This window comes from Myotis nattereri, assembly GCF_964212035.1.
Source record: "Myotis nattereri genome assembly, chromosome: 6".
Lineage (NCBI taxonomy): Eukaryota > Metazoa > Chordata > Mammalia > Chiroptera > Vespertilionidae > Myotis > Myotis nattereri.
Window position 1 is genome coordinate 85543016 of NC_138081.1, and position 112471 is coordinate 85655486.

At 39.7% G+C, this 112471-nt stretch overlaps 1 protein-coding gene across 2 annotated transcripts; it reads right to left on the reverse strand.

Annotated features, from left to right (window-relative positions):
* Positions 1–2688: 2688 nt before the first annotated feature.
* On the reverse strand, positions 2689–80157 carry PKIB (cAMP-dependent protein kinase inhibitor beta). Of its 2 annotated transcripts, none has more exons than XM_081094925.1 (3): positions 79728–80157; positions 7358–7534; positions 2689–3909 (listed from the first exon to the last, which is right to left on the reverse strand). In XM_081094925.1, exons 1-3 carry the CDS (start codon positions 80074–80076, stop codon positions 3842–3844), a joined length of 594 nt encoding a protein of 197 aa, XP_080951051.1. In that variant the 5' UTR covers positions 80077–80157; the 3' UTR covers positions 2689–3841. The 2 variants fall into 2 exon arrangements, with proteins under 2 accessions (XP_080951051.1, XP_080951052.1); XM_081094926.1 differs by lacking the exon at positions 79728–80157 and adding an exon at positions 20708–20797.
* Positions 80158–112471: the final 32314 nt, after the last annotated feature.

The window sequence follows — 112471 nt, forward strand, 5'->3', positions numbered from 1 at the left end:
CAGATGGCTAGCTTGCAAGGCCAGACAGCAAAGTTTTTATCTTTTTCTATTATTCAAACTAAAAGTTATTTTATAGAATAAGAGACTGTCTAAAAATGACAGAGTTTACAGAACAAGGGACTATCTAACAATAGCAGAGAATTTCAAACAGCAGTTTTTATACAAGATGGAGGTTACTATGCTTCAGTACAAAACCAGCAACCGTTGACGAGGTGAGAGTGCACAAATGCCAAAAGAAATGATTCTTGATGTTTGTGATTCCACTGTCCAGTTATCCACAGTGCCTGGACCAGAATGGTCATCAGTTTGAAAACAGGCATTGACAAAAAAGTTTATTCACTTCTGTAGTTTCTTTTAAATTTTGAAAATGAACTGTATCTTAATACACTGACTTTATAATCATTTAAAATGTGTATACATTGTTTGGGACACCCTATATAATATTGTGTTATTAAACAACTCAGAAATATCATTTTAATGGCTAAAATATATTTTATTGAATATTAAATAAGTGCTTCACCTAAAATAGTACTTTTGATTAATTTATAAAGAAAAATTTGTATTTGAGAATTTAAAACAATCAGGTTCTTTGAAATCTACCCTTTTGTGTACATTAGATATAAATATAAACTTTATAAATAATAATCAGGAGGTGTTTTATATCACACAGATTATTAATTTCCTCTTTTAAAATACATTGTCAAAAATTTTTTAGGAGGAGAAACCAAGATGGCAGCATAGGTTAACGCCGGAGATTGCTGCCTCGAACAACCACTTCAAAAAACAACTAAAAGACAGAACGGACATCATCCAGAACCACAGGAAGGCTGGCTGAGTGGAAATTCTACAACTAGGAGGAAAGAGAATATCATACCCAGACTCAGAGGAGGCACAGTGCTGAAGTGAAATACTAAGGTGTGGAGTGCACGCGGAGCAGGCTGGCGGCGGAGGGCGCAGTTCTTGTTTTCAATCGGGAGGGAGTTTCAGACTCTGAGCTCCAGATCCGGGCGAGTTTCTAGGGACCCAGACTCAAACAGGAGAAGCGGGACTGTCTGGCTTCGGTCTGAACTCGAAGGCAGCTATCTCTCCAAGGTTTGCAGCCGTTGCTGGGACTCTGTGAGGCAGAGCCCCTAGGGATGGAACTGAGAGCAGCCATAACTGCTCACTCCGGCCCGCCCTGTAGATCCCCGGGGACCCGCCCCGCCCAAGCCCTGCACAGAGCCATTTGCCGGATAGCCTCAGGCAAGCGCTAGATTAGCACCGCCCTAGAGATCCAGCACAGAAGCTCTCCCACTGCAGACACAGCTGACTCTCATAGCCAGTTAGCCTGGAGGTCAAATCACCCCCGGTATTGCCGACAACAATCAAGGCTTAACTACAACAAGACTGCGCACAAAGACCACTAGGGGGTGCACCAAGAAAGCATAAAAAATGCGGAGACAAAGAAACAGGACAAAACTGTCAATGGAGGATATTGAGTTCAGAACCACACTTTTAAGGTCTCTTAAGAACTGTCTAGAAGCCGTCGATAAATGTAGTGAGATCCTCAAGAAATCTAATGAGACCCTCGATGTTATGATAAAGAACCAACTAGAAATTAAGCATACACGGACTGAAATAACGAATACTATACAGACTCCCGACAGCAGACCAGAGGAGCGCAAGAATCAAGGCAAAGATTTGAAATACGAAGAAGCAAAAAACACCCAACCAGAAAAGCAAAATGAAAAAAGAATCCGAAAATACGAAGATAGTGTAAGGAGCCTCTGGGACAGCTTCAAGCGTACCAACATCAGAATTATAGGGGTACCAGAAGAAGAGAGAGAGCAAGATATTGAAAACCTATTTGAAGAAATAATGACAGAAAACTTCCCCCACCTGGTGAAAGAAATAGACTTACAGGTCCAAGAAGCGCAGAGAACCCCAAACAAAAGGAATCCAAAGAGGACCACACCAAGACACATCATAATTAAAATGCCAAGAGCAAAAGACAAAGAGAGAATCTTAAAAGCAGCAAGAGAAACAAACTCAGTTACCTACAAGGGAATACCCATACGACTGTCAGCTGATTTCTCAACAGAAACTTTGCAGGCCAGAAGGGAATGGCAAGAAATATTCAAAGTGATGAATACCAAGAACCTACAACCAAGATTACTTTATCCAGCAAAGCTATCATTCAGAACTGAAGGTCAGATAAAGAGCTTCACAGATAAGGAAAAGCTAAAGGAGTTCATCACCACCAAACCAGTATTATATGAAATGCTGAAAGGTATTCTTTAAGAAGAGGAAGAAGAAGAAAAAGGTAAAGATAAAAATTTTGAACAACAAACATGCATCTATCAACAAGTGAATCTAAGAATCAAGTGAACAAATAATCTGGTGATCATAATAGAATCAGGGACATAGAAAGGGAATGGACTGACTATTCTTGGGGGGGAAAGGGGTGTGGGAGATGCGGGAAGAGACTGGACAAAAATCGTGCACCTATGGATGAGGACAGTGGGTGGGGAGTGAGGGCGGAGGGTGGGGCGGGAACTGGGAGGAGGGGAGTTATGGGGGGAAAAAAGAGGAACAAATGTAATAATCTGAACAATAATAATTTAATTAAAGAAAAAAAAATTTTTTAAAAATGTGTTGTCATTTTTCACCTGGTATACTTTAGGAGATAAAAATGAAGGAGACTTGTGTGGGTAACAGATTTAACAGTGAAAGAGTTTATTTGATTACTGTATACAGACATGGCCTAAGTTACAATCAAATAAGGTAAAACTGCATGCATATATATCTGAAAATAAAAATAATTTATTGGTAATTTTTTTAAAAATTCAGAATTCTATCCTTTTCCTAAAATGTCTAATAAATCAACATTTACTAAGGCTTTGGTTTTGTTTATTTTAAAACATACTTAAATATATATTAAAAGCAAGTATTTTGCTATTTATACCCACCTCATTCTTCAAATATTTAAGTGCCTACTCTGATGTTACCTACTTTAGGAAAGATATAAAAATTAAAGTCTGAGGAAATTACTTTAGAAACAAGTCATATATACACAAAAGCCCTAAGAATAAGAAAAGACTATAAAGCAAGTAATAAAGTGTGTTTGCATAATTCACATTGAATAAAAACATACACATACACACACCAAGTTAAGGAAGATAATAAAATTCATTTAATAGGCATATTACATATAAACAATTGATCACAAATTTTGCATCTTAAGAGTCCACATGAAAAATCACAGTATGCATAGACTAGAAGCAATGTATATCAGACAAAAACATCCTGGAAATGTTTAGATTGTCAAGGTTTTACATTTTTCCTCTAAATATTTTTTAGGGTTTGGGACCAAAAAAAATATAGTTAAAAGCATTCTATCCTTGTGGTTTGACCTATTATTCCTTCTTACCAAAACAAACCACCAACCAAACAAAAAAAGCCCACCATAAATTCCTCCAAATTCCATACATTAGTGGTGTTTGGTTTAAATGTTTTATCTACTACCATAAAAACAGAATTAAAACCACATCTGGCTAAATAAATCTAAGAGAACAGTGGATTTTGTTGGATTAATAGACAATGATATGTATTTAAATGACCATACATTCTTAATCTTTTCCTTGGGTGCAATTTGGATGTAATCTGCCTTTTAATAACCTATAGTGGACATCATGGTTGCAATCCAAGTGAGTAGCATCACAACAAAATTATCTAGTACACACATGTTGCTTAGGGCTGCAATGTTACCATGGTTACTACCAGACCAAACATCTCAGGAAAGCAGAACCACTGAAGTCTTTCACCTTGCAGAAATTCAGCACTCTTGATAGGTTATAAGCCTTCATTTTCCTTCATTTGGGGGCTTTTCCGATTGGTCTTGTGTTTTTCCTTCATCTTTCTTTTTTACATCTAAAAAATAAATAAAAAAATTTTCATTCATATATGTAATATGTTAAGATTTTCCTTTATGCACCCTAGTCATTTTCTACTTGATTAAGACATACTTTGCCATCAGTCCAGACATGAAAACTACACAAAGAAAAGTCAGACCCCAACTTTTTTCTTTGATTAGCAACTGGAAACTATTAATTTTTAAACACTTAATAATATCTGTACTTAGCTAACTAAAAAGAAAATAGGCCTTAAATCCAGTTACTTATAGCTCTGTTAATAAAACATTGCCTATGCCATCTACCTCTGTAGATGTGTTTCCTTTTGTGTATTCTTTAACATCTAGTGACTGTATTTTTAGTACTTTACATTTCTTAGTTGATGCCCTTGACTTTATTTCAAAATGATTTAACTAATCATATAAAAATAGTAGCAATATTTTTTCAGATAATAGTTTCTCTAGTGACCAGAATATAAAACGATGAAGACTACTAACTCTCTTCCAGTATATTAGCTTTCTTTACCTTAACTGAGTAATGTCAACATGTATTTTGGTGTGTTTGTGTTTATAAACTTTAATTAGACCTTTTATATTAACAAGTAACTTCTCTACCTCATTAGCTGGGGATGCCCAGTCAACAGCTACATCATGTTCTGATAATCATACAGTTGTCCCCCCCTTATCCACGGTTTTGCTTTCTGCGGTTTTAGTTACCATGGCCCAAAAATATTAAATGGAAAATTCCAGATATAAACATTCACAAGTTTTAAATTGCACACTGTTCTGAGTAGTTGTGAGGAAATCTCCTGTCATCCTGCTCCGGTCCACCTGGGACATGATTCATCCCTTTGTCCAGTGTCTCCAGGCTAAACATACATGCTTCCCACCCACTGGTTATGTGGTAGCTGTCTTGGTTATCAGCTGGACTGTTGCAATTTTGCAGTGTTTGTGTTTAAGTGACACTTATTTTAGTTAAAATGGCCCCGAAGCCATTCCCATAATTCTATTCCAGTATATTGTTGTAATTGTTTTATTTTATTACAGTCATTGTTGTTATTGTTACTGTGCCTCATTTATAATTTAAACTTTACCATAGGTATGAATATTTAGGAGAAAACATAGTATATGCAGGGTTTGGTAATATCTGTGGCTTCAGGCATCTACTGGGAGTCTGAGAAGATATCCCCTGTGGATAAGGGAGGTCTATTGTATATGGCATTTTCAAACTTAAAAAGCCAAAAAAACATATTTACTTTATTTCTTCCATCTTTTTTTTCATCTTATGTGTATACTTTTTAAACAAAGATTTTTTTTTTTTTATTTAGAGGTGAGAGAGGAAGGAAGAGGGAGAGAGAGAAACATCCATCTAGGAGGGAAACATCAATCGGCTGCCTCCTGATTGAGCCAGAAACCAGGGAATGTGCAACCAGCAACCTTTCCATGCACAGAAGGACACCCAACCAGCTGAGCCACACTGGCCAGGGCTTATGTGTATACTTCGTAGCTTTTACTTGTAGTGTCCCATATGAGAAATGCAATGACCTTTGGAAAAAGGTGAGGTAACCATGGGACTCCAGGATCTGTCCACAGCACCTGGCCTAACAATGGCATGTTTATTTCATGGGGATCAAACCAGAAACATTTGTAAGTTTACCAGGTAGTAAATAACCTCCTGAGGCAAAGAACTCAGAGCCTTCTCTGGGGCTCCCATCAATGGGGTAGATGTGAAGAAGCTTCCAGCTCTCTCATTCTTCACTGTCACCAGGAATACATTTCTACACACACACACACACACACACACACACACACACACACACACACGTCTACCGTGACATCTAAAATGGGATGACCCACCAATTCCACTTCTGGAAATATATCCGAAGAAACCTGAAACACCTATTTGAAAGAATATATGCACACTTATGTTCACTGCAGTGCTATTAACAATAGTGAGGATTTGGAAGCAGACTAAGTGCCCATCAGTAGGTGATTGGGTAAAAAAGCTGTGGCACATTTCCACAATGGAATATGACATGGCTGTGAAAAGAAAGAAATCTTACCTTTTGTGATAGCATAGATGGGCCTGGAGGGCATTATACTAAGTGAAATAAGCCAGTCAGAGAAAGACAAGTACCATATGATTTCATTTCATATGTGGAATCTAATGAACAAAATTAAACTAACCAAGAAAATGAAAATACAAGCATAGATCCAGAGAACATACTGACAGCTGTCAGAGGGTGGTAGGGGAGCTGGGTAAAAAAGGTGAAGAGATTAAAAAGAAGAAAAAAAACACACATAGACACAGACCACAGTGTGGTGACAGCAAAAGAGGGTATAGGGGGGAACAAATGGTGGCAGAAAGAGATTTTGATTTGATTAGTGAGCACCAATTCTGTATGCAGATGATGTCCTATTGAATTGTACACTTGAAACCTGCATGGTTTTTATTAACCAATGTCACCCCAATAAATTCAATTTAAAAAAGAAATAAAAAAAATGGGGCACATGACACAGGCATTTTGGTAATGACTTGGAACTGAAATTATCTTTAACTTCTTTGAATGTTTTCAAATGAAGGGACTTTTAAAGACCTTTATTGATATTATTATTATATTTAGTCTCAGAAAAATGAACTCTGCAAAAGCTAGATGGGCTGTATGTAAGCCATGGGGAGAAAGACTCAAGATTTTCCTTCATTTGCTTGACAGCTCTTTTTTTTTTTTTCTTAATTCAACTACTGGTTGAAGTCTAATCACCTTTTATACAAATGCCTTAAAGATCTCATCTCTAGTTGATAATAAACATCCTCTAAGAGAAATAGCTAAGCTTATGGAATACTGCAGTGAGCCTGGCCGGGGTGACTTAGTCAGTGGTTGAGTGTTGACCTATGAGCCAGGAGGTCAAGGTTCTATTCCCGGTCGGGCACATGCCCTGGTTGCGGGCTGGATCCCCAGTGTGGGGTGTTCAGGAAGCAGCCAATCAATGATTCTCTGTCATTATCGATGTTTCCATCTCTCTCTCCCTCTCCCTTTCTCTCTGAAATCAATAAACATATATTTTAAAAAAATTAGTGCAGTGTAGCAGAGGCTACTAAAGTGATTTGTCAGTGGGTGGCAGAAGAGAAATTATGTTCTTTCTGAGAACTTCTCAATCAATTTTGTAATCTCCTTGAGGGAAAGGATAATATGTGCTGTCCTTTTACTCCCAATCACCAGCTCTGTGTATGACAATACACACCCAATGAATACATAAATGCTCAGTTTCCACATACAAAACACCAGGAGACAAAAAGATGAAACTGTCCACTTTCGGAAAGCCTGAAAAATCTACTTAACCATAAACACAAAAGATGAAAGGTTTTAGTAAACAGTAGGAGAAACCAGTACTTAACAGGGAGACTTGCAGAGGAAAGAATTGCTTCAGAGAGAAGTGCTGCTGAATTTAAGAGAAATTTACTGTTACCTTCCTTTATGGAGAGGGTCTCCAGTTTGACGGGTAACTCGGAAGTCCCACCTGTCCCTTCTGAACCTTGGATGTCTGGGACGGCATTCCGGCGGCCTGCCCTTGCTGAAGATGCAAAATTGTCGACCCCAAGCTCCAAATCAGTCATTTCCGGCGAATCTGTCCTCATAGCAACATCTACAAATAGAATGTGCACGTGAAGAGGATGTGCCTATTCCAAGGTAAACACTCACAATGGTGGCTGGAAGGCATGGCTTGCTGAAAAACACAAGCTTGGGAATCTCATGGTTGCTCACACCCTGCATCTATGTCTACTGTTCTGGTCCCAGAGTTTCCATCTGCACAGAGTAGAGCAGGAAGTTCTCAGTGTGAGCCAGATTGCTAAAAATAACCCCCAAGCCAAAAGAGCCACTTGCATGTTTTAGGGTGCAGCAATCTCTTGCCTTTTGTTCTGCTTTTCTATGGCAGGATCAGCCAAAGGGGGCTGGGAAGGAAATGAACACTGACTTGTTTGGCCACTCCCAAACAGACTCTGCCTGCCAGGATCTGCTTTGAGTGTTTGTTCAGCCTAAAACCAAATCACTATAATCTGTGAGGAGCAAACAAAATACACGCTGTTCCTACTCTTTAGAAATAAGAAATTCAACTTTATCTCAAAGGCTCCCTCTCCACCCCCCCAGGGACAGCTGTGTATTTCTCTCTGTGCTCTTCTCAGACCTAATTTTCAATGTCGCATGTTCTGTTGGGGAGGGTAGGACTCGTTTGATCTTTTCTTGCCTTCAAATGGACACGATAATTCCCAGCGCTTTCCTAAAGCATCCTTCACCTTGCCAGCAATTGTCGGTCTCTACGAAAAGGATCTCAAGAGATCACTCACTATACAGAGAGAGAGGTAGCCGATACCTCTTATTCTAAAACTATTTCATATAATGTTTTCTTTTTTCACCTTTAAAAAATGTTTAATTACAGTTGACATACAATAATATATTAGTTCATGGTGTACAACCACATGATTATCTATTTATATAAGTTATGAAGTGATCCCCAATAAGTCTAGTATTCATCTGACACCATATATAGTTATTACAATATTGACTATATTTCCTATGCTGTACTTTACATCCCCGTGACTATTCTGTAACCTCAATTTGTACTTCTTAATCCCTTCTCCTTTTTCACCCATCCCCCTGCCCCCAACTCTCCTCCCCTCTGGCAACCATTAAAATGTTCTCTGTATCGTATGATGCTTCCTAATGAATCTATCCTAAGAAGTCAACACCGAACAGTAATGCAAATACAGCAGGAGCAGGAACAAGCATTTACTGAGAAGCTATTAAATGTTAGGCCCTCAGCTAGGCATTGAGAGTACAGAGGAATGACACCTTCTCTGTTTTTAGGGGACTTGTACTCTCAAAGGGAAGAAAGAAGGTAACCATGCAAGCACATAACAACACAGAATGTGCAGAGTATCAACCAAAGGATGGAGATAATCATCACTTGTGGCTCTTGAGGGTAGAAATTTGTGAACATTGGCCTATATACACAAAGCAAATTAAACTTTTCATGAAGAGAGCCCTTTCCAATCAGTGAGCGTCAGTTCAGGAAATGCTAAAAATGAAGGGAAACAGTCACACAATATGTGCATTTGATATTAAAAACACAACTCTTTGGGGCCCATAGCATGCACATTGAGTTTAGTGTTGGCCTGGGGAATCCAGGATTAACTAGGCTACTTCTCCAGACAGTTTCATTTTTCTAGGAATTAGGGAAAATTTGAGAACAATGCTAGAATTTAAGACACAATTTTGAGCTCAATTAGACTTCTAATTGTTTAATATTTGCCAACTGTCTGGCATTGAAAGACAGTACAGGTTAATGTAAAGAGCACTGGACTATTATTCAAAAAAAACATTCCTGGCTTACAAAGTTATATTGGTTAATCCATTTAATTTCTCTGAGTCACTATAAAAAAAAAAATGGCCTGGCTCATTCAGAGAATTCTTGCAGAAAAACTAACGAGATAAAGGGCATAGAAACTCTTTGCAACTACAAAACCATCTGGTTGATTACTGGCATCATTGCTCATGTCTCACTAAGTTTTATTTACGATACCAATCTCCTGTGTGCCCACTTTAATGCTAACAAGAAATATCTTCTGCCTGGAAAACCTCCTAAGTTTTCTAAGAGGGAAACCAGCATTTATTCAACACTGCATGAACATTTTCATGTCTATTATTCTCACTTAAACCTCCCACTAACCCTACGAGGTAGTGAGGAATCACCCTCACTATGGGGATGTGGAAACTGGAGCACAGGGAGGTTAAGTGACTTATTTAGAGTTGCACAGATGCTAATCTAGCATCTAGTTTCAGCTTACACTGAAAGAGGACGATGTGGGTTACCACAAAATTAGCTTTCCAAGTCTCTGAGATATGTATAAACAGCTCTCACCACTGATGTTTCTCTCTCTCCCTCTCCCTTCCTCTCTGAAATCAAGAAAATTATATATTACAAAATTAAAGATAATGACAAATATAAAAAATTAAGATGAATAATTATATACTATATAATTTATGTTAAATAAAAATGGGTAGACTCTTTTCAGCAAAAGGGGATATGTTAAAGGAATCCTGAGTTAGCATTTGTGCATTGAAAGAAAACTTCCTAAAGGTGGCTGGGAATAGGTCATCCACACGGAAGAAGGGATGCTGGCCTCCAAGTTGATGTCAAGGTTTCGTTGCTGCTGGCTGCTATTTTGGAAGTTTTTGCTTTTGCCTTTATTATTTTTCTAAATTAGTCCTTTTTTTTATAAATTGATGCTAGAAAACAAGCTCATCACAAAACCAAATGTTTGTCAACGTTAACTCACTAACTACCCTTTTTAGATAAAAAACAGAACTGGACGTGCAGGGAGGCCAAGCCACAGGCCCATTTCTCTGGAGCTTGCCTGGGTCATCTCCCAACTCCCACTTGGCACCGTCTTCCTCTGAGAGCCACACGGACAGAGTGGCCAGGATGCCATGCTCCACCACGAGACGAGCACTTCTGCCAGCCCAGTCCCACGGGGCTGTGGGGAGGAAGCCCCTACAGTGACAGGCACTTGACCTTCCTGACAGAAGGTGTCTGTGATTTAGAGGTCACTGACCCGGCATTGGAACCCACAGGGTGATTCTAAACTGAGCTCTTTTCATGACAAGGAGGCTTATCACAGCATCAAAAATAATCTGAAAGCCCATGAAGGAAAAATGAGTCTGAAAAAGCTGTATGGATTCTATTACCTGCTGTTGTAAGGAATGTAGTAAATCCAATTAGATCTATCACAGAGATGTGTCTTTGACACCTTGTAAAACAAAGCAAATTTTAAAAAAAGTAATATTTACAGTGTGTGTGGGGGGGTCATGAATATAATGTAATTTCAACTTTGTAAAAAGAATAAAAATCCTAGTTGGGAATGTGAGAACAAGGAGAATATTAACAATTTTTCAGTACCTCTTTATATATTTTAGCTTGTAATAATGAGCATATGTTACTTTTTTGTGATTTCAAAGAATTAAAACATTTACCTGGCAAAATTATGGAAACACAGATATTCTAGCACAGAAAGGTTCTATAAATAACATTTTGGCAATTTAACAAAAAATAGCGTATCTCTAAAAGCTTCTCTGTCCTCCAAATACTCATCTTGTCTGTTATTATCCTATGCAGCCGTAATTGCCTATGCTTGACTTTTTTTAAAGGGATGATATATATGTAAATGAGACTTGCTCTCTTCAAATGCTTTGTGACATTGAAAAAGTATATAGCATATAGAAAGATGAGGAAACACTGATAAGAAAAACAAAATAGAGATAACTTGCAGGTTCTTGTAATTTTCCTGGCTTAAAAAGCTATGTTTGTTTGCTAACCAAGGCAGCTGACTCACTGACAACTCTTCCCTTTTCTTCTACAGAATTAGCAGAGAAATTTGGATGAGTTCTGCTTTGTCAACTGCGGCTGATTACAGGAGCTGAAACCACTTGGACATTTGGAGATTTTGCAGAAGACCTTGGATGCCCACAGCAAGGTAATGTGATTTACATCACCTGGGACAAACTTCCACCTCTATTGAAATACACAAATTTTAGAATGGCTTAACAAAACACCACTACACAGGCATGTTTACACACACATTCCAGCATCTTCTCAGTGTCTGAAAAAATGAAAATGCTATGGCTGCACCACTGAAGAAGACAAAGATGGTTAAGCTAAATGGAGCACTGGAGGAATATATATATATATATACTAGAGGCCGAGTGCACGAAATTCATGCACTGGGAGGGTCCCTCGCGGCTGCCAGCTGCTGGCTGGGTACTCCCTCCCTTCCCTGGCCACCTGCCGCAGTCGCTGGCCAGGGCCTCACACCCTTCCCCTGGCCATCCCACCCCCTGGTAGAACCCTGGAAGAACTCCAGTAGAGGGGACAATTTGCATACTACGCTTTTATTACATAGGATTTTAAAATCACTAGTCAGCTCTCAGTGGGCTCAAAAGAGCCTGCTAAGAAAAGTGTGTTATTAAGTGATAAGCATACTTATAAACAAACAGAAGGGATTGCAAGCTCTTTCCTTCCCAACAGAGACAGCCAATCCTTTGGGCTCACACCCATTCTTTTCTGAAGCTTTCTTACTTGAAGCGACGACTGTGAGGAAGTGGATACCGCTTTTCTTACTCTGGATCCATATCACGTATCTCATCTCCCACAATGAAATCATTACTTATTCTGCATGTAGAACTGGAAATAAACTTCTGACCCGCTAAATTCTCTGGGGGTTTGAGTCAGGCTATCTGAAAAAACACTAAAGTAACAGATAAAGAAGGAAGAACATGCATCTTGGAAAGTCAGTGTTCCTCGTGGCCAAAAGATAGAGAAAGAGCCGAAACCGGTTTGGCTCAGTGGATAGAGCATTGGCCTGCAGACTGAAAGGTCCTGGGTTCGATTCCGGTCAAGGGCATGTGCCTGGGTTGCGGGCATATCCCCGGTGGGAGATGTGCAGGAGGCGGCTGATGATGTTTCTCCCTCATCGATGTTTCTAACTCTCTATCTCTATCCCTTCCTCTCTGTAAAAAATCAATAAAAATATATATATATATATATATATATATATATATATATATATATATATATATATAAAGATAGAGAAAGAATAGAGACATACATGGGTCTAGGCTGATAACTGCTTCTCCCGCTTTTAATATCTTAACACTGTATGCTATGTTTTTTTTAGTTCTCTGCCTACAGATCATTCTTCTGAATGATCTTCTCTTTAGAACATACAAACCTCTTCCAAACAAACAAACAAAAAAACTATAAAAATTGCCTCTTAATATGGACGGACAGAAGCAGATAATTACTTACTTATTCAGTCACCATGTATCGAGCTCCTATGAAATTAAGTGCCAGGCCTGTGCTAGGCTCACAAGCTGCAAAGAGGAACGCACAGTGTGGTGAGATCAAACACACTGTGATCTTTTCAATGACCTTTTTTGAACTCAAAACCTATTCTTTGCAAATCAAGTAAAAGTATTCACTCTAAAATGTGAGTCCTTTAACACAACTCTTATTCACTTAAGTAGCGAGGCCATTTTAGGCTAAATAGAGCTTACATAGAATGTGTGTACACCTATAGAAATTAGTTTTTTAATATGGATACCTTCCTCTTTTTAAAAATCCCTTCATATATGGCATTGCTGTGCTTCAAGCATAAGCCAAAGGAAATCCTACCTTTTTTCTGTTGGTTGACCCACCTATTTTTTTTCAAGCTTAGGTTCTTGCTTGGTAATTTAAACAGACCCTTCAATATATAATTGGTAGATACAAGGAGGTGATTTTTACCACAGAAAGTTTTTGACAGCTTAGACTTATAAAATTCAAAATGCAAAGCCAATTGATTTTCCCATAATCTTCCAGGTAAAGTAATGAACAAATCTGAATATCTTCCCAGCACAATGACACTTGTTATACTAAGATAAGGCACTCAGAATAACAATATGGATAAAGATGAGAAAAAGATTAACTGCATTATGCTATGCAACCCCCTTGAGTATGAGGGTCACACTTAACTGGTCATCCTGCTAGAAAAACTTCTTTAATCCACACCCTCCATAAAGAATTGCTGGCAGATAGGCTGTCACAGGGCTTCCTTGACCTCTTGCAACTCCCCTAAAGGACCACAAAACTTTCCCCATTATTGCAGGATTTTTAATTTGAAAGGACCCTATAGTGCAACCGTCCAGACCCTAATACTTAAGGGATACATTAATGTAGCACAGCCAGTTTGTGTTAAAGTTTTTCCCAAGTTCCCACAGCACTCTTTCCACCATGAGCATGACTCACCCTGCTCAATCTCCAAATTTATTAGTACATTATCTTGGTGTGTGTGTGTGTGTGTGTGTGTGCATGTGTGTGTCTGTGTGTGTATGCACGCAGTGGGTGGTCTCCAGAATACAGAGTAATATTTTCAATTTTCCTTTAAATGAACATAATTCTAAATGGCTAAAAGCCATAGAAAGCATCCTTCCTACTTACATCTTACATAGTTTTGCCCTTTTACCCTCCACCTTTTCATTTCTATCTTTCTGAGCATCAGAATTGAGAGGAGTTGGCATGGATTAGAAGGAGCCATTCTCACCCCGCCCCCCTCACCTACCTGAAGCCCTTCCTGTTTGAGAACGTTCCTCCAGTCTCATTTATTCCTCACGTTATCCTTTCCCATCATTGACTCCATTACCCTGTGTTCTTATTTTATTAAGCTCCTGGAGCTTAAGTAAGGAAGTATTTGGATTTAACTCAAAAAGTACTCAACACTAACTCTGCAGAACACGGTGCTAGTTACTATGGAATTAGCCACAATAAGAAAGAACCTCCCTGCCTCAACTGCACAACTGGGAAGGCTGTGTGCCAGGCAGCTCCTCACAGCACAGAGGAGGGAGTGGTTAAGTCCGCGGGGAAATGGGGCAGGGCTGCCCGGGGAACATGGCATTAGAGTGGGTCCCAGAGAAGGAGTAAGCAAATTCCAGGGAGAACTGCCCTCAATCCATCCATTTCTCTCATCTCTGCCCTTTTCCAACTGTTTAGGACACAGTGCTCCTAAAGTTCAAAGAAACTCAAATATTCTCCAAGCTCACAAAAGCCCAAGAACTGAGTTTGCACTAGCAAGAAAAAGCTACAATTTTGAGGCTCATGTGGTTTGCTTACACCCTTCCCATCTCACAATGAACACAGCCTGTCTATGCAGGGGGATTTAAACACAAGACCTGAGAGGTTGGTTCCTTTTTTATGAGACGGTGGTTTTAAAATGACATCAGTAGGAAGGAGAGAAGGGGAAGTTAACTCTGACCAACATGGTCACGCTAGAAATGTCTCTGTCTGGTACATGGACTTTATATTCATAGATAACATAATGGTAGAATAACACCATATTTAAAATACAACATTATATTTTACAGTGAACTGTTTTTAATTAAAAACTGTATGTCCCACACCATACATCGTTATCACCGTGGATGGTGTCATGCATGGTGTCAGGTGGGTACTAGACTTATTGGGGTGACCACTTTGAGTTATATAAATGTCTAATCACTGTTTTACACCTGAAAGTAATAAATACTGTATTTTATTGTCAATTGTACTGGAAAAATAATAATTTAAAAAAAAACTGTATGTTTCATTTGACCACCATCTCCTTGAGCTAAGTATAACTACAGGTTCTTTTCAAAGCCTCTAGACTTGTGTATATTCAGAAGAAAAGTTTTCAAGTGAAGAGGTCAAAGCAGAGAGTTGAGCAGTGAGATTACTGAACTACAGCAACACAGCTTTAGATGACAGCCTTTAATTAGTCCTCATGTGTGTTCAACAGTCTACATGGATGGAGCAACAGGTAGTCAGGTTGACTGAAAGTGAACGTTCCTGAAGTTGGACCCTGCATTGCCTTCTAACAGACTTGTGATCTTTCTGTTCCAATGCGATCTCTCTGTTAATTAAGTTCCACATTTATTTGCTATCACTTCATTAGATCTTCAAAATGCAATCTTTTCCAGACCAAGGCAATTCTAAATTTTAAATGAAAGCTTTGAAAAAAAAGTTTTCTGAAAAACTAATATTTCAGGGTAACATGCTATGTAAAATATACACAACCATAGGCCAAATGCAATGACAAAAGTACGGGACATGGCTGAGAACTGAAATCATTCACAAACATTTCCTTAGTTAAATTGGATAAAGTTAATGTACAGGTAAGATGCAGTAGGAACACAAAAGACTGTGTACCCCTTAAAAGGTTCCAGTATGTCTTTTTTCCTTATATTTCATTAATTTAAAGAAAAATTCTTTGGGATATCCCTTAGTCCCTCTTTTGAATGGATTTAATTTTCATCATTTTTTTCCTTTCAGCTGAGAAAAGGGGGGAAATGATTGAGCCTTTCTAGCTCTGATTTGTTTTCTAAGTTCTCTTCAGTACTTTCTTTTCCTTTGAAGAAAAGAAATCATTTTAGTGTTTCGTCAAGCACAAAATTCATTTAAAATTACAGTAGCAAATATTTTAAGGTTGTTTTGAGGTTCTTCTGGGTCATATAGGTAAAAATACTCCCAACCAAACAAAAAATAAGGTCAGAGAGAAAAGACATTGAAATATTTTTGTTCAGCAGATGATATATATTGGTATTAACCTATAATTAAGTTAATCAAAGTGAAATTATTGATATGAATGCATTTACTTTGTACAAATTCCTTTTGTAAAAATAAGAAATTCTGTTACTGTATTAATAGTACATCTATTACATAAATTGAATAGAAAAAAGAGACACAATAAAAATGATATATAAAATATATTCAACAGACATAACATAAAAAAGTTCAAAATAAGAGTATACATATATTAATTTTAAAAATATATGAACAGAAAAACATGGTAAGGGGAATATACCAAAATTTTAACAGTAGTTATTTCTTGGTAGTGTTATTATAGATTATTTATATTTTCTTCTCTGACCTTTATTGTGTCTTTCAAATTCCTATAATAAAGACTTTTACATATAAAAACAGCATAAACATGTGTTGAGTACATACTGTCTAAAGCACTTTAACGAGAATTAGCTCATGTGATTCTCTACCTTGGGGAAGTCATTACTATCTTCATTTTAAACGTGAGGACACTGAGGGTGATAAATATGAAATGGTTTGGCTAAAGCAACCCAGTTAGTAAGTGACAGAGACATGACCAGAACCCATTTCATCTGATCTCATTGATTGCTCTTTCTGGCATACCTCACCAAATATCTGTTGAAAAAAGACTCAGTCTTGATTCAACTAATTTTTAGTAGCTCTACTACATCCTTCACTCTGCCAGATAGTAGAGAAATAGTGCCAAATAAGACTAAACATATGATGGACATAGTAGGGAAACACAAAATTGTGTGACCTAATGGTACAAATGAAATACATGCATATTAAAGGAAGTCTAAAAATAGGAGTCAACATATGATATATTCAAATAAGTATTATAAATAAAAATGCTATAAAATGTAGAAGGAGTTACTGAATTTGGGAGCAATTAAGAGAGACTTCATAGAAGCTGTAGAACACATATTGGGCCTTAATATTTGGAAGGGAGTTATACAAGTAAGAAAGATTTATACATCCAAATGTGGATGAGCATCATCCAATCCACTAAAGGCCTGAATAGAAGAAAAAAAAAGGTTGAATTTGCTCTCTCTGCCTGTCTAAGAACTAGAGCATTGGTCTTCTGGTGCCTTTGGACTCAAAACAATATCACCAGATCTGTTTCTCAGGCCTTTAGATTTGGAAGAGAATTATACTATTGGCTCTCCTGGGTCTCCAGCTTGCTGACTGCAGATCTTGGGACTTCTTAGTCTCCACCATAGCTTGAGCTAATTCCTTATAGTAGATAAATATATATCCTATTGGTTCTGTTTCTCTGGAGCACCCTAATACACTGAGATATAATTGTCATTTTTAATGCTTTATAGAGGGTGTTTTTTTTTTCTGGTATATTTTGAGGATTTAATATCTTTGGTGTTTCTGAATGTCATTACAAGGTACCTGGATACCTGTATTTTTCTTCTTCTTAGTATTTGTTAGGATTCCTAAATTTGAGATTTTAATCAATTCTGGAAAATTCTCAGGTATTATTTCTTTGAATATTACTTTCTATCCTTTCCACTATTACTTCATTAGAAATTCCAATTAGACATATGAGATAAATACTCTCATTCTATTGACCATGTCTCTCAACCTTTCTTTCATATTTCCCATCTCTTTGTCTCTCTGTAATGCATTGTGTATAATGTCTTCAGATCTATCTCCCTATTCACTAGTTCTCTCTTCATCTGTGTCTAATCTGCTCCATATGGTATACATCAACTTTATATTTCTAATTATGTTTTTCATTTCTAGACAATTTGGCTCTTTTTCAAGTCTACCTCATTGTATATAGTATCTAATTCTTTAGTCATACATAATTAAAATACCCTCACTCATTCTTTCCAAATATATTAAGCCTATGTGTTTAAATTTCATATAATTCCAACATGTGAATTCTTTATAGTCTGATTCTCTTGTTTATTGTTTCTGTAAAATATCTCTCATGGTAGCTTATTTCCTTGAATTTTTAAATAAATATATTTTGAGTTGTGAGCTTATGTTTTTTTAAACTTCCTTGAAGTTACTTGAGATCTGAGATAAAGTGTTCTCCTCTACACGAGCTCTGAATTTGCCTCTACTGGGTGTCTGGGACCACTACCAAATTGATTAGCTTTAAATTCTTAACATGAAATTATTCAGACTACACAGACTGTAGTTTCAAACATTTGAGGTTCTACTTCTGGTAATAAATGATGAGTAGAGCCTTTTTCCCCCCTTTCTACCCAAGGCCAGGCCAAAATAGCAAAAAAACAAACAAAAACAAAATCCTTGCTGTTTTTCTTTGAAGGTTAGGGTTTTGCCATAATATCCTTTGGCTGAATATGTCACTCTTCAGCATTCTATGTCTTATGCTGACTCCCTATCTTGAGTGGGTCCTAACTTTCTTCCTTGTCCCAAGAATATGACTCTTTAAGACAGTGGTTCTGAGACATTAGGGAACTCAGGGAAGCCTCTGAGTGCAGCACTCACCTGCCTCTAGATTTTGGATTTCTTGTTTTCCTGGGCTTATGCAGTATTCTCTTAGTTATTTGCCAATACAGACATTCATTTTAAAAGAGTTTTGAAAATACGTTATCCTACATTTTAGTGTGTTGTGCACTAGAGCTTTTTAAAGGACAATACATTTTCATTTTCCATAGTGCCAGAAAAGGAAGTTCTAGCTAAGGTTCAATACTGTTGTATCTGAGACTCAAGCTATCCGTTTCCTTGAGTCACAGAAAACAATGTGCAGTAATGTAACTGCATTATTCTTTAACAGAACTTATTTCAACTCACAGAGCCCCATTTTTCCTTCATAGAAAAAACCAGTCTTGTGATTCAAAGCAAAATCATTCACTTCCACTTTAATCCACAAGAGTCATTCCTCCCTGTAGAGAAAAGCCTACAATTAGGGTGCAATATTACATGCTGCCCTGACATCGAGTAAAATTGGGAGTGCTTCAAACGTTCTCTCTCCAGCCCGGCCGGTGTGGCTCAGAGGTTGAGTGTCGACCTGTAAACCAGAATGTCAAGATTCAATTTCCGGTTAGGACACATGCCACGGTTGTGGGCTTCAACCCCAGTAGGTGTGCAGGAGGCAGCCGATCAATGATTCTCTCTCATCATTGATGTTTCTATCTATCTCTCCCTCTCCCTTCCTCTCTGAAAACAATCAAAATACATTTTAAAAAGTATATATCCTATATGATAAAAGCCTAATATGCTAAGTGTCTGGTCTTCTGGTCAACCAATCAAAGCATAATATGCTAATAATATGCTAAGGCTGCTCAACAGCTTGCTATGACATGCACTGACCACTGGGGGCAGATGTTCTGACTGGTAGGTTAGCTTGCTGCTGGGGTCCAGCTGATCCGGACTGAGCGAGATGGGCTGGACATGCCCTGGAGCCCTCCTACGGTCCCTCCCCGCTGGCCAACCTCCTGTTTCCCTCCCCGGCCCCAATCATGCACCGGTGGGGTCCATCAGCTTGGCCTGCATTCTTTTGCAATCCAGGTCCCCTCGGGGGATGTTGGAGAGCCAGCTTCGGCCCAATCCCGCAGGCCAGGCCGAGGGACCCCACTGGTGCATGAATTCGTGCACTGGGACTCTAGTCTTAATAATAATAAAAAAAAGTTCCCTTTTCACTTTGCTCCCATGAGTAAGTTACCCTAGCCAAACAACCCCTTTTGTATCCAAGGGATCAGGCACAGTCCCTGCTTATTTCTGAGCAGTGGTTTTCAGTTCCATGCCAGCCTGTGGGATTATTCAAATGAGCCAATCACATCCTCTTGTGGAAACCAGGAGGCACCACACCCACTTGTTACTATGAAGTTTGCCTTCCACAGCCCTTGGTTATTTACTCTGTTCCTGAGTACAATTCCCATGTGGCCGTGCATGATCGATATTGTCTTTCCTGGGCTGTGAATATTTGTGGCTAATAAACTGCTGTCGATCTCATCTGTCCACTGTCAAGTGTTGTGTGTTTAGCCAACTCCATATCCCCAGGGCAGGAATCTGTCCCTCACCAACAGGGTGAATAGGGGCCAATAAAAATCACTGGTGTCACAAACCACATGACACGCCCAGCCATGAACAAGGACACCTGGTCAGCTTTAATTAACAGCTCTTGGCTAACTTAACAGGTTTTGTGCTATGATGAAGGCTGCCTGAGATGGAACCACTAATTGCTGCACAGGCTTGAGCTATGTCCTGTATGGTATTCTGTTGTCCTTGTTAGCCATTGCTATCTCCTTCCACCCTAAAATCCTCATGTCCCCAAGACAAGAATGGTTGTTATTTGATATTCCCTGGCCTAACCTGGTGCTGTCATGTTTAGCCTGTGTTTGGCAGGTGGTCTCTGAGGCTCACACATGTAAAGGCAGTGAAAACATAGTGACTTAACCAGTCAGAGCTTCAGTCCTGCTTACGGAGGGTTAGGTTAGGTGACTGCATCTAGCCTGGTGACCATCACTGGCTGCCTGGGGACGCTGTACAGACATTGTTTGTAACTGTGCCCTTTTGGAACAGGCCCAGAGACAGTTCCTTGTGAGTCAAATGCCGGGGGGTGGGGGGGTAGGGGGTTGGGGGGGTAGGGGGGTGGGGGGGAGGAGACCGCCATCCCATCGAGAATTAAGCATACATCCCAGTTGTTGCTTTTCATGCAAGGGTAGTGACCTTGCTGATCTCCTGTGCTGACGCTTCCCTTGCTGCTCTTGCTTGCGCTCTCCTGACCCCCGAGGTGCACATCCATGGTGGCCTGTGGCCCAGGGGCTGATGAAAACAAAAAGGGTAGGGGAAGGAAGGAGCATTTGGTACTCAACTGCTCTCCTAAGGCAAAGTCCATAGCCAATGCACCTAACCCTTGCTCAATACTGCTGCTTACCTGCACACTAACGTGCTAACCTTGCCATCATTCGTCTACGGCCTCCATCCAAGCCATAGACAAATGAGTTCCTGGATGTGGACCTGACCCAGAAGACTGGTGTTCCCTAGGAAGAGGCTGCCACCTACAAGAGGGGCTACCAAGTTCCAGAACCCTTCCCATAAACACAATCACAGGTGACTGTGCAGAGGAGACTGAAAGCTGCCACTCTGGCTAGAAGCCCTACACACTCACAGGGATTTGTCCAGAGAGGGGGAATGAAAGGAAGACTGCATGACAGAAAAGGTGGGTCCGTAGCGGAGGATGGTTTTGATCCGTCAAGGCTGGTGGTAGCCCCATCCTCTTCCCTTGCACCACTGCTATCTGCGCCTCTGTTGCAACAAAGATCCTGATCTTCAGGATTATGGAGGAATGCCCATGGCACCTGGTGGCACCAGGAAGAGGTTAATTAAAACATGACTTAGGCTTAGGGTCTTTAAACCTTATAAATCAACCATTGGTAAGGGAGAGACCCCTAACTCTGATAATATTGATCTGAGGTTCTCTGAGGAAGAAACTTATAAATATGATAGCAGTAGAAAGACACCCGCCCCCCCCCCCCCCCAAGTATATCTAGTGACCAAAAACAATAGTAAGATAAAACAAGAAAAGAAATGAAAAGAAAGAAGGCTGGGTATAACGAGAGAAAACCAACAAATAACACCTTAAACAAATGCTCATAATTTGACCTAATTGGAAATCTAAAATTTACTAAAATAATTTATACAGCAAAGAAAGAATACTGATTGGCTCTTGTGCATCTACAACATAGGCTCTGAATTAACTTTAATATCTGCTAAAATCCACCAACTGTCAAACCGTCATGGCCTTCACCAATACTAGGGCTAAAATTACAGTTATATCAGGGATCCTACCATATTTAAATGTGGCATTCTCCACAATGGGGGATTTACTTAAGGAAACTACTGAATAGAGGACAAATTACCCATGGTTGTAGCACTCATTGCTCTAAAATAGCCTATAGTGGGCATGAACGCTCTGACCCAATAAAAAATAAATAAAAATTAAATTAAGTCTTTGACACATTTTTGGCTTGACAAAATGATATGACACTCCCCCTTCTCTCATTAAAATAGGTTAAACTAGTAACATGACTCAGTGTAATTTAAAACAGGTTCTTCAAGGATTAAAAAGTGTTATATAACACGCCATGTGTGAAGGGTAATTAACCCTACTGTTTCTTCATTTTGCAGCCCAATTGGGCCTGTTCTTAAACAAATCAGTGGTGCCCCATAGTGGACTGCTGCAACCTAACACCATCGTCCTATCCCATTAAGGGCTTTACACCCAACAACTTAATTACTGAAATTGCTGATTCCATCCAATGAACAACAGGTCAATATTTTGCTACTACAAATTTGGCTAATATGTTCTGTTCAATGCCTATTTTCAATCGCCTCTCAAGCAGTTTGCCTTTATTACTCAAGGTGCACACACAAGGCGATCCCTGGAATTCGAGGGTCAGCACAATGGGCGAACTTCAATCAACAACTGGCCTCATCTGTATATTATTACAAACTCTTAGGCCATTACTAAGAGTTGCCCCCTTTAGGGTAAAGAACTCTGGGAATCTCTTGCTTTACAGATACCCAAAATATAAATCAAGGGAACGGATTTCTATATTAAGGTAAGGCCACAATACTTGGCCTCTCTAGGATGCCCTGTATCCCTTTTGGAGTTCTAGACACTACTAATAGTGACCAATGTGCTCATTTACTTCTCAGAATGTGTGGTGCTGGGCTCTTGAAGAAGGCATTCAATCAAACTTCTATCTCCCCTGGAGGCCCCAGGCAGCCAGTACCAAGAAGTGCCCACCTCCTGGGGATACCCACTTCCTACACCAATGTCACACAGTTCTCTCAATTGCCTTTCTTGGTTGTAAATTGGGACACTTCTAAAGTGTATATATATATATGTATATATATATATATATATATTTTAAATATATTTTTATTGATTGAGAGGTAGAAACATCGATGAGGAAAAAAATCATTGATCGGTCGCCTCCTGCACGCCCCCTACTGGGGATCAAGCCCGCAACCCAGGCATGTGCTCTTGACTGGACTTGAACCCAGGACCCTTCAGTCCGCATTCTGATGCTTTATCCACTGAGCCAAATCAGCTAGGGCTAAAGTTCGTATTTTTGACAACCACCTCTCCCTGTAGCCCTCTCCCTCCTGGTCAAGTGCCTACTTCGCTCCCTAAAAGTCTCAGTCATCTCAGTTTAAACTGATGTTTCAAGGGGTCAACTATGGCAGAAGGCCACAAATTAAGAATTATGTGGTACCCTGACATTTGATAAAATAAGCCTTGAATGGCATACCCCAACTTTTCCCCTCTTGGATAAGGTTCCTTAGCAAACAACCCTCCTCACCAAAGTCACTGGGCCGAGTTCCTGCTCATCCCTGAGTAGCAGGGTTCAGTTCCCTGCCTGCATGCAGAGTTATTTAAACAAGCCAATCATATTCTCCCACAGGAACCAAGACATGCCCCACCCTCTTAATACTGAAGTCTGTTTCCCATAGCCCTGGTTGTTCCCAACTGCAGCCCTTGCTTGGCCCTGCATGGGGTCCCCCTCCCCAAGGCTGTGAGTATACATGACTAATAAATTGCTGTCAATCTCATCTAATCTCACCTATCCATTGTCAGGTGTCGTGTCTCCTCATAACCCCAGGCTGCAAATCCCTCCTTCGTCAATGAGGCAAATAGGAGACAATTAAAACATCCTACTACCAATACTCCTTACCTTTCTCTCCTGAAAGGGAGCGTACATATAGAGAGGACAAGCATTAGGTTTACATATGTCCTGTGTCCAGTGAGATGCAGTGAGGGTTGTTCTGTTTCACCTTCGTGCACTGGGATTCACTGCTATTGTTTCAGGCATAATCTCAGGTATGCGCATCTGCATCTTATTTGTTACAACCCTAGAATACTTAGGGTCCATGGTCTATTTAAACCACTCTTTGCCCTTCTTGGGGTCATTTCAGTCACCTGCCTGCACTCCTTTGAGGGCCTGGGAGCCCCTGAGGCATCCATCTCTCAGGCCCATCTGCCAAGGACTACCCCTCACCATTGCTTCTCTGTCTTCCTAAGGTTGTATCAGACATGAAGCTTCTTTAAGATGCTGATTTTCCTGGGAATTAAGGCATAGACCTCTCTACACTTGACTTTCCTAATCCCATTCAAATTTCTATTATTTAATCTCCCTCTGGCTCAATCCAATGAACCTGGGTCCTGGGCACCTTCCCAGAGACTCAAACAAAGGTTGGGCCTCATCACAGGTTGAATTCTACTCCCACCAGCTAGTCAATGACTCAGTTGCTTCCCAGAAACATAAAACTAACTCTTAGTTGTTAGATGATGAAAATATTCATCATCTATACACATTTTAAAAGCTACTTTTAATTGAGCCCTTATTTAGCTAAGTAGTACACTTGTTTTTGATACATTATTTTTTTAAAATTTAATCCTTACCACAAATGTCAGAGACACAAGGTAGGGGGGATTTTCTCCAAAATTCAAGTGAGATGAGAAATTAAGTCTTCCAGGTATTAGGAACATGCCCTTAATTAGAATTTAAGACCTGTGACATGTAATTTCAAGACATGGGATTTTAATCATTTCATTACATCACCTCTCTTCTAGAGTCACAGACACTTATAAATTTAGAAGAGATTACAATAGCATAAAAATACCTATGTGTAAACTTTGGGACCAGAAGCCACCTAAAACTTACTTACTATGCCATCTACCATATGCATAGATCACTTCAGCAAGAGTATTTTCTTTCATTGAACCACATATTCACCATAGTGCTGAATCAACTCAAAACATTCAATTTTGAATCTTAAAAATGAAGAGCATATGAATAAAATAATAAGCATAATTTTGAATACAAATTATTTTGTTTTCTTTACAATTCTCATTAACTATTATATAATATACATAGACAGTATAACTATATAATCTGTGAAAACATACATTAACATGCCTTAAAATTCTTTCACAGAATAACATGGAAGCAAAGTCCTATTGCTGGTGGTATAATTTGATGTATAATTTAATTATGGATATTTTCAGGTATGATAGTTTTAACTTCTAACTTATCTGCAATGACACAGAAGTTAGCATTGAAAACATTTAAGGTGTCAATATGAACTATTGTTTAAATAAAGATTTTAAGATTTTTTGGTTTAATTTTAGACTTTATTTATTGCTAAATTTTATCTTTGGAGTTTTTTGTTAAATATGAAAATACTAGTAGCCCAGTGCATGAAATTCATGCACGGGTAGCGTCCCTAGTGGCTGCCGACTGCTGGCCGGGGCCTCTCTTCCCCGGCTGCCAGCTGCTGGCTGGGGCCTTCCTTCATTCTGCACAGCCCCCTGGTGGTCAGCGCACATCATAGTGAGCGATCGAACTCCCAGTCGGTTGAACTCCCAAGGGGACACTTTGCACATTAGGCTTTTATATAGAGAGAAGTTTGCATTTGATGGAAAGACATATTCTAATAACCAAGGAGAAAAGACCCCAAAGAATGCAGCAAAGGAAACCCACTCACTATTAGACTCCCTGGAGGTAACTGACAGTTGCATTGTATTTGCCATACCATTTAGTTATTTTTATAGAGTAAGACAAATTCGCATTTTACTATAAAATTTTGAACCTTCCCTTTGAAAGCTATTACACATTGGTGACCTTCTCCAAGCTGCCCTAGCTATGCACACCTTGGCCCGAATATCCTTTTAGCTCAGTAGCTGCTACATGATCAGGCACTCAGCTTCATCCATCTGCTCTAACGGTGACCTCCTTCGAATTTTTTATGAGCTTTGGATGTTTTCTTTTTATAGCTTTGCCAACATAATCATATTACATCCTGACACCAAGCAGTGTAAATTAATTCCTCTTCTGTCTTATGAGCCATGCTACCGAGAAAAACTAGATTTTTCACCTTAACACTTGATTAAAATGTGGAAAGCACAAGATAAAAAAGTGAGGTCTCTGGAAAAAGTTCTCACCTTTCTCCACCTGCAGACTAACAGAGTGAATTTAAAGCAAATTAGTTCTCCCAAAGATTTTTTAAAAATCTTAGTGGAGGAGAGAAACAGAAAAAGTGAGCAGGGTGGATAAAAAGCCTATAATCTTACTGCAGGTGAACTAGAGCAGTGTTTCCCAAACTTGCCTGCTCAGAGGCTCACCCAGGACATCGGTTAACAATACAGACTCCTAGAGCCTTCAGTTCAGTGTGTTTGCACCGTATGTATTGCAAGTACCCTAGGAAGCTACACAAGTTTGACAACTGAATTAGAGTAGAAGTTGGGTCAGGTTCTCCCCCATCCATCTTTCTCTAATATACTTTAAAAAACATAAAACCATAAATTATGTTGCTTCATGGTCTAACAGCATGTATCACCTACTGTTAGAATAAACTATAAACTGGTCGTTTTAGCAAAGCATATCAATGCAGCCCTGGAGATCTACTCATCTAATTTCAGACCTTATTAAAAAAATTCCTTGTAGCAGATTAAAAATTAAATGAATTACAAACTAATTCTGTCCAGACCTGTTCTAGCAGGACATATACCTGATGGCCTTGGCTACATCACTCATCCGTGGGTTCTTTCTCCTCTCACTCTGATAACCAACCCTGAAGTTCACCACTAACAGAGTTTAATATGTTGTTCACAAAACATTCTATGTAGGCGACTTGTTTTAGACACCTCCCCCTCCCCGAAGGCCATATCTCCTGGGAGGCAAGAGCTAATAGGTTCTAGGTGTGGACAGTGGGCAGCAGGTGTTCAATGAGTGCTTTCTGAATAAACTTCATATGGAACTGAGCGTGCAGTCCACATCATTTGCAGATCCTGTCTGTGTGGATAGGAAGCTTATGTTATCAAACTGGATAAAAGAGCTCTGTTGTTTTAAGCAAATACCCTAAGCTGGCAGTATGCCTGAATGAGGAGAGACCTTACAAGTCATCCTGCCACTCTTATTCATGTCACATCAAATTTCTCATTGTTATTCTTTGACATTTGATTAAGGATGCTGAAGAACGTTAGTTGGAAAAATTCCCCCATATCCATCATAATTAAAGTAACTGAAGAAAATACTAACACACTGATTCAGTTTGTAATAGTAAAAAATTAATATAATTGTAGACATTCTCAGAGGTCCTCACTAGCAGGGTAGGTGAGGAGAAAAGTCAGCATGGACACATTGAACAAAGCAGAAAGGATTGCTCACCAAGGCTTTTATTTTTTACCAAGAAAGTGGGCCTGAGAGGCCAGAGTAGCCTGGGAGATAACTAAGACCTCTCTGGGTATTTCAGAGATTGTAAAAAAATGAACTAAGAAAAAGGCAGGATTGAAAATCTCATTTAATTCAACTAATATTTGGGGGCATCAATGATAGACGTTCATTTTCTGAATAAAAAATCAGAAGCAATTTTTTGAAATGCGATCAATGTACAACAGCTATTGGTAATAGGACAAATACTGAGAGTGAGTATAACAAAGGCGTTGAAATAAGGGAGGCAACACTGCGTGATCACTTTAGAACACATTTCAGAGCACAATTTCCTTACAGCAATAGGCTCAGCCTCTGGTCAAGGGCAGATTCCCAGACTAACAGCTTCGCACCTCTTTTACTCCTCTTACCGTACACACCAATCTGCTTAAACCAACCCCATCTAACTGTCCCAATCATTCCTCAAAAATAGCCAGAAACCAAGGAGGAAAGTAGTAAATCCAAGCATATTCTAATTCATCTGTAAGTATTAAAAAGCCTACTGGATCCACAATTTTAAGACTTATGGACTGTGTGTATTCATTACAATAACCTCAAAGTTTGAATTTCCTCAGCTAGACGAGTAAAAATTACTAAAAAAAAAGGATGCTTTACTTGCATTAAAAACTGTGAGCTTAAAGAAAAATTGATCAGTATGTATATGATAGCTCTTGCTGCACTTAAATGAGGAGTGCTTGGCTTCAAGTTACTCTTGTGTCACCAGGCAGCTGTCCTTGGGTCCTTCAGCCTCAAGGGAGTCGGCTTTCAAATTCCACTCTACACACTCCACTTCAGAGTACCAGCATTTGGCATCGGCAGGGTAGTGACATCATCATACATCACAGCGCCCAGAGAGGGGAGCATTTTGGCACTTTCAGAAACCTCTATTATGGGTGTGGAAATAATTTAAAAATGATGTTCATAGGTTTTGTTTTTACCTATTTGTGTTGACTTACTCAGGAAATCTCAGTGGAGCATGGAGAGAGCAAAGATGCCTATCTTCTGTTAACCTGAATAGCCTCTATATTTTAAAGTATTATTAATTGCCAAGATGAAAATTCAAACCCAGCTTTCCAGTAAATTGTAAATCAGAAGGCTTTCTGTAGTCTAAAACACCATGTTCCCTTGATGCACTCTTAATTTAATATGAGCTTAGCAGAATGTTTTCACTGAGTATTTTTTTGGTCAACATTTGTTCTACTGAGGCCATAAAGATTGGCCATTTTGCTGCGGTGTTTACACACGAGGTAAACTTTTTGAACCTGAGAATCTTCTTTCTTTTAGTCCTATCTATACCTTGCCTCCAGATTTATCTGGGAAACATATGTCTGGGAAACATATGTTGAATCATTCTCATCTCTATTTCTCATTACATAGTAGTAACTATAACTACAAATAGAATTTTTTAGTCTTTTTAAAACTGCAGTTTTAAATTATTATCTGCACTCTGGCACCATCTCTTCCTCTAATTTATTTTAGCGGTGACTTCCATTTTTTAAATTAAGGATAGTGACAGAAATATATGATTCAGCTCCTAACACCATCTACAACTGGGGGCAAGTCCCTAGCTGTTCATAACACATTTTTAATGGCCTGTGAAGTTCAGTAGCTGGGTGAAGATTAACCAATGTGTTTTCTGAATTTAAAAATATATAGAAATAGTTGTATTTATTTGTTATTTTATTTTTAAAATTGAATTTATTGGGGTGACATTGGTTAATAAAAATTATATAGGTTTCAGGTGTACAGTTCTATAATACATAATCTGTATATTGTATTGTGTGTTCATCACCCCAAGACAAGTCTTCTTCCATCACCATTTATCCGCCCCGTACTACCCTTTGTGACAGCATGGATGGACCTGGAGAGTATTGTGCTAAGTGAAATAAGCCAGTCAGAGAAAGACAAGTACTATATGATTTTACTTATATGTGGAATCAGATGAACAAAATAAACTAACGAACAAAATAGAAACAGGCTCATAGATATAGAGAACAGACTGATAGCTGTCAGAGGGAGGGGGTTGGGGGGCTGGGTAGAAAAGGTGAATGGATTAAGAAAAAAATGCATAGAAATAGACTAATTTTTAAGATTGAGATGTAATGTTTTGCACAACTCAAATGTCCATTTGACCTTGACCAAGGCATGCCTAATCCAGTTTCTTTTTCCTATTTTACAACTTAATGGAATTAATGTAAAGTCAAAATAATCAATGCCATTAAAAACAGTCAAGAGAAACACAAAACAATTGACAATCCATAAGTAACTTGGAGATATCTGAGAATTTTGGAGCTAGAAAAATTTACTCGTCAATATTTTAATAAACAAACAAACAAAGCAACACTGATTTTAAAGATAAGGAAAAGAAGACCAGGCTGCTGCTTCAATAGAGATCTGCTTAACTTCTGAATCAAGTTTAAACATCATGTCACTGGATATTTGGGTCAGGACTTTTCCCACAATAATGGTTATAATTTTTTAAGGCTAAAAATCACTTTTTAATAGCAGATCACTTGTGTGGATATGGTGGATATAATTTGTAAAGGGAAAAGGCCCAGTCAATGATGGTGGAGGGGGAAGGGTAATCCTTCTGCCAGGCCTTCATGTGCTTAGGGGAAGGTTTCTGATTGTGAGGTCTACTAGGGAAAGATATGTCCATATCTTGACCTTGAGCCTTGCTGAGAAGTCAACCAGTGTTCTAAAGTTTTATGAAAAAAAATCACTCACCCCTTTGAATGGCAAAGCTCTTTTATTTAGGAGTAGATTGTTGAGGTGTAGGAGTCTTGGTGAAATGAGAATCCCACTTTGTAATAATGCAACTCAGACAAAAAGAGTTACTGTTGTGATTTAAAAGTTGTGCTCATTGGAATCTGAATTGCATAACTGTCAGAATATAATAGCAACAGATACTGATTTATTTATGTGCAAGGAGAGGAATTTTAGCCTAGATTCCAGGGAGACATGACCAGATTGAAACCACCCTGCCTGTGGCAGGTGGGAAGATACATGAAACAAGGTGATAGGCTGGATGCTAAAGAGAGATTCAACCAGTAGGGGATCCCTGTGCACAGGCACAATTAACAGACACTAGTAGTAATGATGTTGAATATCCAATTCCAGGCTTCTCATTTCTGCATTATAATCTGGGGATTCTCAGAAATACTAGGTGTGGAGAAGATAAAAAAATATGTACATTCTGATATGGGAGCCATAACTATGTTTATTAAGATTTAATCGCAAGATGACCCCTCAAGTTTGAAGAACCTATTTTTTTTTATATATCTGTTGATTGAGAATATATATAACAAGTGAAAAGTTACTATGAAGTAAATATTTTTAAAAAACTAGTTATTATTTTATAGTAATAATCTGTATCTTAAAATGCTAGTATATATGGTATGTGACCATATTTATTTAGACAGATACATGGCTTTGTGGACCCCTCTAATAGCTGTACAAAATCCTAGGAGACCAGGATCCCCATGTTGGCAAACACTGGACTAAATCATAAAGCATGGTCCTAGTGGCCAGCATTCTGTCCCCTGCAACAACCATCACTTTAACCTCTAATATGTAAGCCTTCTTCCACCTACATTTAATTCACCCCTTTATCCATTTAGAATTAGAATTATTCAAGCTAAAAAAAAAAATTGCTTAATTCCCTCTGTTGGCTCTTAGAGATTGGAAGACTAGATAATTTTATGATGGTCAATGTTCATAGGCAGTTCCAAGGGGGTGTTCGTAATATTACTTGAAGAATAGAACACAAAAATCTGTCACACTGAATCCCATCCCACAGTCCAATGGTTTATTCAGTCCACAGTCCTAGGAGCCAATTTTATGCACTGACAGCCCACCTCCGCTTAGGGGTGGGCTGGCACATTAGTGGCATCCTTCCCTAGGCCTTACCCAAGCCTCATTTGTTAGACTCTGATAATCACATGACAGAGAATCATTCTTGAAAAAGAAAACACAAAATATCACTCCTGATTTAATTATAAATTATTTTCAGTAAGGCTAGGAAAGTGTCATTTAATTAGCAAGTGCAATAAAGATGTGACATTTAAAAACAAATTAGAACACATTTCTATCCTTCATTGGTACACTAAATGATGACATATTGTTCTTTTATAGTTGCCATTTCCAAGTTTTAATTGCTTTGGTTTAATTCAAAAAATGTCAATTCGGTAATTACCCTTATGGTGTTGGAATTAGCTTCATTTATCGAGCAAAATAAAATTGACTTCAGAAAGGGAAAACAATTACAACATAATACCAGGGGAAATACTATATCATTGAAGTATTAAAAAATAATATTGTGTACTACTGAAAGTCAGTTTATTTTACAGGAATAAAAGAAAATATTCTGTTTTCAATTCTAAACAGGAATTTACCAAATAAGCAGTCAGTTATAAATTAGTAAATCTGAAATCACCTCCATTCATTTATAAATGTATTAATTTACTTGGGATATATCTACTGAGTACCAATTATGTGCCTGGCACAAACGCACATATAAATACAAAATGTGGTAAGTCTTAGATGAGAAATTACAAAGTGTTGTGTGAGTATATCAGAACCTGACTCACTGACAACAGGAACTGAGATAGAAAGCAAGAAAAGACATTAGCGAGTATAGAGACAGAAACAGAGCACAGGACACACCAGAAACTGAAGGAAGACCAATGTGTCATGAGCACAGAGAAGGTAGAACATGGCACAAGATGCGGCAGATCAGTTAGCAGGGGCCACATCACTGAGGTGTGCTAAGGAGTTGGTCTACATTGAAGGTTTTTAAGCTACGGCGTGACAATCAAAATTGAATTTTAAAAAGATCACTTTGGCCAAAACCGGTTTGGCTCAGTGGATAGAGCGTCGGCCTGTGGACTGAAGGGTCCCGGGTTCGATTCCGGTCAAGGGCCTGTACCTGGGTTGCGGGCACATCCCCAGTGGGAGATGTGCAGGAGGCAGCTGATCGATGTTTCTCTCTCATCGATGTTTCTGGCTCTCTACCTCTCTCCCTTCCTCTCTGTAAAAAATCAGTAAAATATATTAAAAAAAAAAAAAGATCACTTTGGCTGCAACAAATGGAATAGCTTTGGAAAATAAGAAGAGAGGATTCAAAGGATGAGTTTGGAGGCAACTGCAGTATTCCAAGTGAGAGAGAATGAAACATTAGAAATTAGAGTTTATGCCCTCATTTTAACACTCCAGAAAGTCTAAAGTTATTTGTGTTCTACACATGACCTATTTTCACAGACTTGTACGTGCCAGGGCTCCACGGAAGGCCAAGTGGTATAATAAAGGTATAGGTGCAGTAGAAGGAAATACACCTGGCTCACCACACTGGTCTGAAATTTTGGCTCCACTACTTATTGGCTAAGGACCTTAGGCAAGGCATTAAGCTCTCTGAGGCTCAGCTTCCACATCTTTTGAGACCACATAATAATACCTTCCACAGTTGAGAAGATTAAGTATGACAGCATGTGATATTCTCAGCATGTGGAAGGCGGGTTAATAACGAAAAACCCCAGGAGAGATCAGCTGGTCTCATCCACTCATGTTAGAGATCTTCATCTTCCTTTGGAAACCTGGTCCTCCTCCTGGTGCTCTTTCTCAGTGGACAGCACTCTAATCCCCCCGATGCACAAATCAGAAGCCCGGGAGGCATCCTTGTCCCTCACCTCTTATAGTTACCAAGTCACACAAACTTGATTCTCTAAGCAGCTCTTTAGCGACAGACCAACTGCTCCACTCACCCTCTTTCACTGTCCTAGTTAAAGTCACCAGCCTCTGCATCAGATTATCCTCTTCACTGCTTACCCTGCCTCAGTCTTGTTGCCCTCCAGGACACTCTTCACACAGCCGAGCAATTTCACTATTTGGTTTCTCGTTCACTCCCCATATGCCAGAAAAGAGTCACCCAGTTCCTTAGCCTAACAACCCCTACATGATCTACACTCTGCTTGCTCCCCAGGCTTGCCTTCTTCACTCCCCCCTGATGCAGTAGTTGAAAGAAACTGCTACCCGTTCACCTCCAGGTTCAGGCCAATGGGTGGCTGCAGCTCCTCCCGGCTGGAGCGCTCTCCTTCCGAAGCTTCTCTTCCCCAGGTCAAGTTCTCAAAACCTAGGCCTCCATCCAGACAGCACTTTGTCTTGGAGGCACTTTTCCTCCACCTGACTCTGCCCATAGGACAGCCTGTAACATGAATTCCACTATTTGAATACATTGAACGAATAGCCGAATGAGGCCCGGAGAGTCGGATCGGATTGCCGACAGACACCTAGCTTGGAGGTGCTAGCATGAGAAGACCCCAGTCCCCTGACACACATTGCAGTGTCTCCATCAGGGTGACACCTGCCTTACAGATCTCAGTTGCACCAGCTGCCTTCATCAAGCCTTAGAAACATGTTCTGCTTGTGGTTTCAACATGTTACACATTTACCAGGTATACTGTGGGTTTTGACTTAGGAACCCAAAACAGACCACTTGTCGCCTTCTCACCAAAGCCTTCTTTGACTCCTCTAATAAGTGGCTCAAGGCTCCTGGGGGACCAAGTGCTCCTGCAGCATTTTCCATACCAGTCTCCCTCCCCATGATCCTGTGAACTCTTCGGAAACTAGGACCATGCTGAATTCATTTGACATCTCTGGTACCCAAGACCATTGTTGGGATGAAATAGTACTTAATATTTGTTGAACTCAGTGGCACTCAGAGATGAATACTGTCTAAATAAGGGCAAGCCCTAGCTGGTTTGGCTCAGTGGATAAAGCATCGGCCTGCGGACTGAAGGTCCTGGGTTCAATTCCTGGTCAGGGCAATGTCTGGGTTGTGGGCTCGATCCACAGTGAGGGGCCTGCAGAAGGCAGCCAACCAATGATTCTCTCTCATCATTGATGTTTCTATCTCTCGCTCCCTCTCCCTTCCTCTCTGAAATCCATACAAATATAAAATAAACAAAATAAAATAAGGGCAAGTAAAGTGATATAAGGAACACCATGAAAAAAAATGATGCAAGAATAAGAAGACAGATAAAATGATGATGGTGTTGTCATTGAGACATGGAATTTGAGAAAAGGCATGGACAGATCTGGCTAAGAAAAAGCATCAAGAAGATGAGGAAGAAGATGGTGCCACTGCTGGAACAGGCCTCCTCTCCTGGTGATACCTTCGGCCCCTTAGAGGCCTGCCTGCCGCTTTTCCTTTGTGGCTGAGAACTGGAGTTGGAAAGGAAAAAGCTCTCACCGCCAGACAGCCAGACAATAAGTAGGGAGGCTCTACGCCTGCCTTAAAGATAAAGCCAGCACTGGAAAAGCTGGTTTCACAGGTGCTGCAGGTGTTGAAATGTCAGAATTAAAGCCAAACAATGGTAATAAAATGGAACTGAGCTAGAGACAGAAATCCAAGTATAATTCCAGGTTTTGTCCTGTGGTCTTGGGCAAATCTGTGAGCCACTCTTTCCTCCTCTGTGAAGGAAGAGGTTTCAAAGAGATGGTCTCTCAGAGCCCTTTCTTATTCAAGAATTCCTCATTTTATGGGCTTGGCCTTGTATTTCCTTAAAGCTGTGACACAACCAAGGGGCGAGAAGACTGTCAGTCTGCAGATATCCAAACTCATCCTTTCGACTCCTGTAAACTTCACCTGGACTAGCTAAAACACATACCCATAATGATTTCCCCTCATCCACATACAGTAAGTATAGTCAAAAGCTTTATCAATAGAATGTTAGAGGTACAGTGAGGCTGCAAAGCAGTGGTTTGCAAATATCAAAATCAGCCTGGTAACTTTTTGAAAACACAAGTTCCAAAGCTTACCAAATCAGAATCTCGAAGGAGAAGCCCTAGGGGTGTGTGTATGATTTTGATAATCAACTACTGCAATTGGGGGATCATTTTTTTTAAAGCCTTGGAATTTCTTCTTTTTAAATATATTTTTATTGATTTCAGAGAGGAATGGAGAGAGAGAGATAGAAACATCAATGATGAGAGAGATCACTGACTGGCTGCCTCCTGCACACCCCCACTGGGGATTGAGCCCACAACCCAGGCATGTGCCCTTGACCGGAATCAAACCTGGGACCCTTCAGTCCACAGGCCAACACTCTATACACTGAGCCAAACCAGCTAGGGCGGGGGATCATTTTTAAAGAAAAATGAGTGTCTCTCAATGGGTAACCTGTAGATCACTTTCATGTGAATTATCTAAGATGTTTGTTAAAAAGATCTGTGAATATGTCCAAGAAACTGACTTTAATAAACATCAATTTCACTCATAAAATAGCTTATGTATGCTGACAAGTGAGATCATCATGTGGACAAAACTTTAAATCTATGAAACAATATAGTAAAGAGAAAAAATTATATGATTGTAGCATAGGTTTATTTATTATTACATCATATTGTTTCATCATTTTATTTAATCCCCATAACAAACCTGTTAACACAGTAACAAAAATGCCTGATAACATAGGTACTTTTACCTTCATTTTGCAACAAACTGAAGCATTAGAGAATTTGGGTAACTTGCCCAAAACCACAAGATTCACAAGCAAATGCATTGGAACACAAAACTAAGGCCACATAGCTAAGAAACAGCCTACTAGCATATTGATAGAATGTGTACTTAAGAGTTCAGTACACCTTCCAAATAAACAATTTTCTGAGATCTTATCTGATGAAGCATGTTAGAACCCTGCCTGAGTTCCTGTTGGTTGGTTTTATTAGCTACTACACAAATATTAATATCATTATAATAATCCCATATTAAACAAGATAAAGTAACTATTAACCACTAAGCAACCATGTTTCAGGGACTTCCTGGAATCATAAAATCATCTAAGGGAGTCTTCATTTCTAGTCAACAACTTCCAAACACAAATATTAATTATAGTTGAGAAGCCCAGACTGTCTAAGTTCTTACTCACCTAGTGAGGAATTTTCCAACTCCAGACGTTAGTTACTTAACTCTGCTTCCCTAATCTGTCTTTACATCATGGGCCCTAGACTCCATGCTCTTCAACTCAATGTACTGACTCTGCTTAGTGCTAGAAGAGGACTACATTCTACCTGAAATGTGTTTCAAGGAATAAAATATAAAAATGCGATTATTACAGATATATTTTTATTTATTTATTTATTTATTTAGTTAGTTAGTTAGTTGCAATTCTTGTGTCAATTTTAATGATAAAAGGGCACAAGAGTAAAAACTTGATAGTTCACTGACACTGAGTGGCCAGATTATTATGACCACCTGACGTTTGTAGGCAAATTAGCCGTACACTGCATAGTATGGGATATGGAAGCCGAAGGCCTGTTTGAACACCTTTGCTGTCTGCAGTTACCAAGATAAAAACATCTCCAATTCGCACAGGAACACAAGGATTGGACAATCAAGCATTGGAAAAAAGTCATGTGGTCCGATGAATTACGTTTCCAGTTGCATCATGCAGGTGGCAGAGTGAGAATTTGGCGGAAATAGCATGAAAGTATGCACCCCACATGCATGAGTACAACCCTTCAAGCTGGTAGGGGCAGTGTTATGGTTTGGGGCATGTTTTCCTGGCATGATTTGGGCCCTTTAATTCGTGTGGAACAACGTCTGAATAGCACAACATACCTAAGTATCGTTGCTGATGAAGTTCATCCTATCATGTTGATGGCATATCCCAATGGAGATGGCTTCTTCCAACAAGACAATATGCCATGCCACGGTGCTCGTATTGTGCAGGAGTGGTTTCAAGAACATGAGGGAGACTTTACCTTGCTTAGGTGGCCCCCACCATCACCAGATCTCAATCCAATGGAGCATTTGTGGGACAAAGTTAAAAGAGCCATTAGGCAGCTGGTTCCACAACCATCACATCTCACAGAACTGGACAGTGCTATTCATTAGGCATGGTGTCAGATTCCTCGCATCACCTTTCAACATCCCGTGGAGAGTCGGTGCCAAGAAGAATCGCCGCAGTATTGAAGGCAAAAGGTGGCCCAACAAAATACTGATGGGGTGGTCATAATCTGGCCACTCAGTGTATACTGCATAACAAGCTAACCAAACTGGACATGGAGGATAAATCATAAAACAAATCATTTTACCAGATATACTTTTAGAACAGACCTTTCTTTTTCCCCTCATTGGTTCTTCGCAACTCATCTAATAAAATGCCTGTTTGTGGAAAGATCCTTGCCTTGATCTCTTGCTAAGTTGAAATAGAAAGGGTCTCCCAGATTCCCCATTACTGAGTTGATCATTTTGGGGTTTAGCATAGTAATGGGTATTTCACAAATATGATGAAACTGAATGGACCTTAGTTATGAGACCAAGCATTAATTTTTAAAAAAAAATTCACTGAAAGTGTTAATGGAAAATACAAAGCTGCCCAAGGCCATATAACTTTTAGCAGAATACAAATGTTTTCCTTTCCTGTGTTCACACCCTGCCCTTTTCCTCTTTCTCCCCATTGATGATACAGGCTTTCTGAAATATGTGGACACAAAGGTATTTTCACAAAAAGAAAGAAGTAATGAAAATGACATCAAGAAGAGAATATGCCAAAAAATAAGTCAATCCGTCACTAGCTGAAGAGAGATATGGGAAGGTTTTCTGATTCAGCTTTGATTTCTTTGTTTTGCTTTTGAAGGATTTATTTTTGTATGTTTTATCCTCAAGAAAAAAATTTGCACGTCAACTCAGGATTGTATAGTTATATCCTGTCAAGTGTTTTACAAAGGAGCTATTTCTTCCACAAAAATCAGTATTTAATTTCCCAATAAAGAAGAAAAAGATACTTACAGCCCTAACCTGCTTGGCTCAGCAGATAGAGCGTCGGCCTGCGGACTCAAGGGTCCCCGGTTCGATTCCGGTCAAGGGCATGTACCTTGGTTGCGGGCACATCCCCAGTGAGGAGTGTGCAGGAGGCAGTTGATCGGTGTTTCTCTCTCATCGATGTTTCTAGCTCTCTATCCCTCTCCCTTCCTCTCTGTAAAAAAATCAATAAAATATATTTTTTTAAAAAGATACTTACAAATCATTGATTAAAATATGTTATTTATAAGATAGTTTAGGAAGAAATCCTGATAAACTTTTTTTCTTGCAAATAAAAATATATATTTATGAAGAATCAGAAAAGGTAAAAATCGAATTAGATTATCAAATTTGTCTGTTTGTTGTTGTTGTTGTTATTGCTGTCTTTATTGAGTTGTAACAGGTAAAAACCATGACTTGCCTGACTTTCTTAGGACAAGCAGAATCCCAGATTCTACACTAAAATCTATAATAATAAAAGCGTAATATGCTAATTAGACTGGACAGACAAACAACCTTCTGGAGGACATCCTTCTGGAAGACATCCTTCATCCTTCCGGACAAAGCCATGGTGGCGGGGGCCGAGGCAGAGGTGGTTAGGGACAATCAGGCAGGCAGGCGAGCGGTTAGGGGCAATCAGGCAGGCAGGCGAGTGGTTAGGGCTGATGAGGCAGGCAGGCAGAGTGGTTAGGAGCCAGCAATCCCAAATTGTGAAAGGGTGCAGGCTGGGCTGAGAGACACTCCCTCCTGCCCTGTGCACGAATTTTGTGCACTGGGCCTCTAGTTTTCTAATAAAAGTCAAAAGGGCTTCATTTCAAGCAACAGGTGTTAGTACCTAGAAGTACCAACTACAAAATGCAGTGGATAATTACTTCAACAATCCTTTTAGGGATTAATGGTAAGTTGAGAAAGTCATTCCCTAAAAATGACTGACCATTACAGCAAACATTTGTAGGCATAGAAAAATGACTCTAAGAAAATACTGGGCTCAATAGATATTTTGTTTATTGAAAATAAAATTTTGTAATTCTGTACTATATAAAAAAAGAAAATACTTGACATGATTACACATTCGGGAGGTTGTAGAAACACATCCCACTTTTGGAATTCAACTATAGAAAATTTCTGCATTTGTTGCATCTTCCTGCAATGCCCTGAGGCATTGTGCCAATATTCCCAGCACCCACACCCATCATGTGGAAAAAAATCCTATCATCTTGCTCCTAGAAACCAAGATAAACTGAACAGATATAATTCTTGTTCACAGAGTGAACCCTGTGTCTCAGGGCTTAGCACTTGACACAAGAAGGATGAAAAATACTAGGAGTATGAACCACCAGTATTCCCATTAGCCACTCAGGGAAATAGGGCATTTCCTCCCAAATTCCCTCCCCCACACTCCCACTGACCTAGTTCAGCCTGCCATTTATTCTTCCTGGACTAATGAACAACATCCTAAAATGATTTTCTTGTGCTCATTCTCACTTCCTATAAATCCTTCTTTACACAAATCACAGGTGGAATTACTGCAAAGTAAATTTACTCGTGATCATCCTATGATCAATCCTTCACAGAATCCCTATCACCTATAGAATCAATTCCAAACTCCTTCACAGGGTGCATGGTGCCAGGAGTTGCCCCCACCCCCATCTACCTCTCTTCATCTTCACCTCTGCCTGACCTGCACTGATCCTAGAGCTCTGCAGACACAGGCAGTCAATGGCACCCGTGTGCCCTGTTTATATTGGCTCTGTGGCTGAGGTTCTTCACCCCCACCCCACTTCTTATCCCCTGGCTAGCATCTATTCATCCACTCAGGGTTAACTTGGGCATCCCTTTCCCAGAAGCCTTCTCTGCCCCCACGGGCTAGGTAGGTGCCCTCCTCTGGGTTCTAAAATACTCTGATATATCTCTGTTGTTGAAGTTATCACATATAAGTTTCTGAGTATTGCCTGCACCTTCTGGCCCCACCTCACATAAGTTTTTGTTAAGCCTTTTGAGGTCATGGACTATGACTCATTCGTCTTGCACAGTATTTTGCACATGGTGGGAGGAATGCAATAAATATCTGTTTGAGTTTCAAGGTGCTTTTCAGACTCAGAGCTGCCTGAATGCACACTCTATCATGTTGGGAGAATTTAAAATCAAAAGCAGATATTTTTTAACCTCATTCCTACCCAGTTTCCCATATGGTTTTCGCTGTTCCTCTCACTCTGTATCCAGGACTGTTTCCCTTCAATTTAGTTCTATTTGTTCAGGCCGAATATAAGGAACTGAAAAGAGGAAGAGAAAAATAAATGGGAAAAAAATCACATGGGAAATAGTAAAAATAAAAATTTATAAACTTCAGAGTTTATGTGATATAATGCAAATATGCACCCTTAAGAAACAAGATTAAGAAAACATATTTTATAGTCCTAATATAAAATTGGATACACTTGCAAGAATTGTATGCAATTCTTGTCAAAGCTCTAGTAGAGACAACCAAGAGGAATCTAGTTTAAAGTTAGTTAGATAAAACTAAGCATTGCTATTTGTGCTTTTAAAATGTGTATTTAAAAAATCCCTACAATTGTGGTACCTAGTCTACGATTACATTCATTTCGCTTTTATAAATTTCCACTTAACTCTGCTCATAGAAATAGAACCAAAAAACAAAAAATAGAAGAATAGCATATTGTCCCCCTCCACTTCTTTGTACTTATATTATACCCAAATATACTTATGCAATGGACTTTGAAAATAATATTCCATACATAATTTTGATTACTCACATACATTAAAATTTAGATTTAGATATGCTAAACCCAAATATGCTAAAGATCTACTCAGCTTTTAAATTATCAGTTACCAAACATTTTACTGACAAAAAAGTAATTTCTGAAAAAGTTCTTCAACAGTGGCATGCCCCTAACAACAACAAAAAAAATGATATTTGGGGCACACATCTCCTATATATGAATATTTATTTTTATATAAGTATTACTATACTAATAGACTAATATAATTTATGTTACATTATAATTGTCATATATGTTAAATACATTAACAGAAACTTAAAATGCAATGCTCTAATATGTTCTTTCTGAACTTTAATACAGAATGAATTTGCAAGATGTTGCTATTTCACTAGGTCTAATTCTCTCTCCATCTTGGAACTACAATTAAATCTAGAGAAAACCTGGTTTCTCTATATGACAGCTACAAGACAGCAAGGTAAAAAAGCCAATGGTCTCACCAGAGGATGGTGCGTGCCTTACAAGGTGTGGGTGGATCAGTAGAAATCCATCGTATCAGAAACACATGCACACTAGGAGTTGTGAATTAACAGAGATCTTGAAAATCAACTAGTCCAGTGATTTTCATAATATATATATATATATATATATATATATATATATATATACTAGTATATACTAAAGGCCCAATGCACGAAATTTGTGCAAGGGGCTTGGCCCCCCGCCACTGTGGTGGCCACCTCTGCCTCAGCCCTCGCAGACCTGGCTTCTTCCGGAAGGTCGACCGGAAGGACATCCTGTCTAATTAGCTTATTACGCTTTTATTATTATAGATATTATTATAGATATTTTAGCTGAGGAATTTTTTTAAAATGACTCTTTAGCAGATGGCCAGTATCCAAGTGAACTAATAATATAACAGCACTTTTATTTTAGCTACAAATTCTCCCTTTCCAACATAGGAAATCTGACCTGGTTTGTACTTCTGATTCAGAGAAAGATGGCCATCTCCAACAGAGAAAGCAGTAATAGCTCTTCTTCCCATTTTCTTGTCGTAAAAATAAAATGTATTCTGTATATAATTTACAGATAAACATTTTATTTTAATTGTACTTATTATTTAGACATTTTCTTAACACTCACATTTGTACAATTAAGACCATTTAAGGTATGGTTTCAGAGAAATGGAAATTTCAATAATCCACAGAACATCTGTAATCTTTCTATAGCAGCTTCAATTTGGTGCCAACATTTCATGTATTTGAATGAGTTAATACAAACCATTATTAAATAAGAGACTTTAAAAAGCAGCAGCAGCAAGAGTTTGGAAATCTGTAGCACTTGCCAGATGCATTCACCTGTATCACTAGTACTGGAAGGTCTCCAGCATCTTCGAATACTCAGGTACCATTGCTGTACCATGCCCTCCAACAGTCCTTGTTCCCCCTGGCCTCACCCACCCAACCAGGAGGGCATCTTTTAGGACAAAGGCAGACTAAAGATTCCTGTTTTTCATCCTGCTGTCCACTACAGACGGATGAAGCCTACCATATTCGCTTTTTCTTAAGATTCTTTTCTCTCTAGCTTTAGCCTGCAGAATGTACATGAGAGCCATCCTAGGGACATCAGGGGAAATTCTAGGATTCTTTACCATTACATGCTCATGGAAACCAATCACAGTAATTCACTTTGCATGAGAAATTGATATTCCCCTCCTTTCCTTTGAAGAAAAGTCTGTTAGTAATCGCCTTTTCCTCTTCACAGAGTGATTGCATTACCCATGGCCTTTAAGCTGCTCTGGAGATAATTTTTGTCCTTGTTTTTGAGTGTTATACTTGAGTTTCATAATCCCTCCTTTTTTAAGTTATTAATACTGACTTGAATTTTAGAATTCCACACCCCCTCTTTATTTTTTTCTAACACAATAACCAGACATCACTATCCACTCCTCCAAGTAAATCAGGGTGGGAAGTTCTGCTCTAAAATGACCTCCCCTTTATGTTTGTAAAATGCCTTAACAGAGGAGACAGTACACCACCAAACTAGCTTGAGAAAGAAAAAATAAAAAGCATTTTTTTAAGTTAGTATAAGGGAAGAGTGTCTGTGTGTCAGGGGTGGAAAAAGGAGTTGTATTTCTTGGTACTTAGTATTCAATATGCAAAATTGTCATGCTTCACCCATCTGTCCTGTCCATCTTCTTGGGTGGCTTGTGTGGTTCTAAAATTTCTGGCATTTAACATATAATTTGAAAGGCATGCTCATCATTCAGGAAAGCCCCTTTCTCTACCCTCTTACTATGTTTCATATGAAAACCATAGCACCAAGCACCAAATGAACATTTATTATAAACTACTCATTGCTTCTTAATGTTTGTTTGCAAAGTGTCAATAAAGGAAGTAACTTTAAGTTTTTTCTAGCACTATTAAACTTCTTAGCCTATATTCCTTTCTTATATCATAATCCTCAAACACCAGGAAATCAGCTCACATGCCTCAGATATATGACTCACAACAGTTTAATAGGAATATCTGGGGCTAAAGAGAAAACTGTTAGGCATCACAGTTAATAAAAGAATCTTTATGTTAATTATAAAATAGAGTTAGGTTTTAAGTACTAACCCTCATGCTGGTATATTCTTACTAGCAGATTTAGATCTGGTGTTCAAACATTTATGCTCACAAAAGCCAATGAAAACTGCTATACAATAAAGTGACTATACCAACATGTGTGTGTGGTGGGCAGGGGTGGGAGCAGGGACAGGGTCGGGGGGGAGCGAACAATTTGCTGGGTGCTCCTGACCTTCCAGATGTCTTAAATACTCTCTCACTGGCCCTGACCGGTTTGGCTCAGTGGATAGAACGTCAGCCTGTGGACTCAAGGGTCCCAGGTTCGATTCCTATCAAGGGCATGTACCTTGGTTGCGGGCACATCCCCAGTGGGGAGTGTGCAGGAGGCAGCTGATGGATATTTCTCTCTCATCGATGTTTCTAACTCTCTATCCCTCTCCCTTCCACTCTGTAAAAAATCAATAAAATATATTTTTTTAAAAATTCTCTCACTGAATCCTTACAAAAGCCCTAAGAAGTGAACAGTGATGCCATACCATGGGATGCCTGAGGTTTTCATAGAGCCAGTGCCCGGGAGTGTCAAGACTGGAACCCAGGTCTGCCTGACCCAAAGGCATACTGACTCAGTAATGGTAGTGGTGCTCCATAAGTCAACCCATAAGAGCAGCAAAGGGCAAACACGAGGGAAAGGAGAGCTGATGCCTCTACTTTAGAGGTCACCTTGGACATGCCACACTTTTTTCTATGTGGTTTTTGACAAGACTTCCTATTAGCATTACAGTGGGGCCTTGACTTATGAGTTTAATTCGTTCCGTGACGGAGCTCGTGACTCAAATTACTCATATGTCAAATCATAAAGTGAACGAGTGAGACACGTGATGCTGGGCTGATGTTGCGGTGTTCACTGTGACGTTCGCTGCGCCAACTAGTGGTGGGGGTATCTGAAGCTGGCTCGTAACCTGAATTTTAGTTCACAACTCAAAGCAACAATCAGCCGAGAGACGGCTCATATCTCAAAAAACTCGTTAGTTGGGACACTCGTAAGTCAAGGCCCGACTGTATATTTTAACACCAGATGTTCCTTCCCCACCCACCCGATAAGACAAGAAACCTGTTCAATTGCAGGATTGCTTAAAAAGTACAGGCATGTCCTTGCAGGCTGGCAGTTCAGGACTAGCATTAAATGTGTTGTCATCTTGCATATTTTCCAGAAAGTTGTCTGACATACTCCTAGAGGAACAGAGGTGGCAGCTGGGGAGGAGTACAAAAATAACTTAGATCCCCAATTTTTAAAATTGTTTTCAAAATAAAGATTATTACAGTGTGGTGCCCTTTCGAATAGGGTAAGATGCTCTTAGAAAATGACCTTTTCACAAAACATTAAACTCTTGGGACTTTAATTTCTGTACCTTCACAGATGGCCTGTAGGAGCTTTAAGGGCTTTTGCAAGGTTAACTTTCTTGAGACTGGCTGAGAGGCAGTGTCAATGGTGACAACACGGGGTAAAGGAAGTCAGACAGTCCTTAGGGCAGCAGTTCTCAACCTGTGGGTCGCGACCCCTTTGGAGGTCGAACGACCCTTTCACGGGGGTTGCCTAAGACCATCGCAAAGCACATATACAATTACATATTGTTTTTGTGATTAATCACTATGCTTTAATTATGTTCAATTTGTAACAATGAAATTGGGGGTCACCACAACATGAGGAACTGTATTAAAGGGTCTCGGCATTAGGAAGGTTGAGAACCACTGCCTTAGGGTCTTGTCAGAGAAGGCTAAAGCTGGGAGAGATTCTAACACTAACGATCATTTAATGCTGTACACATGAGGCCCAGAAATCAGGATTTTAAAAAGATTCCCAGGTGATTCTAACGTGCAGCCAAGGTTGAGAACCACTGCTCTAGAGCGTAACAGCTATAACTTGGGCAATTTCAGCCCAACTTCCCTTATTTATAATGTGGAAATAAAACTTCAGCTTTACATTGTTATAAAGATTAAATGAGACAATGCCTGAAAAGTACTTAGTATAATGTCTAACGTGCTTAAAAAACAAGAGTCATTATTAGGATGTTCTTTGTACTAAAGGAGAAACTGCACGTTAGGAGATTAAATGTCTAGCACGGGATCACAGGCCATTTCTCTATTGGGGAATAAGGAGTCTCAACTCAGCTCCATCTAAAACCAGATTGCCTCTAAATAATGTTACCAACACAGGACCAGAAAAGGTCGGTGAAATTTTCAAATGCTCTGTAATTTTTTTTTTTTTTTTGCATTAATAGAACTGACTTTATAGCCAACTTTTTTCACTTTTCCTGACCTCCACTTCCTTTCGAAACTAACTGAATTCCTGTGTGTTTTGTCCCTGCTATTTCTTGGACTGCAAGCTCTTGAATTTTCTTTGCCCTGACATTCTGTCACTGCTATTTCTTTCTCCTGTAGTCTAAAGAAAGCAGACATAAGAGAGAAAGGTATTGGAGGAATCTCATTTAGGGGAATATTTCCTTGCTAACTATTTAACGCGCTGTGTACTAGTATATAGATGTGTCTCTGTAAATAAGATACAGACTGTTGATTTCAGATTTTGAATCACATAAAGAAAAAAAATCTGAAGTAGCATTTAGAGATCAATTCATTTTAAAGGGCCTAGTGAAGAGTGAGTCTCGGGCACTGTCTGTAAGCACACCCTCTGAGAAGCAAACTGAGTTAAGATTTCATACTTAGTTCATCAACAAAGAGGCTCAGGCAGAAATGCTCATTCCTGGTTTTCCTGTTTGTCTTCATTAGTGATGCAGCTCAGCCTTGCTTCTTTCTGTCGTCGTCATTGTTGCCATCGTAGTCATTTTGAGGATTTTTAAAAAATCCAGGTAAACGGGTCAACTTAAAAAAGGGGGGAGGGTTCGCTTTTCTAATCCATGTCCATTTAGAGCCGAAGAGGCCATTATAGCCGGCCACTGCTTTAGGCCCTACAGACCGCGCACTTCACAACTGCCATCCACACTGCCGGCCAAGGGACACTCACTCATAGCTGAACTTAAAAACTACTCACGTCATTAAAGTCTAAATTTAGAACGAAAGGAAGTCTTAACATACTTTTTCCAAGGACGTATTTTTCCCTAGAGTGTTGTTGATGAGGCACGCTAAGTTCTTTACACTAAATATATTTGCTTTTTAGAGATGATTTAGTTTATTTAGATGTGCTTTACGTCAAGACAGAAAGATGATGAACAGGACAAAAACTCAACAAAAATAGATTGAGTGCCAAAATGATCTTCTTTGAATTTGAGAATGGCTACTTGTCTCATACGCCAGTGACTTTCAATTACTAGTTGAATTTACACCTCCTAGAACAGCACTTTGTTCGTGTCAGGATTTATCTGGCTCCGAGAGAAATGGCAGCTGCAGGGGTGAATCATGGAAACCAGCTCTCAGCGAAGCAGCTGCGGCTGAAGCTCTGCTCCACACATCAATCACTTGCTGACTGTTGCAGCTAGTTCAGTCACATCATCTGCCTGGGTGGGCTGATTTTGTGGTTGCCGATATTCGGATGGCAGGATTACTGCTGTCAGAGCAGACTGCGCTAGTTGAAATAACATCATCTTGTGGACCTTCACATATGAGGAAATCCACGCAATCATGACAATACAACCATTGGTGAAAGAAGTGATGAAAGGAGCATTCATGCTTAATGCAAAGAGCCTGATTTCCAGCAGAATGATTCCACTCACCTTCACGCTTCTCAAACTGAAATAAATATCGACTGTCCATAATTTGGTATTTTCAAAACCTTTTCCAATCTGTTGTTAAGCAGTTAAAATATTGAACCTAAATATCGTTATTTACTTTTAAGGCTGACAAATTTCATATTGTTGATCTCAGTTCATCAATCTGGGCTAAGTATCAATTCTACAAATGCCGTCCCTTCCAGGCTTATGTCATTAACAAAGTTGGAAAAGAATGCCTTCTGATACTTAACAAAGCTCTGCCAAGAACAGTGCTATGGAGAATGTCACTAGAGATTTTCCTCTACCTCAAAATTGGCCCATGAAAGAAAGGAAGGTAGATTTTTATAGATAGACTAGAGGCCTGGTGCATGAAATTGGTGCACTGGGGGGGGGGGGTTGTCCCTCAGGCCAGCCTGCACCCTCTCCAATCTGGGACCCCTCGGGGGATGTCCGACTGCCGGTTTGGGATCGGGCCTAAACTGGCAGTCGGACATCCCTCTCACAATCCGGGACTGCTGACTCCCAACCACTCACCTGCCTGATTGCCCCTAACTGCTTCTGCCTGCCAGCCTGATCACCCCCTAACCACTTCCCTGCCGCCTGATCGACGCCTAACTGCTCCCTTGCAGGCCCAATGACCCCAACTGCCCTCCCCTGCCAGCCCAGTTGCCCCTAACTACCCTCCCGTGCCAGCCTGGTCACCCATAACTGCCCTCCCCTGTAGGCCTGGTCACTCCCAACTGCCTTCCCCTGCCGGCCTAGTCGCCCACAACTGCCCTCTTCTGCTGGCCTGGTCAGCCACAACTGCCCACCCCTGCCAGCCATCTTGTGGCTGTGGGCGCTGCTATCTTTGAGGGAATGGTAGTCAATTAGCATATTCCCTCCTTATTGGCTGTGGGCGCCACCATCTTTGTGATGGCGTGAGGGTCAATTAGCATATTCCCTCTTTATTAGCTAAGATTTTGGATCTGAAGATTGAATATGGTTAAGATGGCAATACTCCCCAAACTGATATACAAATTCAAGCACAAGCCTCATCAAAATTCTCGACTGCTTTTCTGCAGAAATTGACAAGCTGATTCTAAAATTTAACTGGAATGCACGGAACATAAAGTAACCAAAGCAATCTTAAATAATAACAAAGCTGGAGGACTCATATGTTTTCGGAACACAGCAGAACCTAGTGGATTCCGACATGCATAAGGAAAGCCCCAGGAAACATGGTGGGTGTATCACGCTTGTATGCACATTCATTGATGTTGAGAACGTGGGCAAGAGCAGAGAAGCCCATGTTGCCTTATGCACTGAAAAGACAATATGATGTAGTGAGAAGAATACTGGGGAGGCTCTCAGAAGACCTGGGCTCTAATTCTGCCTCTGCTCTTCATTGGCAGCTCATTCAGACGATGGCATATAGGACCTCAGAAATTAGAGGACTGAGATTAAAGAGTTAAATGTATTCTTCTCCAAGGCCCCATCCAACTCTAGCATTCTATAGCTCTTTTATAGATCAGCTCTCTTATAAACTAAACCATAGACACAGTCATGTCCTCTTTGCTTAGAATTCATGGCCAAGGGAGTTTACTATATGTTTAGAATGGTAATCACTGGAACGCCTAAAAGGCATGAATATTTTGGAATTAAATAAGCATAAGACTAAGTGCTTAGTCTTCTCACTCATCCAGAAATTTGTTTGGCATTCCCAACTCATTTGTCAAGGCAAATTAAAGTAGATGATTAATTTTCATGTTCTTCAGAATATTTTAATATCATGCTGCACAGGATAAATGTTTTTCACTTTTTCTTGTTTGTGCAGCTCTTTCTATTGCTGACTGTCATTCTCTGTGTCTTTCTATGTAAAAGGTCCTTGGTTTTTACTTTTTTCTTTATTTGTGTCTTCTCAAGATAGCAGAAGCAGAAATATCTCAGCTAATACATTTGCCAATTACTTTACTTTTGCATTAACAATTTCCCCTCTTGCTACTTCATTAAATCAATATTAGTCACATACATAGACAACTTTACGGCTAAAAGGTTTGAGGCTTGAGTTTACTAAATTAGAAATTCAAATGCTAATTAAGAATGTCTGGCCGAAACCGGTTTGGCTCAGTGGATAGAGCGTCGGCCTGTGGACTGAAGGGTCCCAGGTTCAATTCCGGTCAAGGGCATGTGCCTGGGTTGCGGGCACATCCCCAGTGGGAGATGTGCAGGAGGCGGCTGATCGATGTTTCTCTCTCATCGATGTTTCTAACTCTCTCTGTCTCTCTCCCTTCCTCTCTGTAAAAAATCAATAAAATATATTTAAAAAAAAAAAAAGAATGTCTGCCTTCAAAATGTGAAATCCTTGCCATGAGCCTTAGTGATGGGAGAATGATATTCTCCTTCACTAAGTTAAAGCTTATCCCGTATTTGTGTGAGGAAATAAATCAAGTACCTATAGATAAATCATGTAATATCCAAATTGCCTTGCAGGATGATTTTGTACTTAGTTTGATTTATCAATAGATTCATCATTCCCAATGTTTCCCTGAGGGAAACAGCATGATAAGGGCTCAATATTCCAATGCCAACGATTTTGAAACTATGTACTAACTCTCTGGCTAGAAATTTAAAAATATTCAGATGTGTTTTATGTGTGTATATAAAGCTTCAATAATTTTGTTATTTAAATTAATAGAGTAAATAAAATTCTGAGAGGCAGAGATCTTCAAACATCAAGAAAAAATTATTTTAAAGTATTTAGAAGCGCATCCATTTTCACGTAAATAATATGCAAATAAAACATCTTTATTCATTTGAAAAGTCCATCTGGCTTCCATTTGGTAAAGTCTAGCTTTTGTTCTTCATAAAAAAATAGTTTTGATTAAAAAATTCAAGCCTATTGTTTAATATTTTTATAAAATGTTAGTTCCATTAGGCCATGATTCTGTTGTACTTAATACTATGTCTCCAGTTTCTAGAAGAGTGCCAAGCAGATGGTAAGTAGGTGCTTAATGAAACTTCATTGAATGAATATTAAATAAATTAATAACTGCCATTGTTAATATAAATATCTAGCATTATCAAGTGACTCAAATGAGCCAGGAACTCTCTATTTTGTTGTCTTTTATCCTCAAACAGCTCTATTGGGGAGGAACCAATGTCATCTCCATTTTAAGGATGAAACTAAATTCATAGAGGCTAGGTAAATACCCAAGGTTGCCCATTTAGAAAGTTTGGGGATTTAATCCCAGTTCTCCCTGACTATAGAGCCTGAGCTTAATCCCTGTTTTACAGGAACAATAGTAGTATTATTAGTACTAGCAACAATATAGTAATAATAATAACATTCTCAAGATATATATGATTATCCTCAATTCATTGATGAGAAACTGAAGCTGGGAGAGTTGCCAAGCCAGCCTCTGGTTAGTGCTAGGATCAAGATTCAAACTCAGGTGTTGAGTCCAGTTCAAACACACTAACCAATTATTACTGCTACTTCTTATTTTCTGGAGAGAAGGATTTTCCTAGAGCTTTGGCAAACTAGAATTGATGCTTTCCTGAAACTGCTCCCCAAAGCAGCCTTTTCTCTCTGAGCCTTGCGACTGTAATTTCAGTAGCACATCAAAGCAACAAAGACAGAAGGGGCACATATCACCGGGACTGTTTCAATAACGGTTCCTGGATAAGAAATCCATGAATGGTTATCTGATTTATTTTCACTCCATCTCCTCATAGAATATAAACCCTCCCATTTGCCTTTAGTAATGTTTGTGCCTTATGGTTCTGATACTGCACTGTTCATGTTTAGTCACATCCAGAGTTAACCAAATCCATTCATGGGAATATCTCCTTAATTCCCACAACTTCTCTGAGATTACAACATAGCCTTGCTTTATTTTGTGATGAACTGTGAAGAGGCAAAGGCACAATTAGAATGAATGCTGAAGCTTCCCTATTGAAGAGACACCTGTTCCTCCAGATACCTTGTCGTCAGTGGCCCCCTGGTTCAGATTAAAGGTAAGAAGATGTAGCAGCCAGCCATGGCCCTGAGTCAGGTCTGCTCTTGCCAAGAACATGAGACCCTCCCCTGGCACTAATTAATAAAAAGTGCTTAGGGCCCCTAGCACTAAGGAACTCAACCTCATTAAACTTCCATAGTGATGTGCGCATTACATCATGAGAACAATAACTGTAAGCTGGATGAAAAGGTGAAATGAGTGTACAAATGAATGAAGGCAATTAGTGAAACATAAAAAGTTGGGTGATTGGATTTATTGCACCTCGAGGGATAATATTTAAGTCATAATCTTAAAGCACTCAGCCAAGGCAATATATTTCCTACTCCATTTTAGAGTAATAGGTAGCCAAAAGTTATAAATATCATACATACCATTACTTTTCTGAATTTGTAAATTGAATTTGACTCATCATTTAGTAAGGATCATTCAATTACCATAATTATATAGTAACTAATCCAACTCCCATATGTGCAGATGTTGTCAAGGCATGATAATAAATGACATCACCCAAAACACTTTTGCACATATAATATCTAATATTATGTCTAATATCCTACTAAGTACTCCAGCATAGCACAAAACCAACGTATTCCAAAAACATTTTAGAGACCTTTAGAAGATAAAAAGTACATAATATTTCTAATTATTCCCAATTAGTAAACTAAGGGTCCTGGCAGGTTTTTCTTTAAAATTTGTCCGAAATATTAGTAAATTTAATTTTAATGCATGTCCTAATTAACATTACGTAAAGAGCTTAATCTAGAGATTTGGGACAATAGCAGAGAACTAAATCTATGAGTGTGTTTTTTTAAGGTTAACATGTACACCAGCACATATTGGATATTTGACAAAGCCCTTATCTTTAGTTATGTCCTTTAATTGCTCTAGCAAGAGCTGCATGGTTTCTGCATCTGTGAACCTGTAGTGAGAGGACTTTTATTGGTAGCATAAATACTTTTAGATGTGGGCGAGAGCCAATGTTTAAATTTAATTACTCCTTCATCTTTCAACGCTTAGAAACACAAAGCTGAAAAGAGCTCAATAAATATCAATACAGTTTGTAAGAAAGATCCCACACAGCCCTTGCTTAACTATGATGGAAAAGGAAGCAGCCTGCAGATATCCCCAAAGCAAGAGACAATCCAAATACTTTCTGTAATCATTCTCTCATAAATTCCCCTCACTATTCATTCTACACATTACCCTGAAAACTAAAGCTAAATTAGCTCTAAAATATCATCTTAACATCCATCATTGGTATCAATAAAAAGTAACTATTGACATGAACATAAATCACGATACTAAATTATGAAGAACAGGTTCACTTTGGGTGTAAACAATCACCAACACCTATTGCAAGTCAACTGAATAACCACTCCAGGAAGCTAAACAAAACAAACATAAGCATTTCTGAACATTTGGGTGACCTTTATGAGAGCTTCAAAGAAACAAGTAGCCAAGAGCAACCAATTGAAAGCTTTCATTGTCATTTATTTATTTAACAACCAGTACTGAACAACTAGAAGCTAGTGTGGGGGTAGGTAATGTGGTAAACAAAAAAGACAAGAACCTAAAGCAGCGGTTCTCAACCTGTGGGCCGCGACCCCTTTGGCGGTCGAACAACCCTTTCACAGGGGTCGCCTAAGACCATCCTGCATATCAGATATTTACATTACGATTCATAACAGTAGCAACATTACAGTTATGAAGTAGCAACGAAAATAATTTTATGGTTGGGTCACAACATGAGGAACTGTATTTAAAGGGCCAGAAGGTTGAGAACCACTGACCTAAAGACTAAGGGAGATAATAGAACATATATAAGTGATCAAAACATATTTTGCAGTTTTCATGAAGGCTATAAAGGGGGTAAGTTGGTTATTAGAGAATAATGAGAACTCAAGAACAATCTAAATTAGGGGAAGAGTTCAGAAACAGGTGAACCCAGTGAAGCTATACATGGCAAATACATTGTGTGCCTTGGAGCAAACATATGGATCACCGGTGACCTTGTCTTCATTGACAAATGGTTCATTTTTACCCACATGCCATTTCTACCTCTACATTCTCAATATCACATCTTAGAATGTTGGGATGCTCTTGTTTCCCTTCTCTTCCACCAGCAAGAGTCCCAACTTCTCCATCAACCTCCTTGCTCCCTCGTTCCTCCCAGCTGGGCTTCTGGTTGGCGGGCTGCATGTCTAAAGCTGTAACTCGGTGGTCCTGCTACATCGTGTGGCCAGGGTCAGAGCAGTGAGACCAGCCAGCTGACACGCTGATCTCAGCACTGATAAATCAGTTTGTCTAAGAAGCTTTTCGTGATGTTATAGGAACAATTTCTTGCCACAATAGCTAGGCAAATTAATTTTTCTCAAATTCAAGTACTATATTTAAAATCTATTTAAGTAAACACATTTCATTCAATTCCCTATGAACTGATACTTGCCAATTATTCAAAAATATGCTTAAACCAAATGACTTGAATGCATGCTTATTAGCATAACCAATGGACACAGACACTGGGGCCTTGGTGGCTTGCCTGGGGTGGGAATGGCTAGGAGGGGAGGGTCAATTGGGGGGGAAAAAAGACATATGTAAAGCTTTAGACAATAAAAATAAATAAATAAATAAAAAGGCAAAAGAAAAGGTCGTAGTGCTTGGTTTACCAAAAACAAAAATGAGATTCATGCTATTGTTGCTATTTTTTAAAAGATCATTTAAGGTTTGATGATATGATTTCTATAACACAATATTCTTTTATGCAACAGACTTACTGGATCTGTTATTTAATGGCAATAGGCCTTACACTGGTCATATTCTGCTGGCACAGACAATAGCTCAATAAACAATTGTTTTTAGGTATAAAATTTGCAGGTGCTAAACCTGAAATTCCTAGTTCAAAAGAAAGAAAAAAAAACAATTCCTAAGAATATTACAAACCCAGGCAAACAAAAAACTCATAATGCCATATAAGATAAATTACTATCAAGGGAAGAAAAAAATATATAATACTATTGTCATTGAGCTCTTTTGCAATTTCAAGCACCTTCTTTAGTTTCTAAGTTTCAAAGCCTTATACCTGGACAGAACATAAATGTTTCTCAGTGTTTTATAAAAAGAAGAGTAAAACCTAAAATGACTATTTTCCTATGAATTTTCTTATATCAGCTATCCAATTTTTTAAAAAATTAAGTGACTTTTGTTAGCACTATAAGTAGTAAGTTTATGCTTTCAAACAATCCACATTAACCGCTCCCCCCCCCCCCCCCAACACTGACAATTAGCAGCTATTTCTGTTTAGTATATCTGTCTTCCCTATTAGACTATTACCAGTAACCCTCATGACAGCAAGTACCATGTCCATTTTTGTTCCATATCCTCAGATCTTCAGGATTAGAGCTTGGGAAAGCCTGAGAGAAGCAACAGAAGGAATTTGGCCTCAGGCACCAAGATTATTTGGTCTAAAATAAGACAGAGGTGATCACAAATGGAAGCTGGGAAAGGCAACTAATGGAAGAGGGAGGTGCTGATTGTCACAAGATTAACTATTGGATTGGTCAGTTTAATGTGTCAGCTCAGCTAGGCTCTAGTCCCCAGTTATTCAAACAGTAATCTAGATGATGCTGTAAAAAAATTTTACAGATGTGATGAACATCTATAATTAATTGGTTTAAATAGGGGAGATTATCCTCAATAATCTGGGTGGGCCTAACCCAATCAGTTGAAAGAATAGAGCAGTGGTTTCCCTGAGGGAAAAGAAATTCCACCTATCAACTGTGGCTTCAGTTCCTGCCAGAATTTTTCCATCCTGCCAACCTGTTTTATGGATTTTGAACTTGCCTAACCAGCCTCCATAATCCCATAAACCATCATCATATCATCTCTTCCTTGGCCTGTTCCTCCTAACCATGCTATAGAAAAAGGGAACTAAAACAGTGAGCTCAGGGCTTGAAATTCTCAGTTCAAGCTCTACATACATGGCTGAAAGCTTCTATGTCCAACGAGAAAGAAACCTGTATTTCCTGTAGCTGCAGGATTGAGATTTCAAACGCCAAAACGTATCCTCTAAATTGTTGAATTACAACACAAACTGAATTCCCAATCTTGCAGAACAGCTTCTGTTAAAGTGAGGGCATTGCGTGGGAAAGAATTGGATCCGAAAATTGGAATAGAGACGTCTGAAAAATCCCAAAGAAGCTGAAGATATCAAACCCCTAAATTCTTCTTAGTCATCTTAGCCAGTAAAAGGCACCTTTTCACTTCTGTCTGAGGAGGTTAATTCCTGCTTTGCCTGAAGAACCTGCACGAGCCTCTCCCTACCTTGAAAGACAATGCTGAGTCTCCTTGGGAGAGAAGAGGGCCACCTCTCTTTGCTTTTAGAATTACAGCTGGACTCTGTCTAGTAGACCCCAAAGGGTGAGGTACATAGTCCATGAGGAAGTGTACTAAATGTCAGAAGACCTGCATAGTTTTTCCAATTTATACAGACAGAAACCTATCTGGGGAATCAGTGTGTACATGGATAGTAAGGGTGTTGGATCATTGTGGAAGTCAAAATGCCAAAACTGAGCACCTTGGTATACTGTAAAATAGATGCTAATGTGGCTTTATCATGTTAAACCTGTTCACCTACCTCTAGAGTAGCTACCCTGAAAGAAATGAATTTGTGAAGAGAGCCCCAGCATCCTTGAGGAACTCTGTGGTCACACTTCTCTACAGATCAGAAATTGCCGTAAAAATTGCTGCCATTGAACTTGGATTTCTGAATGCAATGGGGATTATTGGATGCCAGGGTGGCAGGGGCAAGTTGCAGCCCTTATTCACCAAAGACAAGGTAGACGTGGTTACTATAATGGACAGCCGAGTCAAAGCAATAATCAGAATAGTCTGACTTGCAAAGAGAGACCAAGGGTATGGCTAGTTGATTATGGTGTCCCTAGAAAATAAATAGATGGGCAATTTAAAAAATTCTTACTTGATCTGTATAAGCATATGAGTTCTGGGACAACTGAACAGATGCCTATTTTGAATGATCAAAACAGAGTCACAACCTCTCAGTCAATTCATAGTCCTGACCTACTTTATAGACCGAGAGCCCCTTAAATGAAGGGAAAGCTGGCTCCTTTGAAAACCTGCTATACTGTCAAAAATTCACATTGTTGACCTTTCTCCTAGCCTTCTCCAAAAGAGCCTATAACAACTATTTTTAAGGTAACTATGCATTGGGGAAAGGAAAATTATCAAAGTGGCCCAAATGCCCATGGCCCCTTCTCCTACTATATTGCCTCCTATCAGCCCATACCTATTGCCTCATGGGGAGTTCCCTAAAACTAGTTGACGGAGGAAGAGAAAACGAGCCTGGTTCTGTACAATGTGTGGGCGTCCCCTGAAAGTGGACAGCTGTTGCATTCCAGCCCCTTTGCCATACATCCTGAAGGACAATGGTGAAGGGAAACCCTCCCAGGGAGCAGAACTTTGAACAGTGATTCTAGGTATTCATTTGGTTGGGGAGAGAAATGGCCAGGGGTACAAAACTGTACTAACTAACAGGCTGTGGCTAATGACATGACTGGATAGTAATTTGGAAAGAAAATAACTGGAAAATTGGTGAAAAGAAAATTTGGGGACCAGGTATATGAATAGACCACTCTTTTTTTTATTATTGTCTAAAGTTTTACGTATGTTTCCTTTTTCCCCAATTGACCCTCCCCCACCCTACCCCCCCCCCAGCCATTCCCACCCTGGGCAAGCCCCCACCGCCCCAGTGTCTGTGTCCATTGGTTATGCTAATATGCATGCATACAAGTCCTTTGGTTGCTCTCTAACCCGCCACCTCCCTACCATTTGTCTCTGGATCTATTCTTGTTCATCAGTTTATGTTGATCATTATATCCCACATATGAGTGAGATCATGTGATATTTATCTTTCTCCGACTGGCTTATTTCGCTTAGCATAATGCTCTCCAGTTCCATCCATGCTGTTGCAAATGGTAAAAGTCCCTTCTTCTTTATAGCGGCGTAGTATTCCATTGTGTAGATGTGACCAGACCACTCTTAATGGGCAAAGAACATAAACATATATGTGTCCTATGTGGATGCTCACCAAACGGTCACCTCAGCACAGGAGGATTTTAATAATGAAATGGATAGGACGACCTATTTTGTGCAAACTGTGCCTTTTCCCCAGACACTGCTGTCGCTGCTCAATGGGCATATGAATAATAGTCATCAAGGCTGAGGTAAAGATCATACGTGGGCTCAATAACACTGAATTCCTCTCATCAAGGTGGACCTGGCCACAGCCACCGCTGAGCGCACAATCTGCTAGCAGCAGATACAACACTGAGTTCCCAATATGGCACAAGGCTGATCAGCCAGCTATCTGGTGGCAGATTGATTATACTGGACTGCTTCCATCATGGAAAGGGAGAAGTTTTATTCGTATTGCAACAGACACTCTGGATATCAATTTTCTTTACTGCAGCCAAAACTACTATCCATACCTTTACAGAATGCCTTATTCATCATCATGGTATTCCACACAGCATTGCCTCTGATCAAAGGGCTCACTTCGCACCAAATTAAGTCAATGCTCATTCCCTGGGATTACCATGTTCTCCAACTCCCTCCAAAATGGGCCTCTGAATATCAGACCCCAGCCCCAACCCTGGACTCCCACTATCTGTGATCAGACTCTCTGTTTATCTGCCTGGATATCTAGTGCCTGCTTCCAGACTCTGTGTCACCAGGGCCTCCCACAAGCTGGGACACCATCTGTTATACCTTGCTGGCTTTCCTGGATTCCTACCCCCTGCCTGTCAGGACTGCCTCCTCCTGTTGCCGTCATCATTCTCTCTAAATAATAAGCCCACTATCTTGGCTGGACTTTCTCCCATCAGCGGAAATGAGTTCCAGTTTCAATGGTCTCTTTCACGCTGGTGGGCATGTCCTGTCTTTGACGAACAAACGAATCCATCCACCTACCACCAATCTCTTATTCTGAAGTAAGACTGCTATATGGCCTACAAAATATTTCAACTTAACAGGTATCAAGCTCGATTAAAAGAGACTGTGGATTGTTTCACAAAGAGTTATGGGTGTGTGACAAGACAAAAAGATAGAGGGCATGTACCAACCTGTACTAAAGAAAACTGATATAAACAGTGAAATATTTTCACCGACACTGCAGAGGTGAAAAGCAATCATCACATTGTTTTCCAAATAGACTGCCATCCAATAGAATATTTATAAAGACAGAAACTGAAAAATGAAATAAGTGACATTAACCGTTTAGAAGGTAAAGAAAATGTCCACACAATGTGAAAACAAGTTCCAAGCCCAGTTACAGGCTCTCCCATCTACACAACTATGAGATACTGTATCTAGATTTTTGCCTAGATTTCAAAGCAATTTTTTAGTTACACATGGGCCTTAAGTTAAAACAAATGACAAAAAATTATCGATGGTTAACCACATAGCCACTACCACTCTACACAGAAACAATGTCCTCACCGGCATGTTTAGTAAGTTAAAGGTGTGTTCAAAACAAAGGCAAGAAACAGGAACTTAAAAGAATGGAATCTTCAAACTGGACTCTTAGAGACATCAAATCCAATGCAATGCAATTACGTTAAAGTTTTATTAAATAGTCATATAGGCACTATGCTAAGTACTTCACAAATAGAGAGTGATGTAATCTTCTTAATAACTTTATAAGATAGGTACTATTGTCAGTTCTATTTTACAGATGGGAACCTGGAGACAGAGAGGTGAGGTAATTTGCCTAAGGACCAACAGCTAATAAATGGCCCGTATTAAACAGCTAGTAAGTGGGACTCAAATTTGGCAATCAGTGATTCGATCCAGTGCATCGTTCTGTACCTCTGATGACTTTAAGACTCATGTAGCTAGATGGTAGCGAAGCAAGGTATAGAACAGAGATTAAACTTACATCATTCAGTGCTCTTTCAACAAAATCTTTTGTGTCATTTAAACATTCACCTCGTGTCAGAAAGACTACAAACACCCATATAATGGGCTAGTAAACTACCATAAGAGAAACAGTCAAAGAACTAGTACGGTGTACTTGTTGAAATTACAAAGTGATGTGATGTGATTAAGCTATGCTATGCATTTAAATACTCAAACACCACAAACTAACATAAAGGATCATTTTAAGTGAAGTGGCTCATTTTCAGTGACCCCCTAGCAGTCAGCTCACAAAGTGACGCCATGTTGCACATGACACACAAATAACACAACCACGAACTAAACTAAACCAAAGAGGAGCCTTCACAGACGGACAATGTTTATATGGCTTTGAGGGACATCGTCCTTTCAGCCACCCTGCAGCAGTCGGGCCTCCGCATATGGAATTGTTATACACGGATGGCTTTAATAATAATCAGCGGCTAAAGTTTTCATGATGTCTTTCAGAAATTTAAAGATGCATCATCACAGACAAATAACAAAAATCAGCTCATGTGCAGCTTTTGGACAATGGTTTTATCTTTTCAAATGTTATATTCTTGACTTTTAGGGTTGTGTTTAAAATAACCACAAGCACTTATACTCCCCCACCAATGGATTTTTATTTTTTATGACTATAGTTACAATTTCTATGCTATGTACAATGTAGAATAAAAGGTTGACATCAATCAAAAATAGCATGTGTTCTCAACCCTCTGTACATTAGGATTTTACAGGCTGAATTTGAAAATTAATAAAATTACCCCAATTTTATAAGTACATTATTAGGTACTTGATGCTTAACACATGTTAAATCTTTACTTACAATGTATTATTTATCTTACATAGAGTACTTTAGCAATTATATATTTCCAGCAGGTAGTCAAGTATACTGGTTTCGTTTATCTTATAAATGTATAAAACAACTTTAAAAAATAATAGCAAATTTGAAATTAATGAAATTTAAAAATTATTTGCAAGACTTTTGATCCTAGGAGTTATATTAGAAATTTAAAATAAAAATGAGAGAAACCAAGATGGCGGCATAGGTTAACGCCGGAGATTGCTGCCTCGAACAAGCACTTCAAAAAACAACTAAAAGACGGAACGGACATCATCCAGAACCACAGGAAGGCTGGCTGAGTGGAAATTCTACAACTAGGAGGAAAGAGAATATCATACCCAGACTCAGAGGAGGCGCAGTGCTGAAGTGAAATACTAAGGTGCGGAGTGCAGGCGAAGCCGGCTGGAGGTGGAGGGCGTGGTTGTTGTTTTCAATCGGGAGGGAGTTTCAGACTCTGAGCTCCAGATCTGGGTGAGTCTCTAGGGACCCAGACTCAAACGGGAGAAGCGGGACTGTCTGGCTTCGGTCGGAACTCGAAGGCAGCTTTCTCTCCGAGGTTTGCAGCAGTTGCTGGGACTCTGTGAGGCAGAGCCCCTAGGGATGGAACTGAGAGCAGCCATAACTGCTCACTCCGGCCCGCCCTGTAGATCCCCGGGGACCCGCCCCGCCCAAGCCCTGCACAGAGCCATTTGCCAGATAGCCTCAGGCAAACGCTAGATTAGCACCGCCCTAGAGATCCAGCACAGAAGCTCTCCCACTGCAGACACAGCTGACTCTCATAGCCAGTTAGCCTGGAGGTCAAATCACCCCCGGTATTGCCGACAACAATCAAGGCTTAACTACAACAAGACTGCGCACAAAGACCACTAGGGGGTGCACCAAGAAAGCATAAAAAATGCGGAGACAAAGAAACAGGACAAAACTGTCAATGGAGGATATTGAGTTCAGAACCACACTTTTAAGGTCTCTTAAGAACTGTCTAGAAGCCGCCGATAAATGTAGTGAGATCCTCAAGAAATCTAATGAGACCCTCGATGTTATGATAAAGAACCAACTAGAAATTAAGCATACACGGACTGAAATAACGAATACTATACAGACTCCCAACAGCAGACCAGAGGAGCGCAAGAATCAAGGCAAAGATTTGAAATGCGAAGAAGCAAAAAACACCCAACCAGAAAAGCAAAATGAAAAAAGAATCCGAAAATACGAAGGTAGTGTAAGGAGCCTCTGGGACAGCTTCAAGCGTATCAACATCAGAATTATAGGGGTGCCAGAAGATGAGAGAGAACAAGATGTTGAAAACCTATTTGAAGAAATACTGACAGAAAACTTCCCCCACCTGGTGAAAGAAATAGACTTACAGGTCCAGGAAGCGCAGAGAACCCCAAAAAAAAGGAACCCAAAGAGGACCACACCAAGACACATCATAATTAAAATGCCAAGAGCAAAAGACAAAGAGAGAATCTTAAAAGCAGCAAGAGAAAGAAACTCAGTTACCTACAAGGGAATACCCATACGACTGTCAGCTGATTTCTCAACAGAAACTTTGCAGGCCAGAAGGGAGTGGCAAGAAATATTCAAAGTGATGAATACCAAGAACCTACAACCAAGATTACTTTATCCAGCAAAGCTATCATTCAGAACTGAAGGCCAGATAAAGAGCTTCACAGATAAGGAAAAGCTAAAGGAGTTCATCACCACCAAACCAGGATTATATGAAATGCTGAAAGGTATCCTGTAAGAAGAGGAAGAAGAAGAAAAAGGTAAAGATACAAATTATGAACAACAAACATGCATCTATCAACAAGTGAATCTAAGAATCAAGGGAATAAGTAATCTGGTGATCATAATAGAATCAGGGACATAGAAAGGGAATGGACTGACTATTCTTGGGGGGTAAGGGGTGTGGGAGATGCGGGAAGAGACTGGACAAAAATTGTGCACCTATGGACAGTGGGTGGGGAGTGAGGGCGGAGGGTGGGGCGGGAACTGGGAGGAGGGGAGTTATGGGGGGAAAAAAGAGGAACAAATGTAATAATCTGAATAAAGATTTAATAAAAAACAAACAAACAAAAAATAATAATAAAAAAATAAAATAAAAATGAAATGACTGATTTGTCCTAACTCCATGTACTATAAATGACATAATTACAGTATCACCCTACTATGAAAAACACCTCAGACTGGGCCTGGTACAGGAAACTGCAGACCTGAGTTGGAACCAAAACCCCTGGTTAATTAATGAGTCAGTTCTCTGTCTCCCATACAACCTTGGCATACCCAAACCTTGCAGAAACAGATATGCCACATTCATTAGCTAGCCAGCTGTTATCAAGACAACTAGGGCAAAGCTAAGCTGACAAATAAGTGGAAAAAAGATGACTTCTGATCACCAAGGAAACCTGACTTACCTGGCCACACTTTGCTACCTATTGCAACAAATGGGACTTTATCCAGTGGAAAGAGGCAGTAATTAGATTTTTCTGGGCAGGGAGAAAGCAAGCATAAGGAAAAAAATGGATTAAAACCATACTGTAACTAGCCATTCTAAAGGCAGGATATTAGGCATTTCCTTGATGAGGTAGCCTTAAGAATCCATTATCTTCTCTCTTTCTCTCTCTCTCTCTCTCTCTCTCTCTCTCTCTCTCTATATATATATATATATATATATATGTATATGTATATATATATATATATGTATATATATATTAGTATTTTATTTGTCAGGGGGGCATTTAGATATTTTATTTAATTGTTGACAGTATTACAGATATCTCCCATTTTTCCCCCTTTATTCCCTCCTCCTAGCTACTACCCCCTCCCCCCACCCCAACCAAACCAGGTTTTCACTGCCCTACTGCTCATGTCCATGGGCTATGCATATTCTGCATCGTTTTTAAACATAAGAAACAGCATGATGAAAAGAACAATGGGCTGGAAAGGTATATATCTTCTGGATGTTACCCCAAGCAATTGTTTGCTTTGGAGACTTGGGCTGAGTATTTCAAGGACTGCATTAAACCAACTGTGCTACTCAGAACGTCATTTCCCTCCCACAACCCTGTTTTTTTCCGATGCAGGCTAATCCTCCACTGTGACCTGCCTGGGAGAGTCCTAGTTTACTTACATTTTCCCAACTTCCCATTTGGCTTAGTTTTTGTCATTTTCAAAAGTTCTCAGTGTTGACAATACATAAAGACATAAATTAGAAGGATGTTTTCTCCTAACTCTTCCAGCAATAACATCCTGTCATCCATGATCACCAGATGTGAATAGCAAATGTCTTATCAAGGAAAACAGACATTTCACCAGGGAGAACAGAGCTGGAACTATATATAACTACGCAGATCTCAAAAACATCGTGTTGTTAAAAAGCAATGTGGTATTATTTTTGTAAAATTTAAAAGCACAACCAGGACTAAATATTCAAATGATTGCGTAAATACATAGGCAAAGGTATAAAATGGATTGGAACAATATACACTAATTTATAGGTGCTTCTGGAAGGAGACTTAACTAATTGTAGGATTTTGTTACTTTAAACGTATTTTAAGTCAATTCTGAGAGGTGGGAGTTGATTTTATTCGTTGTTCTTCTGTCTTGTTTAAATGTCTAAAGAATAAACACAATAATATAAAACAGAACATGGACTAGTGAATCAAAGAGAAGGTGGAGCTAATCAAGAAAGACCTGGGAAAGTGAGCAGAGTATTGAAATGGCTCATTTATTGCAGCTGGTAAACACAACGTGCAGTCGACCAGTCTTTTGAGTCGATGTTACAGGCAATCCCAAATTGTTTCATTGGCTCGTGTGGGCATAACCAGGCTATAGCACAACCACCTTTTGGCTTTCTTAATGGCTAATTCAAACTCTTCAATGGTCAATACCAACAACATGACTAAAACACAGAAACTGATTGCAACACAGATACTTAGTTACAGCCAAAGCCCCAGCAACTCAAATTCATCCAAGTGCATGAGCAGGCTTTCTTTGAACAGGCCATTGCACACTGTCCCATATCCTTTCTGATACAACAAATGGAGGGTGACAGTATAGGTCCCTTAGCATAATTCAAAGAGTTACAGACTGAGCTGGAAAGGGAATCTTTCCAACAACAGAACAAATAAGCAAATGCTAACAAAATGCAACAATTGGCCCAAATTGTTTTGGGGTTTTTAAATATATTTTTATTGATTTCAGAAATGAAGGGAAAGAGAGATAGAAACATCAATGATGAGAATCATTGATTGGATGCCTCCTGCACCCCTGCAACACTCCATTGGGGATCCAGCCCACAATCTGTGCACATGCCCTGACCGGGAATTGAACCGTGACCTTCTGGTTCATAGGTTGACCCTCAACCACTGAGCCACGCTGGCCTGAGGGCCCAATTTGTTTTTTAATGTCATGCGCTTACTATCTCTCACTGCACATTTTAGAAAGATTTTGTTTTTACAAACCCCAGGACAGGGAGAGAGGGACTTACTACATTAATGGGTATCATTTTAACTTTCTGGATTGTTTGAGGCAATCTAAGTGTTTCCCAAGATGAGACTCCAAGTCCCCATAACAGTCCCATTTATTGCATGCCTATTATAGGCTAAACATTTTAAATTAGCTCATTTACACTCATTATTTTATTCAGTTCTCACTGCAGTCCTGTGAGACATATACTATTACTATCCCCATTTCTCTGATGTAGGGACTAAGACACAGAGATGAGAAAGTTGGCCAAGGTCCAGGAGTGAAGGACAAAACTGGTCGGCTTGACTCCATAGCAGCCTGAGAGTCCTTCAATATATTGTCATCAGGGGAGTCCTTCCCATTAATGAGCTCAATAACATTCCTTGCAACCTTTGTCCTCAGGGATGAGTTCATTACCAACCTTCCATCCTCAACCTGTCACCACCCCATAGGCAAATCCCCTGTGCCACACTCCTTCCTAGTGGGACCAACCTTCTGCAACCATCTCTGTTACCAGGGGTAGCTTCTTATAATTACAGGCAGCCATTTCTTTGATTAAGTAAAAATGTGTCTTCCTCTCATTCCCATCCACTCAACCAAGCTTTGCCTTCTCAATCACACAGAACAGATGATAGTCCTCATATAATTGAACAAAGATAGCATGTCATCCCTAAGATTTCCCCAAGTACTAACCATCAGTCAGTCATTCCTGACATGATGCTCTTAGTCCCTCACAGACCTGTAGTTAGTTTTTTTTCTTGGTCAGCATCTCCAGTTCATAAACCCTGGGTTAGAGCAAAGCATCTACGCTCCGTATCCTCAGTGCACCAAAAGGTGCCGGCACAGGGTAAACGGGGTAAGGGCTCAATAAATACTTACTGAATAAAGGAATGAGAGTTTGCAGACACTGTGAACATTAAATGGCGATTATATTGTGACCACTACCAATTAGTGCTAAACTGTCATTGACCACCTCCATTCTTTGTATATATTTTTTCCTCTCCTTTGCAAGGGTTGTCGTTCTGCTCTTTTGTTTGTTGGTTGTTTTCTTTGTTTTGTCACCCATTTTACCCTCCAGAACTCACCACTTTCAAATAGTTCTTTGACAGTCTTCAAAAAGTGACAGCCAGGCTAGCATGAAAATTAACAAGATTTATTTCTTGATCTCTAGGTTTGTGCTTGTTTGATTTTGTTATTCTTATTTAACACAAAATGTCTAAGCCTCTCTTTTGCTTTTATTACTCATGAGAAGAAAACATCTCATGCATTTCTTTTGGCTACATCTAGGCCTTTTTTCTGAGGATGGTCAATAATATATAAACTAAATATATATCTATGCACAAAGAGTCATGCTTAAACCAGTATTTGTTTGGGAGGGGCATGAGGGTTGAAGCTAGGATCTAAACTTTATAATAATATTTATTATTATTTAGATTCAGGCATTTTCAGACATGTCTCATGGGCCAGCAGGATAGATCTGCCGAGGATATCACTTCATGAATTCTTATAAAAAGAGCATTGATGATGGCTGTTAGTCAACACCCAGGACCAAGACCTCTAAGTTTCCTGATAAAATGCCACCTAAATTATTAACAGTCCTAGTCCTTGTGTCAGAGAGGGAAGAACCTCTTTAGAGTTGATGGGTAAAGAGAGTGGAAGAAACAAACCTGATCCAAGGACAATGGTCAGGTTAGAAAGGAGGGGAAAGGTGGCTGAATGCAGAACATTGGGCAATTTGATTGTGGAAACTAAAGGGCACCACAGCTGAGACAGAGGCAGGGGTGGGGATGGTCCATGTCAGCCGAGGGACCACTAGCAGAAAGACCTGGAGCAGCGTGAGGGGCCTCAGGAGGAACAGCAGTGGCCACCAATCAAGCCATTGCCAATGGACACAGAGACAGAATGGATATAAACCAGAAGACGGGGAAGTTCATGGGCCTGCTGGTCACTCTTTTCATGAGCTATTTTGGGACTTGGAGTCTAGTAATTTTCCTACTAGAACCCAAGAGAAAAAAAAAAAATCACTGTTTTGTTAGCATTCATGTGAATTGATTGTCAAAGTCCAGGCTGATATCACACACACACACACACACACACACACACACACACACACAAAAACCACCTTTTCCTCTTCATTTCATTGTTCATTGATCATAATACATTTTCCTGCCTCACTTGTTCTGGGGTCCCAGCATTAAAAAAGCAGAGCTACGCTGGAGGGAGATTAAGAAAACAATCTTTCCTGCACCATACTCTACCTTAGAACGGGAAATACTTCTCTCCAAATGTTATCATTGTGGCACTCCTCTCCAAGTATCCACTGCATAATTGAAGACAGAAAACTGGAATTATTTCACTGTTATTAGTGATAACATGTTTTAAGACTTTATAAAAATTCAGGAATTACTCAATGACGTTGTGAATAACTTCTACTGAAACGAGATGCTCTGGCACGTGCAAGAAGTATAAAACTCTCTAGTTGCAATCCCTTACTCTCTTGGATGCTATAACTCAAATTTAGTTGACCTTTTTAGGTGAAACAATCCTAATTTCTAAGATATTGTCTTCTCTCGAATTCCACCTTTATTTTTAACAAGGACATACTACATATTCACCCTACAAACATTTCTGCGAATGTCTGTGCCTGCAGCAGGTACAATACCACATGAGTACTAGCCCAGGAAGGGCTCTGCTTCAGGAAGCCTTCAAAATGTAGTGCATTTGGAATATTAGTCAGAAATTTCTGATTTATTAATTCTATCCCCCCCAAATACCAAGGAAAGGACTTTCAAACACATTTTAGGCATGCAACCTGGGTATCCTTTCTGTTTATATGTACAGAAGTTCTAATATGCCCATAGTCTTCACCTATGGTTTCTGCCTTTAATGTCATATTAGACACAATTATAAAATTAGTCACCAATATATTTTCCTTCAGTTGTTTCCTTATGTTTTCTTTCTTAATTAATCTGATATTTATTTTATATCATATGAATAACACAAATATATAGATAATGTAAAATAAAATGCTATCTTTATTTTGCTTAAATCGGTTTTGGGATGTTCAAGCTGATTTACCTCCTCTAAGTTTCTATTTTAGTAAAAAGTACCGTATTGTCTTAGTGATTGTAACTTTATAATTTTTTTTAATACTTAGAATTAAAGGTTCCTTCTTCATTAATCTTTATTTTCTGTTTGTTTATTTATTTTTGTTAATCCTCACCCGAGGATATTTTTCACTGATTTTTAGGGAGAGTGGTAGAGAGAGGGGAAGACAGAGAAATATTGATGTGGGAGAAATACATCGATTGGTTGCCTCCTGCATGAGCCCTGACCAGAGTCCGGGCTGGGGAGGAGCCTGCAACCAAGGTGCTTGTCCTTGACCAGAATGGAACCCGGGACCCTTTGGTTGGCAGGCCGACACTTTATCCACTGAGCCAAACTGGCTAGGGCCATTAATCTTTATTTTCAAAATTTTATTTTTCCCAGGATGTCCATTATTCCTGATGAATTTTAATAGCTATTTTGCCAGCCTCTCCATGAAAATCTCTTTTGGTTTTAAATTGACTTTCATTAACTTTATAATTAATTTGGGGACGCTACATTTTTCCGATATTTATTATTCTCATCCAGGAATACAACACAAATCTCCATGACAGCTAACATTTTGTGTTTCTCAATAAAATGTTTTATTTTAATTATTCTTGTACATTTCTTACATATTTTATTCATACATATGTGATATTTCATTGCTATGATAAATGGGATTTCTTCATCATTTTCAATTTGTAGCTGTAATAGGAAAGTCAATTGGTTTAAACACATTTATTTTTTGTATGGCTACTTAAGTCTCTTATTCTAATAATTCTTTAGTTGATTTTTCTTGGAATTTTTTAGTAAAAAATACATTTTTTAAGAAAAAAAGATGCCACCTCTTTTCAAATAATTATAACTTTTGAGAGACAGCACACCGAGTATTATACTATTAAAGATTAAAGACACAAGTTAAAACACTTGAGTTTTAATTAAGCCCTACCACTTATTAGCCTTCTCTGGGACTCAGCTTTCTAATTTGTAAAATGAGAATGACAGTCCATATTCCAGGATTGTTGTGAAGATTAAGTGAGTTAATATTTGTCAAGTATTTAGAACAGTTTCTAGCATATACAATAAAGAATTTCAAAAAATGTTAGTCTTTTTAAAAATGTACAGCATTGGCTGGAATTTATAGAATGATGTTAACTATAAGGGATGGAGTTGGGCATATAGTAAGCCTCTAACATTTTTCTATTTTCTTGAATTGATTTTTCACAATGTCATAACATTTCCTCTATTCCTAAATTACTATGTTGTGTGTGTATTTTCTGAAAAGAAATACTATTGCACCCTAGCCAGTTTGGCTCAATGGATAGAGCATTGGCCTGCGGACTGAAGGGTCCCGGGTTCGATTCTGGTTTGCAGGCTTGATCCCCAGTGGAGGGCGTGCAGGAGGCAGATCAGTGATTCTCTCTCTCATTGTTGATGTTTCTATCTCTCTTTCCTCTCTGAAATCAATAAAATATATTTTTAAAACAGAAAGAAATACAATTGCATTTTATTAAATATTATTTGGAATCTATTAGGAAGTAAAAAAAATAGGGGTTTTATTTTTTCGTCTTGACTATACAACTATTTTAATAAATTTCCCAATATTGAACCATTTTTACAATCCTAGAATACACATCATTTTTTGTATTATTCTATTTTGTTCGTTTCTATATTCCTGTATTTAGTATTTCAATGAATTTTTGTGATTTTCTTTCTTGTGCTCCTTTTATTAGTTTTTTTTCTTGTTTTCTAGTATGCTTTTCATTAAAGAAATCATAAAAATATTCCATCTCTTTGTAGAGTTTATAGAGTGTGGAATAACATGTTCCTTAAAGACGTATTTTTTTCAATCGCTAATTATAAATTCCTGATGAAAACAGGATAGTTTGCTCACCTAAACAGAGTATCTCGGCTTCTGCCAAGTCTTCCTGTCCAAACTGATCAAAAATGGACAAAATTAGGCTCAAATCCTAACTTCACACCCACCAGGTAAATGTGTGCACTTGGCAAGGTGCATTTTTATCACAGGGACTCACCACACCTTCCTTACATTCCTCACAAAGTTATTATGAGGATGACATGAGATTATGTTTATAAGTTACTATACACTCCAGCTATCGATTCAATAAATTGTTTTACAGCTTCGTTCTTATTTTCCGTAAATACAAAATTAATGTTTACCATTTATTTGCTATTTTTTCCTTAGTATGGATAGTTTAGTTATGTAGAAATATAAATGTTGCTGATAAAATTATTTGTGTGAAATTGCTTCATTTTTATCATAGATTTCAATTAGGACATTCTCTAGTGACATAAATGTAACAGCTGACATGACAGTGAAAATGCTCTGATAACACATGAAAATGAACCCACTGTCACTGTCTGAATGAAATCACAGTGGGTTCATGGGAAGGCTGCACTGTTTTGAGAAAACCAGGCAATGAGTCTAAACCAAATGTAATGTCTTCCACTCTTTCCTGTTCCCTTGGAGCTTTGTTCTCATGGAAATCCGAGAGTGGGAGGAGGAGGTTAGTGCCTTTACCCAGGCTGAGGCCTATCCTCGCTCCCTGACCTCATGTACACTGCACAGGGGAGCAAGGCTTTCACGCCAGGCGGGAGAACGCAGCACTGAGGGGTTGAGTGGCCTCACATACAAATCCTACCGACACAATACAATTTTTGTGAATTATTAAGACTGCAACACGAATATAGCCTCAGTTTTAAAGGGCACACAATTTGTATAGGTGAATATAAATATATATATATATATATATATATATATATACACACAGATATATACTGTATGTACAGTATGAAGTGTATATACAGGGTGGGGAAAAAAGTAGGGTTACAGTTGTACTGCAAAACACAGAGCTTATTCTTGTATCATTTTATTATTTTCCATATAAATAACTGCAAACCTACATTAGCCCCACCCTGTATATATGCTACATATAGTCTATATAGTATATACACATGTAAGTATAAACAGAAATCTATATATATATTCATATTCACCTCCACAATGGATGTCATTTATTATATATCAATGTCACATAGATGCCATTTTTATACAGGGGTGGGCAAAAATAGGTTAATAATAATAAATAATATAATAATTTATAAATAAATAATACAAGAATAAACTGCTTTGTGTATTCACAACTGTAAACCTACTTTTGCCTACCCTGTATATAAAATATATATGATATATAGAAGGATATATAGATATATATGTCATTAGCATATAGAAACCTGTTTCTCAAAAAAGTGAGATTTATGTCCACTTTCTGATTATAAATCTTTTACTGTGTAGTTACTGAACTTTTCTCGGCAGGACTAAACTTCCCCATATGTAAAATAATAGTACCTATTACATAGAGTTGTTGGGAGACTTAAATGACATACTTTGTCATACAGAACAATGTCTGACACATACTGTACTTAATATGTTTTAGATTTATTAATACTCTTAAATAACAACAGTAAATAGGATGCTCCTGCCAATGATATATACATATGTGTGTGTGTGTATATATGTGTATATATGTATCTATGACACAATTAGTAAAGAAATCACTTTTAAACATTAAGTAGCTTTGAATAAGGCATCTTAGAAAAACATTTAAATGTTCCATTACTATTAGATTTCTCAGGAGTACTCTAATTGAATGTTTTAGGCACATGAGTGGGTATGCACGTATACGTGTGTGAAACAAAAACCTGTATGTACTTCTTCAGAAGAATTTTAATTTTTCTTTTTTAAAGAATATAGGTCCTTATACAAGAGTATAGTGCCAACAAAGAAGCTTCCCCTTTGTACCCTCGCAAAGTCACGGCTCCCAAACCCTTTGGATCAGCAGGCAGTCACCGCGCAGGGCCGGAAGTACTGGCTGAAAAGGTAGTGGGAAGGAAGGAGATAAGAAAGGTTTATACCGCTTCCCTCTAGCTGGCCAATGTTAACTGTTCCTCAAATCTAACCGCTGCAGGCTTCTCTGCTTTACAATTTAGCCTCAGATGCCCTGTGTGCTGTTCCCGAGACGCGGAAAGAGCTCAATGTTGGCTGTTCAAATATGTGCCTAGACCTTCAGGAGAAGCCATTGCTCAACACCGGCAGCTCGGAGTCCTTGAAGCAGAGCTCAAGCCCCTTTCAAGAGCTGGTTAGTTTCGGCATGTTATCAACTCTCCCGGAGAGTCATTTACGGACTGGGTTAAATATTAAAAACAAAATAAGATGTGGTCCTGGTGCGTTGTCTTTTGACTTTTCTATACAGGAAAAAAAAAAAAAAATCAAAGCAGTATCTCAAATATTAGCAGCAAGTGCTTGCATTGATATTGAGTCAAATAATTTGCCATTGTAGGTCCACTTGACAAGGCCAGAGTTAGCTTGCTGGCTTTTCTCAAATGTAAATATTTGCTTTGGCTAAACAATGCTAATAGGAAAAGTCACATATTTAATGTGGCATAAAGAAACAGTACTTTCCATTGACCTGGAAAATTTCCCTTGCAACTCAGCCTGGAGGAGAAAGAAACTGGAAGGAAAGAACCTGAAATGGGAACTCCAGCTGCCACAACTACCTCCCTTGCACCAAGTCCATGGTTAACTGAATTTCCATCAATAATTCCATACATTGCTTGCAGGTTCATAGAGCACAAGTTACTGACTTGGATTCTGAGGTCAAATACTTACTGCTAGCAACCCTTGTGCCTCTGAGGGAGGCTTGGCCCCCTGCCAGCTTGCACTGCTTCTCCCATGGGGGCTGCTCCCTGAAGCTGCTGTAAAGCTGCAGGGGGGATGATGTGCCACCATGAGCCCCTGGTTGCTCAGCAGCAACCCTTATGACTGGTCCTCGGGGACTGCTAGGCAACAACACTGAGTCTGACCCAGCTCTCCCAGAGCACTGCCTCTCAAGGGGGCCAGGCTCACGGGAGGCCCAGGGCCCCAAGTGACTGGTTACATAACTTCCGCACATTTCTCGGAATGCTCTCCCGCTGTCACTAAATAAAAGCCAGAGCAGAGCGAGCTCCTACCCTGAGGGATACCCTTGAATGTATCCTTACTTTAAACTCCATCCTTGGATCTTTAGAGAAGCTGACAAGTGAGACAAGTGAAAGGGCTAAGAAGTACAAATTGGTAGTTACATAGTCATGATGATGTGACGTACAGTATAGGGAATACAGTCAATAATATTGGAATCACTATGGATGGTGGCAGGTGGGTACTGGGAATTACAGGGGGAACACTCTGTAAAGTATATGATTGTCCGACGGCTATGCTGTACACCTGAAACTAATACAATATAGTATGAAGTGTAAACTGTAAATGTGAAATAAAATTTGAAAAACAAAGCTGAAGGAATTAAATGCTAGATATAAGAGGAGAAATTAATGAAATAGGAAATAATGCAATAAAGATCAGCAAAAAACGTATACAACTGTTGTATTTATTTCCACATAAACAAACTGTCACAATACTTTTTTCAAAATACTTTTTGACTCATAAAATACACCACTGATTATATAACTCCCTACTCAGAATCATCCAAGGATGCAAATTAGCTACAAATTTAACATTAAAATCTTCAGCCCAGCATTTAAGATTCTTCACTACAGCCCCAATCTACCTTTCTACCCTTGTCTTTTCCCACTCCCTAAAATTCTACACAACTCTGCCTCCTCCTTTCCTGTATTTGTACCTTTGTTCATACTGTTCTTCCAATCAGGAATGTTTCGCCCACTCATTGAAATTCCATCAGTCCTTCAAAGACCATCCTAATGACTGCATCCTCTATAAAATCTTTCTGATCAATTTCAAAGTTTACCTTTCTTTCCTTTGAAATCCCACAGCACTTTTTACTTCTTTTGTGGCACCCATTACAGTCAGCCTAGCAGAAATGTTATTATGTGTATTATCTTCCTTCATCTCCCCCAGATGGATAGAATTCTAAGCTTCCTATAGAAAGGATGGAGTGTCAATCTCTCTTGCACACACCATATCACTAACATGAGTTCCCAAATCCAGGAGGGTGCTTTATTTCTTTTTCTTTTTTCCAGGAGGGTGTTTTTAAACAAGTATTTGCTTATTTGAATTAGGTAACCATTCTTCTCAGAGAGGTATGTACTGAGTTCCAAAATTCATTAGACACTTTAATAAAGGACATCTATAAATATGCACAGAAATGAACCTAAAAATAAATGAGCACACGAAGCACTAAAATATGGAATTATAGACTCTATTTAGAATAATTCAAGTACTTTGTTCAATGTACTGATTTAACGATGAAGAACTGAAATCAAATTCAGAAGTACTGGTGTAACTATGTTGACAAAAAATTGGAATCTCATGAGATTAGGAAACTTCTTCAGATTCACATGACTACTTAAAAGTTGAATTGGCCTCATGTCAAAGTTTTTAAATTTCTACTTTAGTTATCTGTTCCACTATTACCACTCAAATCATCTGTTGATTTTATTTTTAATGTTAGCTCCAAAAATGTTTATGTAAAAAAGAATGATTAACTTTAATTTATTATTTATCTTCAAAATATTATTTGAATAGCCAGAATTTTTTTAAAAATCCATTAATAGTGATTAAACAGAATTTTATTGAACAAAATTTATTTACACAAAGCTTCCTTATTTTGCAACTTAACTACAAAGAATATAGCCAAGAATCAGGATATTAAGAAATACTGCTGTTCAGTTAAAATAAATGTCATAAAACCTATACACTCATCATGTTCAGCTTGTTTACTCATAATACATTGCTACAGGTTTAATCAGATCCTGTTAATGCCTCTGTTTTGTTTTTAACCTGGTTGTCACCAGTTTAAAGGATAGTAAAGTTTGCCTGCCCCTAGCTATTTGGCTCAGTGGATAGAGTGTCGGCCTGCAGGCTGAAGGACCCTGGGTTCAATTCCAGTCAAAGGCACATGCCAGGTTGCGGGCTCGATCCCCAGTAGAGGGCGTGTAGGAGGCAGCCCATCAAATGATTCTCTCTCATCATTGATGTTTCTCTCTCTCTCTCCCCGCTTCCTCTCTGAAATCAATAAAAATATGTATTTTTTAAAAAGTTTGCCTGCCCAACATCCACTTCCCTTTTGAAGAGACGTCCCTCCTGTTTCACTCCATATGATTCAGTTGTTTCTAAGAGTGGAATTGAGAGCCAGACCTGACAAATCAGAGTTCCCTATATGTCCATAGCCACAGTGATCAGTTCAGAGGTGATGAGTGACTCAAACCCATCCCAGCAAGCTTAGGATGTTTTTCCAACCCAGCAAATGCTTAAAGAGTGGGTTCACGATGCAGGTTAGTCTATCTTAGGTCTGGTGCCAAACCTACTAAGTAAAGGTGCTTTTTTTCTCTTTGAATTTAAACTTGAGACGTTAGACCTGGAGCTTTTGATAGCAGTTTTGTCACTAAGCAGGGCCTAAGAATAAAGCCAAATTGAAAGAGAGTAGAGCCAAAAAGTAAAAGGAAATTGGGTCGTTACAAAATAATTTGAGTCCTAGATCAACTGTGACTGAAGTTTGGCTTACATAAATCTGATAAATTCTCCCTATCTCCTCAAGCCAATTTGATGCTGATTTTCTATCATAGGCAACTATAACATTCCTAAGTAATGCACTTGGTCATCTGAGTTCCTCAACCCACACTAAATTAAAAGGGAGAGATAGAGAAAGAGAGAGAGAGAGAAGGAACATCAAGAGCCATCACATACATCCTTACTCAACATCATAGATAGGTTCTGAGACTAAGCAAAACAACGTATAATGAAACTAATTTTACCATACAATAATTGATGTCAGTAAGAATTAAGTTCCTACAGTATCTCACCAAAGTTATAACAAAATAACATTATTCAAGGATCTTCTGTACTTTAGATGAACTAATAACTTATAGCTTGAAAGGTGACATGTAAAAAAAATAATGAATTTCAAAATTTTCAAAAATTTGAAGTCTTTATGTCAAGGCCTTATGCCACATGGCATCCTGGGAGACCTCCCAGTCCCAGGGAAACCAAAACAGTTGATCATGCTACTTGGAAGTATAAGGATTTTGCAATAATTTGCACAAACAAGAAGATAGGGGTCATAAGGTCATAGAGGAATCAAGGCAGGTGGTGGTGAAACTGAGGTTACTGTAGTTGTAAGGGAAAGGGTGGTAAGGGACTATCCAGAAGCACACAGAATTCTTAGGTTCTCCATTGACTTGTGGTAATGGAAATGGAATCCACTGAGAAACATCTGACTTCAAACAACAAGAGCATGGGTGGGTCAAAGTATTGGCCAACCCAATGAACAAGTGTAGGTGTAAATCTTTGGATTGGTATAAAAATATATATATAAGATGCTATGCCCAGAGAGTTTCTGAATTTGAAATTTTAGGAAGGAACAATTTCACACGATAGCAAGCCCAAGGTGTGGCTACAGACGTGGTTGGGTGAGCAGTAAAAGAGAAGGTTACTGCTTGACTTGTGGAGGTCAAAGACTGATAGGTTGTGGTGCTGGAGTCACTCAGACTGAGGACAGGAGAAGAAAACTGTATATCAATTTCTGGAGTGCTCAATGAAGGAGTGGTTTGTTCAAGTGGTAAGTAGATAATAGGAATGAACAATGGTAGAGAATAGTGTAGCCAGGTAGCTCAAGGGAACAGGGATGAGTAAGATGGTGGAGAAATAATGATCTGGAGATGGGATATAGGTGCTTGAAGGGTATTTGACCCATCTCCAACCCGGAGATTCATGAACTATGAAATAATAAATAGTCTCCAAAAAAGAGGGGGAAGTGGGAGGCTCAGGGGTGAGTCAAGTTTCAGGACTGGGGGGGAAAAAGTAGAGGTTAAGAGGAGTTTACTGTGATTGAATAGGTGTTCCAAAGGCATGATGGAATGATTTTGAAGGAAGGATAAAGAGCAGAAATTAGATCAGAAAGAGGCAGCACAAAGGATAATAATATTTCAAGGCAAAGAGGAAAAATAAGTACACAAATGATAAAAACGGATTTTAATCATTAGAAAGTTATGTTTTCCAGGGCTAACAATATGATACGTTCCCAAACTGGTAATGTGGGAATTTAGGGAGCGCCAACAGCTCTGATATGGGACATGGTATACTTTTTACTGCTGGGGGAAGGTGTGAGTGACATACGTGTGTCAAGGCATCGTAGGGAGACAATCAAAAAGGCTGCAGCCAGGAAAGCCTATGAGTGGAAAGTCTGCGGGACTTCACAATGGTAGGGGTAGCTCTGAGGAAGTTTGGCTTCAAGGAGATGCAGGGGTGGGGGACACAGGAGGTACACAGGAAATTAATTAGAAGAAATATTTTAATATCGCTATTGCCTTTTCTCTATAATACTGTAGAAGTGTCAGAGATAAAAGAAAATTAGTAAAATGTATATGAAAATAATATATAAATTGATTAGTAAATGAACAATGACAACATGATATAACAACAAAGGCATGATATAAAAAGAACAAAAACATGATATAAAAACAACAATGATAAAAACAATGACTGATGAGTTGATTAAACTTATTCTAATATCTCCCTGTATACCACATTAAAAGTAAAAACACTTTCAGAGTGCTTGACTAATTTCCCTTGTGATGAAGTATTTACAACTTTAACATCACACGCTCTTCGAACTCAAGAGAAAGAAACGTGTGTCCAAAAATGGGTTCAGGTAGGAATATTCCTACTCTGTCTAGAGTTTGTCCTTGTGATTTATTAATAGTCATCACAAATGCTGTCATCACAGGAAACTGTCTTCGAATTAATTTAAATGGGAGGCCAGTGTCAGACAGGGACAAACATCGTGCATGCACAAGTCAACGTTTATTTTTAAATTGCCAGTGTGTGTCATATGTACCAGTGGTCAATTGGTAGGATGGTCAGTCACTTAGCCTTTTATATATATAGATTAGTGGGGAAGGAATCAGTTATGGAACAAGTGGATTTGAGATGACTAGCCATTAAAAAATAGCAATTATAAAGTTAGATAACTCACTATATTAACTTCCAAAGGGTAAAAATGTTAAATAAGAAAAGACATCAAAAGTACTTAAAGAAGTGTAGATGAATATTTTTACAAGTGGGAAAATCCTTCTCAAGCTTAATAAAGTCAGAATACGAGAAGAAATTGAGAGCAGCTTTGACATTGATCAAATTTAAGTATACTGCAAAGCAGTGTGCACCAAATAGTTAATGGCAAAACTCAACTGATTCAAAATTGCAACTTAATAGATACACAGAGTTACTATCCCTATGAATAAAAAGCTCTTGAAACAAATAAACAAAAAGGATTAAAAATAGGCAAAGAATATAGAAAAGCAACTCATAAAAGTAAATCCAAAATATCTGTTAAACATTTTGGCCAACTAAAACAATTCAGCTTCATTAACAACCAAAGAAATAAAAATAAGAGCTTTCTTTTCTCCCTGATTTCTAAATTTTAAAATTTTGACACAGTCTTAGTATGTTAATAAAAATGGTATTTTGAGTAGAAATAGCTATAGGACTTCTGAAAGAAAAAATGCAGAATGTATCACAAATCTTTAAAAAGTGAATATGCTCTTACATAGCAATTCTATGGAAATTTATTCAAAGAAAATAATCAAATAGGTCTGTACAGTGTATAAAATTATGGATAGTTATCTACTATGATATTGTTTGTAAAACCAAATTTGGAGAAATTTTGCATGCTTGCCAAAAGAAATTAGTTTAAAAATTTAATAGAACACTATACAGCCATTAAAAGTATGATTTTCTATGAAAGATATATCAAGATGATTTCTTAATTGGGAAATAGAACATATCTATGACATTCTTTTGTTTTTTTTTTAAAAAAAACCCACAGATAAAGCAAAGAATTTTATAATTAATGGTAAAAATAAATATAGGTGAACTTATTTCTTAATACAATTCTGAAATTTCTGTTATCATTGACCAGCAGGGGACATACTAAGAGGAAACAAACAGGGTTTTCAAAATGCTGGTCTTAGCCAACCCTGACTCAGAACCTACCCCGTTACTTCTTGTGACCTTATGGCCGTCAGATCTCATTTTAATAATCCGAATTCCGAGCTTTGGGATAGTAAATCCCAGAACAATTTTTAAAAATGTGTAGCAAGCAATGTCAATGAAGACGAAGGCATCTTGGATTTTGAATCTACCTGCATCCAAAGCGAAATGCAATGCTCAAAGTAAATCTAACCCAATACTTTTTCAGTATCCAAAGCATTAATGTAAGTTTTCGGGGATTTTTTATTTTGCTTCCCCCCCCCCCGCCCCCCGCCCCCAGGTGACTGTTTAAAGTGGTCATCAGGCTCAAATCTCCACCTTCCAGTCCGGTGCAGGCTCTGGCCAACAACACCTGCAGTGTTGGGGTTCCTTCCTTTATATATTTTTAAATGTTTCCCGGGGGCCCACTCAGGCCAAGCGCTTTTCCAAAGGAACCGGGTTAGGCTGCGCTCGCTCGGAGGATGAGCTCTGGGAAGATCGGGCTGGCGGGTCCGGCTCAGCCTCCCTCGCAGGAATCGCCAGCCCCAGCCAGGGCAGCGGGGCCAGAACCTACACCCCCCCCCGCACCCACCCCCACCCGGGCGGCACTTTCAGGAGCTCCCCCGGGGGCCGCAGCCATCAGGACCCAAGCCCCCCCACCCCGCCCGCAGCCCCTCTCCCGAGCCTCTGCGGCCACGTTACATTCGCGTGTCTCCCTGGCGCCGGCCGGAGTCCCACGCTCCGGGGTCATCCCACCGCTGCCGGGGACCCTGGGGATCATCGGCCTAATCATCCCCAGGTTTCATCGAAGAAGGGACGGGCCCGTCTGGGGGAGGTGACCTGGCTAAAGACACGCAGGTCTGCTCCCCCCGCAGGCGCGAGCAGCTGCCCGGGGTGGCAACGCGCAACCCGCGGAAAACGGCGTGGCGAGGAGGCGAGGGGCTCGGCAACTTAGGGCAGGAGGCCACCGGGGTCCACCTTCAGGTCCGAGTGGGCACGCAGCAGGTGGCCAGACCTCCCCAGTTATGTTCCGGACCCGAGCGCCCCCTTTCCCTCTAAAAGTGCCCCGGTTTGCCTGTGAATGGTGTGGTCCCCGAAGCAAAAGGGGCATCGGCTGGAACCCCCTCCCGCCCCCCGTGCCGGTGCCGACGGGCGCAACCTGGGGAAGTTGCACTTACCACCATTCCGCTGGCTCCGTCTCCCCCCAACTCCCCACCCCCTTCCCTCCACCCGCACCGGGACACCCACCCCGCCGCCCCGCCGCCGGGTACGCACCAGCTGCGCGCGGAGCCGCCCGCCGAGCCGGGGCCAGGTGTCCTGCGCGCGGGCTCGCCCAGCCTCGGTGGCCCGGGGCGGCGCGGGCTCCAGCGCTGCCGCCTGCACAGCCCGGGGGATGCGGCGGCGTCTGAGCGGCGGGCTGCGGCGCCGGCGGGCGGCGGCGATGACTCCGGGGGAGGAGGGAGCGGCCGCAGGGACCCGCCCCCCGGCTCCGAGCGCGGATTCCCACGCGGCGTCCGGCTCTGCCTGCCGCCCCGGTCGCCAGCAGCTCTCCCCGTGGGCGCCTGGTGCGGGACTCTTTTATTCCTGCGAGCGCATTAACAGACAACTCATCAGCCGTGATCATCTCAGAACCCGTGTCCTCCCCCGTCCGCCGGCCATTCTCAGTTCCTCTGGGTGATTGCTTGGGTTCTGTTAAGAATTTGCTTGATGTGACTGCGGGAATTCCGCTTCGCTCCCTGCTCCCAGACGCTGCAACTTGACCCTCCGATCTAGGCGTGCGCTCCCCGAGGTTTGTGCTCTCCAAGAGCCTTAAGGTTGCCCTTCGATCCAATGGCGGCTGTTTGGAGAAGGTGGGAATTGCATACTTTTCTCATCTGCACCTGGAATCAACAGATGGGGAAGCAACGTGCAATGCTGACAACTTTGGGGCAAAGCAAAGCAGACAACAATGCATATCAGGTTTCACTTTCAGGTTCTCAGGAGGAAAAGGAGGTCCTTACTGCTGCGGTCTCATTGTGTCCTTTAAACCCCCGTATTAAATGGATGAGATGCTGCTGCAAAAATTAAGGTGCTCTTCTCGGCTTCCTGAGAAGGTGGCTTGTCCTCCCCCGCAAGATCTCTGGTGTCCTTATGAGTGTCCAAAGTCTTCTGAACACCCGTGTGCTCATTGATACTGTGCTCTGGCTTCCTATTCAGAGCCTAGGGTAGCTGCGATTCACTACTGACTACTTCCAAATTCCTTTTAGGCAAAGGCCACGCCTTCCCATATTCTCTGTGTTTCTTCTCTACTGTCTGTATTCTCCTCGTATAAAAACACTTGTTGGATTTAGGATCCACCCCATTCATTCAGAAGGATCTCATCTGGAGCCCCTGATGCTCATTACATCTCCAAAGGCCCTTTGCAAATCAGACCTTAGCATTACCAGTCAATACCTATGCATAAGATATCGATTAGGTAAGGAAGGGAGAGATTTGGAAGGAAAGGAGAGGGAATGGCTGAAGCTTTAGCAGACAAGGCCCATGCTTTCCTCACTTATTCCAAACTCTATAGCGAAGATTCCTTTTTTTGTGGAGAGCGGCTACAGTGTTGGAAAGGTTCGAGCCTTGGACTAATGAGAGAGCACGTGGTCCTCTCCTGGCAAAACCAAGTGCAAGTCCCAGCATAACTATAGTCAAAGGCTATAGTTGTAAGCTTGACCTTATGGTCCCATGTGGCTGAGTGATGCGGCCTTGATAGAGTTCAGGTGCATGTGATTGAGTAGATTCAAAACCCACGGGAACATTATAAACATCTTGACCACGCCCTTACTTTACCTCCTGGAATCTGGCTATAAAATAAAGACTTGGCTTGCAGGCCGTGCTGCTGTCTCTCTAATCAGAGAGCGGCGTCCCACCAAGGCCCAGCTTTATTGTCTTGTCTGTCTTATTTAATACTTCACCACCACCCCTCCCCCCTCAGGTTCACCCATGGCTGTGCTGGTGCGCTACCCCTTTTAAGTAAAAAAGAGGACTTTGATACAGAATTCTAATTTGAAAGGATTTTCCCCTCAATACTTTAAAAACGCTATTGTACTTTGTCCTATGTACAAACTATGACTTTTATTGCCCGTTAAGATTTTCTTTTCCTGGTGATTTTAAGTACTTTCAGGCAGGAGGGCAAATCTGGTCCCTATTCCACCTTCCTGCATAGAAGCAGAATTCCGTTTAGTAATTTGTTTTTGCCTTTTAGTTTTGTTTCATTTTTCATATAAATGCTTTACCAAAAAACACTCAGAAATAGTTCCGTGCACACAAGGGACATTTTATAAATACTTTGGATTGCATGAAGTACATCTTAAAGAAAAAACGGGAAATCCTGTTCCCTTACATTCTTCTCAGAGGAAAACTTGCCTGGAGGAGTTAGTGGAGGAGCTCTGATCTGACAATTTCTATTGCCTTAACTTTTTAAGCCTAAGTGTTCATATAAAATGGTACTGGGTGTTGACATTCTTCTCTAAAATTAAGAAAGGTTTTTGACATTAGATTCAAACAAGGACGGACTTAATTAGGGTTAAGTGGAAATCTAACTATCTTGCTTTTGAAGTACCTTGACAGTTGTGAATGTCATCTTTTATACGCTATTCATTATCATCAAGGGATCTAATACCAAGTCATGCTCTGGCCATCATGTGATGAAGTCACCACTAATAGCAACGCTGAGGCTGCATCTCAAAAAAGGGGACAAATAAAAATTATTTCTCAGTTCAACAGTGAGAATCTCAGTTTTTACATGAACTAGAAGACAAACCATTGCTGTGATAGTTATACATAAACAGCTTCTGCAAATTTCTGTTTTATTGTAAAAGAAAAAGCATGTAAACTTGCTGCATTCAACTCTTTCCCACCCTGTCTTCAGGTTCATACCAAGCCATCTGGGGCATCCAAATTACATACAGGAAATTAAACAGCACAGATACGTGAAAGAATTCTGTATTCACCTGAAAACCCATGTACATAGATTAGTAGACACAGTTGACCTACTGTGTTAGAAGATTTAGTTTCACTACAGTAAACAAATCCTCTCAGTAAAGGGACAATTTATGGATGAAAATATTAGCTTGGTACCACACACCTTCACCATCAATACTTTTAGTCTGTGAAGGTTGATGAGAGAAAGTGATCTCTAAACATTCTTAGATTTCAAATAAAAGTATTAACCTTACCTAACCCTAAATAACAGTATTATGTACATCATTATGTGAGATTCCTCAGACCAGTAGAATTTGTACCATCAGGGAACTTGTTAGAAACGTAAGATCTCTAGCCCTACCCCAGACCTACTGAGTCTTGCCAACCCCCATTCCTGCTAAAAGTGGCACAAAGCTTTCTTCGCAGTGCTTCTAAGCATTTTAGAGCCCTGCGGTCTTCAAAATCCAGCCCCTTCCATGTAAGCCCTATTCTCATAATGCTGGTAGCTGGGCTAGAAACAATGAAACGCTTCCCACATGCCTGGATAATGAGCTTTTAAGAAACATTTTTTACATTACACAAATAATTCATGAATGCATTCTACTTTTTACAGGTTTAAAACCTGGAGATGAAATCAAGCTGTCTTTGTAAGCCACCTGCAACTTTTAGCCCTGCTATCCCCAGAGGTAACTATTTCTATTACAAATTTATCACATTCATTCTCCACCCTTTGTTAATACCTTTTACATAAATGTGATATGGATCCAGAACTATTTATAACTTTCATTTTTTATTGTACAATGTCTTTTTATTGTACAATGTTTGCTATTACCAAACAGGTCTGACTCATTCTTCTTAGCTGTTGCATAGTATTTCATAGAATAAAAATATTAAGATTTATTTAACCACTCCTCATTCAGAAACATTTAGGTACTTGCCAGGATTTTCTAATTATATACATTGCTGAAATATTTGTTTTTATGAATTCTTATATGCATGTGTTATTCTACGGTAGATATTGAAGTAGAATTCCTGGGTTGTTGCATAGTCTTATGCTAAGAGATATTTTTGTCTACAGTTACAGGGTCATAAAGGCTCTGGCACTAAAGTAAGAACCTCTTCAAACCTGGAGTCAAGAGTTTTAAAAAGTCTATCAATTTAGCAGTAGTTGTATTTTTTCAAAGAAAAACATATTGTAATGGAAATCGAAGGAAATGGACACCAGCTCCCTTCTATTTAGCAAGTTAGAAGTTACGCAGCCTCTCCAGATTTTCATTTCCTCCTTCTCTAGTATTAGGGGATGGGACTAGATGACTTATTTCTCAGAAATGTTTCAGATCTGCATGGCATATTTCTGTTCTTCTCTTATTCATTCATTCAAAAAGCATAGATAAGGCATTACAATCTACATATGTTTCCATAAGGACTTAGCAACAAATAATACCAGGAAACAAAGCAATGTATAAACAGAGAAATATCACTTAAACAAATGTATCTAGGAAACAAAATGTGTGCTTTCCAAAAATAAAAATGGAAGAGTACAAAAGATAAACACTTATCATTTATTTGGTTTTCTTTGTTTGTCTGAATAAAGCAGCTGCTTTGGACAGCTGTATCCGCAAACAATAAAATCCCGTGTGAAGCTGCTGCCCCCTCCCACCACCCCACTCAGGTGGAGGCATAGGGAGATTTGTCCTAACAAGTGCTCACATGTTTCTGTCCCCAGTGTGGTCATTGCCTGGAAGAGCTGTGGCCAACACTGAGACTTTGAGTTCTGGCTGTTTCTTGTGTTCTCAAGATCTTAGCTACTCAAACTCTGTCTCAAGGCCCATCTGATAGACTGTTCTCTTAAAGAAATGTCCTTTCATTTGCAACATCATCAAACACAGGTAGCACGCACACACACTGAATCCGGAAGGGGTCAAGGAGGAGGAAGTACAGGAGATGGACTTCCTCAAGAAGAGATTTGTGCATATAATACTTATAAAAAAAAGAAAGAAAAATATAACCATTTTATCCAAGTTTTTAGTATTGAGCCTGTATATCTATTTATTTTAGCTTTTTTTGAAGTTACAGTATCTTCAAAGGCAAAAGGACTTTGAAGACACAAAAAGATGAATCAAAACATAGACAGGATAAAGTAATTCAAAACATTGAATTATCAGTCTGCCCAGAGGACAGCCAGAAATAAATTTTGTAAAATATAGCTATATTAAAATGAGGGAAACATGACAATATCATAACTACACTTAACAATTACAACTCAAATAATGAAAAGAACCTAACTTAGGATAGAACCATAAGTAAGTTCCTGTTTAGCGATGCCATTCTTGGTTCAATAGATCAGATGAGTTTACTTTCAATTTAGACCATGTCTTCCCACCCAAAGTGGAAAATTGAAACACGCCCTGCGTGGGTGATTTTGCAGCATGTTTCACTAAGCCTTTGTCCATTAGATGAACTTGGTTAAGCTTAATTCAGTTCAGAAAACATTTATTATGCACCATGTGATAAAATGTGATCTCTACCAAAAAAAGTTTACCTTTCATTGGAAATATTTCAAACTTCTCAGTTCTCAAAACCGAATTAATTTCAGAGTGTGTCATCTTTCAACAAAGAAAATAAAAACGAAGAGGGTAAGAGAAACAGGTAGCATATACATTTTCCAAGACCTCAGCATAATTAACATGATAAGAAAGTAATAGCTCTTAAGACATTAGAAATTACTGGTCAGATAATTCAAGAAAATTTTTTAAAAATATTTTATTGATTCCAGAGAGGAAGGGAGACGGAGAGAGAGAAAGAGAGATAGAAACATCAATGATGGGAGAGAATCATTGATCAGCTGCCTCCTGCATGCCCCACACTAGGGATGGAGTCTGCAACCTGGGCATGTACCCTGACCGGGAATCGAACGGTGACTTCCTGGTTCTTAGGTTGACGCTCAACTACTGAGCCATGCTGGTGGAACTCAAGGAAAATATTTTTGCCCAGTTTTAACATTTTGTAACAAAGTGCTTGGAAGAAGCAGGGTAGTAGCGTGGAAAGAACACTGGATTGGAAGTAAAGAAACTAAGTTTTAACTATGGCTTTTTCATGAACTTGCAATGCGTACTTAAAATAATTCTATTTCACATCTATAGACTTAACTTTCTTCAGTTGTGAGAGAGGGAGAGAATTAAACCTATGACCCCTTTGAGTCAGCTATTAGGGTTTCAGTTGTTTGTGTAGAAAAGGAGCAGATGAAGGTAGCCCGCATAGGTCAGTTCAACAAAAGCCAAGTCAAGTTGAAAAGTGTTCAATTATTCAGTAGACCATATGCCGCTCTTTGTATATTTTACCTCATTGTATTGGATAAATACTCTTCCCTTGATCATTATATTTTGTGAATAAGGTATATAATGAATTTAATACTTTGGAACAACAGTAAGTTCATCAGACATGTCATACTTAAGTCTCAACCTTCCATTTCAAAATCCTTTCCTAAGTGATTGAGGCCACTTCTCTGACTGTGAATAAATAATATGGTAAATATAATTTAACATTTGTTTGGTTTTATTCAACATAATATTTTTGCATCTTTCTTCTAAATAAGGAATATAGGAAAAAAAATCCGTAAGATTGTTAATCAGTGTATCACAGGCCTTTAGCTTGCTGCTATGCTATTTATTTATTGAATTAATTTATGCAAAAATTGAACACCTCTTTATTGTTCAGTTAATCACAGATTTATAATTTTCAAATGATATTTCATTTTGTATCACATTTAACCTCTGAAATCTCAATTAATTTACATATTTGATGTTCCCATGAGACAAGACAAGTGATACCGCTTTGGGGAAATATATAGCAATAAGGTGGAGATACTGTCCTAAAATCTTGTACATGTAACCATTCTTACATTCGTCTCATTTTTAATGTATTTTCTTTCTGATTAAAGGTAAATGTTTTCATTAGATCTTCTTTTATACTTAGAGTAAATGTATACTTTAGCTATTTGCCACATGCATAACCACTAGTGGTATATAAGATTTTATAGGTAAAATTAGGTCCATTCAGACATAGTTCTGTATATACTTTGTATGCTAAGTGGTTTGTTGTACACCAGACTTACAAAGACTTCCACTTAAATCATTCATCTCCATCTCTTCCAAGTCCAATACTAGGCCCAGCATTGTACATTCAAGTGAGTGTTATATACTCATCAGCCAAAAGTTCATCTCAGATAGACAAGTAAAAGTAGCACAGATAGTTCAAGGCATAAACTTAATCTAATGTCTGACAGGGGTAGGAGTGATGATAGCAGTGCATTTTAGATCAATTCCAGCAGAGCTGCCATCTCTTCTTTGATTTCTTAAACTTTAAAATCAGCCTCTAACACAGAGGTTCTCAACCTGGGGGTCGAACGACCCTTTCACAGGGGTCGCCTAAGACCATCGGAAAACACATATATAATTACATATTGTTTTTGTGGTTAATCACTATGCTTTAATTATGTTCAATTTGTAACAATGAGATTGGGGGTCACCACAACATGAGGAACTGTATTAAAGGGTCGTGGCATTAGGAAGGTTGAGAACCACTGCACACAAAAGATAGTTCCTTGGCTATGGACAAGCTAAGAAGGGTTTAAACTTAGCTGGCATTCCTTCTATTGTCAGATCCAATGCATTCATATATTTCAAAAGAGGAGGCAGGGTATCATACCACACGAAAACTAATAGGTGAGACCTTCTTTAGTTGCTCTACAGCTTCTAAGTTAGAATCTCCCATACTGCAAAGACACTAAGTACTCTCCAGTTCTTCATCCAAGTGACGCATCCAAGTCTCACATCCAAGGCTCCAGTGCATCTCCCCGATCCAGGGTTTGGGGCGGGGTTTTGAGGGGTAGCAGTTAAGGGTTCACAAGAACCCTTATTCCTGAGTGGTGTTTCACAAGTGTTACTCCTAAGTGGTGTATCTAAGGTTTAAACGTTGGTTCCGGGTCTTGTTAGAAACAGGACAGGAGCAGTTTGGCTTGGTTCTGTGGTTACAGTAAGTTTGGCTTGGTGAAGAACATCACTGGATTCTGGGGAGACACACTAGGTTCAAGGATGACCTGGATGATTTTAGGTCTTTAACTTTCATTATTAGGATATTAACTATTATCAAATCAGTTCCTTGGAGATTACAGAAAATAAATTGCAGAGTCCTCTCAATGTATTCAAGAGGCACAAACATGTTTTTAACAATTCCCATGACCCATACATTGAATCGTTCACAGTGGTAAAAGACAATCCCTGCACTGGAAGAAAGAAAGAAAGAAGAGAGAGAGAGAGAGAGAGAGAGAGAGAGAGAGAGAGAGAGAGAGAGAAAAGAAGGAAAGAAAGAAAGAAAGAGAGAGAGAGAGAGAGAGAGAGAGAGAGAGAGAAAAGAAGGAAAGAAAGAAAGAAAGAAAGAGAGAGAGAGAGAGAGAGAGAGAGAGAGAGAAAAGAAGGAAAGAAAGAAAGGAAGGAAGAAAGAAAGAAAAGAGAGAGAGAGAGAGAGAAGAAGAAGAAGAAGAAGAAGAAGAAGAAGAAGAAGAAGAAGAAGAAGAAGAAGAAAAGAAAGAAAGAAAGAAAGGGAGAGAGAGAGAGAGAGAAAAGAAGGAAAGAAAGAAAGGAAGAAAGAAAGAGAGAGAGAGAGAAAGGAAAGAAAGAAAGAGAGAGAGAGAGAGAGAGAGAGAGAGAGAGAGAGAAAAGAAGGAAAGAAAGAAAGAGAGAGAGAGAGAGAGAAAAGAAGGAAAGAAAGAAAGGAAGGAAGGAAGGAAGGAAGGAAGGAAGGAAGGAAGGAAGAAAGAAAGAAAGAAAGAAAGAAAGAAAGAAAGAAAGAAAGAAAAAGAAAGAAAGAAATATGTGTATATATATATATATATATATATATATATATATATATATATATATTACCACTAGAAAGAAAGATATATATATATCTATTACTACTATGAACAATGTATGGGTCATGGTTCATACATGTAGATTCACGTATGTATGCATATTTATGTGTATGTATATATGTTCATATATATGTATGATATATATGTAAAAAGGGCATAAATATTTTTAAAATAGAGTGATGTCATAGTTCACACCTATACACACTTCCCAGCCCACATTCAGACCACTCGTGCCCATGTAGATAGAAAGCTAGAATAAAAATGTAATAATTGTTATGTGTAGAAAGATGGCAATCATGAAAACAGATCCTCATGGCTCAATCAACTAATATTTATTCAGTAGTCAGAGACATCTGGCACAATTAAAGATTTGCAGTGGTCCCTGCCCACAAAGGAGATTGCAATAAAATAAGAAAAAAAATATGGTAAGTTTAAATGCACATGGATAAATCACAAAATTATAAGAACAAAGCACATTAAAGGAGGATTAATTTTGTGTAACGAAGAAAATGAATCTTTTAAACCTTTAATCTAGCACCTGACACATAAGCGGTTTAATGTTTGATCTTGAAATTTTAAAGATCTGGTAATTGTTTTCCAACATTTATATGACAAGTTAATTAAATTTAAAGTAGTCTGGCATCTTCTATTCTAAATCTATTTAAGTCCTTTGAGAGGTTCTCTGACCAAGTAATTTACATGACTGTTTTCTGTCTCAACATTGATAATAACTAGCAGTCGTAAGTCCAGATGGAAAGGAAAACCTTACACTGTAAAAGAAATGTGATAATAAGAACAACTCTGAGGTAGCTGATAGAGGAGAGGGAATGCTCTAAACAGAAATCTGTGTTCCCCAGGAGGTTTTAAATTTCATTACCAAGAAACTGCTTTTTTAAAAGTCTATTCTTTCCTCCATGTAGAAAAGTTGTGATAGGATTATAGTGGTTCCAAATCAGAGTGTGATGTAGTAATTAACTTTTTATTTCCACAAAATGACTAGGGCTATTTGAGGAATGAGGTGATACCCTGGCTATGCAATCACCATATGTGCTGCTAACTCATTTGCCAAATCCTCTGTCTTGGTTGAACCCTGGCTTTACTTTTGTCCAGAGCTCCCCAGTCTCTTTTCACTTGCAATTCAAGTACAATCGATCTTCCTGGCTCTTACGGTTTCTATCCACATTTCATTCTAACTCAAACAACATTTGTTAATTTCCCATCAATCACATGTCTCCTTTCTTTGTACATCATCATAAGGTAATTTCTGCCCACGAAATTTTACCCCTTTATCATAAATTGTACAATGAATTATCTTTTCCCCCTAACTATGCTCTTTTCTGTTTCTCTCCAGTTAATGCATTTAAAGTAAGTGTATATCTTTCCCATCTAAAATGAAAAAAACTTTTAATTTTTCCTCAGTGCTGTGTGTGTTTAATGTTTCTGTGGTGTGTGTGTGTGTGTGTGTGTGTGTGTGTGTGTGTGTGTGCGTGCGCGCGTGTTTTCATTGATATTTCACAGCAAATGGGTGCTGTGTTTCTGGGAAGATTTGACAAACTCCCAAATCTGAACATCTTTATTACCTTTGTTTTGCAAATCTGTTTGAAATAGAGCGTAACTATAAATTCCTAGGACAACATATAAACATAATAAGCCCAAACTCAAGGCCCACAGTTAGGATCTTGTCACTTTATTGCTTTTTCTTTGAGGTCTCTCCCAACCCTGCCTCCCTCATCCCAGGAAAAAGGTATTCCACCATAGAGTTCTTATAGTAACACAGGTCAGGTTTAATCTCATTTTACTAATCTCATGATACTGTTTGGCTAAATGTCCTAATCAAACCATGAGCTATGTGCAGTCATTATCTTTCCATCAAATTGTGAGGTCCTTGAAGACAGTGACCACCCCATCTTATATATCTTATGCCTGGCCTACTGCCTGACACATAAGTGGTCTAATGTCTGATGAATAAATACATGAAGAAATTAATGTGTAAATCGTGGAGATAAACCTAATGGCCTTACAGGCCATAGTACTTCGGAAGAACTGTGCTTAAAATATCATATCTATTTCCTTGATTCTCTCTCCTTTGGTGGTTTCAATTTGTTTGATTACATGTAAAGCTAAGCAAGTTAGAATTTAAAAATGCGTAAGATAATATAGCATAGGCTTAACAAAATCAATGTGATGTTAAATATATGCTTTTAAACAAATAAATGTCAGTAATGTTTCTTTACTTATAAAGATAGGGCAAAGATAGGTTTACAGTTGTGATTCCATGAAACACAGAATTTATTCTTGTATTATTATTTATTTTATCTTCCACATGAACAACTTGTAAAGCTACATTTGTCCCATTCTGTAGTTACATAAGAACTAAATGTAAATTTTTTAAGTGAGTATAAATATTAGTCAAATGCAAGTATTGGTAATATTTTGTGTGCCTAATAAGTGCATCGGTATGTTTTGTGAGTTATTCCCAAAATAACTTATGTACTCTAAGATTTATTTAACCTTATACCTCTACCAAAGTGCACAATGTTTGAACAAAATAGGAACTTAATTAATACATATTTAAATATCTGCATTTCAAAGAAGATCTTTGAGACAGTACCTGGAAAATCCAGGACCCTTTGCTTCATAGTTGGAGTTAATTTTTTCTGCCGTTATTGTGGCTACTATCTTACTTCCATCCAAAAGAATCAAGTAGTTTGGAGTCATAGTAGTCTGATGATATAGTAGTCCTCAGGTCTAGGTAAAATTACAACCCAAGTATATTTCAGGTCAGTACTATAGAATCTTAAGTTGAAAAATTTAAGGTTTCTATAACATGCTAAATTCTGAATTTTTTTTTGAAAACTACAGAATCTCCATCACACCTGTTGACCTATAAATGTAAATGTTCACCAGAGAACTGCAATACACTGCCAATTTGTTTTGCCTAAATTAGAAGTGTCACCTTACCCCAGTTACATTGGAAGTCTCACTGTGCCTCAGTCTTACGAGCTGTGAAAAACTCTAAGCTGGCTCACGCTGGCTGGCAGCTGCCCTGGAATAGCACGGTAGGGCAGGTGTAATTGTGGAGACAGCCGTGGAAATGAGGCTACACCTCCAGGGAACACCATCCTACCATTTAACATTTCCTCCTCCCCTAAAATCTTAACTTGATTTTGCTTTATATTCATCGTTCATTTCCCTATGGAAGAAACTGTAAATTAGGTTCCTGAAAAATTAAACACATTCATCCATTTCACACAGGTTATGAAGTTCTTCATGTATAACTAAAGGGCAACGTGCTAAGTCTGGTAATAGAAGGAAAGATAACGGGTTTACTGTGAATTCAGGGAGACAGACCTGTGAATGGCTTGTGTCCTAAGGGAGCAAAAGGTAAAAACAACTAATTTGAAGAGAGAGGAAGGGTCAGGGAGTCTTTTCAGAAATGGTGGCATTGAGCAATGCTGGCAGATGACTATGCTGATGAGGTAAGCTATTTCTAGATTGAGGAGACGGCATGCATTTTAAGGCCCAGGAGTATGGACCTGCTTTGTGAACCCTGATAACTATAGGAAATTTAGTACTTTGGGAAAAAACAATAAGTGTTTAGAGATGGACAGGAGCAGAGTACAAAACAGTCAGGATAGCCAGGGGGGTAACAGGGTAGATGGTCAGGGGCAGATGGAGAAGAGTGTGCATACCACACTGTTATCCTGAGGGTGGCAGATGGCCTCCTTGGGCTTAAAGTTCGGCTCAAAGGGACTGCAGCAGCCAGGTCTGAATCACAGCAATTTGAAGAGGGATAGTTTAATATAAAGAATTACTAACTTTATATTTAAAAATAAAGCCGGTTTTGCTCAGTGGACAGAGTGTTGGCCTGTGGACTGAAGGGTCCCCCATTCAATTCCGGTCAAGGGCACATACCTAGGTTGCAGGCTCGATGCCCGTCCCGAGTCAGAGCGTGTGTGGGATGTCTCTCTCTCTCACATCGATGTTTCACTCTCTCTGTGTCTCCCTGTCCCTTCCACTCTCTCTAAAAATCAATGGAAAAATATCCCCAGGTGAGGATTAACAACAACAAAAAAGAAATACTAACTTTAACAAGGGGATTGCAGTAACCAAGGAATAGCTAGCAAAAAGTACAAAGAACTCTAGTGAATACAGGAATAACAGATATAACAAGCAGCCATTACCTTAGAAGGAGAAAAAGTTCAAATATTCTCAAAGAAATAAGAGATATAAAGGAACATTTGCGAGACAAAAGAACACGATAAAAAGCGTGATAGCAACTTTTAAGTAACTGGATTGTAGAAATAGGGAGAGGAAGCAGAGATGGAAAATTTCAAGAGCTAAATCCTAATCACCATATGAGAAAGTCAATAGGTAATACTTAAAATTGAATAATAAAAATATAGGAGTATATGCATAGTACTGAGAAATACGTACACCCATGAAGATGAAATCACTAAAAAGGTCAATAGTGATTGCCTTTGGGGAAAGGAATTGGAGGAGTTTGACAGAAAATTACTGTATTTTGTTATACATATTTGACTTATACACTACGTGTATGTGTTACTTTTTCAAAAATAAAATCAATTTTAAAAGGAATAAAATAATATTGTAGCTATATATTAGTTATACATGTGTGCCTGGCTCACTGCTCTGAACGGGGGGAAAAATTGAAGACAGTGTTCCTACCCTGAGAGAGCTCAGGAGGTTAGAAACTGACAGAAGGGTTAAAAATAAACAAATTATAGGACATTGCCTTTAAGTGCTGGATATAGACTGAATTGTAGCATAGGGAATTCAGTTGTCTAAGAGAAATATAAGAGGAAAAGCTGCTTGAAAAGAAATGTTTTTATGGTTTAAGAGGTACTGTATTGGCTTATTAAAAACAACAATAGTAATAGCTGCTATTTTTTCCTTTTTACTGTCTCATATGTGTAAGACACACATTTTAGGTCTTTTACCCACATCCTTTGATTTAATCCTAACTTTAATGAGGCCAAATCTTATTAGCCTCATTTTACAGACGAGCTGAATCAGAGTAGCTTTAAGAATAGAAAAGCTTCACATCTGTGTGGATGGCTAACATATGATTCAGCCTCAAAGGGAGGGGATGAACTCGATTATCTTACTGTGCATTTAGTGTATTTTTATCCATAGGTTGCTGCCAAGAAAGTTGAAAAGTCACTGCTGTAGGTTCCCAGAACCTCACAATTGAAATAGACCTGTGTGCTAGAGCATGATGTCTTTGTCATGTAAAACATTCCTTTAAAAATTCAATATTAGAATTATTGGTCACTACAGATACATGTATAGTTACCAAAGAATTTCTTTTTTTCTCTTCAAGTAAACTTCTTAGAATTTCCATGTGAATAAATTCAAAACACAATCAAAATATTCTTGTGTTCTCTTCTTTTGTAATTCCTAAAATGCTAGTATTGTCAATTGTATTCAGTATATTCTGAATAAAGTAATTTAAACTCTAGCTACTTAACTCCATTTTCCTGCCAATTTAGTTATTGTGCACCTGCCATATTTGTCTCTCTTTATAACCTAAAATAAAGGGTGAAAATGGAATAAAATAAAATGCTTAATTCTATTTTGTAATCATTCTGCCATCCTATTCTTGAAACACTTTGAATAGTGTCTACATGTGACCTATATAACTATAACTGTCAGAAAACTGTGTTCTAAATTGAAATGAAATGATAAGTATCATAAATATTTGATGTCCTTTCTCCTCTAATTCTCTATGTATGCTTTCCATCTTGATGTCAGATGACCATTCTGGGAAGAGTAGGATGAGATTTCATATTTGTTAAGAGATGTATTTTTTTTAATGCTTCAAAAATGCTCAACCAGTCAAGAGTTCAGCCGTTGGAAGTCTATAAACCACTGCCTAATTATAGAAGCTTTTTAAATTCTCACTATAAGTCTCATTAAAGGTTATTTTCATATTTAAAATTCAGTGTGAATTTATTTTTTGATCAGGAACTGAATTGAGAGTTGTCTTTAAGCTTCTGTAATTCCCAGGTGTGTTTCTAATTTATTAGAGTCATGTCAGAACAGGTCTGTTGAAATTAAATTATCTTTGTCTTCCTTTACAACACATTTCCAAACATGGGAGAAAAGAGATTCAATAAAATACCAGTAACAAGGTTCTTATTCTCTAAAATATGAATAGTAAATAAAGGTACACACCGATCTATTTTATGGATTTAGTTTTGTTATTCACTGGTCTAAAGCCAACCTTTATGCATAAAAAAGTAAATAAAAAAATAACACAAGGCCGTAGTCATAATCCCTTCTTCCCGACATCTGTACAGCACTTATTCTGAGCCCTCCTGTAACACGCGCTACATCCTACAACCTACATTGTGTTGTCTAAGTCATCTCCCATGCTACAACACAACTCTTTAAGAATGGCATTTTCTCTTATTTATCTTTTTATTTATTTATATATTTTTATTGATTTCAGACAGGAAAGGAGAGGGGGAGAGAGATAAAAACATCATTGATGAGAGAGAATCATTGATTGTCTGCCTCCTGCACGCCCCACACCAGGAATCAAGCCCACAACCTGGGCATGTGCCCTGATCGGGAATCGAACTGTGACCTCCTGGCTCATAGGTTGACACTCAACCACTGAGCCATGCTGGCCAAGCTCTTATTAATCTTTTTATTCCCACTATACCTAGCTCTGATTTTGCACATATTTAGCACTCAATACATTATTTTATTATAGTGTTTTTTTTTAAAAATCTGTCCACTAAAGAATATTTCAAAAACATAGTGAAGTTTTTTTTAAAAAATCACATGAACCACAGTTTCTTCATCTAAATATACTAGAGACAATGTTTTGAAATATTACACTCCTTTACTGTTTTCCTGTTTGTGGCCATTTTTATATAGTTATAATGTCTGCATAATTTGTATGTGAAGGTAGACATCATAACATGATCAGTCTCCATGTTATTTTAAAATCAGAGTAAACTAACATAGCTACATGACATTTCATTTAATGGTTCTCAACCTTCTGGCCCTTTAAATACAGTTCCTCATGTTGGGACCCAACCATAAAATTATTTTCGTTGCTACTTGATAACTGTAATGTTGCTACTGTTATGAATCGTCATGTAAATATCTGATATGCAGGATGGTCTTAGGCGACCCCTGTGAAAGGGTCGTTCGACCACCAAAGGGGTCGTGACCCACAGGTTGAGAACCGCTGATTTAGAGGCTATTAAAACATAGAATTATTCATCATTCTTTTGTGGTGAGGCATAAAGGTTGTTGCAAACCACATTGAGCCGTGAAATCCCCAGTGTTTTTGAAATGCTGTGAGTCTTTTTTTTGTTGTTTTGTTTTGTTTTTTTGTTTTTTTGATCTCTAGTGGGTCATTTTGAGGATAGAAGTGTGCCCAGCAATTTCTTAAATAAGACCAGATCTCAACATGTAGGTTTTAGGATATATTATACCCAACTAAGGGATCTTTGTGTTACCCACAGCTCTGAAGTGTGAGACACTGGGGATCCTCAGCTATTATTGTTCCCCTAATTTTTTTCCTTTACCACCCCAAAACTGACCTTCTCAAGAAGAGGAAGCAGTTTGCAACTTCCCGCAGTTGATGACCTAAGCAAAGTTCCTTTCTAGTAGACACTACGTCACCCCCTGGTTACACTGTTAATTGGGAAACTCTCATTAAAGAGAAACGAGTGAGCCTTGAAGAGAACACTCCTACCTGTTCCTGGGACTTCCCGCCCACAGATGATACTCCTTGACGATATACATGGCCACCCATAGGTATCCTTATACAAAATGTTAGGATGCATTTCTTATAATTCCTACTAATGGAAATATTTTCTAGAACTCATACCGGAGCTAATTACCAATTATATCTGATAATTAAGTAGAAGCATTTCATATATTTTTTCAAGTAATGTTTTAATAACATAATTTTCCACTGAATTTTATCTGCAAAGACAACTTTTAAGACAATATAAAGGAAATTGCGGTTCAAGACATTAGGGTGTCAAGTTCCTAAGCCCTCAGAAGCCTGCCAGTTGACCCAAAGTGCCAAATGCAGTCAGTACCAGTGTTTTATAGATATTCGTCCAGTTAACCCTCAGATTAAAAACTTGGCTGCTATCATGACTCTTCTTTTGAAAATGAGGAAACCCAGGCTTAGACCACTTAAGAAAGTTCCTCAAAGTGCCACCGCTAATGGGTGCAGGGGCTTAAACCTAGATATGCCTTAATCTCCAAGTCCTGATGCTTACCTTCGCAGTTTGCCTCTCCTATGCCCAGACAGTGCATAGAAAAGAACAACAATCTGCAGGTACAGCAGGAATAATAGAAGAGTCTAAAAAGAGGAAGAAGGCCCTGACTGGTTTGGCTCAGTGGATAGAGCGTTGGCCTGCGGACTGAAGGGTTCTGGATTTGATTCCAGTCAAGGGCATGTACGTTGGTTGCGGGCACATCCCCAGTAGGGGGTGTGCAGGAGGCAGCTGATAGATGTTTCTCTCTCATCGATGTTTCTGACTCTCTATCCCTCTCCCTTTCTCTCTGTAAAAAATCAGTAAATTATATTTAAAAAAAAAGAGGAAGAAGGTATCATGTTGCAAGGTTTGTGGATTTTTTAACCACACAAATTGTGGTTGGAATACAGGCTCTGCCATCATTACATACATGACCATGTAAGATCATGGAGTCAAAATGTGAGAGTCGCCATTGTAATAATTAACTGCATAATCAAATCAAACTTTACTAATAAAAAACTAGTAAAGAACAAAAAGCAAATATTGTTTGAATGGTGATTCTATAAGACAAACTCATAATTGAATTTTTTTTTTTAGGAAAGAAAGAAAAAGGAAGCAGTCAATGATTTATAAAGAATGTTTTAAAAACTAAATTTTAAATTGGGTACTAGTAGTCAAAACTTAGTATGTAATAAGGGGACTTCCTACCTAGATTATAAAGTCCCTGAAGATAAGGTTAATTAAATTTTCATTTTACAAAGAAAGACCAAATGGGCTCGAAGACATAGCTTAATTAAAAATAGATATCTAAATCTTCCAAACATTTATTGAGGAATAAAACACACACACAGCAACACAGATCTGATTGAGCCTTTCAAATTTATAGCGGGGAGGGGGAGAAGGCGCTTATTGAGGGTATTACATAAATTATCACTGAAGCTGAAGTTGTGTCTATTTTCACAAAAGAAGAGTTGACCATTTCAATGCATTACAGTAATTATGAACATTCTGGATGAGGTAATATACGTGTGTTGAAGGAGAGGATCTCCCTAATCTGCAGAAACTGTGAATGAATGTTCACCAGACTCTTTGTTGGCATGTGGTACTCTCAATATTTCTCCCCTACCCCAGGACATAATCAATAACCTTATAAAGGAAGTCAGGATTCTCAATCTTAAACATTCTGACTCAAGTTGCAAGTGTCTTAACATGTAGTTTGGAGGTAAAATTTGAACATCTACTAGTAGATAGAACAAAACTCTTATTTGGAATTGAAATACCTATTTAAATATTAATATATGCAGAATCAACAACTGGTTTTTAAAATAGTCAGCTGTTTACTTTCTCAGACAAAATATTGGTTTTATTTATATAAGAGCTACCATATTTATTGGTTGGCACATATAATGCCTACACAAATCTCTCAAGCATAATGCCTGATTTTTATGAAGCCTTCATTCTGACTTTAACTACAGAAGGAAGGTCAAGCTGTGAAAGTCAAAAGAATTTATGACATTGTTCCACTACCAAGGCATACAGAAGAGGGTATTGTTGAAGAAGAACTGAAAAGCTCTTAAAGAATAAAAAAAAAATCAATCCATTTGCAACAACTAACACTGGCCGCAAGCATTTTGGGGAAGGAATAAATGCATTTGAAAAATCTTATTTTACTTGTAAGTAAATATTAAATTAAAAATCCCCTGGGGGTTTTGAAAACGACAAATAACAGATAAGATGTACCTATAATGATGAAATTATGGGCAATCATACTGAGGGTGAAGTGTTTTGTTATTCACTTACATAATACTCACAATCAAGCTTTATTCTTTCAGTTGTTTATCTTCCTGCTTCTCTCCTCAGTGATTGAAAGCATCTCATGGGTTTTGTTGTCAAAACAACCATACTTTCTGCAAGACTTGCTTCCTTCTCCACATCTCTTTAATCCCAATTTCCTAAATCAAGACTTCTGGAATAGAGGATGATTTGAATGCTGTGAGCCTTTAAATTGCCTTGATATTCCTATAAGCTAAGAAGAAAAGTTTTTAAATTCTTCAAGGTTGCAAGGTATTTCTTAGTTACAAATTCATGGCAACATATCTCTGGCTTTCTGAAAGTTCTAATTCATGGCAACTTGTATTTCTGACTTTTTAAGTTAAATTCCAAAATAAGCCATAGATGCAGTTTTGTTTCCAAGAAAGTCACTTGTTCTTCCCCAGCACATAGAAAGGTGGTCAAATGTTTTCAGGTCACATTCAGTAGACAAGTGAAGTTATGTTGAGATATTTCATCATAATATACTACATATAACCCTTTTATCACTGAGGAAGAACAAAATAGGAAATGAAATTTTTGCTTTGTGAGCTAGAGTTCAACTTAATATTTTGCATTAAAGCTCTATTATTTTATTGGCATTTAGGGGATGGGGTAGGAGGTAGGAAGGAAACCCTACTGATTTTCCTCAATAGATAATGTCATAGATTGTGTTTCTCTACAATTGCTGATATTACAAGGTTTAGCAACAGCTATTCATTTAGGGCTGTCAACATAATTGTTTTTTAATAGAAAATTATAAATCAATATAGGAAAAAATAAACATGATTTCCATATTTTTAAAAAATATATATATATTTTTATTGATTTCAGAGAGAAGGGGAGAGGGAGAGAGAGAAACATCAGTGATAAGAGAAGATCATTGATCAGCTGCCTCCCCCATGCCTCCTACTGGGGATGTAGCGCACAATCCTGGCTGGGAATCAAACCATGACCTCCTGGTTCTTGGGTTGATGCTCAACCACTGAACAACATCGGCCTAGTGCTAAACATATTTTAGCTAACTGCCCTTGAGATACAAAATGTTCTGTAAATGGCATTAGCATTTCTTCAAGTAATCATTCTCAAGGATTATAAAATAGTATATTAAACATTAGAAACATTTGAATTCTCTACTCTTTGTTATTTACATGATGAGTGCTTGCTTTTGTTCTCTAAATTTATTTATGTTCTGCCTGAAATATTATATTTTTGTAGTCATCTGCTTCACTAGTAGAAACATATCTGATTGTCATGGGAATTACTGGTTCAGATTTGGGCAAAAAAAGAAAATCTGTGTAGAAAGAAAATTGTTCACTTGCTGTTTTAATGATTAAGATAATAATTTAAGAGAGTGTTTGTACCTTTATCATTATAGCTTGTTCCTTTTTTTAAAAATAAATACCAAAATCTGTCTTCACTGACATAACTTGTCTTTAATCAGAATATGCTCTTCCAATTCTAAGTTTATACTGACCCCTATAGGTTATTGCGTTCTAATTTATTTCTGGGTTATTCTTACAGAACATAAGTTGAACAATACTTAATTATGTTTACAGTTAGAATTTAATTATTTTAGGAGTAAAGCCATAAAATACTCTTTATAGGCCCTTTCTCTCCTTGTATTGTACAACATTAACTATGCACAAATTTCAGCCATCCTAATTTAAGACAATTTATTTTGGGGATCCAAGATGTTTTAAACCACATCAGTTTCCACGTTGGGCTACTGAGGACAGGGAACATAAACAGCATAATTTCTAACTGACATGCTTTCTGATTAACCTGATTATTTTCCTCAAAATCTGTTATATTCTCACACGTTTCCTAGCTATAGTCCATTAAGAAATCAACTTTAAAGTTTATGCAGAGATGTACGTAAAAGCAGAAAAGACTTAGGCCCAAAGTAAGTCTGATTTTAGCTAAGCTGGGTGGAGGGACACTGAGTCTAGGTTAAACAGGGATCTTTTAATGTGGCGCACAAGATTCTACCTCGTTTCCTTATGGATATGGATGAGGAGTTACAGGAGAGGGTGAAAGGCTACAGACTACTCACTTCTGGGCAGAGGCACTTCCAGGAACAAGTCGTGGGCAAGGACTGGTCTCAGCGATACAGAAAGGAGCTTGACCGCAGCAACCAGCCGAGGTATCAGTGAAAATTTACCTACGCAACAGGAACTCTATACATGTCATATGCTTCTTAAAACTGCCAATCTCGCCTAGATATAGAACTGATTCCTTTCTAGACTACTCCTAGAGTAGCTCAGGAGTAAATGTGTGGTAGCTACAAAAGGCCCAATGCCATGAACTCCAGATGTTGGTTCCATATTACTCTGTAATCACAAACCCTTCATGAAGACCAGAGCGTTATTCCAAGGTGTTGGTAACCAGCTTTTCGAAAGATACTTCATTATTCACACTTGTTCTGTAGAAAAACACCAGCCGTGGACTATGCTATGTGAATTCAATATGGAGCCCAGGCTACGATCATTTTTCTTAAACTTGTACTTTAATATAATATGAGAATTGGGGATAATAGAAATGATCTCCTTACTGATCAGACAGTAATTTCCAGAGTATTATAAAGCAGAGCTGTGTTTTGACCTTTCTTTGACTTGAAGCCAGGCATAGATTGCCATAGAAAATATAAAGCTAAATATTTTCTTGTACATCGAAGATACAGCTTTATTGCCATAGGGGTAAGTAGTGAACCGAAATTATTATTTGGGTATAGATGTTCTCACAATACTTATGAGAGTGATAATCAAGTCTATATTTCAAAGTAATTTATTTAGTTTTATAAGGGTAAATTTTGTGCCTAAATCATCCTGGGGATTATATTGGTTTAAATTGACTTTTATGGATGCATTATTGAATTTTTTACTATTATCAGAATAAGCTTGATAATCTTGCTTTATATTTTTTCTCCAGCTCTATTTGGGAGCTTTGATTCTTTGTTTAACCATGTGTGAGAATGAACCCAGACTGTCTTGAGGAAAACCTTAAGCCTGTCTGTAGTATTCCAGAATTCTCTCAGCCCACTCTGTGCATGTCTATTCGGACTTGTGTCTTCTTGGTCATACTCATGGATTTTCCTAAGAAACTATTAATTTTGTATTTATTTGTTGGACTAGTGTACTGTTTTGTTTACCATTGAATCCTTAGTACCTGAGGCCTAAGCACCAAATAATCAGTAGGAGGTAATTTTGTGTTGCAATAAAAGATGCTGTTACTGTAATTTTATAAATTTAAAGGTATTGAGTGTGCAAACTTCTTTTAATATCTTAATAGGATAAGAAATTAAAATGCATGTCAACAGCATACAGACAGAAGTGATACACCCAAATGAATGGAAATCTACACTAATAAAAGAGAAAAATGGTAATTGGAGTACGGTGATACCTTTTTCATTGGCTAATCAGGGCTATATGCAAATTAACTGCCAACTAAGATTGGCAGTTAACTGCCAACAAGATGGTGGCTAATTTGCATATGTAGGCACAATGCAGGGAGGCGAAAGGGAAAGCAGGAAGAAGCCCCCTGCCACTGACAGTGATCAGAAACCCAGGGGGGAGCTAAGAGCTGGGGGGCCCTGGGGCCACCTTTGCCCTGCCCCCCAGCCATGATCGGAGAATCAGGCGCCTTTGCAGCCCTGGCCAGTGATAGCAGGAAGTAGGGGTGGAGCCAGCGATGGGAGCTGGGCACGGTCGAAGCTGGCAGTCCCGGGAGCTAGGGGTCCCTTGCCTGGGCCTAAAGCGAAGCCCACAATCGCGGCGCCCCCCGCTGCCACTGCAGGTCCCCGCTGCCTGGGCCAGACGCCTAGGCCAGAGGCGTTAGGCCTGGTCAGGGGCGGAGCCTGCAACCGCGGGGAGCTGGGGGTCCCCTGCCCAGGCCTGACACCTCTGCCGGAGGCCTCAGGCCTGGTCAAGGGGCCGATCCGGTGATTGGTGATTGGAGGGTGATGAGGGTCAACTCCTCTGGCCGAGGCATCAGGCCTGGGTGGGGGGCGGAGCCAGGGATTGGGGGGATATGATGGTCCCCTTGCCCAGGCCTGAAGCCTGGGTCAGAGGCGTCAGGCTTGGGCGGGGGGTGGAGCCAGCGATCAGAGGGAGATGGGGGTCCCCTGCCCAGGCATGATTCCTGGGCCAGAGGCCTCAGGCCTGGGTGGGGGCCAGAGCCAGTGATCGGTGGGAGATGGGGGTCCCCTGTCCAAGCCTGACACCTCTGGCGGAGGCGTCAGGCCTGGGCAAGGGGCCGATCAGGTGATCGGAGGGTGATGGGGGTCAACGCCTGAGGGCTCCCAGTATGTGAGAGGGGCCAGGCTGGGCTGAGGGACACTCTCCCCCACACACACACCCAGTGCACGAATTTCGTGCACCGGGTCCCTAGTATCACAATAAAACTTGTCCCAGGCAGTGGGCTGCAGGAATAAACTTAGAGGTAAGGGGGGAGGAGGCACAATAGTGGAAAAGAAAAACACACCAAAAACGAGAACTAAGTGGAGGTAGGAGGGATGAACATGGAGAAAGATAAATTAATCCTCCCAAATCAGGAAGAGGTTTCTCTAAACGAGGAGGGAAAACAGCCACCACAACCCCAGTTCCACCCTTTACTAACACTCAAATAAAAAGTAAGTAAAGGTGAGTCTTCCTCACATTGCCTTCTTAATTTGACAAGCTACAGTCCGCCCTGCATTAGCCAGACACTATCAACCAGACGCATTATTATTATTAATAATTTTAAAATCTATTTTTCTTGATTTTAGAGAGAGGGAGAGGGAGAGATAGAAACATCATGTAAGGGAATCCCTCTACCGGGGATGGGAGTGGAGCCCGGACCTTTCAGTCTACCGGCCGACGCGCTACCCACTGAGCAAGCTGGCCAGGGCTCCGGCCGGGAATTAGAACGCTCCCCTGGGAAGAGTCGGCCGGGTCCCAGGGTTGCGCATGCGCAGCCTCAGCACCGCGCCCTCCCCGGCCTCCCCCCACCCGCGGCAGAGGACGTGACGCCGGGAGGGGCGGGGCGCGCTCTGCGCCGGAAGTGGCTCGCAGGTCGTAAATAAGCCCGGAAAACCGGGCGAGGCACTGTCTCCATTTTGTTGGCATTTGCCGTCCCGGCGACGCGTCGGCCATGGGGAGCGTCCTGGGGCTGTGCTCCATGGCGAGCTGGGTAAGGCGGCGTGGGCGGCCTCCGGGGGCCGGCGTGGGGGGCGGGGGAAGGGATTTGGGGGCCGCGGGAGGACCGGCGGGGATGTGGCGCCCCACCCAGCAGGGAGCGCCTGCCTCCCCGTTTCCCTCGCTCTTTCCCCGGGTCACTCCGACTCGGCGTCGGGCCCGGGTTCTTGCTAAGCGGACCGGGTGGCCGCGGGGGACAGCGGAGATGGGAGGGCGACTCGGTTGGAGCGGTGCAGAGAGCGGAGGCCCCCCCCCCCCGCCCCCGTCTTTGTGGAAGGCCGCTCCCCGTTCCTCCAGGCCCCCTTCCGTCGCTTTCCTGTCTGCCCCGGCCCCGGGCCCTCGCCGCGCAGACCCGAGGCCCTTCCCGCCCGAGCGCTCCGTCTCCGCGCCCCCCTCCCCGCATCCCTGCCCGCCCCCTCCCCGCGCCCCCGGACTGCGGCACCGCCCTCCCCGGGCCGCCCGCCTCTTTGTTCTGCGCTCAGGCGGAGCTGCCCGCCATCGGGGCAGCCAGGCTGTGATGATGGCACGGGAATAGCGTTTTGAAATAAGTAGCCCTATCGTGCGACGCAGCCCTATCATGCGGCCGGGTCCTGTAGGAAGAAATGGCTCTACGTGCTTCCCGGGCGACTTGCGCATCTGGAAAAGCGGTCCGTTCTGCAGGGTTGAGCGCCCTGCGTCTTTTGACGCCGAGCGTGCCGGTGTCGCCTGAAATTTAGTATGCGCACTCTGCATTTTGATGAGGTAGCGTCGTTAAGAACGAAACCATTTTTCATTTTAATGGCAAGATTTCTTGATCTAGGTGGTACAGATAAACTTTAGTTTAAAATAACCACACTCTCCCAACTAAAAAGTAAAACATTGATATTACAGTTAATAAGGATATTTGTAGTTTGGGGTGAGATATTTGGATTCAGATCATGTTCCTTTAATCTATGAGCTCTAATTTCCACTTCTAACAATTGCTTGTCTGACTTCTCAAATTACTTCATTATCTACATTAGCATTTTATTTTGCATTTCCCCCCCCCAAAAGTTCTTAATATGGCTTGAATTATAAATGTTAAATTGTAATAAAACAGTAAGGGGAGGTTGTAACTCCAACTCAGGTCGTTCTTGTAATTGGACAGGGAAACTAGGTATATGTATTTTTAATCTGAGTTACGGGATTTACTTGCATTTGTTGACTTTTATACGAGAAGAATATTTAGTGTAATAAATAAAATGTATTACAAAATAATGATTATTATAAGATTGGGGTTTTTTTGGTGTGGGGGGGATATAGTAATTTGGTTCACAAAGTCAGATTTTGTCCAGTTATCAAGTGGGCATTTTTTTGTATTTAGTAAAGCTTTAAAAGGAGGGGTAGATGTTTTCCATTTTGTTCTCCTCTCCCAGATCAGTGATGAGCAAACTTGACCTAAAGGACAATTACAGGTTACAGAAAAAAGTTTTAAGGATTCCTTATGTGTATGTGTTTTAAGTCAGAAAGATAGCCGCTTTAGTGAACAATGTGGGGAAAATGATATTCCTATATATGTTTTTAAAATTCAGTTTTCCACCTTTATTGACTACAAACAATACTGTGATAGAATTGATAACTGCCTTTCCAAGGTACATAGGAAAGAGAGAGACAAAGAGGCAGTTTTCTTATCTTCTAGGGATTAGATCTCTGGCAGATGAAGAAGTTAGGTGGCCAAGGTTATTCATGGTTCCAGGTTATTGTGGCCTCAGTCTAGGAGTGTATTCTACAGTCTGCAGTTCCGATCATCTCCTCCCTTTCCTTTGGTGCCCTTGTCTCTCTTCCTGAAGAGGTGTAGTTGCAGTTCCACAGCAGTTAAAGGAGAATTTGCCTTTGAATAGACACATCCATTTCCTCCATAGTCTTAACAGTCAATATGCTCATTTACCTCGAGGGTTTGACAAATTTAAAATTTATTCAAATTTTAAAAAATACTCATGTCATTAAATTAGATCAGTTAAGTAAAAATCCCTTTTTCATTCTACTGGTGTTTCTAAAGGGAACATGAATAAATTCATATATTCAGCCTGCCATCTTTAACCAGAATCCCTCTGTATTACTTTTTTATATGTGGCCATTATGTTTTATGACCATAATTGCCACAGTTGCTTAGTTTTTGCACTAAACTAGTCATTGTTAAAGTGTGTTCCTAGACCCAGTAGCATCACCAGGCTGGGAAACTTATTGGAAACATTGTCTAAGGCTCAGCATCCTGTTTTAATAATCCCTCTCCACCTATGTGGATTCAAAGCTAAAAAAGCATACCTTTTTACCATGGCTTCTCCCCAATTTTTGAGAAACTTTAATGTCATCTAATTAACCAAATTTTGTCATACAAAATTTTCAAAAAGGATCATGGATGCTGTAATCCCTGAATTCTTCATATTTAAAAATGTCTGTTAAATTCTTGAGAGACATTGTGGATTGGTATAATGTACAGTTAACCCTGAACAAGGGGGGATGGTTAGGAGCACTGACTCCCATGCAGTTGAAAATCCAAGTATGACTTTGATTCCCCCATAACTACCCTTGGTATCTGAAGGGGTTTGGTTCCAGGACCCCTGCAGATACCAAACTTGATGGGTGCTCAAGTCCCCTGTATAAAATGTGAGTAAATACATGTAGTCAGCCCTTCCCATCCTTGGACTCCCAGCTGCAGATTAAAAATAGTATCAGGTAGTTATTGAAAAGAATCCACATATATGTGGACCAACACAGATCAAACCCATGTTGTTCAAGGGCCAACTGTACACTAATAAGTACTTTTTTCATGTGCTAATTGGCTATTCATATATTTTCTTTTTTTTTCTAATTAAGTTTGATAATTCCTTATATTATGGATATAAATGAGTTATCAGATATCTGATTTGTAAATATTACCTTTAAGTCTGTGGCTTGTCTTTGCATTCTCTTAATGCTGCCTTTTAAAGATAAGTTCTTAATAATGATGAGGCCCAATTTATCAATTTTCTTTTTTTGTGGGTCACACTTAATTTTGATAAGCATTTTTTAAGTCCTTTGGGATCTCCATGTAGAGGATTATGTGTGAATGGGGGCACTTTTATTTCTCACTTTCCAGTGTATATATTTTGTCTTTCTTTTTCTTGCCTTGTTATATTGGCTAGGACCTCCATTGTGAAGTTGAATTCAAGTGGTGAGAACAGTTATCCTTGCCTTGTTTTGGATCTTAGGGGAAATCATTCAAATTTTCACTATGAAGTTTGGATGGCTATGAATTTTTCGTAAATGCCCTTTATCAAGTTGAGGATATGCTACTCCTTGTTAGATGAAAGCTGTATTTGTTTATCATGGAAACTGAATTTTGTAAAATATTTTTTTCTAAAATATTTTTTCTGTATCCATTGAGATGTTCATTGTGTGTGTGTGTGTGTGTGTGTGTGTGTGTGTGTGTGTTTAGTCTGTTAATGTGAATTGCATTGGTCAGTTTTCGTACTACATCCCATCTGATCAGTGTGTTATCATTTTTATATACTTTTGTTAAAGATTATGTTTTAGGATAGTTGTAGTTTCACAGAAATATTGAAAGGAAGATACAGAGATTTCCTATATATTCCCTGTCCCCATGCATATATAGCACTCCTGATTATCAACATTTTTTACCAGGGGGGTACATTTTTTACAATTAATGAACTTACATTGACAGATTATAATCATCCAAAGTCTTTAGTTTACATAAGGGTTAACATTTGCTGTTGGACATTCTGTGGGTTTTGGGCAAATATATAATGACATATATCCACCATTATAGGAGCATACAAAATAGATATATTGCCCTAAAAATCCTCCTTGCCTTGCCTATTCATCCCTTCACCTACTCCCAACCCCTGATTTTTTTTTTTACTGTCTCCTGTTTTTTCCTTTTTCCTGAATATCATACAGTGGCAATCATATAGTATGTAGTCTTTTCAGATTGGTTTCTCTTATTTAGTAATATCCTCTTAAGATTTCATGTCTTTTCATGGCTTGATAGTATTTTTTTTTTAGCACTGATTAATATTCCGTTGTCTGGATGTGCCACGTTTTATTTGTTCATTTCCTTACTGAAGTACATCTTGGTTACTTTCAAGTTTGGGCAATTATGAATAAAGCTGCTATAAACATAGGTATGGGAGGCTAGTTCAATAGAAAATCAATTAATGTAATCCATCACATCAGCAAGTTTTTAAAAATCACATGATCATGTCAGTAGATGCAGAAAACACATTTGACAAAATTCATACCCTTGTTCATGAGGAAAACTCCCAATAAATTAGAAGTAGAGGGAACTTCTTCAACATGATAAAGAATACCAACAAAATCCCTACAGCTAACATTATACTTAATGGTAAGAAACTAAAATCTTTCTCAGTAGAATCAGGTACAAGGCAAGAATGTTTCCTCTCACCACTTCTTTTTAACATTGTCCTGGAAGTTCTAGCTAGTGCAATATGACAAGAAAAGGAAATCCTATCTAAAAAAAGAGAAACATGGTAATTGGCGTACGACCGCTACCCTTCCCATTGGCTAATCAGGGCAATATGCAAATTAACTGTCAGCCAAGATGGCAGCCGGCAGCCAGGCAGCTTGAAACTAACATGAGGCTTACTTGCTTCAGTGACGGAGGACTCCAACATTCCCCGCCTGCCGCTGCAGGCCTCTGAGCTGCAAGCAACTGTGTAACAAATATAGAAGCTAAACAAAACCCCAGAAACCTGCTGGGCTTCAGCCAGCAGGATCGCAACACTGTATGCAAAGGCCAGAAACCTACTTTCAGCAGCGGAGGCCTAAGAGCTGGAGCCAAGCCTCAAAGCTAAAGCTGGCCCAGAATAAAAAAGAAAAAAGAAAAAAAGGAGCGGTTGGGAGCATTAGTCACCCCCAGCCTGAAAACAGCCCTCAGCTCCTCACCCAGACTGGCCAGGCACCCCAGTGGGGACCCCCACCCTGAAGGATGTGTGACCAGCTGCAAACAGCCATCATCCCCTCACCCAGGCTGGCCAGGCACCCCAGTGGGGACCCCCACCCTGATCCAGGACACCATTCAGGGCAAACCATCCGGCACCCACCCATGCACCAGGCCTCTACCCTATATAGTAAAAGGGTAATATGCCTCCCAGCACCGGGATCAGCGGAGCCGTGAGGCCTCCCGGCACCGGGATCAGCGTGACAGGGGGCAGCACCCAAACCCCCTGATTGCCCTGCGGCTCTGTGTGTGACAGGGTGCGGCGTCCCAAGCCCCCCCCCCCACCCCCCCACGGGCCCTGCTCTGTGTGTGATGGGGTAGAACCATAACCTCCCCATCAGCCCTGTCCTGAGTGTGAGAGTGGCGGCACCCCAACCCCCTGATGGGCCCTGCTCTGTGGGTGATAGAGGGCGGCGCCCCAACCCCCTGATGGGCCCTGCTCTGTGTGTGACAGGTGGCTGCACCCCAACCCCCTGATTGGCCCTGCTCTGTGCGTGACAGGGGGTGGCGCCGCAACCTCCCCATCGACCCTGCCTTGAGTGTGACAGGGGATGGTGCCCCAGCCCCCCAATTGGCCCTACCCTGAGCGTGACTGAGGGTGGAATCACAACCTCCCGATCACCCTGCTCTGTGTATGACAGAGGGCGGCGCCCCGACTCCCCAATCAGCCCTGCTCTGAACCCGACCAGGGGCTGCACCTAGGGATTGGGCCTGCCCTCTGCCACCCGGGAGCAGGCCTAAGCCAGCAGGTCGTTATCTCCCAAGGGTTCCAGACTGCTAGAGGGCATAGGCCAGGCTGAGGGACCCCTCCTTCCCCCCGAGTGCACAAATTTTTGTGCACCGGGCCTCTAGTAAAAGATAAAAGGCATACAGATTCACAGGTGACATTATCATCTATGAAGAAAATCCAAAAGAATTGAGATAAAAAACTGGATCTCCTAAGCAATCATAGCAAGGTTTCAGTATACCAGGCTAATATATAAAAGTATATCACTTTTCTATATACCAGCAATTAAAATGTGGTATTTGAAATTAAAAACGCAGTACCATTTACATTAGCATCCAAAAAAACTCCCAAAAACTGGAATACTTAGGTATAAATCTTGTAAGTACTTAGATACTTGCATGATCAATATAAGGAAAATTACAAAACTATGATGAGCAAAGTTTAAATGGACAGATACTCCATGTTCATCCTATCTAATAAAAGAGAAACATGGTAATTGGCGTACGACCGCTACCCTTCCCATTGGCTATCAGGGCAATATGCAAATTAACTGTCAGCCAAGATGGCAGCCAGCAGCCAGGCAGCTTGAAACTAACATGAGGCTTGCTTGCTTCAGTGATGGAGGACTCCAACGTTCCTCGCCTGCCTTGCAGGCCTCTGAGCCTGCAGTTTCAAACATTTTAACAAATATAGACGCTAAACAAAACCCCAGAAACCAGCTTTCAGCTGGCTGGGATCTCAGAGCTGGAGTTGATACAGAGTTTCGATGATAGAACCGAAACAAACTGGATACCTGCTTTCAGGAGCAGAGGCCTAAGAGCTGGAGCCTCAGAGCTAAAGCTGGCCCAGAATAAAAAGAAAAAAGAAAAAAAGGAGCAGTTGGGAACTTCAGTCCCAGCCTGAAAACAGCCCTCAGCCCGTCACCCAGACTGGCCAGGCACCCCAGTGGGGACCCCCACCCTGAAGGGTGTGTGACCAGCTGTAAACAGCCATCATCCCCTCATCCAGGCTGGCCAGGGACCCCAGTGGGGACCCCCACCCTGATCCAGGACACCCTTCAGGGCAAACCAGCCAGCCCCCACCCATGCACCAGGACTCTATTCTATATAGAAAAAGGGTAATATGCCTCCCAGCACCGGGGTCAGCAGAGCTGAGAGGCCTCCCGGCACCTGGATCAGCATGACGGGGCAGTGCCCAAACCACCTGATCGACCTGCGGCTCTGTGTGTGACAGGGTGCGGCGCCCCAACCCCCTGATCGCCCTGTGGCTCTGTGCGTGACGGGGCGGGACCACAACCTCCCTATCGGCCCTGCTCTGTTCATGACAGGTGAAGACGCCCCAACCCCCTGATTGGCCCTGCTCTGTGCCTGATAGGGCGGAGCTCCCCAAACCCCTTATCACCCTGGGGCTCTGTGTGTGACAGGGTGCGACGCCCCAACCCCCTCACCCCACGGGCCTTGCTCTGTGACGGGGTAGAGCCATAACCTCCCCATCAGCCCTGCCCTGAGTGTAAGAGTGGCGGCGCCCCAACCCCCTCATCGGCCCTCCTCTATGGGTGATAGAGGGCGGCGCCCCAACCCCCTGATCGGCCCTGCTCTGTGCATGACGGGGCGGCGCCCCAACTCCCCAATCGGCCCTGCTCTGAGCCCGACCAGGGGCTGCACCTAGGGATTGGGCCTGCCCTCTGCCACCTGGGAGCAGGCCTAAGCCAGCAGGTCATTATCTCCCAAGGGGTCCCAGACTGCGAGAGGGCACAGGCCGGGCTGAGGGACCCCCCCCTACCCCCCCACCCCCCGAGTGCACAAATTTTTGTGCACCGGGCCTCTAGTAGATTAATAAGATTCATTGTTAAGATGTCAGTTTCTCAAAAATGATCTATAGGTTCAGTGCAATCCCAGTCAAAATCCCAGTAAGTTATTGTTTGGATATTGACAAATTGATTCTAATGCTTATATGGAGATACAGAAGACTCAGAACAGCCAACTCAATATTGAAAACCAAAGCTGGAGGAGTGACACTACCCGACTACATGACTTAGTATAAAACTGTAGCAGTAATCAAGACAGTGTGGTATTGGCAAAAGGAGAGACAGGTAAGTGGAACAGAATAGAGAGCCCAGAAATAGACCCATGTAAATATAGTCAACCGATACTGAATACAAGTGGCGAGACCAGGTATACTTGCCTTGAGAGAGAATCAGTAGGAAGCAGGAAATACTTCTGTTCAAAAAAATACTCTTGGGCTTTATTCTTGGACATAGGTGAGTTACTTGAAGATAATTTGATCTTTTTGATATTTGCTTTTAGACTTTGTTAAGTGAGACTGGAGTGGCCTTTAACTTATGGCTGATTTTTTTCCCAGTAACAAGGATTTTTCTTTCTAGCTGGTGGGAATACCAACTCCTCTTCCTGCCCGTCTTCCCATGGGTAATTTATTCAAATGTATGCACCAATCGGTGCTCTCCTGAAGACTCAACTTGAAGCCTCTGCAGATCTCCAGGGCTTATTTTGTGTAGTTTTCTCTAGGATTTTGCCCAGTGAAGCTGTCTTCATTTCCCTGAACTCTCAACTCAGACAGCTGGTCTCAGCCTGGATCCCATGCCCTGCACTGGAAACTGCCCCCAGGCAGAAAGATGGGCCAATCATAGAGCTCATATTTCCTCTCTTGGAAATTACTATCCTGCATTGCCTCTTGTTAATTATCTGAAAATGATTGTTTCATTTATTTTTTCCCCTGATTAAGGCACTGTTCCTCTATGTTGGCCTGAGTTTATGTGCAGTTACCTTAGAGAGAGTTAGCTGGCCTCATTTCATTTATCTTATTTTGCCTAATTATCACTACCACCAAATCAGAAGAGGGAAAAGATTAGAACACCAATTTACTTCTTTTCCTCTGGAGTATTTGGGACTTCTCAGAATTTTGTGAATTCACTAGTGTGATTTCTGGGGAGCTGGAGATGGGCTTGTAATCATGAATATTTCATCCCTGTCCTGTTGTGTCCCCCCCCCCCCCTTTTTTTTTTTTTAGCTAAACATTGCTGCTGTTGATTTTCTCCCTTCATTGTTTTAACTGATTTTATTCATTTTGCTTGACACGGGGGCAAGCACTTTTATGTTAGACTTTGTTCAATCTTTACCCAGGTGATACTAAGTACCTTTTATCCCTTGGTAATTACCTTAACTTCAGTTCTTTTTCTTTTTTGAATGGATAGAAT

Coding starts and splice junctions, on each gene's coding strand:
- PKIB (XM_081094925.1), bottom strand. CDS start 80,076: ATGATCACGGCTGATGAGTTGTCTGTTAATGCGCTCGCAGGAATAAAA. Junction 7,535..79,727: donor GGCGGCTCCGCGCGCAGCTG/GTGCGTACCCGG, acceptor TTCTATTTGTAG/ATGTTGCTATGAGGACAGAT. Junction 3,910..7,357: donor GACCCTCTCCATAAAGGAAG/GTAACAGTAAAT, acceptor TTTATTTTTTAG/ATGTAAAAAAGAAAGATGAA.